The sequence below is a fragment of the Dromiciops gliroides genome, chromosome 3, assembly GCF_019393635.1.
Source record: "Dromiciops gliroides isolate mDroGli1 chromosome 3, mDroGli1.pri, whole genome shotgun sequence".
Classification (NCBI taxonomy): Eukaryota; Metazoa; Chordata; class Mammalia; order Microbiotheria; family Microbiotheriidae; genus Dromiciops; species Dromiciops gliroides.
The window spans coordinates 668,412,179-668,555,693 of NC_057863.1; the positions used below are offsets into that span (position 1 = coordinate 668,412,179).

At 45.3% G+C, this 143,515-nt stretch overlaps 3 protein-coding genes across 7 annotated transcripts; all 3 read right to left on the reverse strand.

Annotated features, from left to right (window-relative positions):
* Positions 1–12,996: 12,996 nt before the first annotated feature.
* Positions 12,997–26,827, reverse strand: LOC122748472 (zinc finger protein 420-like). The gene is made up of 5 exons (XM_043994102.1): positions 26,686–26,827; positions 24,941–25,095; positions 22,676–22,802; positions 21,668–21,736; positions 12,997–14,816 (listed from the first exon to the last, which is right to left on the reverse strand). The coding sequence occupies exons 1-5, from the start codon at positions 26,825–26,827 to the stop codon at positions 12,997–12,999; spliced, it is 2,313 nt and encodes a 770-aa protein (XP_043850037.1).
* A 10,779-nt stretch (positions 26,828–37,606) lies between these two features.
* Positions 37,607–63,582, reverse strand: LOC122748473 (zinc finger protein 2 homolog). The gene is made up of 4 exons (XM_043994103.1): positions 63,452–63,582; positions 52,107–52,356; positions 51,760–52,022; positions 37,607–37,676 (listed from the first exon to the last, which is right to left on the reverse strand). Exons 1-4 carry the CDS (start codon positions 63,580–63,582, stop codon positions 37,607–37,609), a joined length of 714 nt encoding a protein of 237 aa, XP_043850038.1.
* A 39,172-nt stretch (positions 63,583–102,754) lies between these two features.
* On the reverse strand, positions 102,755–116,663 carry ZNF446 (zinc finger protein 446). Of its 5 annotated transcripts, none has more exons than XM_043996024.1 (9): positions 116,527–116,569; positions 115,310–115,405; positions 114,235–114,801; positions 113,609–114,046; positions 112,953–113,142; positions 112,406–112,497; positions 107,206–107,284; positions 104,061–104,180; positions 102,755–103,732 (listed from the first exon to the last, which is right to left on the reverse strand). In XM_043996024.1, exons 3-9 carry the CDS (start codon positions 114,325–114,327, stop codon positions 102,978–102,980), a joined length of 1,767 nt encoding a protein of 588 aa, XP_043851959.1. In that variant the 5' UTR covers positions 114,328–114,801; positions 115,310–115,405; positions 116,527–116,569; the 3' UTR covers positions 102,755–102,977. The 5 variants fall into 5 exon arrangements, with proteins under 5 accessions (XP_043851959.1, XP_043851958.1, XP_043851960.1 ...); XM_043996023.1 differs by having other exon boundaries at positions 107,206–107,290; XM_043996025.1 differs by lacking the exon at positions 114,235–114,801 and having other exon boundaries at positions 107,206–107,290; positions 116,527–116,663.
* Between the last annotated feature and the right edge of the window lie 26,852 nt (positions 116,664–143,515).

Consider the following 143,515-nt stretch of genomic DNA (forward strand, 5'->3'; position numbering starts at 1 on the left):
TCTGGTTTTATTTATTAGTTTAATAATTTTCTTACTTTCAATTTTATTAATCTCTCTTTTGATTTTCAGGATTTTCAATTTGGCGTTTCATTGGGAATTTTTAATATGTTCATTTTCTAGTTTTTTTTAGTTGCATACCCAATTCATTGACCTGATTTTTCTCTCTTTTATTAATGTAAGCAGTTAGATATACATTTCCCCATAAGGACCACTTTGACTGCATAAATTTTGATATGTCGTCTCATCATTGTCATCTTTAATGAAATCATCAATCGTTTCTAAGATTTGTTCTTTGACCCACTTGTTTTTAGGATCAGATTATTTAATTTCCAATTAATTTTAATCCTTCTTTCCACTGTCCATTATTGAATGTAATTTTTATTGCATTATGATCTGAAAAGGATGTGTTTACTATTTCTGCTTTTCTGCATTTGGTTATGAGGTTTTTATATCATAATACATTGTCAATTTTTGTGTAGGTGCCATGTACTGCTGAGAAGGTATATTCCTTTCCATTTCCATTCAGTTTTCTATAGAGATCTATTACATCTAACTTTTCCATAATTTTATTCACTTCCTTAACTTCTTTCATGTTTATTTTTTGGTTAGATTTATCCAGTTCTGAGAGGGGAAGGTTAAGGTCCCCCACTAGGATAGTTTTATTATCTATTTACTCCTATAAGTCATTCAACTTCTTCAAAATTTAGATGCTATACCACTTGATGCATATATGTTAAGTCCATTATCTCTTTTAATTGGTTTTATTTTTGCTTTTGCTTTGTCTGAAATCATGATTGCTATCCCTGCTCTCTTTACTTCAGCTGAACCATAAAAAATTATTTTCCTGTCCCTTACCTTTACCCTGTGTGTATCTTTCTGTTTCAAATGTGGTTCTTCTAGGGCAAAACTAGGTGGTGCAGTAGATAAAGCACTAGCTCTGGATTCAGGAGGACCTGAGATCAAATCTGGCCTCAGACACTTGACACTTACTAGCTGTGTGACTCTGGACAAGTCACTTAACCTTCATTGTCCTGCAAAAACAACAACAACAAAAGAACACTCAAATGTGTTTCTTTTTTTTTATTCTGAATAGAATTTTATTTTCCAAAATATATGTAAAAACAAAATTTTAACATCAATTTTTAAAAAACGTTGTGTTCCAGGACAGTTAGGTGGCACAGTGGATAGAGCACCGGCCCTGGAGTCAGGAGTACCCGAGTTCAAATCTGGCTTCAGACACTTGACACTTACTAGCTGTGTGACCCTGGGCAAGTCACTTAACCCCCATTGCCTCACTAAAAACAAAACAAAACAAAAAAAACATTGTGTTCCACCTTCTCTTCCCCCCTCCATTCCCACCCCCCACCCACAAGAACTCAATCAATTCAAAATAAGTTATACATGAGTAGTCATGGAAAAATTCCCATATTAGCTAGTTGTGAGAGAAAACAGTCAAAAAACCCAAAACTTCAGATTAAGGAATTGTAAAAGAGGAAATGAAAAAAAATTTTTTTTTAATGTGTTTCCATCTGTTTTCAGATAGTATCAGTTCTTTCTCTGCAGATGGGCTGCAATCTTCATAAGTCCCTCAGGGTTACATTGGATCATTGCCTTGCTGAAAACAACCACATGCTTCCCAGCAGATCATCCCCGACTATTGCTGTTATTTTGTATACAGTACATTTCATTCTGCTTCAGCTCATGTAGGTCTCTCCAGGTTTTCCCGATAGCATCCTATTCATCACAACCTCTATATAGTACCTTAAGCTTGACAGAGAATCTTCTTCACAAAAGCCCAGCAAAGTAGGTACCATACATTTTGCTATTATAATCAATCATCATAACTATTTCCCTCCATCCCACTCCCTTCCCATGACATTTACTCTATCTTCTTTTTACCTATTCCTCCTCAGAGGTGCCTTACTTCTGACTATCCTCTCCCTTGCTCTGCAATCCCTTTTTTCACCCTTCCTTCCTTGTCCTCTTCCCCTCCTATTTTCCTGCAGGGTTAAATAGATTGCTCCTCCCAATTGGGTATGAAAGCTATTCCTTCCATGAACCCACTCCAATGAGATCAGGGTCCCTGAGCTAATTCTCTGTTCTAAATTTTTTCTTCCTCCCTCCCTCCTCAACCCTCCCTATGAGATCAAGCAATTCAATATGTCATACTGGTGCAGTCACGCAGAACATCTTCATCTTCCTTGAAAGTGTTTTGCTTTTTACTGCTCTCTCCCCCAATCTGCCCTTTCTTCCTTCCTTTCTCCCCACCCCTTTTCTCCCTCTCCCCACCCCCCCCCCGACTCTGGGCAAAATTATATTACTATACCTACTTGAGTATGTATGTTAGTCCTTCTTTGAGCCAATTCTGATGATATTAAGGTTCACTCACTCCCCAACTCCTTTCCCCTCATCTACTCTCCTCCATAAGCTTTCTTCTTGTTTCCTTCATGTGAAATACCTCTCCCCAGACCATCTCTCCCCTTCTCCCTCCCCCAGTTTATTCCTCCTACACCTCAACCCTATTTTAATGATATCATCATGGATTAGCTAGGTGGCACAGTGGACAAAGCACTAGCCCTGGACCCAGGAGGACCCCCAAGCTCAAATTCAGCCCCAGACATAAGACACCCCTCCCCGTCTGCCCTACAAAGAACAAAACATAAATGCTTTACAGATATCATCCCTTCATATTCAGTTCAGCCCTGTCTTCTGTGAATTTCTTGTGAAGAATTTTTGTTTTGTTTTTTTGGTGAGGCAACCAGGGCCAAGCAACTTGCCCAGGGTCACACAGCTATTAATTGTCAAGTGTCTGAGGTCACACTTGAACTCAGTTTCTCCTGAGTCCAGGACTGGTGCTCCATCCACTGCACCACCCAGCTGCCCCTGGATTTCTTATTGAGATAGTTCTTATGATTTCAAAGTATTATCTTCCCATGTAGGAATATAAACAGTTTGATCTTTTAATATCCCTCATGAAGTCTTTTTCCTGTTTACCTTTTTATGCTTCTCCAGGCTCTTGTATTTGAAAGTCAAATTTTCTATTCGGTTCAGGTCTTTTCATCACAAATGCTTGAAAGACCTCTTTCTCATTGAAATCCCATTTTTGCCTCTGAAAAATTATACACAGTTTTGCTGGGTACGTGATTTTTGGCTGTAGTCCCAGTTCCTTTGCCCTCTGGAATATCATATTCCATGCTCTTTGGTCCTTTAATGTAGAAGCTGCTAGATCTTGCTTTACATTATTGGAGCTCCACAGTATTTGAATTCCTTTTTTCTAGCTGCTTGCAGTATTTTCTCCTTGACCTGGGAGTTCTGGAATTTGGCTATAATATTCCTGGAGGTTTTCCTTTTGGGATCTTTCAGGAGGTGATCGGTGGATTCTTTCAATTTCTATTTTAGCTTCTGCTTCTAGAATATCAGGGCAATTTTCCCTCACAATCTCTTGGAGGATGGTGTCTAAGCTTTTGTTTTGGTCATGGTTTTCAGGTAGACCAATGATTTTCAAATTATCTCTCCTAGATTTATTTTCCAGGTCAGCTGTTTTTCCAAGAAGATATTTCACACTGCCCTCTATTTTTTCATTCAATTGGATTTGCTTTACTGTGTCTTGGTTTCTCATAAAGTCACTAGCTTCCATTTGTTCAATCCTAATTCATAGGCAGTTATTTTCATCAGACAGTTTTTAAATCTCCTTTTCCATTTGGCTTTTCAAACTGTTGCCTTTTTTCTCATGACTCTCCTACATCACTCTCATTTCCCTTTCCATTCTTTCCTCCTTTTCTCTACATCTTCTTTCTATTTCTCCTACTTTCTCTTCAAATTCCCTTTTGATAGCTTCCATGGCCTGAGACCAGTTCATATTTTTCTTGGAAGCTTTGGATGTTGGAGCTTTGACCCTGTTATTATCTTCTTCTTCTGAGGTTGTATTGTGGTCTACCTTTCCCCCAAAGAAGTTTTCAATGGTCTTCTGCTTTCTCTGCCTGCTCATCCTGGCTTACTATTTCTTGGCTTTTAACTCCTTCTTTAAGTGTAATGCTGCTTCCAGGACACACTGTTTAAGCTAAACCATGGGATGGGGGATAGTTGGGCTTCTTCTCAGCCTGCCTGGCCTCACTTTCACTTGATTTTAAACTCTCCACTGGGGGGTGGGGGGGTGGGGCTGCTTCTTGGCTCCACTCCTGTTCTCAGCTTCAGAGGGTCCCAGGTGTTTTGGGTTTGGGGGGGTGGGGCAGGCTTTAATCTCACCTGGCCTGTTCTCAGGTCCGGAGATAACCTCAGGCCTATTTACTAAGAAACCAACCAGCAAAGCTTTCTGTGGTGTGGTTCTCAGCTTCTGATGAGACTGCTCCCCTACTCCCCTCCCCCAACTGGGTCTCCCACCACTCAGGATTTCTTCCTGGTTGCCCGCTGGGGTGGGACAATCGAATCCTTCCCCCCAATCCACTGGTACCCCTGCACTTACCATGCCCCCCCCCCCCAGCCATTCAGTCTGACCACGTGCTCGGTTCCAGAAGACTCTAATGCTGCAGCTGATTCCGAGGCACTGGGGCAAGTTCCTCTGGTGGGTGTCTGGTGTGTCGGCCCGATTGTGGGGTTAGGCTTTATTCATGGCCCAGCATGGCCCCCTGAAATCTATCTATAGCTGGAGAAAACTCTCAGCCCGTATTTTTGTGTGTTTTTCTGCCCCAAGGGTTCTTTTATTGCTATTTTGGGGGTTATTGTATCAGGAGCCCTGTGAGCTTAATGTCTTTCCTCCGCCATCTTGGCCAAATGTGTTTCTTCTAAACAACATATTGTAGGATTTGGGTTTTTAGACCATTTAGATTAAGCAGTCTTAGAGCTGGGCAGCGATGTGAGACTGAATCCCAATGGTGAAACTAAGGCTGGCCATACAGATCTGGTAATCATATGCTTGGATCTCCAAGTCATTGAACCTACAAGTTCCAATGTCACTAGGTGAGAGAAAGAAGCTAAGCTGTGTGTCTAACTCTTGGAGGGTTCCTTGCATGTCCACAGGGCTTTATTGAAATGAGGGTCTCAGGGAGGCATGAATGGACATCTTTGTTGAGGCTATAAGTCTATTTGGACCCAAATTATCTCTGTGTTCCTACTGCACTGCCCCTCCACACTTACCCCACCACATATTGTTGTCTTGGGGAAACTAGGGGCTGGGGGAGTGGGGAATGAGGCATCCACAGGGGAAAATCTTGGCCATCCTCATCTCCAAGGGAAAGATGGCATATTGGCCACCCACATCCAACTAGATTTGGAAGGGGCAGCCTGAGCCTTGGGAACCCAGGAACACTGGGAAAATCCACATCACTTTGGGCCTTGAAAGGCTTCTGGGAAATCCCATGTGATGCTGGCTCTTTGTGTTGCTTAATGGAAGATTTCTATACAGCCTCTCTCCTCTCTCTCTGTCTCTCTCTTTCTCACCCTCCCTCCCTTCCTTCATTCTCCCTCTCTCCCTTTCTAACTGTACTTCAGAGGTACTGGAAAGAGATAGAGGAGGAAAAATTCAGTGAAATGAACATTATTTGGTTATTGATATTGATTGAAAATTGAAAATTATTGATAAAGGAAGTGTCAGATAAGAATATGTAAGAAACAAGATAGATACAGTTTTAAGAGGTTAATAATTTCTTTGTATGTATGTATGTATGTATGTATGTATGTATATATGTATATATGTACAGGTGTGTGTGTGTGTGTGTGTGTGTGTGTGTGTGTGTGTGAGAGAGAGAGAGAGAGAGAGAGAGAGAGAGAGAGAGAGAGAGAGAAAGAGAGAGAGGGAGATAGAGCGAGAGCATGACCTGCAGAGACATCTAGTCAGGAAGCCAAAGAGAAGCAACTTTTAATATGAGGGCCACTGTCTCACCACTGTTAGGATGCTTGTATTTCTCTGCCTGTGTTTGTGTATCTCTCAGAAATGCATGGGGCTTAGAAGGAAAAACTTTGCTGACAAATCTATCTCTCTCTGTCTTGTTAATTAATATGATCCTCTGTAAGCTTTCAGAAAGATTCTTTCCCTTTCCCTCCTTAACTGTGACCAGTTTCTGGGGGTCTAGAAGGACAGAGAAGAAAAATAAGGGGCAATCTTTCCCCTCCAGACCTATATTGTGGTTTGAATGTTTTTAATAAATGTTAGGAATTTTGGGGGCTAACATTTCTTTAGAATTTGTTTTAAGGGAACTAAGCACATTCCTCACCTACCCTCCCTCCCAGAAATATAGCTTTATTGTTTTACCATAGGAAATGAAGGTCATTTACTGATTATAGAGAGAAGGGTTTGGGGGCTGTGCCGGTGAAGTTTCAGAAAAAAATAGCACTAGCATTTAGAGACCCTGCTTACCTTATTAACCCTTTATTGGTTCACAAAAAAGGAAGGAAAAGGTTTCTGTGTATTAGGAAACAACCAAAATGTAATTGAGTTTGATTGGAACATCTAATTAGGTACTTAGGGAGTCTTACAAACTAAAGTACTGATCAATTTAAAAGTAACTTTTAAAATTAGTGTCTCGAAATAAAAAAACAACTTTGCTGTCAATTATGAGTCTCCCACCCATTTTTATATTAGATTAGGTTCAGTTTGAATTTTGAAAGCTGTCTTATTTAAGGGAGCAGGAGGAGCAAGTCCTGAGCCCTCCTGAGAACTCCAGGATAGATGGGTGAACTACAGTAGCTTGGGGAAAATCCTGCCAGTCAGACCCATTGATGAAACTCAGTAGGAACTGGAACAATTATAGGAAAAAAGGGGAAATGTATTAATTACTGTGTGGGAAAGGCTATGTGAGAAAATAATTATTAAGAATTCATTTCTTGGAGACCCAGAGACCTAGTCCCTTTCTCCCCACCCCACCCCCTTCAGAAAGTCCAATTCTTTACTGGAATCTTGTTTGGGGCAAGCCTAAGGGTCCAATAGAGGTAGACATTGATTCTTTTGTTTAGCTAAGTTGAGCTGATTATACCACACTTAGACTTTGCCCTTTGCCCTTCAGGGGAGAGTCTTTTGCACATTTCCCCCTTATGTCATCTGTAGAGCTTATTTTAATCTGGGCCTTGGGGGGCAGAGCACAATCACTCCAAAAACTTCCAAATAATACCATAATTCCTGGAGCAGCAGAACCCACAAAAGGACAGCATGAGATCATTTTCTAGCCATTTTCTAGCCATTTTCTGGCTTAGAAGGTGAGCAGGAAAGGTCTATTGTACTTGGGTGGGAGTAGAGCCCAGACCTGGGCCATACCAACACAGATCTAGCCCCAGGCAGGCCACAGCAGAGAAAGAGACACCCCCCCCCCCAAGCTTCTGAATTGGCTGCAGCTACTTCTGAAACTCAGCTCACAGTGTGGTGAGAGGGTCAAGCAGCTGGCCTGGCCTAAGGTGTGGGGATCCATATCACTTTGTCCTGCTGCCTCACAGGACTGAACTACTGTGAGTTACCTTGCCCCACATTAACATAATTAACTGTAATAAAAATGTATTAGTAACCAAGCTGGCATTTGTCTCTCTTGGGTAATTCAGTATTCTCTTGGAGGGCATGCCACCCTCCAACTGGCTTAATTAGGACAGAACAGATCTACCAATTTATAAGATATTGCTTGGATTATCATCTAAGACTCAACTCTCCACCAAATATTGGTTACAGAAAAGACTGTGATAAAGAATGAATAGTTGAGGGCAGCTAGATGGCGCAGTGGTAAAGCACCAGCCTTGGATTCAGGAGTACCTGAGTTCAAATCTGGCCTCAGACACTTGACACTTACTAGCTGTGTGACCCTGGGCAAGTCACTTAACCCTCATCGCCCTGCAAAAACAAACAAACAAAAAAAGAATGAATAGTTGATACCAGTGAGTGTAGTATGACAGGAAGCAAGAATATTTTTGGGACAGCGTGGTTGGAGCTTTGTGAAAGAAGAGTCCCCAAGGTTAAACCCCTGGATAGAATTCAGAAAACAACAGTAAGGCCTAGGGCAATATCACTCACAACTTGTTAAAATAATATTAAGCTGCTAAAAATAAAATAATACAAATTAAAAACAAAAATGAGTAACCTAAAAAAAAAGAACCCAACTATTGGTAGCTACTTTGGTGTAAAAGAAGATCTGGGTTCATATTCAGAGGAAGATAGTGAGGTTAAATAAAAAGCCATGTAAGCCCCAAAAGAAATCTTTGAAGAACTTAAAAAGGTACTTAAAAATCAAATAAGGGGCAGCTAGGTGGCGCAGTGGATAGAGCACCGGCCCTGGAGTCAGGAGTACCTGAGTTCAAATCTGGCCTCAGACACTTGACACTTACTAGCTGTGTGACCTTGGGCAAGTCACTTAACCCCAATTGCCTCACTAAAAAAAAAAAATCAAATAAGAGAGAACAAGGAACAATTATATGAAAAAAGTAAAAGCAATTCAAGAAAATTATTAAAAAGTTAACCAATTGGAAAAAGAGATACACAATCTTAAGGAAGAAAATTGAAAGGAATTCAAAAGTGAAATAAGGGGGCAGCTAGGTGGTACAGTGGATAGAGCACTGGCCCTGGAGGCAGGAGTACCTGAGTTCAGATCTGACCTCAGACACTTAACACTTACTAGCTGTGTGACCCTGGGTAAGTCACTTAACCCCAATTGCCTCACTAAAAAAAAAAAGTCAAATAAGGGAGAATGAGGGAAAATTAGAACAAAAAATAAAAGTAACCCAAGAAAATTATGAAAAGAAAGTTAACCAACTAGAAAAGGGGGTAAAAAAAATTTAAGGACGAAAATAATTCCTTGAAAACTAGAATTGGGCAAGTCATTATAAGACCCCAAGATATCATAAAACTAGAAAAAATGGGAGAGAATCTGAAACATCACATTAGAAAAAACAACTGATTTGGAGAACAGATCAAGGAGAAACAATATAAGAATTGTCAGATTGCCTAAAGTTATGAATTAAAAAAAAAGAATCTAGATACACTATTACAAGAAATTAAGAAAATTTGTCCTGAAATTCTAGAACAAGAAGATAAAGTACAAATCAAATGAATCCACAGATCACCACCTAAAAGAGATCTTAGGAAGAAAATTTACGGGAATGTCATAGCTAAGTTTCAAAATTCCCAGGTTAAAGAGAAAATATGGCAAGCAACAAGAAAAAAATTAGATACTGTGGCAAAACATTCCAGGTTTCACAAGACCTAGCACCTTCTACACTAAAAGACCATAGATTTTGGCACGTTTTCTTTCTTTCTTTCTTTGTTTAAGTGAGGCATTTGGGGTTAAGTGACTTACCCAGGGTCACACAGCTAGTAAGTGTTAAGTGTCTGAGGCCAGATTTGAACTCAGGTACTCCTGACTCCAGGGCTGGTGCTCTATCTACTACACCACCTAGCTACCCCCAAAACATAGATAATACCACATTTTTGTTTTGTTTTGCTTTTATTTTTTCTTTTGCAGGTCAATGAGGGTTAAGTGACTTGCCCAGGGTCACACAGCTAATAAGTGTCAAGTGTCTGAGGTGGGATTTGAACTCAGGTCCTTCTGAATCCAAAGCCAGTGTTTTATCCACTGCGCCACCTAGCTGCCCCGGCATATTATATTTCAAAGAGCAAAGGAGCTGGGGTCGCATCCAAGACTAACTTATCCAGCAAAGCTGAGTCCTGAATGGAAAAAAAAATGGACATCTGTAACTAAAAAAAAAGGGACATTTGTAACTAAAAGACCAGAACTGAATGGAAAATTTGATATAGAAGATCCAGAAGAAATATAAGGAAATCATTAAAGACTAATTATAAGGGGGCAGCTAGGTGGTGCAGTGGATAAAGCACCGGCCCTGAATTCAGGAGTACCTGAGTTCAAATCCAGCCTCAGACACTTACTAGCTGTGTGACCCTGGGCAAGTCACTTAACCCCCATTGCCCTGCTAAAATTAAAAAAAAAAAAAGACTAATTATGAGGCACTGATTAAGGTAAAATGATTTACTTATGATATATGAAAATATTATTAATAATAGTATTAGTTATTGTTAGTAATAATATTCCTTTTTTCCTTTTATAATAAACATTTTTATTTAAAATTTTGAGTTCCAAATTTTATCCCTCCTTCTCTCCCTCCCTTTACCCTCACTGAGGCAGTAGGCAATCAGATATAGGTTATATATGTGAAATTATGTAAAACATTACCATGTTAGTCATTTTGTATAAGAAAACTTTAATAAAAGAAAGAAAATGAAAGAAAGTAAAAAATAGCATGATTCAGTCTGTGTTCAATCAATATCAGTTCTTTGTCTGGAGGTGGATAGTATGCTTCATTTTGAGTCCTTTGGGATTGTCTTGGATCATTATATTGCTGAAAATAGTTAAGTCATTCACTGTTCTTCATAAAACAATGTTCCCCTGGTTCTGCTCACTTCACTATATATCAGTTCACGTAAGTCTTTCCGAAATCATCCTACTTGTCATTTCTTATAGTACAATAATATTCCATCACCATCATATACTATAGCTTGTTTAGCCATTCCCCAACTGATGGGCATTCCTTTGATTTCCAATTCTTAACCACCACAAAAAAAAGAGCTGCTATAAATATTTTTGTCCAAATAGGTCCTTTTCTTCTTTTGGAGGGGATGTTTTTGGGGATGTAAGCCTAGCAGTGGTATTACTGGATCAAGGGTTATGAAGTTTTATTGCCCTTTGGGTATAGTTCCAAATTGCTCTCTAGAATGGTTTGGTCAGCTCACAACTCCACCAACAATGCATTAGTATCCCAGTTTTCCCACATCCCATCCAATATCCAACATTTCCTTTTTTGTCATATTAGCTACTCTGATAGGGGTAAGGTAGTACCTGAGTTCTTTTAATTTGCATTTCTCTGATCAATAGTTATTTATTGGGTTTTTTTGTGTTTTTTTTTGTGGGGCAATGAGGGTTAAGTGACTTGCCCAGGGTCACACAGCTAGTAAGTGTCAAGTGTCTGAGATCAATTTGAACTCAGGTTCTCTTGAATCCAGGGCCGATGCTTTATCTACTGTACCACCCGGCTGTCCCCATGATCAATAGTGATTTAGAGCATTTTTTCATATGACTACAGATAGTTTTGATTTGTCTGAAAACTGCCTGTTCACAGCCTTTGACCATTTATCAATTGCGGAATGATTTGTATTTTTATAAATTTCACTCAGTTCTCTATATATTTGAGAAATGAGGCCTTTATCAGAGATACTTGTTGCAACAGTTCTTTCCCAGTTTTCTGCTTTCCTTAAAATTTTGGTTCCATTGGTTTTGTGCAAAAGCTTTTTAATCTTAAATAATCAAAATTATCTATTTTATATTTTGTAAGGCTCTCTATATCTTTTTTGGTCCTAAATTCTTTCCGTGCCCATAAATCTGACAAACTATTCTATGTTCTCTTAATCTGCTTATGGTATCACCCTTTATGTGCAAATCATGTACCAATTTTGACCTTATTTTAGGATATGGTGTGAGATGTTGGTCTATATGTAGTTTTTGCCATAGTGTTTCCAGTTTTCCCAGCAGTTTTTGTCAAATAATGAGTTTTTGTTCCAAAAGATTGGATCTTTGGGTTTATCATATACAAGATTACTATGGTTAATAGATGCTATTATTAACCTCATTATACAGATAGGGAAACTGAGGTAGGAATAGGTTAAGTGGTTTCCCCAGGGTCACTCAGCTAGTAAGCATCCGAACCTGAATTTGAACTCAGGTCTTGTGGATTGAGGGAGAGCCCTTTATCCACTGTGCTATCCAGCTGCCTAAATAAATTGTTACAAAAAGAAATGTCCAAAAGATTTGGGCTAGCCACCATCATGAGACAAAGTGATTACCCAACCACTGGGGAATGGCTCAAGAAGTTTTGGTAAAGGAATGCCATGAAATGTTTTAGGGGTCCTGAGAAACCTTAGGATTTCAGAGAAAAATCAAATCCATTTTCAGGGGCTTTATGCATATGATGAAGTTTGTGATATCTATTGAGGTCTGGGCCACAGGAAGAGGCCTGACCTCTTAGAACCACAACTTTTGTGTCCCACAAGATTTTTCCAATATACACACAATGTATGAGCTCCAGGTGAAGGCCTTCCCACAGTTATTGCTTTTTTTTTTTTTTTTTGGTGAGGCAACTGGGACTAAGTGACTTGCCCAGGGTCACACAGCTAGTAAGTGTCAAGTGTCTGAGGCCAGATTTGAACTCATGTCTTCCTGAATCCAGGGCCGGCGCTTTATCCACTGTGCCACCTAGCTGCCCCACGGTTATTGCTTTTTTAAGGAGTCTTTCCAGTGTGAATATTGTAGTGTCCAGTGACCTCCATCTTCCAGGGGAAGGCAAGTCCTCTTGGAGAACATTCATAAGTCCTCTCCTTGGTGTAAAGGAAGAGATGATCTTGGGTTGAAGACCTTTCCCCATTGATTCCATATAGGGATTGTTGCCAAGATAAATTTTCTGATGTCTAACAAGCTCTGTACGTCATTTGAATGCCTTTTCCCACATTCATTACAGGAATATGATTTCCATCTCGTGTGAATTCTCCCATGGGAAATAAGGCATGTCTATAGTCTGAATGATTTTCTACATTGAAGATGTTAATGAGGCTTTTCCCTCTAGTATGGCTTCTCTGATGTTTAGTAAGGAAAGAATGGACATTAAAAGTGTTAAGGCATTCCAGACACTTAAAGGTTTCTTCCTAGCATGGATTCTGATTCTCAACAAAATGGCAGTGCTATGTGAAAGCCTTTCCACACAGACTACATTCATATGGTTTCTCTTTGCTGTGGATTCTCTGATGTACCCAAAGATTGGAGTTTCTATGGAAAGGTTTTCCCACATTGGTTACATTCACAAGGTTTTTCTCCAGTGTGGATTCTCTGATGATGAATAAGATTGGAGCACTGTGTGAAAGCCTTTTCACTTTGGTTACATGGATAAGGTTTATGTCCAGTGTGGATTCTCTTGTATGCAGCAAAACTGGAGCTTCATCTGAATGTCATTCCACATTGATTACATTCATAAGGCTTCTCTTGTGTGGATCTTCTTATGTTTAATAAGATAATTGTGTACACTAAAAGCTTTACCACATTCCAGACACTCATAAGGTTTCTCTCCAGTGTGGATTCTCTTATGTGCAGAAAAACCAGAGCTGCCTCTGAAAGTCTTTCCACATTGATTACATTCATAAGGTTTCTCTCCAGTGTGGATTCTCTGATGTTCAGCAAAATTTGACTTGTCTCTGAAAGCCTTTCCACATTGATTACATTCATAAGGTTTCTCTCCACTGTGCATTCTCTGATGTTTAGCAAAATTTGATTTGTATTCAAAAGTCTTTCCACATTGATTACATTCATAAAGCTTCTCTCCAGTGTGGATTCTCTTATGTTCAGCAAACCTAGAGCTGTATCTGAAAGTCTTTCTACATTGGTTACACTCATAAGGTTTCTCTCCAGTGTGGATTCTCTTATGTGCAGAAAAACTGGAGCTGCATCTGAAAGCCTTTCCACACTCATTACATTCATAAGGTTTCTCTCCAGTATGGATTCTCTGATGTGCAGCAAAATTTGATTTGTATTCAAAAGTCTTTCCACAATGGTTACATTCATAAGGCTTCTCTCCATTGTGGATTCTCTTATGTTCAGCAAACCTGGAGCTGCATCTGAAAGCCTTTCCACATTGATTACATTCATAAGGCTTCTCTCCAGTGTGGATTCTCTTATGTGCAGCAAAATTTGACTTGTCTCTGAAGGCCTTTCCACATTGCTTACATTCATAAGATTTCTCTCCAGTGTGGATTTTCTGATGTTTAACAAGATACCAGTTCTCTGTAAAAGCCTTTCCACACTCATTACATTCATAGGGTTTTTGTTTGCTGTGGATTTTCTGATGTAGACGAAGCTTGGAGTTTCTATGGAAAGCTTTTCCACATTGATTACATTCATAAGGTTTTTCTCCACTGTGGATTCTCTGATGTTTAGCAAAACTGGAGTTGTCTCTGAAAGTCTTTCCACATTTATTACATTTATAAGGTTTCTCCCCTGTGTGGATTCTCTTATGTGCAGCAAAACTGGAATTGTATCTGAAAGTCTTTCCACATTCATTACATTCATAAGGTTTTTCTCCAGTGTGGATTCTCTGATGAAGAACAAGTTGGAAACGATATGTGAAAGCCTTTCCACATTGATTACATTCATAAGGTTTCTCTCCACTGTGGATTCTCCTATGTGCAGCAAAATTGGAGCGGCATCTGAAAGCCTTTCCACATTGATTACATTCATAAGGTCTCTCTCCAGTGTGGCTTCTTTTATGTGCATCAAGATTTGAGTTGGCTCTAAAAGTCTTTCCACATTGATTACATTCATAAGGTTTCTCTCCACTGTGGATTCTCTTATGTGGACCAAGACTGGACTTGTATCTGAAAGTCTTTCCACATTGATTACATTCATAAGGTTTCTCTCCACTGTGGATTCTCTCATGTTTAATAAGAGAATAGTGTACACTAAAAGCTTTACCACATTGAAGACATTGATAAGGTTTCTCTGCAGTGTGGATTCTCTGATGTACAGTAAGGGAATAGTGGTCCCTAAAAGCTTTACCATATTCATGACACTCAGGAGGTTTCTCTTCAGTGTATTTTCTTTTATGTTTGGTAACACTAGCACTCTTTCTGAAAGGTTTTCCATGTTGAGTGCATTCATATTGTTTCTCATCAATGTTGGTTCTCTGATGTTCAGGAAGATCATTGCTGTATTCACTATAACAACAACAGTCATTCCATGAGGTCATTTTTAGATTTGCACTAATCCTCTTCACATCAAACCTGGTCTTTGCATCTGCTGGAAACACACACACACACACACACAAATATTGAGAAATAATTCATTTGGACCCCTACTCTATTTTAATCAGTAGTAATCAATTTGATATGATTCCATAGGGGGTAGTGATCATAGGTTCTATATATTAGGACCCAGAGCTGTGGGCTACAGATTGCTGGTTTACTTGTTGAATCGTAGCAGGCTAGTTAGAGGCCCGCCACACTTGTTTTTTCTTGTCATGGTGACTAAGTCCAGCATGGTGGAGGTAACTCAATGACATGAAAGTCCCCCAATGTATTTTTGTACCTCTGGACCATTCTCTCTTCTTTAACATGAGCAGGTGACTCTCTCATGACCACTTAGTCAGTGGAGATGCCCCTTGCTTCACCCAACCAGATGCCCCCTGCTGACATACTGTTTCTAGCTGATGTGACATTTTTTGGCCCACAAAGCAAGATCTATCAACCAATGGAGAATACGTACTTTGTGTAGAGCCTTTAGAGTATACATGTATTAAACCTTATAAAGATAAGGCCCTGGAAGAAGGGGTATGTCTGATCATGAGGAAGCTCTGAGATCCTCTTCATTAGAGGGGACAATGGACCCTTTAATAAAGTGCCATTGGCTCAAACCTCTGCCCCAATCTCTTTTATTGTAGGTTGGACAATTTTAGTCCCCACAATATATCCTCTTTTTTCTATTGGCAGAAAGTAAACTGAATCACATTCAATTCCCCAATCAAAAAAAAGAGTCTTCACACTTAAGTGGGCAGCATCGATCCTTTGAAAATGCTATTAGCTCACACCAATAAGATGATTTAATTAACAAAGGGTTCTACACACGGTTGCATTGGAACCTCTCACCAAACTTAACCCAAAGACAGGGCCAGCATTCTGATTATACTTTACAACTCAGGCCATGAGCTTGAATGACTGAATGACCTGACCCAACTCCCAGCAGGTGAGACGTGACTGAGTATGCTCTGTTTACTGCACTCGATGATATCATTTCATTTTCAATCCTGTCTTCAAATGCATTTTGTGGAGGTCAGTTTTATTCTATTCTGTTCTCTATGGATAACTTTTTTTGTGTGTGTGAGGCAATTGGGGTTAAGTGACTTGCCCAGGGTCACACAGCTAGTAAGTGTCTGAGGCTGGATTTGAACTCAGGTCCTTCTGAATCCAGGACCGGTGCTTTATCCACTGTGCTATCTAGCCGCCCCATTATGGATCACTTTTGATGCTCTATCTCACTGTCATCCTTTTTTTTGGTGGGCTATGAGGATTAAGTGACTTGCCCAAGGTCACACAGCTAGTAAGTGTCAAGTGTCTGAGGCCGGATTTAAACTCAGGTCCTCCTGACTCCAGGGCCAGTGCATTATCCACTACAGCGCCACCTAGTGGCCCTCATCTCATTGTCATTCTTTACAAATTTCATGTCAACCTGAAAAAAGGTATTCTTTTCAATTGTCCTGTAATCATTTTCAGTTATATCCACCTTTTTATATAGTCTATTCATATCCATAGGTATTATGCCATTTGTTGCATGTATGCTAAATAATCTTCTTATTTTACTATCTATCATCTTTTTAACCATAATGTAATTCCCTTGGTGATCTTATTTAAGATGATTTTTTGTTGCTGTAAATGAGACCCCATTATGAGTACTAATTGCCATTTGGTGCTTTTATTTTTTAATTTACCTGTGGCATATTAGATTCTGACCTTTTAAAATATAGTCATTATTTCTATTTTTTCAATTTTATCTTTGAATGCCTCTGTTTCCAAAATGAAAAAAGAAAACCTAAAATCCTTGAAATAAATAAAATTTTAAAAAAAAATCTTGCGTTTCCCATGTCCAAAGATATTATTTCTCATGCTGGATCTAGAGTCCAGTATCCATCTTCCAGGAAGTAGACAGTGTGTTTCACTTCTAGTCCTCCAGCAAAACTTCTTAAGCTCTAAATAACTATCCAGATTGGTTACAAATTACATTTTTCCCCTCTGGGAAAATAAACATTGCATCACTGAAGCATAATAGACCTAAATAAAACAGACAAGTAGGGAAACTATATTTTGCTAAAAAGTACTGTATACAAAAAAGTAATATTAATAGAAGCAACTAGGTGGCACAGTGGCTAGAGCACTGGCCTTGGAGTCAAGAGGACCTGAGTCACACTAGCTGTGTGACCCTGGGCAATGCACTTAACCCCAGTTGCCTTAAACATCTGGGGACATCTCTAACTCTCCTGATACATATCTTGCCACTGGACCCAGATGGCTCTGGAGAAGAGAGGGAGGTTGGTGACTTTGCATAGCCCTCTCTCATTAAATCCAATTCTCTGCAAGTCATGACATCACCTCCTGATGTCAGGGTCCTCATCGAGAAAGAAGGACAAACAATAACAACAACAATATTAATAATAAACCTGTATACACCAATAGGAATAGGATTCAAATGATTAAAGGAAAAGTTATATGAGGTCTGGGAGGAAATAAAAGGTAAAACTTAATGGAGGATCTCAACTTTCCCCTTTCAAAACTAGATATTCCTAACCATAAAAAAAATAAGAAAGAAGTTAAGAGATAACAGGATTTTAGAAAAGTAAAATAGGCTAGATCTCTGGGGAAAACTGAATGGGAATAGAAAGGAGTATACCAGGGGCAGCTAGGTGGTGCAGTGGATAGAGCACCGGCCCTGGAGTCAGGAGTACCTGAGTTCAAATCCGGCCTCAGACACTTAACATTTAACTAGCTGTGTGACCCTGGGCAAGTCACTTAACCCCAATTGCCTCACTTAAAAAAAAAAAAAAAGAAAGGAGCATACCCTTTTCTCAGCTGTACATGACATCTTCACAAAAATAGACCAAATATTAGGGCATCAAGACCTTACAACCAAACACAGAAAAGCAGACATATTCAATGTATCCTTTTCAGACCATAATGCAATAAAAATATTCAATAAAGGGCTGTGAAAGCATACATTAGAAATTAACTTAATCTAACCCTAAACAATCAGTGGATCAAAGAACAAATTACAGAAACAATCAGTAATAGCATTACAGAGGCTAACAATGATGGGACAGCATCCCAAAGTCTGGAGCTTCAACAAAAATAGCACTTCAGGTAATTTAGTCTCTCCTGTCTCTCCCATGTGGAAAACCAGCCTTCTGGTGATTCTCTGCTCATACACTGCTGAAGCCTAGCCTACAGAATCTTTGGTTTTTTGGTGGGGCAATGAGGGTTAAGTGACTTGCCCAGGGTCACACAGCTAGTAAGTATCAAGTGTCTGAGGCTGGATTTGAACTCTGGTCCTCCTGAATCCAGGGCTGGTGCCTTAACCACTGTGCCACCTAGATGCCCCAAATCATCTATATATCTATTTTTTCAGGGCAATGAGGGAGAAGTGACTTGCCAAGGGTCACACAGCTAGTAAGTGTCAAGTGTCTGAAGCCAGAATTGAATTCAGGTCTTCCTAAATCCAGAGCCAGTGCTTTATCTACTGTGCCACCTAGCTGTGTAGCTCACAGAATCTTAAACATAACCTTGCCAGTGTGTGTGTGAAATGAACAGAACTGAAATGCCAGGATTCCCCTCACTCAGTATATCTTGTGTGTCTTTGATCCCAGACCCAGATGACTGGATGTAATACTACCTGAAGATTCTCTTATCATGTAAATCTCTCCCACTCAAAGAATCCTCTATGGCAAAAACTTATTTTCTACCACAAAGTAGATAGATGGCCCAGTGGATAGAGCAATGTCCCCCGAGTTAGGTAGACTTGAATTGAAATTCAGCCTCAAACACTTACTAGCTCTACAACACTGGGAACATCAGTACTTCTTTGCCTCAGTTTATCTGTAAAATGAAGGAAATAATAACACCCCCTTCCCAGGGATATTTGTCAAGCTCTTGGCACACAGTGGTGACCCTATAATTGTTAGGTATTATCATTGTCATCATGATTTTGATTCTTTCCACCCTGACTATTCTCTCCTTCATAAACCACCGTTCTCCTCTCTCCTTCTCTCCATCTATCTATGTGCCTGTTGAACTTAGGTATTTCCAGACCAAAACACTCTCCTTTGCCAGAATCAGCTACAAGTAAGTTCCATGATCTGGTTACCCTCAAACCACCCCCATGTCTGTGTACTTTCCTAGTTCTCAAATATATGTGCTTGCTTTAACTCTGTTTCTTTCTCTTTCTTGTACCTTAGCACCTACAAGTAGTTATTTTAGTACAGTTTTAACCCTGATGAGACCAGATCAGACTCAATACAGAAGATGGCAAAGGCCTCTAAGCCCCTGATCCTGCTAGGGGAGACTTGAGAGTCACCACCTACCATTTACCCAACCTTAGGGAGGCTGTCACCTACATGAATCTGACCAATGATTCTCCAAGAATGGGGCAAAGAGCCCTATTCCTGTCCTGATGAATGGAGATAGAGAAAAACCTGACACTAGGCTGCCTGGATCAATTACAATTTTAGTTACACACCCTCAGCTGGGCCCTCGCTGTGGCAAGGCAATCCTTGGATAGCTCACCAACTGATTCCTTCTCCCGCTCACCACTGAGTTTTTCCACTTCTTTTCGTGTCTCCTCCACCTAGCAAGTCTCTGATCAGAACATGGCCTCATATTTCACTGCCAAATGAGATATTTACCTACAGCTACTTTATCTCCTCATTTTGCACAGGTCACATGCCTTCTGTTCCTCCTTGGCCCAAGTAAACCCACGTAAGTACATAAATGATCCCAGTCCATCTCATCCTCTCCCCCAGCAAATTCCCTCCTTATTCATACTCAGTTTTTCCACTAATTTTGACTCTCTCTACTGGTTTAAATATAACCAAGACTATGTGATGCATGAAAAGTCAGCTGATTCCTTTCCCCACCATGACATAGTGCCCTACATCTTCCAACCCTTTCCTGACTGAACAGCTGGAGATGGCCATCTGTCATTGGTGCCACCACTTCCTTTCCTCTTAACTTCTCCAAAGCTCTCTGCAGCCTGGCTCACCACTTCAGTATTCAGCTGAAGCAGCTCTTTCCAGAGTTACCAATGGCCTCTGAATCACTAAAACCGATGGCCTTTTCTCCATCCTCATTCTTAGTGCTTTTTTGCAGCCTCTGATACTAACAACCATCCACATTTCCTTGACACTCTCTACTTTTCTCTCTCAGTTGTGGGACATGACTCCCTCCTGGGACTCCTCAGAACACACCCCAAACTAGTCATTATCTTTCCCCTGATGCTCCCATCTTCTGGCTTGTCTGTTAGCATCCAGGACACCCCCCTCCTCATCATCCAGGCTCATAACTTGGGCGTCACCCACTCCTCATTAGCTCTCAGACACTTTCTCTCTCCTCCATTCAATCTATTACACAGTCCTATGGATTCTACCTTGGCAACCTCTCTCAAACACATCCCTTTCTCTCCCAACACTGCCCCTTTCTTGGTTCAGGACTCAACCTCACCCCTGAGTTAGGTTGAGGTTATTGCAAGAACTGGCTGGTTGGCTTCACTCCCTCAAGTCTCTCCCCAGCTGTCAAATTCATCTTCCTAGGCTCTTGCCTGACCATGTCACTCCCCACTCAAAACCCCTAGTGGCTCCCTATCACCAAGATCAAAGACAAATTCCCCTGTTGGGCTCACAGAGCCCTTCATCTACTGCCCCTCTCCTACCTTTCTAGTCTTCTTTTACCTTGCTTGCCCTCCACATGGGCCAGAATCCAGGGGGCAGAGGCCTCCTTTCTGTTTCAGGAACAGGACGCTCCATCCCCCACTTCCATGGATTTGCCCAGCCAGGTGCTCATGCCTAGAAGGCTCTCCCTGGCTCCCCTGAAGTAGAAGCTCACACCCCACCTCCTACAAGAAGACTCTTCCAGTCCCCCTGAACCTTCTTCCTCTGGACTGGCCTTGGTTTATGCTCTACATGTGTGTAATTTAAGATTCTAAATGTGGATTCTAATGTGTTCCCCCAGTTTGGGGGAAACTGACTAAAAATCACTGATAAAACGAGTTTAGGTTTTTAACGGTTTATTGGAAAATAGAAAGAAAAGGATTGAGAACAGAATTCTAACAGCCTAGCATTCCTATCTTTCCTCAAATTTCCTGTGAAGTCCTCTGCCGCCACCACCATCAAGTCCGGAACCCAAAAGGCCTGCGCTCTCTGCGCAGGCTCCCTTTCCTCCTTCCTGTCTCCTCCCAGACCATAGGAGGCTCCTCCAGTTGATTGGCTGGTAGACTTGATAGACAGCACCCATGAGCAAACGTCATTTCCTGATGCCAAGGAAAAGCCACAATGCCTCTGAGGCATTTTCCTCATGGTGGAGCTCTCCACAGCAAGTCTCCAGTAGGTGGCGTCATTCCAATCATTACACATGACAGGCTGTGTCTGTGTTGTCTTTCCCAAGGGACCAAGCTCCCTGAGAGCAGGGAGTGTCCCCTGCATCTCCTTCTATCCCTGGTGATTACTAAAGGGCCTGGCATGCAGTAGGCACTAACTAAGTGTTTGTTGGCTTAAGGAAGGTCTCCGAAGGAGCTCCTATGAGACAGCCTCAGCCCTCTTCAGACAGCTGCAGGAGAGTTGCATGCCCCCAAATTCCCAGCAAAGACTTCTAACAGCATCATTGATTCATCATTAGGAGAGAACTGGACGGCCATGGAGTCCAAACCCCTCATTGTGCAGATGGGGAAACTGAGGCTCAGAGGCTCAATGACTTGCCCAGGATCTTACTGCTAAAAAGTGTCTGAAAAGCAATGACAAGCCAGGGCTTCCTGCCCCCAAGTGTAGCTTTCCCTGTATCACAACATCAAGAAGGCTCAGGTGATAAGAGCCCACACACTCCAGCTTTCCCCTCACTCACCTGGACAGGAGCTCCTCAGGCCTTCCTGCTCAACCTGGCTGGTCAAACCTTCTCTGGGAATGGGAAGTCCTGGGCATGGGGAATAAATCAGGTGTGAGGATGGAGAGAAACTTGTCATTTAGTCCCCATTAGGTGAAAGGGGGAATTCCACCAGGTGGTCCTGAGGACGACACAAAGATGGTTTCCAGGGTCTTTCTTGCCAGGAGCTTTGGGGGCTGTGAGAAGTGGTGGGACAGTCAGAAAATCCTGACTTTGTCTACCTCCTTCATAGAAGAAAGCCCCCATCCCATGGCTTGCATTGCCCAGAAATCAGAGGCAGCTGATAGGACAGAGGAGAGAGCTGGACACGGGGCAGGAAGCCCTGAGCTCCAATCTGGCCTCAAAAGCCTCCTCATTGTGTGCCCATGCGCAAATCACTTCATCTCTATTTGCCTCATTTTCCTCAACTATAAATAATGGCACCAAACCCAAAAGGCTGTTGTGAGGATCAAGTGAGATAAGGTACATGAAGACAGCCAGGAGGCTAGTGCCTGGCTAATTGGAGATGTATCCAAATACTTATTCCCTTCCCTTTCTTGCCTGGCATCTCTACTTGAATTTGGGGGATGGCTGATGGAAGAACAAGGGCACACTTGGTATCCAAGGGTAACACCAGGATCAGAGTAACCAACTAATCCTTATTAACAAAGAGAACATTCTAATGACAAAACATTTCCCAAAGAGGAAGGGCAGCCTTGGGAGGAAGAAGGCTCCCTTCATTGCCCGTCTTCAAGGAAATGAGGCAGGATCAGTGTTTAGAGATTTTGTAGACAAAGCTCCCAGTTCCCTCTCCCACAATGCAAAGAGTTCTCATAGCAAAACCAGGCAGCAGGAGGCTTGAACACAGGAGGCTGGCACTTTGGCCTTTCTAAGATTTGATAAATACCCCACACTCTGCCCACCAGGGAGGGAATGAAGATACTCCTTTTGAAGGCAGATTCAGTTACCAGGGGAAGTCTTGGTCCTTACCCAGGGAGAGCAGGTTCTGGGCATTCTCCAGCATGACCTCCTTGTGCAGCTCTTTCTGAGAATGGTCCAAGAGGCGCCACTCCTCCTCCGTGAAGTCCACAGCCACATCCTGGAATGTCACCAACTCCTAAGACATCAAAGTTCATAGGACTTAGAGCTGAAAGAGACTCCAGCATTGATCTAGCCCAGGGCTCAGAAATTTACAGAAGAAAACCGAAGCACTGAGAAGGGATCTGCAGGAAGGTCACGCCCAATGGAATAATGAGAAAAGCATTTGATATTTTCAGTTGGAATCAAGCTGAGGGATGTCTTACTAGGAAAAGGAGCAACCATCCTCTCCTTTTCCATCAGCGTCCCTTGTGTCCTCTCCAGTGACCCCAAGGACAAACAACTTGACCTTGTCCTGGAATCTCCATAAGAACTGAGAAAACAGCCCTCAGTGTGAGGGGCCTTTCCTGGCTCCTGTCCTGCCCCCCACTTCCTATTGTCTGGAATCAATAACAGCCCCACAAAGGGATCAAATAGCCCACAAGGTCCCTCTTCTCCCTTAGACATGCCAATCATGAGACTGCAGAGGAGAACAGCTGAGATGTTTGCTCTCCTTAGGGTAAACTGACGTGACTTGTGCTTAAGAACCTTAGCACTAAGGCCTTAGAAATGGGATCTGAGCTCTGCTACAGGCCAGGCCAGGCAAGCCTCAGTGCGAAGGGGTTCTCTGCACCTTTGGGTGCTGCCAGGGAGAGCCAGACCACAAGAAACAAAGGGAGGGGAGAGATGGTGTGTGTGTGTGTGTGTGTGTGTGTGTGTGTGTGTGTGTGTGTATGCGCATGTGCTTCGGGGGTGGTGCTAGGCAGGCACAAAGAGAGCAAAGGCATGGCGCCCATAGGATAGAGAGGAAGGAGTGATGTAGGGTTTTTTTGTTTTGTTTTGTTTTGTTTTATTTTTAGTGAGGCAATTGGGGTTAAGTGACTTGCCCAGGGTCACACAGCTAGTAAGTGTTAAGTGTCTGAGGCTGGATTTGAACTCAGGTACTCCTGACTCCAGGGCCAGTGCTCTATCCACTGCGCCACCTAGCTGCCCCATGTAGGGGTTTTTGTCAGTCTCTTATCATGAGAGAGAAGTGAAAAAACAAACAGGGGAGGGCAGCAATGTTGGGGAGGGGGAAGTTAAAGTGCAAGATTCCAAATTGCCAGGAATCAGTTCAAAACACAGAAAAGGGGGCAGCTAGGTAGCACAGTGGATAGAGCACTGACCCTGGATTCAGGAGCACCTGAGTTCAAATCCCACCTCAGACACTTAACACTTATTAGCTGTGTGACCCTGGGCAAGTCATTTAACCCCTATTGCCCTTCAAAAACAAACAAACAAAAACAACAACAACAACAACAAAAAGACAGAAAAGAACAAGGCAGTATTGGGTTGGTTTGGTTTTTTTGTTGTTAAGATGGATATTGCATTTTTTCAAAATAATTAAATGAAAGCAGCACAAGCATCTTATACAAAAACATCTATGTTCTATCAGCGATTAAAGCAAAGCAGACACATAGATTGAACATGTGTTGCTTTTCTGACGAGAGTGAGTCAAATCGGTTGTGTGGATGACTCGCTCTTTAGAAGTCAGTGGGTAGGGGCAGCTAGGTGGCACAGTGGATAGAGCACCGGCCCTGGAGTCAGGAGTACCTGAGTTCAAATCTGGCTTCAGACACTTAACACTTATTAGCTGTGTGACCCTGGGCAAGTCACTTAACCCCAATTACCTTACTAAAAAAAAGAAGAAGAAGAAGGCAGTGGGTAGGGGGCAGCTAGGTGGTGCAGTGGATAAAGCACCGGCCCTGGATTCAGGAGGACCTGAGTTCAAATCAGGCTTCAGACCCTTGACACTTACTAGCCATGTAACCCTGGGCAAGTCACTTAACCCTCATTGCCCTACCAAAACAAAACAAAAACAACAACAAAAGAAGCCAGTGGGCAGGCGAATGTTGTCCTACAGGGCAAAGCCAGGTGAATCACACTAGAACATTTCACGTGTTAGGCTTCTCTGTTCATTACTGTACAATCCCCCAAAGTCAGAACTGAAATGTCAAGGGAAGACAACTTTCCCAGCTCCAGGCAGGGCAGTGTTATTCCGACTGTATTCAGTTTCCTACCTATTACTGTAAAGAAACGCTCCGTGGGTGAGAGAGACTGCCAGCCTCAAAGACCACCCTCCGCATCTATGCAAATGGGCTCTTTCGTGATGTTGGTCTGTGCACAGACTGCACTCACCTGGGCTGGGGGTCTGCGGCTCCTACAGGCCATTGCCACTGGCTCCAGGCTCCCTGCTTGGGCCAGGCCTTGGTCCTCAGCAGACAGAGTTGGGGAGGGAGCAGGATCCCAGGGGGGAGAGGTCTTTCCCTTCTCTTCCTGGGCAGGAGGCTGGCCTAGAGGGGTTTACAGAGGGGGAGGTCCCCCAGAACTTACAAAGACCCTGGCCCTGTTCTCAGAGCAGAGACTCCAACCAACAGAAAGAGGGAGCTCAAAGGTAGGGTGAGGTTTGGAAATGAAGACGGCCCCACCCCGCCTTAGTCTTTTACTTCCACTCCACTAAGCTGTCTCCTATCACCCTACAGAGACATAAGAGGCAGAAGGGGCTTTGGCTCCCAGATGGGATGAGACCTCTCAAAGCCTCGATGACTCCTGGGCCAGAGCTCTCTCTCCAGTTGTTACTCTGCCTTCCTTGCATCCCCTGTCCTCAACCAACACAAATGTTATCCAGACAACAGACTTAGGGGCAGCTAGGTGACACAGTGGATAGGTACTGGCCCTGGATTCAGGAGGACCTGAGTTCAAATCCAGCCTCAGACACTTGACACTTACTAGCTGTGTGACTCTGGGAAAGTCACTTAACCCTGATTACCTCCCCCGCCCCCCCCCCCCCAAAAAAAGAGAACAGACTGCTTGATTCAGGAGGGAAGGAAGGTAGAGGACTGGGAGGGCTGTAGAATGAGGTTTCTAGGAATGACCAGGGGAACGTGAGGCTGGGGGACAATATCCAGTCCCCGGCAGGGGTCTGAGGGCTCAGAAAGAAGAGGGGGCAGGGAAAGGGGAGCAGAGGCAGGGTCTGGGAGGGGCAGGGAGGTCAGGGACACTGGAGGGACAGAAATGCTCCAGGTGGACGCTCAGCCTGGGGAGGACTCCTGGGACCCTCTGCTAGAGCTCAGGTTTGGAATCCCTCAAGGGAGACAGGAAACCTGGAATCTGAGAGGGAAGCAGCCCAGGAGCTTCAGATGAGGGGGGCAGGTAGGAGCTTTGGTTCCTGCATCCTATGTGGGGGCCTCAGGGCAGGGAGAACTCAAGGATCCTGGGGGGGGGTGGTGGCGGGCGGGGGAGAGTCTGAAGGCAGGACAACTGAATCTCTAACCAGGGGCTGGGAGCAGGGATGCAGAATTCCTGGGTGCCTACGGACAAGGTCTGAAGTTTGGAAAAGAACGGCCCAAATGTAAATCTAGGGAGGGTGACCCCAGACTTCGGGGAAGTGATGGGGATCTGGAAAAGAGCTAGGACCGGGGAGCTCGGCCTCTCCAGGCCAGGCCTGGGAGGGAAGATTGCTCCCGGGGACCTGGAGGTCACTTACCAGGAGGTCAGATGAAGAAGAGGAGGGATACCCTATGGTAAGAGCAGCCAGAAAACAGGAAATGTGCAGGGGGTCGGGGGCCGGGGGTGGGGGCGGGGGGCCCGGGGTCGGGCCCGGGGTCGGGGCCGGGGGTGGGGGCGGGGGCAGGCTGGCTCAGCAGTACCTGGGACCTGCCCCCACAGAGCTGGCTTCCAGAAGCAGAGGTCTCAGCCCCAGGGAAGGCAGACAAAGAGGCCAGCCCCAGAGAAGGCCGACTGAAATGAGCTCAGCTCCCAAACTTCCAGCTTCCAGGCAGCCCTCAGGGAGGGCCCTCCTACTTCCCAGAAGGCCCGCCCTGCCCAGCCCCTGAGGCCCCCTTTCCTCCAATCACATGCAGGGCCAGCATCTCAGGACCCGCCTGCCTCTCCTCCCCAAGCCCTGCCCTCTATCACGTGCAAGAGCTCCCTCACTGGATTGGCCCCTTCTTCTTCCCTAGACTCCTCCCAGGCCTCCAAAGTCCACCGCAGGGCTCCGATTTCACCTGGGCTACCGCCCACCATCTATGAGAGCTCCTCCCTCCTCCGGCTCTGGGACTCGTCCGCTCCTCCTCCTCTCCTACCTCCACCAGGATAAATAGTGGGCAGCGGGAGCCTCGTAGAAAGAAGAGGTTCCTATATTTTGAGTTGTTGGCGGCAAATCGCCTTGGGGGAAGCTGGGACTCTACACGCCATCCGCAGCTGCGGACCAGACTTGAGTGCCTCCTGAGCTAGACTGGGTTCCTTTAAAGTACTTTAAAGTGGGTTCTCCCATGAGGCTAATTCGGACATTTGGCCCTCTCTGCATAGATCAAACCTGAATACAAACCACTCTTGAAGTTTGACCTTAAGATGATGAGTTTGGAGGTGTAGGAAGAAGAACTGAATGTAAGGGAGTCAGAATTACTCTGTTCTGCTCTGAGTGCACTCAGTCCAGTGCCCAGGGGACTGAAGGATGAAGGGATTTTTTTTATGGAAGATAATTCAGAAATACAGCGAACTGAATTGATGTCATTTGACTGGCAACTTTGTGTTACATTTTACATCTCTAACATTGTTTATCTTATTATTGTCCTTCTAAGATTGGAATGTTGGGAAACAATTGTATAAGAAATGATTTTAATTTGAAAAAGAAGTGATTTTTAGAGGGCTGTGCAATTGTATCCTTAGAAAATTAACTCCTCCTCTGAAATTAAAGAATTAAACTGTGAGACAGTGTGGTTACACTGTTTAAACACTGTTGAGTATTGAATTGGGCGTATTTACTTTAAGATGAATAGTACCCATATTTGATTGCTTTGAGGCTCCCGCCTCAGGGAGGGGGGAGGGAAGGGAGGGAAGGAGGGATAAAAATCAGAACACCAAACTATAAATAAAAAATGTTTATTACTTTAAAAAAATAATAAACATGTTTATTTAAAGTTCCAATTTTTATCCCTCCTTCCCTTCCTCCCCTCCCCCTCCCTAAAGTGGTAAGCAAACAGATATAGATGATACATGTACGATTATGTAAAACATGACCACATTAGTCATTTCGAGTAAGAAAACCTGAATAAAAGAAAAAAATGAGTGAAAAATAGCCTGCTTCAGTCTGTGTTCAATGAATATCAGTTCTTTCTTTGGAGGTGGTTAGTATGTTTCATCAACAATCCTTTGGGACTGTTTTGAATCATTGCATTGTGGAGAATAGTTAAGTTATTCACAGTTCTTCATCGAACAATATTTCTGTCTCTGTGCACAATATTCTCTTGATTCTGCTCACTTCACTATACATCAGTTCATACAAGTCTTTCTAGGCCTTTCTGAATTTATCCTGCTTATCATTTCTTTTTTTTTTCTTTTTTTTGAAGGGCAATGAAGATTAAGTGACTTGCCCAGGGTCACACAGCTAGTAAGTGTCAAGTGTTTGAGGCTGGATTTGAACTCAGGTCCTCCTGAATCCAGGGCCAGTGCTCTATCCACTGCGCCACCTTGCTGCCCCTGCTTGTCCTTTCTTATAGCTCAATAATATTCCACCACCATCATATACCAAAGCTTGCTTAGCCATTCCCCAATTGATGGGCATCCCTTTGATTTCCAACTCTTAGCCACTCCCAAAAGAACTGTTATAAATATTTTTGTACAAATAGATCTTTTTCTCTTTTTGGCCATGTCTTTGGGATATAAACCTAGCAGTGCTATTGCTGGATCAAAGGCTATGCAGAGTTCTATAGCTCTTTGGGCATAGTTCTAAATTGCTCTCCAGAATGGTTGACTTTTTTCACAACTCCACCAATGGTGGATTAGCATCCCAGCTTTCCCACATCCCCTCATTTTTCTCTTTTGTTATATTTGCCACTCTGATATGTATGAGGTGATACCTCAGAGTTTTAATTTGTATTTCTCTGATCACTAGTGATCTAGAGAATTTTTCATATGATTATAGATACCTTCGATTTCTTTGTCTAAAAACTGCCTGTTCATATCCTCTGACCATTTATCAATTGGGGAATGATTTGTATTTTTATAAATTTGACTCCATTCTCTATATATTTGAGAAATGAGGTCTTTATCAGAGATACTTGTTTCAAAAATTCTTTCCCAGGTTTCTGCTTCCCTTGTAATCTTGGTTACATTAGTTTTGTTTGTGCAAAACCTTTTTAATTTTATATAATCAAAATGATGTATTCTACATTTTGTTTTATTCTCTATATCTTCTTTGATCCTAAATTCTTTCTCTGCTCTAAATCTGACAGATAAACAATTCCATCCTCTCTTCATATGCTTATGTTATCATCCTTTATGTGTAAATCATGTCTCCATCTTGACCTTATTTTAGTATGTGGTGTGAGATGTTGTTCTATACCTAGTTTCTGACATAGTTTCCCAGTTTTCCCAGAAGTTTTTGTCAAAAATGAGTTTTGTTCCAAAAGCTTGGATCTTTGGGTTTATCATATACTGGATTACTATAGTCATTTACTGTAGTGTAATTCATACCTATTATCTTCCATTAATCCACCTCTCTATTTCTTAGCCAGTAGTAGATTCATTCCATAATTACCACTTTATAATACAGTTTGAGATCTGGCACTGCTGGATCACCTTCTTTTGTATTTTTTCATTAATTCTCTTGATATCCTTGAGTTTTTATTCTTCTAGATTAATTGTGTTATTATTTTTTCTAGACCTATGAATTTTTTTTTTTTTTTGCGGGGCAGTGGGGGTTAAGTGGCTTGCCCAGGGTCACACAGCTAGTAAGTTATAAAATATTTTTGATAGTTTGACTGTTATAGCACTAAATAAATAAATTACCTTAGGTAGAATTGTCATTTTTATTATATTGGCTCTGCCGCAGTTATTTTAAATAGAATTTCTCTTTCTATCTGTTGTTGCTGGATTTTGTTGGTAATATATAGAAATACTGATGATTTATGTAGGTTTATTTTGTATCCTGAAACTTTGCTAAAGTTCATAATTTCAAGTAGTTTTTTAGTTGATTCTCTAGGATTTTCTTTTGTTTGTTTTTGGTGAGGCAATTGGGGTTAAGTGACTTGCCCAGGGTCACACAGCTACTAAGTGTCAAGTGTCTGAGGCCAGATTTGAACTCAGGTCCTCCTGACTCCAGGGCCGGTGCTCTATGCACTGTACCACCTAGCTGCCCCTCCCCCCCATCTAGGATTTTCTAAATATAACATCATATTATCTGCCAAGGGTGATAGCTTTGTTTCCTCATTACTATTCTAATTCCTTTCATCTCTTTTTCTTCTCTTATTGCTATAGCTAACATTTCTAGTGCAATATTAAATAATAGAGGTGATTATGGGCATCCTTGCTTCACCCCTGATTGTATTGGGAAGGCTTTTAGCTTATTCCCCATTACAGATAATGCTTTTTGATGGTTTTAGATAAATAGTACTTATCATTTTAAGGTAAGTTCCTTTTATTCCTATGTTCTCTAGTGTTTTCAGTAGGAATGGGTAATGTATTTTGTCAAAGGCCTTTTCTGCATCTATTGAGATAATCATATGATTTCTGTTCATTTTCTTATTATATGGTCAATTATGCTGATAGTTTTCCTAATGTTGAACCAGCCCTGCACTCCTGGTATAAATCTCACCTGGTTGTAGTGTATGATCCTTGTGATGCATTGCTGTAATCTTTTTGCTAATATTTTATTTAAAATTCTTGCATCATCATTCATTAGGGAAGTTGGTTTATAATTTTCTTTTTCTGTTTTGGCTCTTCCCGGTTTGGGTATTAGCACCATATTTGTCTCATAAAAGGAATTTGGTAGGACTCCTTCACTTATTTTTTCAAATAATTTATATAGTATTGGGATTAATTGTTCTTTAAATGTTTGGTAGAATTCAGTTGTGAATTCATCTGATCCTGGGGATTTTTTCTTAGGAAGTTAATTGATGGCTTGTTTAATTTCTTTTCCTAAAACTGGGTGATTTAAATATTTTATTTCTTCTTCTGTTAATCTGGGTAATTTATATTTTTGTAGATATTCATCCATTTGATTTAGGTTGTCAAATTTATTGGCATATGATTGGACAAAATAGTTCCTAATAATTGTCTTAATTTCCTCTTCATTGGTGGTAAGTTCACCCCTTTCATTTTTTTGTGCACCCCTTTCATTTTTGATATTAGTAATTTGGTTTTCTTCTTTCCTTTTTTTCATCAAATTAATCAATGGTTTATCTATTTTATTGTGTTTTTTTTTCATAAAACCAGCTTCTAGTTTTGTTTATTAATTCAATGGTTTTCTTACTTTCAATTTTATTCAACTCTCCTTTGATTTTCAGGATTTCCAATTTGACATCTAGTTGGGGATTTTTAATTTGTTCATTTTCTAGTTTTTTTAGTTGCATACCCAATCCATTGATCTGCTTTTTCTGTATTTTATTGATGTAAGCAGTTAGGGATATAAATTTTCCCCTAAGTATGCTTTGGATGCATTCCATAAATTTTGATATGTTGTCTCATCATTGTAATTTTCTTGAATGAAGTTATCTATTTTTTCTATGATTTGTTTTTAGGATCAGATTATTTAATTTCCAATTGATTTTTAATTTCTCTTTCAATTGTCCATTATCTAATGTAATTTTTATTGCATTATGATCTGAAAAGGATGTGTATACTACTTCTGCTTTTTTTTTACATCTGGTTGTAAGGTTTTTATGCCCTAATACATAGTCATTTTTTATGTAGGTCTCATGTACTGCTGAGAAGAAAGTATATTCCTTTCTATTCCCATTCAATTTTCTCCAGAGATCTATCAGAAATTTAACTTTTCAATAACTTTATTCATTCCCTTAACTTCTTTCTTATTTCTTTTTTGTTAGATTTATCCAGTTCTGAGAGGGGAAGGTTAAGGTCCCCCACTAGAATAGTTTTATTATCTACTTCCTCCTGTAACTCATTCAACTTCTCTTACAAAAATTTAGATGCTATACCATTTGGTGCATATGTGTTAAGTACTGATATGACTTCATTGTGTGTGGTCACCTTACTTGTCCCCTGTGTGGGGAAAGCTAGCTAGGACAACAGTTTAACAGTTTAGGTATTAAACATTTATTAAAATATATTAGAGGTTGGGGGCAGCTAGATGGCACAGTGGTTAAAGGGCTGGCTCTGGATTCAGGACTACCCGAGTTCAAATCCAGCTTCAGACACTTAACACTTACTAGCTGTGTGACCCTGGGCAAGTTACTTAACCCCCATTGCCCCACCAAAAAAACAAAACTAAACTAAAACAAAAGAAAATATATATTAGAGGTTAACAAAGAGAGAACAAGTGTCTCTGAAAGAATAGGAAAACCTAATCTACCCTCAAGAAGAAATCAGAATTTCACCTTACTCCTTCTTCAGCTGCCAACCCCACAAGGTTCCAACCACCAACTGACAAAATCAACTGACAAATAAATTAATTAATTAAAAAAAAAACCCAACTGACAAAACTAACTGCCTTACACACTGCTTCAAACTGATTGGTTGAGGGTGGTCTCATGCTTACTCAGCAGGAGGCCCTTGCTAATAATATTCTCACACTCCCCCCATGCTTCATTAAGAAACAGTAGTTTCCTTACATGAAGCAATCACTTTACAGATACTTATAACTAACAATGTAAAGGGAATGGAAAAAGAGGAAAGAAATTGAGCAACACATTGACAAAAACTAAAGGGGGTCTCACAGTACCTTTCAGCAAGATATAGTTTCCTTCTTTATCTCTTTTAACTAGATCTATTTTTGCTTTTGCTTTTGCTTTTGCTTTGTCTGAAATCATGTTTTCTCTCCCTGATTTCTTTGCTTCAGCCGAAGCATAAAAAGTTATTTTCTAGGGGCAGCTAGGTGGCACAATGGACAGAGCACCAGCCCTGGAGTCAGGAGAACCTGAGTTCAAATCTGACCTCAGACACTTGACACTTACTAGCTGTGTGACCCTAGGCAAGTCACTTAACCCCAACTGCCTCACCCCCCAATAAATAAATAAATAAATATTTTCTAGCCCCTTACCTTTATCCTGTGTGTATCTCTCTGCTTCAAATGTGTTTATTGTAAACAACATATTGTAGGATTTTGGTTTTTAATCCATTCTATTATCTGCTTCTGTTTAAAGTCTGAGTTCATCCCATTCACATTGATAGTTATGATGACTATTTTTTTCCATATTTTTCACCTGTTTATCCCCCCACCGTTACCCCCATTTCCCTCCTCACATTTTTACTTATTGTTTTACTTATGATGACCACCTTCCTCAATATTCCCTCCCTTGTATCAGTCCCCCCTTCCCCTTCTATTATCCCTTTCCCTTTTAAAATTTCCTTATAGGGTAAGATATATATCTATATCCAACTGAGTTTGTTATTCCCTCTTTGAGCCTCCTTTGATAAGAGTAAGGTTTAATCTTTACCCATCCACCTATCTCCCTCCATTATTATAGTTCTTTCATGCCTCTTTATGTGTGTGGGGGGGAACAATTCACACTGTTCAATTTTCACCCTCCTTCCATGCAATTTCTTTCTTACCCTTGTATTTTGTTTTCTGGGGTGTCATCCCATCAATGTCATCATATAACCACACCCTCTGTCTATATATACTCCTAATTATTCTTATAATAAAGTTGTTAAGACCTACAAATATTATTGTCACTTCAAAATCACCTTATGACTGCATCCTCTCTCTACATATACTACATATAATTGCTTTTATAATAAAATTGTTAAGACTTACAAATATTATCATATAGGAATATAAACAGTTTAACTTTGTTGAATTTCTTATGGTTTTTCTTTCTTGTTTCTTTTTTTCTTTCTTTCTTTTTTTTTTTTTTACTATTTTATGTTTCTCTTGAGTCTTGTATTTGGAGATAGAAATTTTTCTTCAACTCTGGCCTTTTAATCATAAATCTTGAAAGTCCTCTATTTCATTAAATGTCCATTTTTCCTCCTGAAAGAATATATTCAATTTTGCTAGGTAGGTGATTCTTGGTTATAAACCCAACTCCCTTGCCTTCTGGTATATTATATTCTAAGCCCTGCAATTCTTTAATGTAGAAGTTGCCAAATCAATCCTGTGTAATTCTGAATGTAGCTCCACAGTAATTGAATTGTTCTTTTTGACAGCTAGCAATACTTTTCCCTTGATCTGTGAGCTTTGAAATTTTGCTATGATGTTCTGGGGAGTTTTTATTTTGGGATCTCTTTCAAGTGGTGGTCAGTGGATTCTTTCAATTTCTATTTTGCCTTCTAGTTCTAATATATCAAGACAGCTTTCTTTGATAATTTCTTGATAGATATTGTCCAGGCTTTTTGTTTTTGATCATGGCTTTCAGGTAATCCCATAATTCTTATATTATCTCTCCTGGATCTTTGTTCTAGGTCAGTTGTTTTTCTTTTTTTCTTTTTTGCGGGGCAATTGGTGTCAAGTGACTTGCCCAGGGTCACACAGCTAGTAAGTGTCAAGTATCTGAGGTCAGATTTGAACTCAGGTCCTCCTGAATCCAGGGCTGGTGCTTTATCCACTGCACCACCTAGCTGCCCCCTCAGTTATTTTTCCAATGAGAAATTTCATATTTTCTTCTATTGCTTAACTTATTTTATTTTATTTTATTGTATCTTGGTGTCTCATAGAGTCACTAATTTCCATTTGTTCAATTCTAATTTTTAAAGAATTATTTTCTTTGGTGACCTTTTGTACTTCCTTTTTCATTTGGCTAAATCTGTTTTTTAGGGAGTTATTTTCCTCAGTAAATTTTTGTATTTCTTTTCTTTTCTATTTTTTCTTTCTTTCTTTCTTTCTCTCTTTCTTTCTTTCTTTCTTTCCTTCTTTCTTTCTTTCCTTCTTTCTTTCTTTCCTTCTTTCTTTCTTTCTTTCTTTCTTTCTTTCTTTCTTTCTTTCTTTCTTTCTTTCTTTCTTTCTTTCTTTCTTTCTTTCTTTCTTTCTTTCTTTCTTTTTTTTTTTGTGAGGCAATTAGGGTTTAGTGACTTGCCAAGGGTCACACAGCTAGTAAGTGTCAAATGTCTGAGGCCGGATTTGAACTCAGGTACTCCTGATTCCAGGGCCAGTGCTCTATCCACTGCACCACCTAGCTGCCCTGTATTTCTTTTTAATGTTTCTCTTGTATTACTTTTATTTATTTTCCCAATTTTTTCTTCTACTTCTTTAATTTGCTTTTTAAAGTTCTTTTTTAAGCTCTTCCAGGAATTTTTTTTTCATGGGGCAAAGAGGGTTAAGTGACTTGTCCAGGGTCATATACCTAGTAAGTATCAAGTGTCTGAGGCCAGATTTGAATTCCTGAATTCAGGGCTGGTGCTTTATCCACTAGGAATTCTTTTGGGGCCTGAGACCAGTTTACATTTTTCTTTGAAGTTTCACCTGTGGCCATTTTGTTACTATTGTCCTCTATGTTTATGCCTTGATTTTCCCTATCACTGTAGTAACTGTCAATAGTCAAGCTTTTCTTTTTGTTTTTTGGGGTTTTTTTGCTCATTTTTGTGCCTTGATGTTTTTATGAGAGAGTTGGCTTCTATTCCTATACTGTCCCAAGTTTTTGTGCTGAGACTCTGGGTCTTGCTGGTGGCTTTCACTGGGCTTCAGGGCCTATCTGCTTGCCTTCTGTGTAGCTTCTCTTCTGATTATTACTGGGGGGTTAGTACTCCCTTTTGGCCCCCCAGAATGTGAGCTGGCTTTCTCCAGGGATGGTATCCTGGTGCTGTCTTGCAAAAGTTAACAAAGTCGTTCTGGTGGTTGGCCCTGGAGGAGTGATCTTGTTGTTGGTTTGCCCCAGAGGTGGTGCCTTGCTGCTGGGTTGCTCAGTTAGCAGGCCCTGGAAGAGTAATTTTGTTGTGATCTGCTGAGGGTTGGATTCCCCTGCTGCTGGTTTGCCCTGGAAACAGTCTCTCTGCTGGGAGGTCCCAGGGGTGGGAACTTGATATTGACCAGCCTTAGGTGGGGCTTCACTACTGGTCAGCAGTGGGGCCAAAGCTTCCCTGGTGGTCTGTGCTAGCTTTCGGGTGGCTAGAGAGGGTCCCTGCTATGCTGCCCAGACTGCTCACCTGCCCAGGGAGAGGTTGGTTTTCAGGTGGGTGGAACCTCACTGGTGGATTGCCCCAGGCTCAGAGCCCTGCTTCAGGCCCCTGCTGTGAGCCCAGAAGCTGTTTTTGTTGCTGCTGCTCCTGAATCTCACTTCCCATCCACCCAGGTAAGACAGACATTTCCTGCCAGGCTGGGAAGCTACTTCCCTGCTCCTGGAATGATTCAGAAGCAGTTTTGTGTTGGTTTAGAGGGGAAATTTGGGAGAGTTCCAGAGAGTTCCTTCCTCCCTTTGCCATCTTGGCACTGGACACAAAAATGTTTATTATTTTAAAAATTAAATTACAGTGGAACACATTAAATACTCAAGACAGAAGACTAAACAAATAGAGTAGCCTGATGTTGGATAAACACAAGGAATACAGTCGTTTGACAAATACTACTGGTGAAACTGGGTATCCGACTTGCTGTAAACCAACCTATCTCACCTCTGACACCAAGAGAAGCTACACAGGAGATGAATGACTTATACAGGGTGACATGGGGGAGAAGGAGAGGAGCAGGGATGACATGACCTTTCTGATCTATGGATGAAGGCAGAGTTCATGGCTAGACAAGGGAGAGAAGAGAAAACTGATGAATTTTGGTCCTGGCACACAGTTGTGCTTTACAGAAAGCAATCTGGAGTCATACAAGGCAGGTGTCCAACAGCAAATGCCCTTTACCCTGCTGTGCCACTGCTAGGCCTAGGCCCAAAGGAGATTGGAGAAAGAGGAAATGGAGCTTTGCATACAAAATGCTTATACCTGCAATTTTGGAGGTGGCAAAAATTGGAAAAGAAAGTGGCATCCAAAACAAAGAATCTCATATGAGTGCAATGGAATACTATCCCTCCCTAAGAAATGACAAAGTCCCCAGAGAAAGCTTGGAGGACCTCTAGGAACTGATGCAGAGTGAATTGAATCCAAGGACCCTCTATTCAATGAAAATTAAAGAAAAGTCACTTGGAAACCTTGGGAACCCAGAGTAGCCCAACAATAAACTCAACAAACAACATGGAGAAATTGCTCAGCAGACCAGCTGCCTCCTGGGAGTTGTCGCTCAAGAATCCAGGCTGAGATTCAATCTAATCTGGATATTGGATGCCCTGTTCATGGGACAGAAAGGAGAAGCAGTTGGGGCAGTCACCTCAGTACTCAACACCAGCTTATTTCTACCAGGAAACAGAAGAAATAAGAGCAGCTCATAGTGGGGTTCAAAGGTTCACTGAAGGGGGCTCTGGATGACATTCCCAGAATGGGGGGAAGAAGCAGAGATGGGACACAGAACTTCTGTGGGCTCTGATTCCATTAGACCCTCCCAGGCTAAGAGAATGGGAACTTTTCCTGTCTTCTTCATGGGAGCTTTGGTCGGAAGGAAATCACTGCCCTGGGAGGAAAGGGCAGGAGACACCTGATCTCATTGGAGAAGAGGGAAGGGACTGGTCCAGGGTGATGAAGCTGCTAATTTTCACTTGTACAAAGTAAAGATGCGTATCCTGGGATCAGGAAAAAAGCCCTCTGACTCTTGGCTCTAAAGGATGGATTCATTCCAAGTATCCTTGAAAATGACTGTGCTGGCAGAAACCACTGAGGCAAGCACTGTAGGTGGCCCACAGCCTGGAGGAAGGAAGGTCAAAGTGTCCAGAGGAGAGAAGCTGAGGCCCAGAGCAAAGCAGGGAGACACACATGGTGCTCCTGGCTCTCCAGGGTCAGGTCCCTGGACAGGGTCTTCAGAACAGCACCCAGTTAGGTCCACTCCTCCGGGCTGAAGGCCACAGCCACATCCTTGGATGCTACTGATTCCTGAAACGTGGACCTGGGAGAATGTAACTTGGACCAGAGAGTGGCTGGGTCCCTTCTGGTCTTGAATTCTGTGATTCTATGGCCTCCATGCATGCAGTTCTCCAGGATGAAAGTCCTCAATTCCTTCCTTAGAGCCCATAGCCAATAAGTAGCCCTGTATGTATCCCCTTCTCTTCCTTCCCAGACCTGTCAGCTTCCCCTAGCATTTCTCCCCCCACCACCCCCGCATTTTGTCAGGACATGCCTCCAGTCTTCCCCTCTTCTGATCCAACCAACAGACAGGTTCCTGAACTACCTGGACCACCATGGGATGGGCAGTGTTATTCCCTGACCCAACCTTCAGGTGCTTCTGACTTCTGAAAGGAAGCCTGTGTGATAAAATAATGGAATTTGGCAGATGCCCAGGGGTCCCACCTGAATGATCTAGTACTGTTTGAGAAACTGGCTAGGTACCTACTTGGGATGATTGGATATGGGCCACACCTGGCCCACCCTGAGTGACATATGCTGCTGATGTCAGCAGGGGAACCACTCTCTGACATCCAGCTTGAAGGACCTCCCTTTTGGGGGAGGGAGAGTAAAAGTAGAAAAGGGAAAGCTCACTGAGGGGAGCTCGTCTTTCCTGTTGGTGAGCTTCCGAGAGCAGACGGCAAAGGGGCTGCACAGCTGTTTCCTATTGAAACTATGGACCCTTCCCGCCCCTACCCCCCTTCCCCTGTGGTGAGTACATCTCTTTGAATGAGCTGAGCTGTAAGCAAGTTTGGGGATTGTGTCATTCTTTGCTAGAACCAGGGAGCTTACCCATTTTTCTTTTTCCCTATTCCCTTGTCATTGGCTTAATTAATTTCACCTTTCCTGTGTATTTTATTCCCATTAGTAAAACCTGATTTGTTTGTGGAAAAGAGGCTGTTAATCTCCTTTCTTATTGGTCTGGGAGAAATAGCTAAAAAAGGCAGTTTGGAAGGGAGGAAACTTTGGACCTAGAGGTCCTTCATTATTTTCTGAACCCCAATATTTTGGCAAGCCACCCAATTAACTCTCCCCATATTAAATTTGGCCCCTACACCTGAGTGTTCTGTCCCTCCTTAGTCAAGACACCCTTCCTGTCCAGTTTTATCTCACAGGCCTGCTCCACAGCATGGACTCCATGTTGTAGTCAAACTCAATTTGTTGTTGGTCAGTAGTTCAGTGCTGTCTCTGACTCTTCATGACCTCATGTGCACTTTTCTTGGAAGATAGTGGAGTGATTGGCCATGTCCTCCAGCTCTTTCTACAGATGAGGAAACCGAGGCCAATAGGGTTAAGAGACTAGCCCGGGGTCACACAGCCAATACGTGTCTGAGGCCAAATTTGAACTCAAGAAGATCAGTTTTTCTGAATCTAGGCCTGGTGTTCTAACCACTGTAACCACCGATTTCCTGGTGCCACCTAGCTGCCCCACCAAACTAACTACACAATCATCACTGAAATCCCTGTCCAAATGCTTTAATGATCAGAGGACTATAAAACCAGACGAACTGAAGAAGCTGCCTTTTACCCTCTTTACTTCTCTGTCCTGCTTATCCTACCTCTCTGACCCTGCCTTCCAGGTCTTCTTTGCTGGATTCTCCTCCAGACCATGCCTGCTAACCATGGGTGTTTCTCAAGGCTCTGTCCTGGGCCCTCTTCCTTTCCCCAGCCATACTACTTCACTTGGTGACCTCATTAGCTCCCATGGATTAAATTACCTTCTCTATGCTGATGATGCTTAAATCTACCTCTCCTGCCCTAAACTCTGAGCTGACTTCCAGCCTCAAATCACCAACTGCCTTTCAAATGTCTTAAACTGAACATCCAGTAGACACCTTAAACTCAACATGTCCCAAACTGAACTCATCTTTCCCCTCAAAACCTATGAAGTTTGAGGTGCCCATGGTATATCCAGCTCAAAATGTCCACTAGACAGTAAGGATATTTGATGATAAAAATGAGTAAAGGCTTTCTGTGCAGAAGAGTGATATAAATATTCAACATGAGTCCAGAATAAAATTTTAAAATTCAGAATAAAATTTTAAAAAATAAGACAACCAGGAAATGAAAAGAAGTTCTATCCATTAATCATGACATTCAAAGTGATCAGGATCAATAGACTCCTTAAGGGAATTAGTCACTTCATAGCATGTACTGATTTCATGCAGAAGGAAACACTGAAAAGAGCTTTAGAAGATGATTTGTATGTAGGTAATGAAAAACCAAGAATACCAAAGAGCATAGTGATGAAAAAGAAATGAAAGGAGATAACCTTCTATACTTCAATGCATATTATTACAGTAAAAGTGTTCATTGTTCCTGGTTCACCAAAATAAGACTCCAAAGATTTCAGAAACAGGTAGAAGTATAAAGGTTTAATATTTGATAAAGTAGACAACACTGAACAATAACAAGGGATAGGTCATGAGTAAATGTCACAAAGAAAACTGGCTAACTATTATAGGGTTAAAAAAGATATAGTTTAAAAATCTCACAACAGTCATGTTGTAGAATATGTACCTAAGAAGGAATCCCAACTACCTCATACACAACAATTGATCATCTAGTGTCGACTAGAAGACTTCGAGTGAGGGAGGAACTCATTTATTTCTAGTTTACTTTTGAACAATGCTAATCAGGACTTTTGGGTCACATGATCGATCAATCAATAAAAATTTACTAAGTGCCTACTCTAGGGAAGCTAGGTGGCTCAATGGATAGAGTGCCAGGTCTGGAGTCAGGAAGACATCTCTTCTTTAGTTCAAATATGGCCTCTGACACTTCCTCCTTATGTGACCCTGTGAAAGTCACTTGACCCTGTTTGCCTCAGTGCCTCATCTGTAAAATGAGCTGGAGAAGGAGATTTTCCCCACAGAAGTGCCTCAGGGCAGAGACCTGGACTGGTGAACTGTGAATTGCTTAGCATGGCACATGGCCATGACACTGAGATTCTGCCCCTAAGAAAATCACCATCAGAGGGGAAGGAGTCAGAAAGTGAGAAACAGGGAAAGATAAGGGGGGAGGGGAGGGAGACTAAAATTTCTGAACATCTCAGCAAGAAGAAAACTCAGAGACCTTGAACATAAGTAGATAAATCAACAGGGAAAACATTACCAGTACAAGAAAATAAGGTCTCCAGATCTAGTAAATCTATTAGATCTAGGTCAGGCATCTTTGACTATATGCTGCAAAATAAAGGAAAACAATCCAACACTTGATAAAATGAGACCCTGTGGAATGGGAGAACGTGGAACCACAACCTGGGAGTTTAAAAGAGAAATTAATATTTTTAGAGCAAAAGGTATGGCCTGCTATTGGGTAAAATAGAAAACCTTGAATCTGTGATGGCAAATGTCACCAGAGAAACAAGAGAGAAGACAATTGATTAGGAATGTAAATACAGAGAAGTGAAGGACAATCTAGAAAAAAATTAAAAAGAAAATCAACAATATTAGGAGAAATACACTTTGTATTCAAGCAAAACATTCTAATTTTGAAGATAGTGTGACAGTACTGTACAGCAGAGGTAACTCAAGGATCTTAGCTGTCTCAGAAGAACAAGACAAAACGCCTGAACACCACAATGAATAGGCTCTGTTTTCTTGGTGTTGTCAGGTGGAAATTAGTAAAAGTGGAAGAAAATTGATCTATATTCTGTTGCATCTCATTTTCAGAGGTTGCAATGAGTGCACAATCATCTGCAAACAAAAAAAAACCCATGGAACAATTCTTCCACTTTAGTCTTGGCTTGTAGCCTTTTCAAGTTAAATAATTTACCTGCAGTGACATAGATGACCTTGATGCCATTTTCTTTTCATCCTTAAAGAAGGTGTCTGACAATGTCATTAAAGACATAGTGCTAAAAAGCATGGAAGCAAGCACACAGCCTTGCTTCACTCCATTGGTGACTGGGAAAGTGCAAGAGCATTGTCCATTATCCAGAACCTGGGCAAGTGTGCTATCACAAAATTGACTTACAATACCAATGAACTTCTCAAAGTCAGTGGTATTATGATCACTGGTTGAATCCTTCCAGAGTCTTGGAAAGTTCAGGAGACAGAAGGAGAACCTGGAGCAGGAGAGGGAAAGCTTTTCTTTCCCTGAGACTAGGGTGGAAACATGATGGGATGGAGCCCTCTTCCCTTAGCTCAGTGGTAAGATTCCACTATGAGGGAATGAAGCTTCTCTCCTTCCCCAAACAGCTGGAAATCAGGAAACTTGTAGAGATAAGCCTTACTCCATGACTCACAATTTGGAAATTCATAGTAGATAAATCACATGTCAGTCACACAGCTAATCTCTGATTAGTTTTCAATGCCATAAATTTCTGCAGACTGGGAAGAAGATTCTCTTTCCTCTTGTGCATCTCTACTCTGCCTGCCCCTCCCCCCCCCCCAACTTGGCTAGAGTTAGAAATGCAGGGGGAGAGAGTTCATCTTTTTAAAGACTGAAAATTCTGCAGAAAAATTTTCATTCTTTACATACTTTTTTCTTTGGCTATTGAGGACACAGGAAAATAGCAATTTGGAATTACTAAAACACAAACTACAGACAATGCCAACAACATATTCGACATTAAATACAAATAAGTTAAATCCTAGTGGTTAAAGCATACCAGATCAGCCAATTTGTCACCCATCTTCTCTAGAGGAGTCCCAGAAGTTGCCTTTGCCTGTCCAAATCCTCTGATTGCACGTGACAATCAGCCCAAATGCTTCTTTTTTTAAATTTTATTTTAAGTGAGGCAATTAGAGTTAAGTGACTTGCCCAGGGTCACACAGCTAGTAAGTGTTAAGTGTCTGAGGCCAGATTTGAACTCAGGTACTCCTGACTCCAGGGCCGGTGCTCTATCCACTGCGCCATCTAACTGCCCCCCAAATGCTTCTTATATGGAATTTAGTTCCTTTAGATTCCCTTTCCATGCTGGTGGTGCAGGAACAACCATAGAAGGTTTTAGAGAGAACTTGCAGGGCTCCTTTTCCACACAATGGTTCATTTTCACCTCAAGTCCATCAAGCAAATTCCCTCACCATAATGTTTGGGTCATGAAAATCAGGAGGCTGAAACTATCTCAGCCTGAAGAGAAGTCCTTGACTTCTACATGCAGCAGGCTGAATACATACCTGTTTAAGCTGAACACAGGTGTGTAGACGTTCTGTGGGAGACACCTTCAAATTCCCCTCAGTTTCCCCAATTTTTATACCTTTGACCCCACTCTAGCTTGCTCTCTTTACCAAACACAGTTCTTCAATTGACATCATTGTGACACAAGTCCTTTTTCTTATCCTAAATATGTTTTCCAGACCATGCAGATGTGTTCTTTCATGAAATCTTGCAGCTTATCAGCAACTCGATTGCTTTTTTCTCTTTTACGACCTGGGCAGTGGAAGGGGGTTGTCACCAATTATGTTCCCTTATTTCACCATTCTCTTACAGTCAACCCTTCAGAAAAAGGGCAAGATTATTTTAACATGACTTTCTTATTATTCTTGCTTAGGAATGTTTTCTTTCTTTTTTCAATCTTAAAAAAGTATTTTATTATTTTCCAGTTACATGTGAAGATAGTTTTCAACATTTGTTTTCATAAGATTTTTAGTTGCAAGTTTTTCTCCCTCCCTCCCTTCCCTCCCCCCTCCCCAAGACAGAACACAATCTGATATAGGTTATATGTGTAAAATCACATTAAACATATTTCTGCATTAGTTATGTTGTGAAAGAAGAATCAGAACAAAAGGGAAAAACCTCAAAAAACAAAAACAAAAAAAAAGTAGGAACAGTATGGTTCAATTTGCATTCAGAATCCACAGTTTTTTTCTGGATGTAGAGAACATTTTGGGGAATGTTTTCATGTGGAAATTTATAGTTGTCATGACTTTTGAAACTTTCATAAGATTTCAACATTTATCTATCAGCAATGAGTCTTGGTACTGTAACGATTGGAATAACGCCACCTGCTGGATACTTACTGTAGAAGAGTTCTGCCCATGAAGGGAAGGTCTTTGAGGGCAAGACCAGGAGTCAGGAAGTGACGCGGACTAGTGGGAGGAGGAAGGAAGAGACTGGCGCTCAGTCTCGGGCTCTTTCCTCTGGACTCTGGCGGAGAAGGGAGCTAGAAATGTGCTCTCCCTTTAATAGATAGGAATCTAGGCCTTTCTCTCTCTCTTTACCAAATTCTTATTCTCCTTAATAAATGCTTAAAAGTCTAACTCTTGCTAAAGCTTATAATTTATTGGCGACCACTCATTAGATATTTTAGACAGACTAGCTAGAATTTTAGCCCTTAACAGTACATATTGGTGTCAGTTCTCGATTTTGACATACATTCTTTTTAGGGTCATATCTGATGTATCATTTGATATATCCTCCACTCTACATTTTATCTTGGTATTTAATTTTTACTTATTTTATGTAAATCTTTTTTTTTTTAGTGAGGCAATTGGGGTTAAGTGACTTGCCCAGGGTCACACAGCTAGTAAGTGTTAAGTGTCTGAGGCCGGATTTGAACTCAGGTACTCCTGACTCCAGGGCCGGTGCTCTATCCATTTCGCCATCTAGCTGCCCCTTATGTAAATCTTTTAAATTTTATGTAGATAGAATTAATTTCTTAAATTCTCCACATCTTGAATTATGAATGCTCCTTGCCACAGTTGTAAAAGATATCCGAATGTATCTTATTTGGATTTTTTAAAATAAATTTTTTTTTCACTCAGCAAAAACTTCATTTACCCCTCCCACTTTCCTTAGAAAAAAACCAAACCTGTTAAAAACTTGTCTACCCAAGATTAACATTCCTGCATTGTCCATGTCATGTATATGTGTACACATGCACGCACCTGTGCTCAAACAAGTGTCAGCTATCTGGATTCCTTCCTTTGACCAGTTCTGATGAGACAGATGTTCTAATGCCAGATTCTTCTCCCACCAGATCCTCCTCTGTTGTACAGACTTCTTCTTGAATCTCCATTATATGAGGTCACTGTTTCTAACCATTCCCCTCCTCAGTAGCCTTTGTTTTCTGGAATGTTCTAAGCTCTCTGTTCCTTTGTAATTGTGGATGGTAAATCTTGTGTAGTCCTGCCTGTGGCTCCTTAATGTCTTTCTTTTTGAGTACTTGTGGTATTTTTTTCTTTGACCTTAAAGCTCAGGATTTGGGCTCCAATGATCCTGTGAGTTTTCATTTTGAGGTTTTTTTCTAGATGTTTGATAGAATCTTTCTAGCTCCACATTGACATCTAGTTTTCAGAGACTTGGCAGTATTGTTGTTGTTGCTTTAATGTTTTCTTTGATTAAGATTCTTGGTCATGGTTTTAAGACAGTCTAATGATTCTTAAATTCTCTCTTCTTAGTCTGATTTCCAGGTCAGAAATTTTTCTAAGCAATACTTTACACTTTCTTCTATTTTTTCAGTTTTTACATTTTATTTTAATCTTGCTCATTGTTTCATGGAATCATGTCTGGTCCATTCTAATTTTCCATACATTTGTTGCTTGGACTAGGTTCAGCCCATGCTTAGTGGTGTGGTAAAAAAAATATGAAAGTTTTTTAACAGTCGGTTAGGATAACTGAAAGACGCCAGTTTTTCTTAAGGACCACCCTTTTGGGGAGGAGACCAATGGCATGAGCTAAGCACACCAGTCCGCCTGCAGTGGAGATAACCTTTTACCATGCTAGTAAGTTCCCATAGCAACTCAGTCAAGAGAGGAGTCTCTTTCATTATCTGATCTCATAGATATCCACTGTTCTGGACAGTTACTACTGCTTGCTTTAGTCTTTCCATGTACATTCTTATAATCCTTGGGTATGTATAATATACACTGTATATGGTTCTCAAAGTTCTACTCATTTGTCCTTGCATCAGTTCATACAAAGTGTAATGATTGGAATGACGCCACCTGCTGGAGAGCTACTGTAGGAAACTCTGCCATGAGGAGAAGGCATCTGAGGGCAAGCCATGTGGTCAGTTCCTTGGTGTTAGGAAGTGGCATTTGCTTGTGGGTACTGTCTATCAAAGCTACCAGCCAATCAACTTGAGGAGCCTTCCATTTATGGGAGGGGGACATGAAGTAGGAATCGGGTGCTAGTGGAGGGGTTCTTCCTCTTTTGGTTCCTGACCTCACCATGGCAGGTTGGATGCTGGGGTCTCTTAGAAATTGTTAGATTTTTTCCTTACTCTCTGATCCTAATGCTCTTTAATACATATTTAAACACTTAAATACTCTTGCTAAAGCTTTTAATTTATTGGCGACCACTCATTAGATTTTAGATAGTATACCTAGAATTTTAGCTCCTTACAGATGGCTGACAATGAAGAGGAAAGCTGAACCTTGATCTTCTGATCTTCTGGTTGGGTAAGAAATTTCCTCTACCCTGTCCCTTTAAACTTGAAAGTACTGCTAAGTACCGGCTGTTTTCTATTTAAAGTTTCAAATGGGCTTTTTCAACTCCCTAAGTGATCAGTTTCTGATTTTAGTCTGTTTAATCAGACAAATGGGGGATAAGATCATGTTAATGCTTTGTTTTGTGGATTCTCTATTTTTATTTTTATTTTTGTTAGAAGAGCAAGCAAGGTGCTCATACAAGGGAATATAAACATCCTCCCCTATCCCAACCATGCCTTTACTTTTTTCAAATTCTAACACTAAGCATTTCTCTCCTTTTGCATGCGTGGAGGCAATGACCTGGCCTCTAGAAGGGGAAATCAGGCCTGAGTTCGAAACCAAGCCTGATTCCCCAGCTGTGCACCACATGGGAGAGGTGGTCCTGTCCCCTCCCCCTCCTCTGGCTCCACCTCCTACTCCTCCCACGGCCATGCCTCTTGATCCTCCCACCAGGGAAGTCAAGAGATCTTTCTCGGGTCCTGAGCTTGGGCATGTACACCTTTCTCTACCTGCATTTCCGGCTTCTACTCTGTTACAAGAGCAAACAGCTTTGACCCTACCCCAGCTAAGCTGTGATTCTGACTCAACCTATTGTGGTTCTCCCAAACCAATCTTAGAAAACCCTTTAAATCCCAGACATGTTCATTTTGTTCATAATTTTGTTAATCTGCTTTTGACTTTAATTAGTAATCTTATAAAGCATTTGTATTATGAAAGGACCAATAGAGAATATAAAGGGGTTAAAGAAGACAAACTTAAGCTGAATAAAAATGACAATCATCATCATATTTCAAGAAGACATATTTTGCAGAAATGTATAAGTAAACAGCAAGGTATTGATATGAGGACTGGGATTTTAGATATCAGAATCAAAAGTGTTCTAAATTCACTCAGAGAAATAATGTCAGTTCAGAGGTTATATAGGATTTCTATGCTATTACATCTACCTTTTGAAATTAATGGTATGGGTTTATTTTCATAGAGATTTTCATGCTTTTGAGATTGTGTTTTATACTTAGTTTTTTTTTAAAAGTAGAATATTTGTAAAACCTTTTTATATTCATGTGATCAAGTTTATATTTTGTAATGCTCTTATTAATGTTAAGTTCATATTCATTTAGATTTCTTTAGTTTGAATTTCATTGTCTTTTATTCTTCCATGTGTATTTTGTTGTATTCATTTATCTCTATTTTAAAACAATGCAAGATGGTTTTGATTTCATAATACAATGTTAATTCTGGGAGTATTGTGCTCCCATATTCTAAATTTTTTTTTTCTTTCCAAATGATTATTTGATCAAGCTCTATAAAGCATTTCCCTGGCAAATTGGTACCCATGGCAAGTGTAAATTGATTCAAAAGTATTATTTTTGATAAGCATATTCAAAAAACAAATTCAGAAGTAAGCAGTAGCTGTGTGTTTCTGGTTTGGAATGGAGTCTGAGGTCCAGCTTCCAGCCCAATTTGAAGCCTACAGATAAATAACCAGGAAAGGAATCTCAGATAAAAGGCATCCTTGCAGTTCTGTCACTTTCAAGAAGCTTGTCCAAATGGCTTATACTGACAGGATCCAACAGTAATCTACTGAAACTCTACATGGGGAAAGGCCATAGACATATTGCTCAGACTCAAACACAATTCAGAAATTTTCAGAGCTCAGACAGGGTTGTGGGTAGGGAACCAGACCACTTTGGGAGCACTGAAAGCTTGCAGCTCCCCAGTCTGAGCTGTCTCTGAGATCCTAGAATAATAAATCATTCAATACCCCCATAAAGCACCAACAAGATCATCTTGGACATATGAGAAAATAATGGGGTTCTATGAGACCCAGAGAACCTGGCTGACCTTTCTTAAGGTCAGCCCAGAGTCAGGAGAATTACATTTCCTGACTACCTAAAGGAAGTTAGTTTGTGGACAATCCTCCTCAAGTCGAGTAAACCAAATTATTTGAATGATGCTAGCCAATTAGCTTTGAGCAGTGTGGAAGGGCCGCCTCTCCTTTAGACTGCAGGAGGCTTCCGCTTGGACATGCTCTCTTGGCTTTTAACACTCAAGGAGGCAGGATACAGATTTTTCTCTCTCTCCCCTTTATCCTAGGTATTTAGGGCTTCTGATCTTTCTGAGCAATGTACTATCTCTTTACTAATATTTAATATGCTTTAATAAATGCTTAATGCCCCAAACTGGTGCAGTAGGCTCTAATTTCTAAGTAGCTACATATTAGAACCCTAGCTAATTTTCCCTAAACTTGGGACAGTACATAGGGCAACTTCAAATTTCCCCTAGAAGTGTAGAGAGCCTAAACCTGATGTCAACTCTATAATCAGGAAGGAGGCCTGAAAGATGAGCAAACAAACAAACAAAAAAAACACCCCACCACTAAAGCTACTGTGGTGACAGGGCTGCTCAAAGCACAAAACCAGAAGAAACATCACCAAGCCAAATTTCAAAGAAAAGTACATTGTGGGTGTAAATTCAACTAGAAATAGTGGAAAATATCAAGCCAGAGTAAGAGACTTATCATGAGCATAAACTTTATTTCAAGAAAACATTTAAAAACACTTCCAGATCTCTTTGGAACTAGAGGTCAAACTGAAAGTAGAATCCACTGGTCATCTCTGCATAGAAAACCCAAAAGGAAAACTCAGAGGATCCTCCTAGCCAAGATCCAGAGCTTTAAATCAAAAATAAAAATATTCTTAACATTCAGAAATAAATAATTGAAAAACTAAGGAGCCACAGGCAGGATCATACATGATTTAGCAGCCAACACTGAAAGGAGTGGAGAGCATGGAATTTTCCAAAAGACAAAGGGTACCAGCTTTTAACCAAGAATCAATTACCCATGATAAGTAATATTCTACATGGGGAAAGTGGCATTTTAATGAAATAGAGGACTCCCAGACATTATTAGGAAAAAAAAGGAGAGAAGACAAACTCCAAAGTACAAAGACAGGAGTCAAGAGATACATAAAAAAGGAAATGAAAAAAATCATCGAGAACAAATCAGGAATAAGTTGCTGTTGCTGTTCACTTATATACGATTCTTCATGACCCCATTTGGGTTTGTTTGTTTTTTTGGCAGAGATACTGGAGTGGCTTGTCATTTCCTTCTCCACCTCATTTGACAGATGAGGAACTAAGGCAGACAGGGTGAAGTGACTTGCCCAGGATCACATAGCTAGGAAGGCCAGATCTGAACTCACAAAGATCCTTCTTCCTGACTTTAGGCCTAGCATGCTATCCACTAAACCACCTAGCTGTCCTTAAGGAGAAATTGCTTCCATTCTAATATGGGGAGATGATACACAAGTTTCCTTGTAACCATGATCAAGGATAAAAGAGATAGAAGGTCTTGGAATAGTTTTTTTTTTTTTTAGCATTTCTTTTTTTTTTTTTTTTTACTATTTATTTATTTATTTATTTATTTTTTAATGTATGAGGTATTTTATTTTTTCCGTTACATGTAAAGATAGTTCTCAACTTTTGTTTATACATGCTTTACAATTTCAGATTTTTCTCCCTCCCTCCCCTCCCTCCCCCCTCCTCTAGACAGCAGGTAATCTGATATAGGTTATATCTATATATCTCTATACATATACATATAGATATATATATATATACACACACATATATATACACATAATAACATTAATCCTATTTCTGCATTAATCCTGTTACAAGAGAAAGAATCAGAGCAGTGATGCAAAACCTCAAAATAGAAAAAAAAAACAACAGCACCCAATTGGCATAGTTTTAATATGTCTGGAGAACCTAAAAAGCATGGAATGGCAAGGTCAGGAGAATACACTGGACTGGAGACCAGGAAGGTTTAGAGAAAATGACATCACACAATGGAGACATACAAGGAGAATCAGATGGGGCAGAAGCCTTCTTTTCCAGCTAGACCAAGTAGGAGCTCCACAGGGAGAGATGATGACATCTCTGGATGTGCTGGTCCCTCCTAGAAGAGGCCATAAGGGGATGATGAGGCAATAAAAGGAAATATATCCAAGAAATAGAGAACACCTTCAAAACTGGCAAAAAATGACAGAAAGCACCTATCAACATTTTATTTTATTTTAAAATTTACAACCATGAAATAAAAAGAACATACCACACACATTTTACATACATGTGTGTATGTATGTAGACACACATATATGTGTATGTGTGCACATAAATATATAAATAAATAAAAGGACACAGGGTCCCACAGTAAGAGAATGAATTTGAACTCAGACCTTGTGGATTCAGTGATAGCCTTTTATCCACAGGGCTACCCAGCAGCCTAAAAAAATCACTATGAGAACAAATATCCAAAAGATATCAAAAAATTTATGCGAAAACCTTTTGTGTCAGCTAACATCATGAAACAAAGTCAATACTGATTAACTGGGGAATGGCTTAAGAAGCTTTGACATAGGAATACCATGGAATATTTTTGGGGAGTCACATTGAAAAATCCAATCCATTTTCAGGGCTTTATGCACAGGATGAAATCTGTCATGTCTATGAGGTCTGTGCTGCAGGAAGAGGCCTTGCCTCAATAAGTGGTGTGTAATTTAAAATTCTAAATGTGGATTCTAATCTGTCCCCCCAGTTTTGGGGGGAAACTGGGTAAAATCACTGATAAATGAGTTTAGGACTTTTAAGGATTTATTAAAAGATAGTAAAAGAAAGAGAAAGATTGAGAACAGATTTCTTACAGCATAGAAATCCTAGCTTTCCTAAACTCCCACCTGAAGTCCTCCACCAAGCTGATGTCTCCAACCAAAAGAGGGAGAAGCCCCCCCACCAGCATTGGCTCCTACTTTGCATCCTCCTCCCAGAAATGGGAGGCTCCTCAAGTTGATTGGCTGGCAGGTTTGATAGACAGTACCCACGAGCAAACATCACTTCCTGATGCCAAGGACCTGACAGCATGGCTTGCCCTCAGATGCCTTCTTCTCATGGCGGTGCTTTCCTACAGTAACTTCCCAGCAAATGGCGTCACTGCAATAATTACAGTGGATATGCGAGCTTTGTGTATAGCAAGATTTTCCCAATGCACACACATGTGTGAGATCTAGGTAGAGGCATTCCCACAATGACTGCTTTTATATGGCTTCTTCCCAGTGTGAATACTGAGGTGTCCAGTGACCTTGATCTTCCAAGAAAAGGCAGGTGCTCATGGAGCACATTCATGTCTTCTTCCTTCTATGTATCCTCTGATGTAAAGGAAGGGATGATCTTGGGCTGAAGACCTTCCCATGTTGAGTCCGTTATAGGGCTAGTTCCTAAGCTAAATTTTCTGATGTCTAAAAGCTCTGTTCTCCATTTGAATGGCTTTCCACAATCATGGGAATTCTCCATGGGAAATAAGGGATGTCTTAAGCCTAAATGATTTTCCATAGTGAGGATATTAATGAGGCTTTTCCTCTAGTATGGATTCTCTGATGTTTAGTAAGGGAAGAATGTACATTGAAAGTTTTACCACACTCCAGACACTCATAAGGTTTCTCTCCAGTGTGGATTCTCCGATGATGAGTAAGATGGGGGTGCTGTGTGAAGCCTGTCCACACTGATTACATTCATAAGGTTTCTCTCAGTGTGGATCCTCTGATGAACAGTAAGATTGGCTCTCTGTCTGAAAGCCTATCCACACTGATTACATTTATAAGGTTTCTCTCCAGTGTGAATTCTCTATGTGAAGCAAGAGTGGAGTGCCTCCTGAAAACTTTTCCACATTGATCACATTCATATGGTTTCTCCCCAGTGTGTATTCTCTTATGTGAAGCAAAACTGAAGCTGCATCTGAAAGCTTTTCCACATTGGTTACATTCATATGGTTTCTCTCCACTGTGGATACTCCAATGATGAATAAGATGAGAGTGCTGTGTGAAAGCTTTTCCACATTGATTACATTCATAAGGTTTCTCTCCACTGTGGATCCTCTGATGAACAGTAAGATTAGCTCGCTGTCTGAAAGTCTTTCCACACTGACTACATTTATAAGGTTTCTCCCCAGTGTGACTTCTCTTATGTGCAGCAAAACTGAAGCTGCATCGAAAAGCCTTTCCACATTGATCACATACATAAGGTTTCTCTCCAGTGTGGATTCTCTGATGTTTAATCAGATAAGAGCGTACACTAAAAGCTGTACCACATTCATGACACTCATAAGGTTTCTCTCCAGTGTGGATTCTCTTATGTGAAGCAAGAGTGGAGTGCCTTGTGAAAGCCTTTCCACATTGATTACATCCATAAGGTTTCTCTCCATTGTGGATTCTCTGATGTACAATAAAGGAATAGTTGTCCCAAAAACTTTATCACATTCATGACATTTAAGAGGTTTCTTTTCAGTGTGAATTCTTTGATGTTTAGCAAGCCCAGCCCTGTCCTCAGTATCATGAAAATAGTCTTTCCAAGAGGACATTTCCAGATTTGTGCTCCTCTCCTCAACATCAAATCTGGTCTCTGCGTCTGATGGAAACAAACACATACACAACATAAATATATCCTCTTCCTTCTGTTGGCAGAAAATAAATGATTGATTTTTTGTTTTTACAGGGCAATGGGGGTTAAGTGACTTGCCCAGGGTCACATAGCTAGTAAATATCAAGTGTCTGAGGCTGGATTTCAACTCAGGTGCTCCTCAATCCAGGGCCAGTGCTTTATCCACTGTGCCACCTAGCTGCCCCCTAAAATGAGTGATTTTTAATTTCCCCTATCACAAAGAAGAGTTTTCAAACTGCAATCGACAGAATCAATCATTTTAAAGTACTATTGGCTCACATCGATAGGATGCGTTAATTAATGCAGAGTTCCACACACGGTCCCATCAAATTGGACCCTCACAACAACCTAAGACACAGGCAAGCTGAGCGTTCTCATTATACTTTACAACTCAAGTCAGGAGCTCTGAATGGCTGAGGGACCTTACCCAAATCTCTGCAGTAAAGATTAGAACTCAACCTGGCGGACTGAGTGTACACAGTACACTGCACTAGGCAGATGTTCTTCATTCTACTTTCAATCCTTATATTCCATGTGTTGGGGGGTTTTTTATGACAATGCTATTCCTTTGTGTTCAGGTAATCTTTCTACTATTCTGTATGCACCAATTTTAATATTCTATCACACAGTCATTTTAATAAATTTCATGTTAATCTGAGGGATTTACTTTTTTCAGTTGTCATGTGATAATGTTCAGAGTTATATCCATCTTATAACCCATTCAGATCTATAGGCATTATGTCATTTGTTGTGTAACGATTGGAATAACGCCACCTGCTGGATACTTACTGTAGAAGAGTTCTGCCCATGAAGCGAAGGTCTTTGAGGGCAAGACCAGGAGTCTTAACAGATGGCTGACCACGAAGAGGAAAGCTAAACCTCAGTCTTCTTCTGATCTTCTGGTTGGGTAAGAAATTCCCCTCCCTCTCCCTTTATCTGCTAAGTACTGGCGTACTGGCTGTGTTTTCCTTTAAATTTTTTCAAATGGACCTTTTTAAACTCCCTAATTCCCCTATTTTGATTTTAGTCTGTTTAACCCAGACAAATGGGAGATAAGATCATGTTAATGCTTTGTTTTTGTGGATTTTCTATTTTTCTTTTTATTTTTGTTAAAAGAGCCAGCAACTTACTACACACAAGGAAATATCTCCCCTCTCCCAACCATGCCTTTTTCAGAGAAACCTGAAGAGATTCCTACAGTTTTTCCCAGTTCTAACACTAATTGTTGCTTTAATTTTGCATGCCTGGAGGCAATGACCCACCCTCTAGAAGCTTTTAATCCCCTAGCACCTGGAGGCAAAGTGGGGGAAGAGGAATCCAGGCCTGTGTTCAAAATCAAGTCTGATTCAAATTGTGCTGGTCCCTCCCCTCCCTCTCCAGACCCCACCCTCTACTCCTCCCATGGCCAAGCCCATTGCTTCCCCTGGCCTGGGAAGTCCAGAAATCTAATGCTCATGCGCAACTTTCTCTAACTACATTTGCAGCTTCAGGCTCAGCCTTCCCCAGTCTGGCTGTGCTTCTGAGACAACCTTAAAAAGCCCTTTAAATTCCAGATATGCTCGTTTTGTTCGTAATTTTGCTAACCTGCTTTTGTCTTTAATTAGTAATCTTATAAAAGCATTTGTATGGTGAAAAGCCCGACAGACAATATAGAGGGGTTAAAGAAGAAAACCTTAAGCTGAATACGAATGACAATCATCAACATAGTTCAAGACTCTGCTTCTTTGGCATGGAAGGGTATATATTGTACAGAAATGTAGAAGTAAGCAGCAAGGTATTGATATGAGTATTGGGGATTTTAGATATCGGACTCAAAAGTGTTCTGAATTCACTCAGCGTAATTGTATCAGTTCAGAGGTTACATAGGATTTCTATGCTCTTACTTCTACATTTTGAAATTAATGGTAATGGGTTTATTTTCATAGAGATTTTCATGCTTTTGAGATTGTGTCTTATACTTAGTTTTTAAAACAAGGAGAATATTTGTAAAAGCTTTTTATAGTCATGTGATCAGTTTATATTTTATAATACTCTTATTAATATTAAGTTCACATTCATTTAGACTTAGTTTGAATTTCATTGTCTTTTATTGTTCCATGTATATTTTCTTCTATCGTTTATCTATCTAATTTTTGAAAATTGCAAGTGGTTTGATTTCATAATACAATGTTAATTCTAGGAGTATTGTGCTCCCATATTCTGAGTTGTTTGTTTTTGTTATTTTTTTTTTCCTCAACTGATTATTTGATCAAACTCTTTAAAGCATTTCACTGGCAAATTGGTTTCCATGGCAAGTATAAATTGATTTAGAAGTATTATTTTTTGATAAGCATATTCCAAAAAAAAAAAAAGAGGGGAATGTTTGTAAAAGTTTTCTTTTTTCAAAAAAGTTTTCTTTGGGATTGTGTTTGTGCTTTAACTTGTATTTAAAATATGTTCTGATTTTTCACGAAAGTAATTGTATACTAAGTAAAAAATAGGGGTATTATTGAAATTGTTGCATAATTATATATTGTATCTGAGTCAAGATGTATCACATTTTTTGCAATCATTTATTATCCTCAATTTTTAAATCCATATGAGATTTGGATACTGGGAACTTATCATTTAAGACATTAATTGCCTTTATTCTGAGTTATCCAGATGCCAGTTGGCCAAGATGCATCCATCACAAGAGGAATACATGCCAAGAGCAGACATGAACTGTCCACATGAGGGGAGACATGCATGAAGTCAAGGTCTGGCCGAGGCAACGGCTTTTGACAACTGTTGAGGTTGATTCACTTTGTTTCTATTTTTCTTCTCTTTTTCCCCACCAATATTGATACAGAAGGCTGGAATGTATTCATCCCACCCAATCTCATTTCTACACCTGGCTTCTCTGCTCCTCCTATATAGCCTGCTGCCCTGGCACATCTCAATCCCATGCAATCAGATTAAGTCTGACTCAGTTTCCTCCAATATGTTCAGTGGCATGGACATGTATTCCCTCCACCTATTTATAAGCCTGGCATACTGTATGGGCAGTATATATTGTCAAGTGTGGGAAGCTCATATCCCAATCATTTCTCTGTTCTTTTATGGTAACCCCCATAATTATCTCAGTGTCCTGATAAATAACAGTGTTGAATTGGCCTTGACACCTGTTACCACTTATATTCGATTTTCTAATTTCTCATACTGGCATGGGATAATTAGGCAGATCATGCAAAAAGTGATGAAACAAAGCATAAAATTATTTTAAAATTAATATCGCAGCAGTTGTCTTCTCAATTACCCTCCATAAAGGGGGACTATAATAATAATATAATTTTAAGAATAGTTCAATTTTTGTTTTATTATATGTTTCATGAGTAACAACTAAGATTCTGAATTCCCTTAGACATGTTTTTGAGACACTTTCATTGTTTGATTTGATACTTGCTAAAGCTATTTTAAAGTTGTGTTAAGCTCAATTTTGTAGGAAATTTTCCTGGCTGATTTCAGCATCACACATCAACCCCTGAAAAGACTTCCATTCTCCAATTACACCACGAGGACATCTGAGAAAAGACTTTCAGAGACTTTAAATGAACAGTTTTGTTTTGTTTTTTTTCTCTTTTCTTTTTCGGTTATAATATACACCATCTGTAACATGTATTCTCTGCAGAGGCCCTCCCTTTGCAAGACCAATGTCAAGCGTCGGTTCATGAGGACAAAAAATCACCCCTCTGGACAAAACTTTCCTCTCTTCCTTTTCTATATTGTTGTTCACATATTATTAGTTAGCAATAGTTATTATATTGTTTTTACTGTTCCGTCAAGGAAACCATTTTGTTCTTGAGGAACAACAGGGGGGACTGTAAACGATTGGAATAACGCCCCCTGCTGGATACTTACTGTAGAAGAGTTCTGCCCATGAAGCGAAGGTCTTTGAGGGCAAGACCAGGAGTCTTTTCTTTGGCATCAGGAAGTGACACGGACTAGTGGGAGGAGGAAGGAAGAGACTGGCGCTCACTCTCGCTCTCTTTCCTCTGGACTCTGGTGGAGAGCGGAGCTAGAAATGTGTCTCTCCCTTTAATAGATAGGAATCTAGGCCTTTTTCTCTCTCTTTACCAAATTCTTATTCTCCTTAATAAATGCTTAAAAGTATAACTCTTGCTAAAGTTTATAATTATTGGCGACCACTCATTAGATATTTTAGACAGACTAGCTAGAATTTTAGCCCTTAACAGTTGCATATATACTCAATAGTCATATTATTTCACTATCTCATATCTTTAAGCATAAGTAATTTCCTTGGTGATCCCATTTAAAATCATTTTTTTTTTGGTGCTATAGATGAGCCCCCATCACGAGTGCATTGGCACTGGGTGTTTTTCCTCACATGAGGCATATTAGATTATTTCTAGCCCATCCATGCCCATGATCTCAGACATGCATAGACCCTCATTTGCTTTCTGTCTCTGCACCAGAGGTATTCCCTCTTTCTCCAGTTACCTTGTAGTTATATCTCCTCAGTGATGTAATCACCAGATGGAGATGTTACAAATGGTTTTGTTCCTGCGGACGATTGACCAGGCTCCTTGATCATGATCCATGATCAAGTGGCCCACTAGCATGCACATCAAAGCTAGCTTGCAAAAAGCACGAATTATTACAGAGATTGTATCTAGACAGTAGGACTTGATTTTTCTTATTATCATGTTAAGGCTTTTTATAAATTTGACATTCTCTTCTACTTATATCACTATCCTACTATGAGGTTGATTTTCAAAGGAACTGGTTGGCACGCAGCCAGGTCAGTCCTTCAGTCGTTTCTGTGAGAATGTAACCAGTGTTGCAGGGTGAAAACAAGACCGTTAAAGAGATTTTCCTTAAAAATTTTGTTTTCTATATAAACATAGTTTAAAAATAAGAAAATCAAAGCAATATATGCAAACTAAACTTCAAGTGCATTTATCAATTAATATACCACTTGACATAAGCCCAATTACAAAAAATACATGAAGCCACCACAAATCTTTTATAATACTAACTAGTGATTCATTTTAGTGACAGGTTAGGGAACTATTAACATAAAATTAATTTCCATTCCTCTGCATGAGAGCTTCTAAAATTCTCTTTTCTTTACAAGGGGCCAGTTCATTGTATTCTGGTTAGAAATTAAAATAGAGCTTGTAGCACAGCAGGTAGATGGCTAAGATTCACAGAGCACTGAACATGAAGAAGAAACACTTCTGAAATTATAGGCCCATGAGCAATGGGGATCACAACACACTTTCTGCAGGGGTTATTGAAAGGGAGTCCAAGAAGAAGAGATTTTGGAAGACCCTGTTTTGCTCTGGTGTCATGGCTGTCCATTGCATTGATCAGGTTTCTCTGAAACTGAGGACTTTCATCATTTCTTTTCTTTTCTTTCTTTTCTTTTCTTTTCTCTTCTTTTCTTTTTCCTTTCCTTCCTTCCTTCCTTCCTTCCTTCCTTCCTTCCTTCCTTCCTTCCTTCCTTCCTTCCTTCTTCCTCCCTTCCTCCCTTCCTTCCTTCCCTTCCTCCCCTTCCCTTCCTTCCTCCTTCCTTCCTCCCTCCCTCCCTTCCTCCCCTCCCTCCCTTTCCTCCCTCCCTCCCCTCCCCCTCCCTCCCTCCCTTCCTCCCTTCCTTCCCTTCCTTCCTTCCTCTCCTTCCCTTCCTCCCTTCCTCCCTCCCCTCCCTCCTCCCTCCCTCCCTTCCCTTCCCTTCCCTTCCTTTCCTTCCTTCCTTCCTTCCTTCCTTCCTTCCTCTACCTTCTTCCTTTCCTTCCTTCCTTCCTCTTCCTTCCTTTCTTATTTTTTTGCAGGACAATGAGGCTTACGTGAGTTGCCCAGGGTCCCACAGCTAGTGTCAAGTGTCGGAGGCCACATTTGAACTAGGTCCTCCTGACTCCAGCGCCACTGCTTTATCCACTGCGCCACCTAGCTGCCCCTTTCATCATTTCTTAGGAAACGATAAGGTCCCCATTATCTTCTTGGACCATCACTTCTGCAGACCTTTGTCTGTATATGGGCATCACCTTTATTTAAATTTTTCCTTTTTGTAACAACAATAAGTAGCATCTCCATTTGTGTGTGTGTGTGTGTGTGTGTGTGTGTGTGTGTGTGTGTGTGAAAAGTGATCTTGATCTCTTTCAGTTTCAAGGTCTCCTTGTAGTTATTGAATCAAGGACAGAGTGGAATGACTTGGGGGCATAATTACAACATGAATTACAGAATGATCTCCCTTTATTTTCAGTGCAGTGTGAATCTTTGCATCAACACAAATTGTAGGTTTCTTTCTTTCTCTTCTTTTTTAAGTGAGGCAATTGGGGTTAAGTGACTTGCCCAGGGTCCACTCAGCTAGTAAGTGTCAAGTGTCTGAAGCCAGATTTGAACTCAGGTACTCCTGACTCCAGGGCTGGTGCTCTATCCACTGCACCACCTACCTGCCCCAGGGTTCTCCTTTCTAATGCATTGTGCTATCATCATGATTTTTCATGGAGGTATTTCTCTTATTCTCCCTTATTTATGACAATTTTCTTTTCTCTGTCTTATCTTCTTCTTATCTTTCCTCTCCGCCTGACCGGTAGATGGGGATGGGGTGGGAAGGGAATAGGATCACACCAGTCATCAGTAATTGAAATGGTATGATCCCTATTACTCAACAAGCATTGGCTTCCTTCAATCCCATCCCCAGATGTCTGGGTGAACCACTATCTGAAGAATCTCTTATCTTCTTAATCTCCCCCACTTCCAGAAGATCTAGGATAGAAATGTGTTTCCCATAATAAGGCAGCCAAGTGGCCCAGTGGATAAAACCATTTCCCAGGAGTTAGGTAGACTTGAATTGAAATTCAGCCTCAAACACTTACTAGCTCTACAACACTGGGAACATCAGTACTTCTTTGCCTCAGTTTATCTGTAAAATGAAGGAAATAATAACACCCCCTTCCCAGGGATATTTGTCAAGCTCTTGGCACACAGTGGTGACCATATAATTGTTAGGTATTATCATTGTCATCATGATTTTGATTCTTTCCACCCTGACTATTCTCTCCTTCATAAACCACCGTTCTCCTCTCTCCTTCTCTCCATCTATCTATGTGCCTGTTGAACTTAGGTATTTCCAGACCAAAACACTCTCCTTTGCCAGAATCAGCTACAAGTAAGTTCCATGATCTGGTTACCCTCAAACCACCCCCATGTCTGTGTACTTTCCTAGTTCTCAAATATATGTGCTTGCTTTAACTCTGTTTCTTTCTCTTTCTTGTACCTTAGCACCTACAAGTAGTTATTTTAGTACAGTTTTAACCCTGATGAGACCAGATCAGACTCAATACAGAAGATGGCAAAGGCCTCTAAGCCCCTGATCCTGCTAGGGGAGACTTGAGAGTCACCACCTACCATTTACCCAACCTTAGGGAGGCTGTCACCTACATGAATCTGACCAATGATTCTCCAGAATGGGGCAAAGAGCCCTATTCCTGTCCTGATGAATGGAGCTAGAGAAAAACCTGACACTAGGCTGCCTGGATCAATTACAATTTTAGTTACACACCCTCAGCTGGGCCCTCGCTGTGGGCAAGGCAATCCTTGGATAGCTCACCAACTGATTCCTTCTCCCGCTCACCACTGAGTTTTTCCACTTCTTTTCGTGCCTCCTCCACCTAGCAAGTCTCTGATCAGAACATGGCCTCATATTTCACTGCCAAATGAGATATTTACCTACAGCTACTTTATCTCCTCATTTTGCACAGGTCACATGCCTTCTGTTCCTCCTTGGCCCAAGTAAACCCACGTAAGTACATAAATGATCCCAGTCCATCTCATCCTCTCCCCCAGCAAATTCCCTCCTTATTCATACTCAGTTTTTCCACTAATTTTGACTCTCTCCCCCTACTGGTTTAAATATAACCAAGACTATGTGATGCATGAAAAGTCAGCTGATTCCTTTCCCCACCATGACATAGTGCCCTACATCTTCCAACCCTTTCCTGACTGAACAGCTGGAGATGGCCATCTGTCATTGGTGCCACCACTTCCTTTCCTCTTAACTTCTCCAAAGCTCTCTGCAGCCTGGCTCACCACTTCAGTATTCAGCTGAAGCAGCTTTTTCCAGAGTTACCAATGGCCTCTGAATCACTAAAACCGATGGCCTTTTCTCCATCCTCATTCTTAGTGCTTTTTTGCAGCCTCTGATACTAACAACCATCCACATTTCCTTGACACTCTCTACTTTTCTCTCTCAGTTGTGGGACATGACTCCCTCCTGGACTCCTCAGAACACACCCCAAACTAGTCATTATCTTTCCCCTGATGCTCCCATCTTCTGGCTTGTCTGTTAGCATCCAGGACACCCCCCCTCCTCATCATCCAGGCTCATAACTTGGGCGTCACCCACTCCTCATTAGCTCTCAGACACTTTCTCTCTCCTCCATCAATCTATTACACAGTCCTATGGATTCTACCTTGGCAACCCTCTCAAACACATCCCTTTCTCTCCCAACACTGCCCCTTTCTTGGTTCAGGACTCAACCTCACCCCTGAGTTAGGTTGAGGTTATTGCAAGAACTGGCTGGTTGGCTTCACTCCCTCAAGTCTCTCCCCCCAGCTGTCAAATTCATCTTCCTAGGCTCTTGCCTGACCATGTCACTCCCCACTCAAAACCCCTAGTGGCTCCCTATCACCAAGATCAAAGACAAATTCCCCTGTTGGGCTCACAGAGCCCTTCATCTACTGCCCCTCTCTACCTTTCTAGTCTTCTTTTACCTTGCTTGCCCTCCACATGGGCCAGAATCCAGGGGGCAGAGGCCTCCTTTCTGTTTCAGGAACAGGACGCTCCATCCCCCACTTCCATGGATTTGCCCAGCCAGGTGCTCATGCCTAGAAGGCTCTCCCTGGCTCCCCTGAAGTAGAAGCTCACACCCCACCTCCTACAAGAAGACTCTTCCAGTCCCCTGAACCTTCTTCTCTGGACTGGCCTTGGTTTATGCTCTACATGTGTGTAATTTAAGATTCTAAATGTGGATTCTAATGTGTTCCCCAGTTTGGGGGAAACTGACTAAAAATCACTGATAAAACGAGTTAGGTTTTTAACGGTTTATTGGAAAATAGAAAGAAAGGATTGAGAACAGAAATTCTAACAGCCTAGCATTCCTATCTTTCCTCAAATTTCCTGTGAAGTCCTCTGCCGCCACCACCATCAAGTCCGGAACCCAAAAGGCCTGCGCTCTCTGCGCAGGCTCCCTTTCATCCTTCCTGTCTCCTCCCAGACCATAGGAGGCTCCTCCAGTTGATTGGCTGGTAGACTTGATAGACAGCACCCATGAGCAAACGTCATTTCCTGACACCAAGGAAAAGCACAATGCCTCTGAGGCATTTTCCTCATGGTGGAGCTCTCCACAGCAAGTCTCCAGTAGGTGGCGTCATTCCAATCATTACACATGACAGCTGTGTCTGTGTTGTCTTTCCCAAGGGACCAAGCTCCCTGAGAGCAGGGAGTGTCCCCTGCATCTCCTTCTATCCCTGGTGATTACTAAAGGGCCTGGCATGCAGTAGGCACTAAACTAAGTGTTTGTTGGCTTAAGGAAGGTCTCCGAAGGAGCTCCTATGAGACAGCCTCAGCCCTCTTCAGACAGCTGCAGGAGAGTTGCATGCCCCCAAATTCCCAGCCAAAGACTTCTAACAGCATCATTGATTCATCATTAGGAGAGAACTGGACGGCCATGGAGTCCAAACCCCTCAATGTGCAGATGGGGAAACTGAGGCTCAGAGGCTCAATGACTTTGCCCAGGATCTTACTGCTAAAAAGTGTCTGAAAAGCAATGACAAGCCAGGGCTTCCTGCCCCCAAGTGTAGCTTTCCCTGTATCACAACATCAAGAAGGCTCAGGTGATAAGAGCCCACACACTCCAGCTTTCCCCTCACTCACCTGGACAGGAGCTCCTCAGGCCTTCCTGCTCACCTGGCTGGTCAAACCTTCTCTGGGAATGGGAAGTCCTGGGCATGGGGAATAAATCAGGTGTGAGGATGGAGAGAAACTTGTCATTTAGTCCCCATTAGGTGAAAGGGGGAATTCCACCAGGTGGTCCTGAGGACGACACAAAGATGGTTTCCAGGGTCTTTCTTGCCAGGAGCTTTGGGGGCTGTGAGAAGTGGTGGGACAGTCAGAAAATCCTGACTTTGTCTACCTCCTTCATAGAAGAAAGCCCCCCATCCCATGGCTTGCATTGCCCAGAAATCAGAGGCAGCTGATAGGACAGAGGAGAGAGCTGGACACGGGGCAGGAAGCCCTGAGCTCCAATCTGGCCTCAAAAGCCTCCTCATTGTTGCCCATGCGCAAATCACTTCCTCTCTATTTGCCTCATTTTCCTCAACTATAAATAATGGCACCAAACCCAAAAGGCTGTTGTGAGGATCAAGTGAGATAAGGTACATGAAGACAGCCAGGAGGCTAGTGCCTGGCTAATTGGAGATGTATCCAAATACTTATTCCCTTCCCTTTCTTGCCTGGCATCTCTACTTGAATTTGGGGGATGGCTGATGGAAGAACAAGGGCACACTTGGTATCCAAGGGTAACACCAGGATCAGAGTACCAACTAATCCTTATTAACAAAGAGAACATTCTAATGACAAAACATTTCCAAAGAGGAAGGGCAGCCTTGGGAGGAAGAAGGCTCCCTTCATTGCCGTCTTCAAGGAAATGAGGGCCAGGATCAGTGTTTAGAGATTTTGTAGACAAAGCTCCCAGTTCCCTCTCCCACAATGCCAAGAGTTCTCATAGCAAAACCAGGCAGGCAGGAGGCTTGAACACAGGAGGCTGGCACTTTGGCCTCTCTAAGATTTGATAATACCCCACACTCTGCCCACCAGGGAGGGAATGAAGATACTCCTTTTGAAGGCAGATTCAGTTACCAGGGGAAGTCTTGGTCCTTACCCAGGGAGAGCAGGTTCTGGGCATTCTCCAGCATCTGACCTCCTTGTGCAGCTCTTTCTGAGAATGGTCCAGAGGCGCCACTCCTCCTTGGTGAAATCCACAGCCACATCCTGGAATGTCACCAACTCCTAAACCATCAAAATACATAGGATTTAGAGCTGAAAGAGACTCCAGCATTGATCTAGTCTAATGCTAATCAACTTGCAGAAGGAAAATGAAGCACAGAGAAGGGATTTGCACAAAGGTCACACCTTCTATGAAAGTCAGAGCCAACACTTGGAACCATAGTCATGAAAAGCTCAAAGGAATAATGAAAAAAAAATGGATATTTTCAGTTGGAATCAAGCTGAGAAATGTTTTACAATGGAGTGCTATCCTTATGGAATCAGGAAAGATATGTGGTGTATCTGAGAGATATGAGGATCTCTGGAGGAGAAAGAACGTGAAATTCTTCCTCATCAGAACTGGCATAAAATGCTGTTAACAAAACACTTAAAACTTGTGAGAAGGTATCAAGTAAAAAAAAATCAATGAGAAGGTATTGAGTAGCATATACTATGGGATTAAAATAGTTCCTATGATGACTGAATAGAAAAGAATTTCGTTTATTTCCTAGAAGGCTAAAATAAATTATTCTCTAGATGGAAATATGAAGAGTATTCCTAAGAGATAGTAATCAGAATCTGGACTAAAATGAATAAAATGAGACTCTTTCTATCTAAATAAAGGAAATATCTATTGTTATATTGAAGCTTGAGGTAACTCTGAGTATCGTGTGCCATAGATAAAACATATGTCATGCGGCAGCTAGGTAGCACCATGGATAAAGCACTGGCCCTGGATTTAGGAGGACCTGAGTTCAAATCTTGCCTCAGACACTTGACACTAGTTGTGTGACCCTGGACAAGTCACTTAACCCTCATTGCCCTGCAAAAAAAAATATTATATATATGTATGTGTGTGTGTTGGCTTTATTAATTTGTTAATGACATATTAATTTTGATAGTCATAGAAATGAGATGAACTATGATGGTGAAAGGAGGATTTGTTCATTTATTTAAAATGTATCATTTTATTAATTGGTGTTGGAGTGGGAGCTAATTTAAGAGAAAGACATTGCCAGCTTCTTTATAAGACCAATGATCTAAATATATCCCTAGAACATAGGACCTTGTGAGAACAAGAGGGAAGAGAATGTTTTAGAGGCAGATAGATGGATGACATATAGGAGAGGTTGGCCCAGATGTGAAAATACATTGATACTTTGGGAGAGGTGATTTATTTTCCCAACTGCTATGTGCAGAAGATGTGTTTGGCCAATGTGCTTGGTATTTGATGCTCTTCCATTTCATTTTCATCCATATCCATCAGAGTAATAGCTTTTACTTTATTGGAGATTCTATGTTTTCCAGCAATTCCTATCATGTACACAACATTCTCTTTTCACTTATATTCATTTTGATTTCTTTAAGACAAATTTATATTCTATTTGTAAATTATACTTAATGTTTAACTTCCTTTACTTCCATTATCTTCCGAAAGCACTAAGTCAATCAAGATCAGCCATCATTTATAGCAAAACTTAGCTTACTAAGGCTTAATAAATTAATGTTACCTGTTATTCCCCCTTAGTGTGCATATTACTGCATTGCTAGCCAAATTATCCTGTTATTCTTTCATATCAAGTTGCCTCATGAATGCTTCAATAACTACAAGGACAAACAACTTGACCCTGTCTAGAATCTCCCCTAATAACTGAGAAACAATCCTCAGTGAGTTTCCCTTTCCTACATACTTTCAGGCCACAAAATTCCTATTTAATCAGGAATTAATAGCATGCCTCCTTGAAGGGTGTCAAATAGACCCACACACACAAAAATCTAGCCCCCCAAATATCTTGGGAGATATAAGTGGTCCAAATTTATATTCCTTTGGAAAAAGCACCAATATGTAAGAATTTATTTTTTCCTCCTATTTATTTATTCTAACAGTGTTGTTGTTTTCTAAAAACTGGGATAATTACTCTTTTGTCTCATGTAGTTTTCTTTTATGATTTCTTGGAATATGCCTCTGATAATCAGGCTTTCATAAAGCCCATTGGATTCAAAATGGAGCTACTTGACCATGCCTTTAAACCCAGATCACTCTGGCTGTCACTGACTGGTCAATAATAGGTCCCAGCCCAAGCCTCACTTTGGTCATTTTTTTCGGTTTTGTGGTTCAGAGTGTGAGTAAATAGCAATTGTTTCTCTTCTGGCTAGAAATTGAGGGTCCTTCCCTTCCCAGAATGATTCTTTTGTTAAATCAAACTAGGCCAACTTTTGCTTGGTTCTTATCTAGCTTTTATCACTAATTCAGTATTGTCTCAGACAAATGAGACCTGGGAAAAACCTTAGCTTAAAAAGGTCAAAGTCTCCCACATCATCTGGGACCACCTCCAGTCATCCTAACTATGTCTTGCCACTGAACTCTGATGACTCTGGAGGAGAGAATGAAGCTGATGACTTTGAACAGCCCTGCTTCATTTAATAATCCAATTCACTTTGTAAGTCAAGACATCACCCTCCTGAGGTCATTGGTCCCTTTTGAGAATGAAGGATGAACAACAAAGAGATCATCCTTAGAAAGTGCCAAACATGGGACTTTCCAGAGAAGATTAGTCCAGATGTTTGCTCGCCTTATGATAAACTGATGTAACTTGTGGTTACTAACCAGTCAGAAGTGAGACACACATATGATGCTTGTTTGTGTCCCCATTTATTTTTGTGTTCCTCTGCCTATCTATAAAAGAGCTGCCCTGTCAGATTCTATTTGTTGCGTAACTGCTAGCCTTACTAATAAACTGATCATGCTCAGATCTTTGTTGCCTCAGTTTACCTTTATCTGAATCATGACACTTCTGAATTATTATGGCATTTATTGGTCTTTTCCCACTTTTTGAGATTCCCAAGAATTTAAAATTTTTCCTTTCCACTAGGGTCTCTTGGTCAAGGTTCTTTATTGAATAGTATTTATCAATAGTGTGGGCTCTTATACAAAAGCAGTCATTTTATTGATTGCTAATTGTGCCTAATTGATTCTCTAAATCACTCCAATAGAAGCGTTTGAAATGTCTTCCCTTCTCACTTCTCCCACATATATCCTTCACCACCTTGGGAATGGGGATATGACTCCAAACTCCATTTAAAGAGAAAGCTCATCTCAGATGACTCCTCATTTCCCACCAGGCTCCTGTACTTTGAGACCTTGATAACTGACTTCTTCACCATGCCCTCACTTGGGTACATTCTCTTCCACCTATGTTGCTTTCCTTTGTGTCTAGGTCTTTCTCCACCAAACAGGCTGCTCCTCAACTCAGGAACTTTTCTCTTTTTTCATATTGATATGCCCAGTCCTCAGCACAGTGCCTGGCACATAACAGACACAATAAATGTCTCCTGATTACTGACCAAACACTGTCAACATGCTCATCTCATGACCTCTCTTACTTTAAAAATTGAAGCATTCAACCTGAGCTCCTTCTCCTCCCAACTCTCCTTCAGTCACCTCTAACTGGATGTGCAGGAGATATCTTACAATCACCATGTGCAAAACTGAACACATACTCTTTCCCTCTCCCTTCCCCATTTCCCCTAATCCCCCAGGCTCACAAACCTAGTTGTCATCCTCAGCTTGTCTCTCTCACTTCCTTTATCCAATCTGTTGTCAAGGCCTGTGTATTTTACCTTTGAAACATCCCTTGAACAAAGCCCCTTCTCTCTAGTGATGCTGCAGCCACCTTAGAAGAGGTCTTCATCATATCACCCTTGCAATAGCCACACCCTGCTGGTCGATCTGGCTTGCCTCAAGACTTCCGCATTCCACTGCATCCTCCATTGGGCCAGCCAAGTGATTTGTCCAGATCTCACATCAATCAAGTCACTCCCCTACTCAATAAACCCTAGTGGGCTCTGTGAGTGAGATTTTCCCCACCCCTTAGATATGAGTGCTTTAAACTATGATAGTATTAGTATTATTGACTACAAAATGAGATTTACTCAGTTTTTAAAAGTGATTTACTTAATCTTAAGTATTCTCTAGTCCCTTGGAATTTAATAATCTAGTACTGAGCATAGATATCGTGTAACTTGTTCTTTTATGTCTTCTGAATATTCTTTGCATGGTTTGATTCAATGTGGTACTTGTAAACTTGACTCTTGACCACATGTTCAACTAAGGGTCATGTATCAGCTTTGCAGTGATGTCCCTTTTCAAGGTGCATTGTGGTTAACCACAACACTAAGAATAGTGTCTTCTAAGCTGAAGGAACCAATCAGCATCAAGATATCTGACCTGTTGCTTTAAAAAGTATGCTTCTGGATGAAAGACCTACCATGTTGTTTTAGAAATATGCTGCAGGACTGTTTCCTCTTGTGATTGGTTGGCTGGATGGCCTTTGTCACTAAGACAATGTTCAAGTTTCAATGTATCCTCTTCTGTACCCTTTGCAATTCTCTGAGAGTGCAATGGGAGGAGTCTGGGAGGAGTCTATGGGGTATAAACATCATCTCCAGGTACTTCCCAGAGCCTTTCAGGTCATACCCCTGACTGACTGGTTATATTGTGAGACCGGTACCTCTCTAAATAAACCTAATTTTTTCAGCTTGGAGACTTTGCTGTTTCTTTTCTTCATCAGACTTAGACATTTTCGTGACAGCTCCCTATCTCCTCCCAGATCCTTGACATCACCTACTTTCCAATCTTCTTATACCTTACTTTCTGCCACTTACTCTTTGTTCCAATGGACACCTTACTCCTTCCTATTGCTGCAAGAAGGCAATCATCTCCAGGCTCCAGGAATTTTTCCATCTACCCACCACAACAGAATGCTCTCCCCCCCTCATTTTATTCCTCCTGGTTCTTTCAAGTCCAGATGAAATCCCACTTTACAAAAGCCTCTCCTAAACCCCTCTTCATTCTTGTTCTTCTCTTTGAATGATACACTATTCATCTTGTCTATGTTTGTGTGATGCCTTTCCCAATAGATTGGGAGCTCCTTGAGGACAGGGTGGTCATTAGCTTTTTAAAAAATCCCCTGCACTAAGCACCAGTGATGGCACATAGTATGCACTTAATAAAGGTTTATTGAAAGATAGAAGTCATTCTCTTTTTATCAAATTCCCTTCATGTAATCTTCCAGTAGTTTCCTCCAGTCTGTCACAAGAGTGTACCTTGTCTTTTCCCAAGGTCAGTGGCTACATGGGCATTTGATCCCACCTCATCACGTCTTCTTCAATACTTTGCACCCTCAAGTGTCTCCCACCTTTTCTCAAATTTTCAACCGTTCTCTACCAGCTGGTTCCTTCTTACTGACATCCATCCATACTTGTTCTCCTCGATGCTTAAGACCTCTATACTAGAACCCTTATCAGTCCTTGAGCTATCATTTTCTCTCATCTCCTATCTTAGTCAAATTCCTTTAAAAACCTAGGTGAACTTGCTCTAATCTCTCCCTGAAAGTCCTTGCAACCTGGCTCATTCACACATGTCATCTTCTTCTATATAGTTTCCATTTTGTTGTATATGACTACCACACAAACAACAAGACTTTCTGTAACAGCTGTTTCCTTCAGCATCTTCTCTCCTCTAACTGGTAGAAAAGACCAAATGTTTACCCCCAATTCAGCAGTCTCTGGAAGCCCTACCTCTTGTCTATCCAGACAAGTGTTCCTTTGATTTACTCCAACTAGTAACAAGGACTCATTCCTTTCTCCATCTCTTGTAACTGATGGCACACATGGGCCTTTCCGTCTTTGCATAACCAGCTACAGTATAAAAAACAGCCACCTATTTCTCATTGTCTCCTGCAATGTACATCATCTGAATTGTTAAGGACATATCTTCCCTTCAAGGAATGGTGGGGTGTGCCACACTCTGGACATAATAAAACCTACTGCTGATTCTGCTGGCTTTTTTGGCATTAGCTGATGGAAAGGATGAAACAATTCACTCCAACAGGATCCAGATCCACCATCACCATCCAAAGCAGGAAGCAGCTGCTAGGTATTCCAAAGAAAAAGGGCAAAGCTGGAACATAACCACAACCTAACAATTCTAGAGAAACTCTATCATGTCTCTCTGTATTATATCTCCCTCTACTATGTCTCCCTCTCCTTCCTACCCCTTTCTCTCTCTCTAAAGCAGAAGAGGAGCCAGAACAGACTGACTGTTCTTCAAGAAAATTTCACCTTTCAAAAGGTGCAAGAACAACAAGGAGAAATTCTACTCGGACTCTGATTGTGGCTAACATGAGGGGAACTGCTTGCTGGTGTGAAATGATCTAATGTAGGGGAAGAGGTCTGCAATGTGGGACAGAGTTTGGGTATTAAGCAATAGTTAAATTGGTGCCTGAACTTGTCAGTGTATTGTGAGGGCCAAAATGTGATATATGGAGCATAGTTGGTGAACTCTCCTTAGGCAGCTTTTGAAGGACCTCAATTTTGGAGAAGGAATGCTCAGGAGGAGTGTTTCAATCTTTCCTTCCCCAAAAGGGGAGGTCCTTCAAAAGCTGCCTATGGAGAGTTCTCTAATTTTTACCACAGTATAAGATATGTTAGTGAACAATAGTAACTTATAAGCTGTTCTACATCACTTTAATGGGGAATTGGATTACTTATGCTGTTATTTAATTGGAATTAGAACATGTGTGGAAACACAAACTAGTTGTCACTTTAAAGATGTTCCCTTTGTTTAAAGGAATTCTGAGGGCAGTATCCTATGTTTATGCTTACATGGTTAATACCTGAACCTGTCTTACTATTATGTGAAACATTTTCTAGTCTGATCTCTGTATGCAATTTGGGATTAGTTACACTATTCCAACTCTTTTGTTGTTTGTATTAATTATCTTAAAGAAAACCCATTTGTTTGATGTTAGCTTAGGGATGAAAATGATTCTATTTAGCTTAAATGCAAGTATAGTTAATGCTTGCTATCTAGAATATGTGATCCTTGAGAAGTGAGTTCACTTTTTAGTACTGATTATTGGAACTTGCTATTTAAGACATTATGGGACTATTAACTATTATTACTCTGAGTCTGACTCCAGTTATGACCATCAAGGAATGCTGAGCCATGTGAGATTTAAAATTGGATATTAGATCATAAATCTCCCTTACTTAACCTTTCCCTTAATTTATCTCCCAGACTAGTAAATGGAAGAAGCTTTTGGTTTTCTAGATAGACCTTTTATTGTTATGGTAGTCACAAGGTGATGTTGATTAGAAGGATAGGAAAGTAGAAACACAATACAAATTGTCTTAAGTCTAAGCTTAGTCTATACTCCTTATAAAAACTCACCAAAACTGAAGGCCACCTTTGGAGAGAGAGAGAGAGAGAGAGACCGTCTGTGCAGCGCAGTCAGGAGACCAGCAGAGCAGGAAAAAGCCCCACTTCCGTTCTCTCCTTGTCTTTTAAGCTCGCACCCGGAAGTCGAGTGTGTAGCAGGCAGTCTGATGTGCGCAGCAGGCGGACTGGCATGCGTAGCTCATGCCATTGGTCTCCTCCCGAAAGGGTGGTCCTTCAAAGCTGGCATCTTTCAGTTATCCTAACTGCCTGTTAAAAACTTTCATATTTTTTTTACCCACAGCCATATGACCCATGATGCCAGCAACCCTATGGGGTTTTTACATGTGTGCACTAAAGGTGGAGTTTCTCTTGGGAAAGATTGGGAGACCAACTTTTTGGCAAAGACTGAGGTAGGTGTCTCCTGACTCAGTTTCCACAATATTACATATGGAATGTAAACTCCCCCACCTGGCTGATGTTAAGACTGGAATACTGCATTGGCTGTCTGCAGAACTTCTACTGGGAGTTGGGAAGCTTATTCCCTCAGAACTTTGTTTCTCTTCTTTTATGGGCAGATTCTATAATCATGTCATGTGATCAGCATGAACACAATATTGCCTCTTCATTCCTTAGGTTAACATTAATATCTGGATAAGATGCAGGTATAAGATTCAAGCTTGGAAATTCTAGTCCCTTTTAGATTCTAAACAACTAGAATGTATAAGCATTTAGCCTTGTCATCTGTCTGTTATTAGTTATGCATTTTAAAACTGAATCACAAAAATCTCAAGTTTGTTTCAAGAAAAGCAGAGGGGAATAACTTAAAGAATGTTTTGTAACACCTATGGAAAAGCCAACTTTAAGTTTACTATGTAATGTGGAAATAATATCTGTCTGTAGAGCACATCCTATAATACAGACATGGTTTGTTATAGACAACTTATTTGACATGCACTGTTTTGAAATTAATTGCTTAAGTGTCATCCTCAGTCTTTACTACAATTGAAATTAACTTGGTAACTTTTATGTGGGTTCATTTGTGGTCATCTTCTTACAGGGGTGTTCTGTGACCTAAGTTTTGTGTGAGGATTAGATCTTAAACAACTGAGTGAAAATTTTTGGAGAAAATTAAGGTCAAGTGGATATACTTGTAATTGGGAAAGGTTTAAGAGTTCTCCTTTTTATATTATTATAAAATATTTAGCTTATATATCTTACATGTATCCCTTTGGCATGATATTAACAATGTTTGTGTCAGATATGGTGTTAGATAAAACCATGAACAGCATGGGACATTTGTGACATCTCTCACTAGATGAAGGACATTCATGAACAGCTTTTCACTCCTGATGCAGGACCCTGGGGATTCCTGGATCAGCTCTCTCGGTTTGCCCCATCTCCCTATAGCAATACTGGTTCTTGTCCTTTTAATTTTTGGAACCTCTTGGTAGTTTGTTTCATCTAGGTTCAATGCTTTCAACCTTATGGTAGCAATTCCAGTCTATATACCTCTTCATCTTCTGGACCAGGCCTGCAAGGATTTCTACTTCTTCCACTAAGACCTAAGGCCAACTCTACAACTGTATTCAGCTTGAAGCAGTTACAGAAGAAGAGATATTAAGCCCTCTTTTCCCTTAGCTATTAAAAGAAAAAGTGGGGAAATGTAGTAGCAGCCTGGGAGGCCTGAGTGCAGTTAGGGATGCTCAGGCCCTGAGGGGGTCAGTTAGAGATGACTCTTTCCTTGGAGAAGCAAAGTAGCTGATTAACCAGATAGTGGTTGGTGAAACAGATGATAAAGCAGCCCCCAGACAGCCGGGCTCCTTGAATGTACAACAGGAGCTTCATTGGGAGCCAGTCTTGTTTGCTGTGTGCTTAGGACCAGGTAGTGACAACAATCTCAAGTTAGAAATGTGGACTTTTTATTCTTCATATATCCAAATAGCTACCCACCATCATCACTTTCAAACTGCTGTAACTTTGCAGTCTTAGGTCTCTACCCCCCACCCCCTTCTCCCTCTATAAAATTGTGAGCTTCTCCTTTGTTCAGGGAGTTGAAGTTAGGCCTCTTCTCCCAGCCATGCCTGTATGTGCTGTCTGATTAAGGAACATGCCAGAAATTCATACCTTCCCTTGGAGTCAAAGTCTAGGCCTCTTCTCCCGGCCATACCTGTGTGTGCCAAATGATAAAACCTTTGACTAAAATTTTGATTGGGTGGTGTGGGCAAGTAATTCTCTGAAAGAGGAATGTGTCCAAGAACCCATCTAGCGGTGATCCATGTGTCAAGGTAACCCTTTGGCCTGTTGTTAATCATGTACAGAAAGAGATAAAGCTATAAACAGTCATGTTGGAAATTTTTTAAGATTCAGGTAAACTATGAGACCTTGATTTTCATAATAAGGTCAGAACCATAAGGTTTGAGGTAGTTTTTACCACATGGGCTAGTTATTGGAGGACTAGAATTTGAGAAATTGTATTGATTTGTATTAAGATCTGTTTTGTGGGGCAGCTAGGTGGTACAGTAGATAGAGCACTGGCCCTGGAGTCAGGAGTACCTGAGTTCAAATCTGGCCTCAGACACTTAACACTTACTAGCTGTGTGACCCTGGGCAAGTCACTTAATCCCAATTGCCTCACCAAAAAAAAAAAAAAGATCTGTTTTGCAAGAGATTTTAACAGGAACATCTGAGGAGTCTCTACAGGTAACTTGAAACCAGAGAAGTGAATCCATTGAAGAGGTGCCCTGGAGATAAGACATCTTCCAGACTGCTCCAAGAAAAGGAGTTTCAGAGACCAGATTACTACATGGGACATCTGAGATCCAAGATGAAATTGCTAACTGAATGGACACTGGGAGTACATCACTGAAATGACACAGAGATTTGATATTAGCTAATGCTGTTAGCCATGCTTGCTGTTATAATCTTGGTAGTTATTGATATCAGTTCCTTGTGTTATATCTGGGGGTTGTTACCAAAAATATGATGAAGATAGAATTTTCCAAGGAACAAAACCAGTTTGGACTTGTGACAAAAACTGCTTTCACATGTCTCCCCAACAACTGGACAAGTATATGCTATATTGGGATATTAGGGCCCAACTTTCCTCCTGAAAGATACCTCTGGGACAGGATTAGGTCTTCAGTTGTATGAAGCAGTTAAAGCTATAGCCACAGACATTGGGAAGGTGGCTCATGCACCTGTTCAGAAATGGAATTCTTGGTTTGAGGGTGGATGGTTTTCATGGCTAAATGGAAGCTGGTGGAAGCAATCGGGGTTCTTTCTCCTATGTGCCCTGGAAGCTCTGTTAGTCACACACTGCCTAATTCCCTGCTTTATTAACTTAATTATTGGAGTGGTGGAGGGAATTCAGGTAGTAACTCTACTGAAAGGAGTTGAAGAAGGGTATCAAATGATGATCCTTCAATGAGGGATCAAACAAAGTCTAGATCAGGAGATGGAAGAAATGGTGGGTAAGATTTACTTGGCATGGGAGGAGAACAATGGGTGAGGAGAGACACAAATGAAGAAATAAAAAGAGGAGGGATTGAGAGGAATGGTGTGTCCTCCTCAGAAGGCAGGATACATTATTCAAGTACTGTGGGTTTCTTCCACCCTACCCCCCACCCCATCTCCACCATTCCTTCCTTTTTCCTGCTGAGTTGACAGTTACCAGTAGATGATATTCCTCTCAGATAAGAACAAACTTCATAAAGTCCATACCATAGGTAAAGAAAGGCCTATCACCACCCCCCAAAACTTTCTTTCCTTTCCCTGCTGAGTCAACAGAGGTTTCCTGAAGTTAGATAACAAAGAGTCATAAAATCTCAGGGTCTGGTTGTCCCATGGGGTAGGGGCAGCAATGGCACCACATCTGGGGGGGTGGACTACATGTTTAGAAGTGTTGTGCAGTAGACAATATAAAATACTTGGGAGTCTACTTGCCAAGACAAACCCAGGAACTCTAGGAACACAATTACAAAACACTTTTCACACAAATCAAATCAGATCTAAATAATTGGAAAAATATCAATTGCTCATGGATAGGCCAAGATAATATAGTAAAAATGACAGTTCTACCTAAATTAATTTACTTGTTCAGTGCCATACCAATCAGACTACCTAAAAAATATTTTATAGAGCTAGAAAAAAAAATAATAAAATTCATCTGGAAAAATAAAAGGTCAAGAATATCAAGGTAGGGGCAGTTAGGTGGCACAGTAGATAAAGCACTGGCCCTGGATTCAGGAGGACCTGAGTTCAAATCTGGCCTCAGACACTTGACACTTACTAGCTGTGTGACCCTGGGCAAGCCACCTAACCCCCATTGCCCTGCAAAAAAAAAGATCAAGGTAAATAATGGGGGAAAATGCACAGGAAAGTTGGCTAGCTGTACCAAATCTGAAGCTTTACTATAAAGTGGCAGTCATCAAAACTATTTGGTACTGGCTAAGAAATAGAGTAGAGGATCAATGGAATAGGCTAGGTACAGGAAACACAGTAGTAAATGACTTTAGTAATGTACTGTTTGATAAACCCAAAGACTCCAGCTTCTGGGATAGGAATTCAGTATTTGACAAAAACTGCTGGGAAAACTGGAAGATAGTATGGCAGAAACTAGGCATAGACCAACATCTTACACGTTATACTAAAATAAGGTCAAAATGGGTACATGATTTAGACATAAAAGGTGATACCATAGGTAAATTAGGAGAGAAAGGAATAGTTTCTCTTTCAGATCTTTGGAAAGGAGAACAGTTTATGACCAAAGAAGAAATAGAGAATATTACAAAATGCAAAATGGATGATTTTGATTACATTAAATTAAAAAGGTTTTATACAAACAGTAGCAATGCATCCAAAATTAGAAGAGAGGCAGAAAGCTGGGAAACAATTTTTATAGCCAGTATTTCTGATAAAGGACTTATTTCTAAAATATATCAGGAACTAAATCAAATTTATGAGAATGCAAGTCATTCCCCATTTGAGAAATGGTCAAAGGATATGAACAGGCAGTTTTCTGATGAAGAAATCAAAGCTATCTATTCCCATATGAAAAAAATGCTCTAAATCACTATTGATTAGAGAAATGCAAATTAAAACAACTCTGAGGTACCACCTGACACCTATCAGATTGGCTAATATGACAAAAAAGAAAAATAATCAATGTTGGAGAAGCTGTGGAAAAATTGGAACACTAATGCATTGTTGGTGGATCTGTGAACTGATCCAACCATTGTGGAGAGTAATTTGGAATTATGCCCAAAGGGCTATAAAGCTGTGCATACCCTTTGGCCCAGCAATACCACTATTGGGTCTTTTTCCCAAAGAGATCATGGAAAAGGACCCACATGTACAAAAATGTTTATAGCTGCTTTTTTTTTTTGTGGTGGCAAGGAATTGGAAATTGAGGGGCTGCCCATAAATTGGGGAATGGCTAAACAAATTGTGGTATATGAATGTAATGGTATTCTATTGTGCTGTAAGAAACGATGAGCAGGCGGATTTCAGAGAAACCTGGAAGGACTTACATGAACTGATGCTGAGTGAGATGAGCAGAACCAGGAGAACATTGTACAAAGTATCATCAACATTATGTGTTGATCAACTGTGATAAACTTGATTCTTCTCAGCAATACAGTGGTACGAGATAGTTCCAAAGGACTCATGATGAAAAGGGTTCTCCAAATCCAGAAAAAACAAAAAGAACTGTGGAATATGGATGTAGATTGAATCGTACTATTTCTTTTGTTTTTGGTGCTGTTGTTTTTCTTTTTTGAGGTTTTTCCTTTTTGTTCTGATTCTTCTCTTATAACATGACTAATACAGAAATATGTTTAATGTTATTGTACATATATAACCTATATCAGTTTGTTTGCTGTCTTGGGGAGGAGGGGAGGGAGGAGAGGGAGGGAAAAATTTGAAACTAGAAATCTTATAAGAGCAAATGTTGGATACTATCTCTACATGTAACTGGAAAATAATAAAATACTTTTATAATTTAAAAAAAAAGAAGTGTTGTGAAGAATGTGAACCCAGATGGGGGAGGGACCTTGTGTCAAATCTAGGATAAAAGGGGAACTTTACTGGGGCAAGGTGCACTACTCCTTTGGAGTGCCTGCCCTTTCTTGCAAGATCGAAATAAAATGGCCTTCCTGCTTTGTACTAGTCTGGGAGTCGTGACTCAGTTTACCTGTTTTTAACATGAACCATTATTAGTTATGTGCAGGCATATGATTGGTCCTTCAAAGCTCTTTGATTCAGCTGCATAAATCTTTCACAAAGTCCTTCTGTTCTGGGCATTTTAAGAAATGCTTCAAGAACTCAGTTTTTAAAAAACTTTTTTGGGGGGACGGTTGTGGGAGAAAGTCTCTATCCCTAGTTAAAGGAAACTGTTGACTCAGGGGATAGACTCTAGGCCCTGGGTAGGGAAAATCTAAGTCCGGATCTGTCCTCAGACACTTGTGTGATCCTGGGCAAGTCATTGAAAACACTATTTGCCTCTATTTCCTCAATTGTGAAATAAAGCTGATCATTGCACCTACCTTGCAGGGTTGTTGTGAAGCTTGTCAGAAGTGGATTCCGGGGAGACCATAACTCACTTCATTTTCCCCGCTGCCTTTTTGGCACGTAGGGAAAGTCTCCTTCCCATCCCCCAATTAGGAAAGAAAACTGGCAGGACTTGGAATGGTTCTAGGAGCTTGCCTAGTTCTCTAAATCCTATCTAATGAGGTTAACAAATGCTGATTAACGGACTGACGAAGAAGATACAGTTTTCTTTGGTTCAGTGCAAATAGTTCCGGGAAGGCTTTAAACACTGCACTTTGAAAACCAAACTGGCCTTTTGTCTCCGTATTTCTGCCTGAAAACCCAAGCAGATCTAATCCCCAAAGGCTTTAGACTCGCTGACTTCAGTAGCTCAGGAGGGAATATATCAGACATCTGTGAAAACGAAGGCTCCTTAAGTCTATCCTTTACTATGTGTGTAGGTCCGGTTTGAATGGATATAAAAACTGCGATGTACCTGCCCCGGTGCATCCTGCGCTGCCTTATTCAGGCAGCCCCAAGAAAGGACCCTGATCATTCTTGCAACAGGATCAAAGGAGACTTTATTTATAAGTGCCTGGTACGCGACAGGTGCTATAGCCCTTTTTCTTGTCTTCTTGCACCTCTCTCCACGCTTCTTCCTCTCTGACCCAGGGAGTTCAGTCTCCTGGCTGATCCTTCATGAAGACCCGCCATCTTTTGCCTATGGGCCTTACCAATGGTTGTCTCTCAAGTGTGGAATGTCATTCTTTCTCATCTGGATCCCCGGCTTCCGTCAATCCTTAGCTAAAATCCCCCTTCTAAACAAATGATTTTTCAGGAACCCGAAACTGTCAGAGACTCCCCTCAGATAATAAGTCCCCTTCCACATTGTCTAGATTTTGTGAGGACACAGCTGCTGATGCGTTGTCTCCCATGTTAGAGTGGGCGCTCCTTGAGGCCAGGGACGGCATTTTCCTTCCTTTGCATCTCCTCTATGTTCCCACAGAGTCCCTTCCCTTTCTAAATGGCTGCTGCAGGAAGACCTGGGAAAACTTGTGTGACCTGAAGGAGAAGGAAATGAGCAGCAGCAGGAGAACAATCCCTGCCCTGACAACAACTGACAATGGACAGCAGCTGGGGAAGCCTTCCTGGTCTTCCGGACAAGACTGGGGGGGAAGGGGGCGGGGCGGGGGGAAGAGGTTTCCTGGACCCTCAGTTGCTACAAGGGAAAGCTTGACCATGAGAACCAAAGGGGAGCCTGGAGAGGGCGCTAGGCGGGCACTAAGAGAGAAAAGACCTGGTATCTACAACATAAGCATGAATGAATGAAGTGGGGCGGGGGGGGGGGGGAGGGGGGTGTCAATGAGGGAGAACTGAAAAAAACAAACAAGGGAGGGCAGCGATGTGTTTGGAGGGGGGGGGGGCGCAGTTAAAGCTCAAGATGCCAAAGTGCCCGAAATCAGTTCAAAACACGGAAGCCGAGAGCAGGGCAGTGTTATTCCGACTGTATTCAGTTTCCTACCTATTACTGTAAAGAAACGCTCCATGGGTGAGAGAGACTGCCAGCCTCAAAGACCACCCTCCGCATCTATGCAAATGGGCTCTTTCGTGATGTTGGTCTGTGCACAGACTGCACTCACCTGGACTGGGGGTCTGTGGCTCCCAGGGGCCATTGCCACTGGCTCCAGGCTCCCTGCTTGGGCCAGGCCTTGGTCCTCTGAGGGCTCAGCTGGGGAGGGAGCAGGATCCCAGGGGGGAGAGGTCTTTCCCTTTTCTTCCTGGGCAGGAGGCTGGCCTAGAGGGGTTTACAGAGGGTGAGGCCCCACAGGAGTTACAATGACTGTGACCCTGCCCTCAGGGGAGAGACTCCAACCACCCTCTCTTAGTTTTTCACTTCCACCCCATTCCCCTCTCCCATCACCCTACAGAGAGACCCAGGAGGCAGAAGGGGCTTTGGCTCCCAGATGGGATGAGACCTCTCAAAGCCTCAGTGACTCCAGGGTCAAAGCTCTCTGCCCTCCCCAACCAACACAAATGCTATCTAGACAACAGACTGACTGCTTGATTCAGGAGGGAGGGAAGGTGGAGGATGGGGAGGGTTCTGGAATGAACTTGCTAGGAATAACCAGGGGAACCTGAGGCTGGGAGACACAACCCAGTCCCTGGCAGGGGTCTGAGGGCTCAGAAACAAAAGGGGGCAGGGAAGCAGGAGGCCCGGGGAAGGGGAGCAGAGGCAGGGTCTGGGAGGCTCATGGTAGGGAGGTCAGGGACACTGGAGGGACAGGAGTGCTCCAGGTGGGAGCACTCAGCCTGGGAAAGCAGGATGACTGTGTCTGGGGGCCTAGCCAGGAGCTGGGGTAGACTCCTGGGACCCTTTCCTAGAGGGTGGACTTGGAATCCCTAACGGGAGACTGAAGACAGGGCACCAGTGCCTGGGATCTGATAGTGAAGCAGCCCAGGAAAGAGCTTTGGTTCCTGCATCCAAAGTGAGGTCCTCAGGGCAGAGTCAGAACTCAGAGATCCTCACTGGGGGCCTGGTCTGAAGGCAGGAGCTGGGGGCAGGGAGACATGACACTTGGGTCCTGATAGGAAGGTCGATAGCAGGACTACTGGGTCCCTGTGGGAAAAGTTGGAAATTTAGGAGTGTGACCCCAACAGTAAACTTAGGGGGAGTGACCCCAGATATTTGCAAAGCGATTTGAAGCCTGGAAAAGAGTTAGGGGTGAGGAGCTTGTCCAGTGGCCAGACCTGAGAGGGAAGCATGCTCCAGGCAGAGCTGGAGGACACTTACCAAGAGGGCAGATGAGGAAGATGAGACCCAGTGGCAAGAGCAGTCAGCAGAAGAAGCCAGATGTGTGGGGCCCTGGCTCAGACCTCCCTGGGACTTGCACCCACAGAGCTGGTTTTCATTAGGCAGAATGATGTCAGCCCCAAGGGAAGGCAGCATGATCTCAGTTCCAAGGGAAGACAGCATGATCTCAGCTTCGGGGAAGGCAGCATGATCTCAGTTCCTGCTTGTAGCCAACCCATGTGGGGAGGGTCCTCCTAATCCCAAGAACCTCACCCTGACCAGTCCCTGAGGCCCCCCAGCATGGACTCTTTCCTCCAATCATACCCAGGGCTGGGACCCCAGGACCCTGCCTGCCCAAGCCCTGCCCTCCATCAGCTGAAATGCCTCAGCCACTGGAATGACCCCTCTTCTGCCCTAGACTCCTCCCAGGCCTCCAAACTCCACTCTGAGGCTCTATGCCACCTGGGCCACCACCCACCATGCTGGTCATCTCTGAGAGCTCCTCCTCCCCCATCCTTCCACCCCTCCCTCCTTCTGCTCTGGGACTCACCCCTCCTCCTCCTGGGCAGAAAGACAGCCAGGATAAAACTTGGGCACCAGATTCACTGAAAGTAAGTGGGGGGGGGCAGCTAGATGGCGCAGTGGATAGAGCACCAGCCCTGGAGTCAGGAGTACCTGAGTTCAAATCCAGCCTCAGACACTTAACACTTACTAGCTGTGTGACCCTGGGCAAGTCACTCAACCCCAATTGCCTCACTAAAAAAAAAAAAAAGAAAAGAAAGTAAGTGGACCTATACTTTGAGGTGCTGGCTTCAAGTGACCCTTGGGGAAATCGGGATTCTATGTACCACTTGTAACTGTAAATCCAGACTTGAGTTTCTCCTCTTCTAAATTGTAATGTGTGCTCATTTAAAGTCAGTGGGTTCTTCCCTGAACATAATTGGGATGTTTGACTCTCCAAGGGTAGATCAGTCTTTAATGCAGAATACACTTAAAACTTGGCATTGAGGTGATGTGTTTAGGAACTTTAAGAATAAGAACTGTGTAACTGAATCATAATGATTTTATTCTGCTCTCTGAATGTAATCAGTTCAAAGTATCAAATGGACAGAAGGATGAAGTGATTTTGTTTTGTTTTGGTTTTGGTTTTTTGGTTTTTTTTTTAGTGAGGCAATTGGGGTTAAGTGACTTGCCCAGGGTCACACAGCTAGTAAGTGTTAAGTGTCTGAGGCCAGATTTGAACTCAGGTACTCGTGACTCCAGGACAGGTGCTCTATCCATTGTGCCACCTAGCTGCCCCTGAAGTGATTTTTTTAAATGGAAGATAATTCAGAAATGCATTCAACTGAACTGATGTCATTCGGCAATATTGTTTCATGTTTTAAATTTGTAACACTGCACGTGTTATTCTAATTTTTCTCATTGGGATTTTTGAGAAACCATTTATATAAGTAATACTGTTAATTGGAAAAATGAGTTGTAGAGGATGATGTAGAAGGTTACAGAATGAACTCTTCTTGTGATCTGGATGCCATGAAATGATGAATTAAACTGTGAGAGAGGCTGGTTACAATGTTTAAACACTGTCGAGTATTCAACTGAGTATGTTTATCCACTGCACCACCTAGCTGTCCCAGCTGCTGGCATTAATAAAATGATTAGATTACCCAGATTTCTCTTGAACTTTTTAAATATCACAATCTACAAATGTTCTTGGCGGATTTGAACTCAGGTTCTCCTCACTCCAGGCCTGGTGCTCTATCCACTGCATGACCGAGCTGCTTTGTGTGGGTTATGTCTGTCAGTATTTACCAGATTAGGGACAGCTGGGTGGTGCAGTGGATAGAGCACTGGCCCTGAAGTTGGGAGGACCTGAGTTCAAATCTCACCTCAGACACTTACCTGCTGTATGACCCTGAGCAAGTCACTTAACCCCAATTGCCTCAGACATCTGGGGGCATCTCTGGTTGTCCTGATGTCTATCTTGCCACTGGACTCAGATGGCTCTGGAGGAAAGAGTGACCTTACACAGCCCTACCTCACTTAAATCCAATTCACTGCAAGTCATCACATCACCACCTGATGTCATGGTCCTCTTTTGAGTATGAAGGACAAACAACAACAGTGGAGATAACCTTCTACTCTGGTAGTGAATTCCCTGGGCCTCTCAGTGAAAGGAGGGGGGAGGTCTCTTTCAGTATCTCATCTCAGAGACATCCATTTTTGGGGGGGCAATGGGGGTTAAGTGACTTGCCTGGGGTCACACAGCTAGTAAGTGTCAAGTGTCTGAGGTCAGATTTGAACTCAGGTCCTCCTGAATCCAGGGCCCGTGCTTTATCCACTGCACCACCTAGCTGCCCCAGAGACATCCATTTTTGATACAGTTGCTCAGAGTGCTCCTTACTTTAGTCTTTCCACATATTTTCTTGTAGTCATTCTAGATGTATAATATACACTATATGTGGTTCTCGTGGTTGTACTAATTTGTCTTAGTATCAGTTCATACAAGACGAAGCAGTAGAAACTAGAAATGAAAAACCAGAAACAATTGAATGCAATGTCCCAGTATTTGATAAATTCAAGGGAATGGTGCCGGTGATGGTGGTGGTTGTCTTTCGTTCTTAGAGAGGACCACAATGGTAACATCAAGGTACAGTGTGTCTGACTGTGGCTGATCGGACCAATTTGAGCTCAGAAGGCTCTGCCACAGATTGGGCACAAATAGTCCATGGGAACATTTGGGTCAGATTCTCTACATTTGCACATATCGCATTTCTTTTGAGCTACTGCAGTTCTGCTTTGCTCATAGAGCATGGCACCTTCTCTGACAAGGGCATGCCTTCCTGGGCAGTCCTTTGCCAGTGTCTCCCATGTCACACAATCAATTCCAAAGTTCTGAAGAGAAACCTTGAGAATGTCTTTATATAGCTTTTTTTCTGACTTGTCTTCTGTGAGTTCTCCATAAAATAGTCTTTTTGGCAATTTGAACAACATGACCAGCCCATCGGAGTTTCACTCTCTGCAGTAGAGTTTGGACACCTGGCATATACTGGCTTGGATCAGTCCAAGAAAGCACCTCAGTGTCTGCTACCTCATCCTGCCAGGTGATCTTCAGAATCTTCCTAAGACAATTCAGATGGAAATGATTCAGTTTCCTGGCATGGCGCTGGTAGACTGTTCAGGCTTCACAGGTGTACACCAATGGCTCTGTAGACCTTCAGTTTGATAGTCAACCTAAGACCTCCTCTTTGCCACACTTTATTTTGGATTCCCCCCAAATGCTGAGCTAGCTCTGGCAATGTGCATGTCAATCTCACTATCAATGTGTGCATCCCTGGAGGGTAGACTACTCAAAACTTCTCCATTTGCTGACACCAATGGTTCCACATATGGATGGTGTGGTGCTGGCTGATGGAGCACTTGTGTTTTCTTGGTGTTGTTAGGCCAAAATTATCATAAGCAGCAGAGAATCAATCCACACTTTTGTTGCATCTCAGCTTCAGAGGCTGCATTTAGTGCACAATAATCTACAAAAAAAAAAAAAGTCATGCACCAGCTCTCTTTCCACTTTAGTCTTGGCTTCTGGCCTTTTCAAGTTGAAGAATTCACCATCAGTGTGGTAGCTGACCTTGATGCCTCACTGAAAGCATTTGACAATGTGGCTGAAAACATCATGCTAAAAAGCATGGGAGCAAGCACACAGCCCTGTTTCATTTCATTGGTGACTGGGAAAATGCAAGAGCATTGTACATTATCCAGAGCCCAGGCAAGGAAATAAATAGGAAAGGAAAGATTCCCCTTTTAAACAAGCACTGCAGAAAAAACTGGAAAGCTCTTTGGTAAAAATCAGGTTTAGGGGGCAGCTAGGTGGCACAGTGGATAGAGCACCAGCCCTGGATTCAGGAGGACCTGAGTTCAAATCCAGCCTCAGACACTTAACATTTACTAGCTGTGTGACCCTGGGCGAGTCACTTAACCCCAATTGCCTCACAAAAAAAAAATCAGGTTTAGACTCCCAGCTTTCACCTCCTATTACATTGAACTCAGAATGGAAAGTAAATCTGACTCTATAAATTAGAGATTAAAACCCATAAGAGGGAAGATGAAGGAAGAGAAGGAAAGAGACCCACAAGCTCACTATTCCCACACTTCCTGCAAACAAAGAACATGACTCAGCCTAAATGCTGAGTGGCAGATCCAAGAAGAGCATTCCAGTTGAGGGATAGGCTGTTCATCAAGCCAAGAAGGGATTTTCAGGTCCAATATAGAAGGGCTCTGACTACTCAAGGCAGCCTGAGGGGACCTGTCCTTAGAGGTGGCAATTCCAGGGAAAGAGCAGGTGCCCTATGCTGGGTATTAGGCAAAGAACACATTCAAAGCAAGTAGCAACTGTGTGGTTCTGATTCCAGGAGCAGAGTGAGGTTTCAGGTCCAGCTTCCAGCCCAGTCTGACCTGCAGAAGAATAACCAGGCAAGGAATCTCAGAGAAAAGGGGACCCTGCACTTCTGTCACTGTCAACTAGCTGTCGTATAATGATCGAATCCATCAATAATTTCTGAAACTACAAGTATCTTGTAGAGTGTCAAGCCCACAAACTTATTGCTCAGACCCAAGCACATCAAGAATTTGCAGAGCTCAGACAGGGAGCTAGGCAGGGACTCTTTGAGAACATTGAGAGCTTGTGGGTCCCCATCATGAGCTGTGCCTGGGATCCTGAAAGCTTGTAATACTCTAGACTCCAAGACAGCAGCAACAAGACCGTCCTGTGTGTCCATTCCCTACAGAAGTAGAGAGAGCCTAATATGGTCATGTTTTGCATGATTGCACATGCGTAACTTAGAGCTTTCTCTTTGGGGATGTCTTTGGAATATGAACCTAACAGTGGTATTGCTGGATCAAAGGGTCTGCACTGTTCCATAGCTCTTTGAACATAGTTCCAAATTGCTCTCCAGAATGGTTGGATCAGTTCACAACTCCACCAACAGTGGATCAGCATCCCAGCTTTCCCACATCCCCTTCAACATCCAATATTTCCCATTTTTGTTATATTTGCCACTTTGATAGGTGTGAGGTGATACCTCAGAGTCCAATATATTAATTACAAACATCATTTCTCACACTTTAAAAGACAAAGACAGATGTGAGAAGATACATAAAAAGGGAAATAAAAATAAAAAGTCATTAAGGACAAAAGAATAAATTTACATTCTAATATGAGAGAAATGATACCCGAGTATCCCCTGAACCATGATTAGGGTTGATAAGAGTAATTAGACAAAGTCTTGGAGTCATTTTGATATGTCTCAATTGTTTTTAAAGCATGGAAAGGGAAGGTTAGGGGAATGCTCTGGGCTGGGGACCAGGAAGAATAAGGGAGAATGATCTCATATAATGGGGATAATGGAGATCTCATATAATGCAAGTACAAGTCTCTACAACACAGGAGTATTGGGGGGGGAGTTGTTAAATCTGAAATAGTCAAAGGGGGGACCCCAGAGAAGAGACCCAAGGGGTCCAAACCTCAGAGCAAAAAAGGGGACAGATTTTGTGAACACTGGCAAGACAGGAATATTGTCCTTCAGTATTCATAGTGAAAAGTCAAATTGGCCAAATGGAAAAGGAGGTACAAAAGCTCTCTGATGAAAATAATTGCCTAAGAATGAGGATTGAACAAATGGAAGCCAGTGACTTTATGAGAAACCAAGACACAATAAAGCAAATCCAAATGAATAAAAAAATAGAGGGCAATGTGAAATATCTTCTGGGAAAGACTGCCAACCTGGAAAACAGGTCCAGGAGAGATAATTTGAAAATTATTGGTCTACCTGGAAACCATGATCAAGGAAAGAGCTTAGACACCATCTTCCAAGATATTCTCAGGGAAAATTGCCCTGAAATTCTAGAAGAAGCTAAAATAGAAATTGAAAGAATCCACCCATCACCTCCAGAAAGAGATCCCCAAAAGAAAACTCCTAGGAATATTATAGCCAAATTCCAGAGCTCTCACATCAAGGAGAAAATATTGCAAGCTGCCAAAAAGAAAGAATTCAAGTACTGTGGAGTCCCAGTCAGGATAGCACAAGATCTAGCAGCTTCTACATTAAAGGACCAGAGGGCATGGAATATGATATTCCAAAGGGCAAAGGAAATGGGATTACAACCAAGAATCACCTACCCAGCAAAACTCAGCATTATCTTTCAGCGGAAAAAATGGGACTTTAATGAAAAAGAAGACTTTCAGATATTTGTGATGAAAAGACCTGAACTGAATGGCAAATTTGACTTTCAAATATAAGACCCTAGAGAACCATAAAAAAAAAATGGAGCTGGGGGGCATACCTGGGGTCGTACAGTGGGTGACTGTCTTGTGTCTGAGGCCAGGTTTTGGCTGGAATCCCCCTGGGTCCAGGGGTGATGATTTGTCCACTGTGTCACTTAGCTAGATGATAACATCTTTAGGGTTAAATTGAGGGGTGAAGAGAATTCATTGGGGGAGGAGGAAGGGCAGAAGCAAAATCCTACATGAAAGTAACAGGAAAAGGCTTATGGGGAAGAGATGGGAGAGGAGCAGGGCAGTAAATGAATTTTACCCTCATCAGAAAAGGCTCAAAGATCTTAAACTCATCAGAGCTGCCTCTAGGAGGGACTAATAGACATACCCAACTGGGTGGAGTAATCTATTTAATCTGGGCAGTAAATGAGCCTAACACTCATCAAAATTGGCTCAAAGACCTCTATCTCATTAGAATTGGCTCAAGGAGGGAATAATGTACATACTCAGGTGGGTGAAGTAATCTCTCTAACCCTGCAGGAAAATAGGAGGGGAAGGGGATAAAGAGAGAGGGGCAAAAGAAGGAAGGGCAGAGTGGGGGAGGGGACAGACAGAAGCAAATCCCTTTTGAAGAGTGATAGGATGAAAGAAGATGGATAATAGAATAAATATCATGGAGAAGGGAATAGGATGGAAAGGAAACAGTTAACAATAGTAATCATGAAAAAGAGAAAAGGGGGAAAATTGTACAAAAAATTTTTATAGCAACTCTTGGTGGAGGCTAAGAATTGAGAATCAAGGGAATGTCCATCAATTGAGGAATGATGGAAAAAGCAGTGTTATATGATTATAGTGGAATGGACTTGTGCTATAGGAAATGACAAATAGGGTGATCCCTGAAAAACCTGGAAAGACTAATGAACATCGATGTATAGTGAAGTGAGCAGAGCTGAGAGGACATTGTGCATAGTGACAGCAGTATTGTTCAATGAGTAATTGTGAATGACTTAACTACTCTCAGTAGGGCAATGATCCAAGACAATCCCAAGGAACTAATGAGGAAGCTTACTATGCACTCCTACAGAAATAACTGATAAAAAGAACACTTGTGGATTGTACATACATAACCTGATTGTGATCTTGTGGAGGGGGGAGGAAAGGGAGGGAGGGAGGGAGAAAAACTTAGAATTCTAAATCTTATGAAATTGAATGTTGAAAACTACTCTTACATGTAAATGGAAAATAAAAAATAAATGTTTGTTGAAGAAAAAAATGCAAGTCATTCCCCAATTAATAAATGGTCAAAGGATATGAACAGGCAGTTTTCAGACAAAGAAATCAAAGCTATCTATAACCATATGAAAAAATTATCTAAATCACTGTTGAACAGAGAAATGCAAATTAAAACAACTCTGAGGTATCACCTCACACCTATCAGAGTAGCAAATATAACAAAAAAGGAAAATGTTGGATATTGGAGGGGATGTGGGAACACTGAGATGCTAATCCACTGTTGGTGGAGTTGAGAATGGATCCAACCATACAGGAGAGCAATTTGGAACTATGCCCAAAGGGCTATAGAACTGTGCATACCCTTTGATCCAGCAATACCACTGCTAGGTTTGTATCCCAAAGACATCCCCCAAAAGATGAAAAGGCCTATTTTGTACAAAAATATTTATAGCATCTCTTTTCTGTGGCGGCTAAGAATTGGAAATCAAAGGAATGACCATCAATTGGGGAATAGCTAAACAAACTGTGGTATATGATGGTGCTATAAGAAATAACAAGCAGGATGATTTCAGAAAGGCCTGGAAAGACTTGTGTGAACTGGTGTATGGTGAAGTAAGCAGAACCAAGAGAACATTGTGCACAGAGACAGCAATATTGCTTGATGAAGAATTGTGAATGACTTAACTATTCTCAGCCATACAATGATCCAAGACAATCCCAAAGGTCTAATGATGAAGCATAGTATCCACCTCCAAAGAAAAAACTGATATTGATTGAATATAGACTGAAGCATGCAATTTTCACTTTCTTTCATTTTTTAATTGAGTTTTCTTATACAAAATTACTAATATGGTAATGTTTTGTATGATTGCATATGCATATCTTATATCTGATTGCTTAGCACCCCAGGGAAAGGAGAGGGGAGGGAGAAAAGAAGGGACAAAATTTGGGATTCAAAACTTTACATAAAAAATTTTATTATTTTTTTAAAAAGAAAATTACAGCAATATGTCACCAGGATCATACAATATGATGAGGTAGGATTTATACCAGGAATGTAGGACTGGTTCAATATTATGAAAACTATGAGCATAATTGACCATATCAATAACAAAAAGAACAGGAAATCATGTGATTATTTCAATAGATACAGATTTTTTTTTTTTTACAAAATACAACACATTCTATCAAAAACACTTTAAAGTACAGGAATAAGTGGAGCTTCCCTTAAAGTGATAAGTAGTATCTATTTAAAATCATCAGCAAGCATTATCTTTGATAGAGATAAGCTAGAAGCCTTTCCAATAAACTCAGGGGTAAAACAAGGGTGTTTGTCATTTTCGAAGAGGACCTGTGATGTCATGGGGAATGTCTTGACTTGTGTGGAAATTGGATTTAAGTGAGGCCAAATTGCACAGATTCATCAGCCTTACTCTCTCATCTGAGTCATCAAACTCCTGTAGCAAGACGAAAGCCAAGATGACTGGTGATGGCCTGGGATGCAGTGGATGACCATAGCATCTTCGATGGCTGATTATGCTCTAAGCCTTCCGCATCGTTTGCCTCAATTCTTACCTAGCTTTTAATTACTGAATGGGTGTTGCCTCAGACAGACTGAGACTTGGGAAAGACCTTAGATTAAAAAGGCCAAGGTCTCAAAAAAAAAAAAGAGTATGCTCTTACAGGTGGCACAGTGGATAAAGCACCAGCCCTGGATTCAGAAGGACCTGAGTTCAAATCTGACCTCAGACACTTGACACTTACCTGGTGTGTGTCCCTGGGCAAGTCACTTAACTCTCATTGCCCCTCACAAGAAAAAGGTCAAGGTCTCCCACTGCATCTGGGGGCATTGTCAGTCATCTTGACCTAGGTCTTGCCACCGGCCTCCAAAGATGCTGGAAGAGAGAGTGAGGCTGATGACTTTCCACAGCTCTGCTTCATTTAAATCCTATTCACTTGCAAGTCAAGACATCACCCTTCTGATATCACTAATCCTCTTTGAGAATGAAGAATGAACAAGAACAAGTGCTTCACAGCACCTGCTTTAGCTGCCTTCATATCTGTTAGAACAAAGTATTCTCATCCATCTATTCTACTGGGGAAAGTTTTCACATGCTTGGGGTAGACAGAGTATGTAATTTCCCTTCCACCTGGTTTAGCCCATCTGCCAAAGAGGTTCTTGCAGTCACAGATGAGAGTTAGGTGAATCAGGCAGACACTGAAGGAGGACAAGCAGCCCTGAAAAAGGCCTCACAAGCCCTCACACCAGAGGTGCTAGTCCTCTTGCACAACCCATACATCCCATACATTTGAAGATCAAGTAAGGCAAAAAATTATACCTTGGAGCTTATATCAAATGTTACATCAAAAATTAACAATAAAAGTTGTTATATCCAAGAAATAGGGAGAATGCCTACAAAACTGGTAAAAATAACCCCCCAAATCTATCAATATTTGATTATATTATTTTAAAATTTACAGTCATGAAATAAGAGGAGCACTTTAAATATGTACATCTTTATATCATAAAAATAAAAAGATTGCACATGAAAAATTTTTCATTTTTTAACTTAATGTTTCCTTTGAGTTATTAAAAATTTCAATATGGCACTTTCAAATCTGTCCTTCCTGGTCTATTTGTGACTATCAAAAATATTCAGGGGGCAGCTAGGTGGCACAGTGGATAAAGCACAGGCCCTGGATTCAGGAGGACCTGAGTTCAAACCCGGCCTCAGACACTTGACACTTACTAGCTGTGTGACCTTGGGCAAGTCGCTTAACCCTCATTGCCCCCCCCCCCCAAATATCCAGCAATTTCCTTCTGGGTAGACTGAACCAATATTTTTTAAATGAGAATTCTATCTAATTTTATTTACTTATTCTGTGCCATGGCATAAAACTAACAAAAGATTATCTTATAGAACTAAAAAAAACATCATTTGGAGGGCAGCTAGGTGATGCAATGGATAAAGCACTGGCCCTGGATTCAGGAGGACCTGAGTTCAGATGAGGCTTCAGACACTTGACACTTACTAGCTGACACTATACCTTGGGCAAGTCACTTAAGCCTCATTGCCATGCAAAAAAAGAAATCATTTGGAAGAACAAAAGGCCAAGAATATTGAGGGAATCGATTTTTTAAATGTAGAGGAAGGTGGCCTAGCAGTACCAGATCTCAAACTGTATTACAAAGTGGTAATCATCAAAACAATCTGTTAATGGCTAAGAAATAAAGTGGTGGATCTGTGGAATAGATTAGGTATGAGTAGTAATAGACAAAGTAGTAGTAAATGACCATAGTAATCTGATGCTAGATAAATCCAAAGATCTAAGCCTTTGGGATAAGAACTCCCTATTTGACAAAAACTTCTGGAAAGCTAGAAAATAGTTTAGCAGAAACGAGGTATAGACCAACATCTCACACTGTGTATCAAGATAAGGGCAAAATAGGTACATGATTTAGACATAAAGGATGATACCATAAACACATTAGGGGTACTTGGAAGTTTACCTGTCAGATCTATGGGGCAGCTAGGTGGCGCAGTGGATAAAGCACTGGCCCTGAATTCAGGAGTACCTGAGTTCAAATCCAGCCTCAGATACTTGACACTAGCTGTGTGACACTGGGCAAGTCACTTAACCCTCATTGCCCTGCAAAAAAAAAAAAATACTATACCTGGCAGATCTATGGATAAGGAAAATTTTAACCAAACAAGAGATAGAGAGAATTATGATATGTAAAATGAATAATTTTCATTGTATTAAATTAAAAAGGGGTTGTACAAACAAAAATAATGCAGTAAAGATTAAAAGGGAAGCAGAAACCTGGGGGAAATTTTTACAGCAAATGTCGCTGATAAAGACCTCATTTCTCAAATATATAGAGAACCGAGTTTAATTTATAAGAATAAAAGTCTCCACTTGATAAATGGTCAAAGGATACAAACACACAGTTTTCAGATGAAGAAATCAAAGTTTTTTATAGTCATATTTTTAAATGCCCTAAATCACTATTGTTTAGATAAATACAAATTAAAACAACTCTGAGGTACCACTTCACATCTATCAGATTGGCTAATAAGACAGAAAAGGAAAATGAGAAATATTCAAGGCAATGTGGGAAAATTGGGCCACCAATACACTGTTGGTGGAGTTGTGAACCGATTCAACCATTCTGGAGAACAATTTGAAACTATGACCCAGCATTATCCTTATAGGTCAGTATCCCAAAGAGATCAAAGGAAAAGGAAAAGGACCAATTTGTACCAAAAATATTTATAACAGCTCTTTTAGTAGTGGCAATAATTTATAAATTATGGGGATGTTTATCAATGGAAGGGAATGGCTGAGCAAGTTGTGGCATATATATGGTTGTGAGGGAAAACTATTGGGATAGAAAAAATAAAAAGCAAGATGCTCTCAGAAAAACTTGGAAACACCTTTTTGAATTGATACATAGTGAAGTGAACAGACCAGGAGAACACTGTACACAGTAACAGCCAAATTGTGTGATTATAAGCTGAGAGTGACTTCACTCACTCTCAATGGTCCAAGACAGTTCCAAAAGAAGTATGATGAAAAATGCTATCCACCTCCAGAGAAAGAACTGATGAAGTCTGAATGCAGATCAAAGCATACTGTTTTTTAACTTTTACATTTTTTCTTGCATTTTTTTTGTTTGTATTATCTTTTGTAACATGGCTAAGATGGAAATATGTTTTGCATAACTGCACATGTATAGCATACCAAATTGCTTGCCTTCTCATTGAAGAGCAAAGGCAGGGAGGAGAAAAATTTGGAACTCAAAATGTTTTAAAAATCAATTGTTGCCTATATTGAATTACTTGCCTTCTCAATGTGGGAAGAAGGAGGGACTAAGATAATTTGGAACTCAAAAACTTTTAAAATGAATGTTAAAAATTGAGTTTACATGTAATTGGGAAAAATAAAAGACTAAATTAAAATTTTTAAAAATCAGTTGTTGAAAATTGTTTTTTCATGTAATTGGAAAAATAAAATATAAAGATGAAAAAGCTTACTGACCTGCAATTTGTAAGTTCCATGTTCCTTCCTTTTGTGAAAATGGGGACATTTGCTCTTCTCCAGGCCTATGGTCCTCCTTAGCCATTCAGATGTTCTTGACTGTGGCTCCTCAATCACATTCACTCAAAGATGGCCCCAAAGATGCTATCCATCTGGGCCAGGTAACCTAAACTCATCAAGGGTAAAAAAATAGGGGGTGTCTCTTATCATATCCCCTTACTAACGCATGACACCATTTATTCATTTTTGTTCTTTTCTTTTCTATGGAAAGATTGCTGTCCTTGGCAGAGAAAATCAAGCCATCAATCAACATTGATTAAGCATGTATTATGTGCCAGGCATTGTGCTAAGCAGAAAACAGGAGCAAAATAAAATGGAGCAATTCTGTTTTCTCTGTTGCTAGCTATCATTATTATATCCACCGTGGACAGTGGTACTATCCCTGCACAATGCCTGGTACACAGTAGGTGCTTAATTAGCGTTTACTGAATTGAATTCTTGTATGTTCTCCTATTCCTCAATACAGCTAAATTTCAAGGATAATTTTGAGGTATGACAACACAAAGTCATTGGGTGGGGGTGCAGAGCACTGTGGACACTTTCCTTTTTTTCTAACTTAGTTGGGACTCTGAACTCATGCATGCAAGGCACACAGAGAAGCGTTAGCATTGTCACTTAGATGCATGTGCAACCACTTTCCTAAGTTGTTTTGTGTTAAGCATTTTTTTTGTGCATGGAAGAAATTGTGCTCTGCATGCTTAGGTGAGGTGCCATGTCTACCTGTTGGTTTGTGCATTGGAGTTTCTGAAGATGGAGAGACTGAGAGACTCCCAACCAGTACCTACTTCTCAAGGCTAAGAAACAGAAAGAAGGTAACCACCTAACTCTAACACTAGCTCAGAAGATTGCTGACAGAAACAAATGATGAGGCATGAGTTGATATTGAGACATTCAACAAGGAGGAATTTTTGCTGAGTAGGTTTGATGTTCATGGGGCACACCAATTTCAGGTGTATGAAAAGCCCTTGCAGACCCAGGTGTGGAGAAACTGTGCAACCTGCCCCTGTACAGGATAGCCCCAAAGGGGACCCTATGGACACTCACTTGCAACCACTTATTGCTAAGGGGTGAGCTGGTTGTGCTCATGGAGGGGCTGGTAGAGAGAGCAATGAATGTTCATACCTCAGCATAATAGGCGGGAGAAAGCCCCTACACAACTGTACAGTGATTACCTGACTTGAGCCATGTCTCAGGAGATGTTTCAAGTGAAGAAGACTTGGTGTCCTAGAACCCAATACCCAGTTCCAATGGGGAAGAGGAGTCAATCTGGAGACAATCCCTTTTTTCCCTTTAGAATAGTAATGGGCGGGGCAGCTAGGTGACACAGTGGATAGAGCACCAGCCCTGGAGTCAGGAGGACCTGAATTCAAATCCAGCCTCAGACACTTAACACTTACTAGCTGTGTGACCCTGGGTAAGTCACTTAACCCCAATTGCCTCACTTAAAAAAAAAAAGGATAGTGAGGGGCTAAAAGTCTAGCTAGTCTGTCTAAAATATCTAATGAGTGGTCGCCAATAAATTAGAAGCTTTAACAAGAGTTAGACTTTTAAGCATTTATTAAGGAGAATAAGAATCTGGTGAAGAGAGAAAGGCCTAGATTCAGCTGTCTATCTCAGGGAGCCAATGTCTCCAACTCCTCTCCCCGCTGAGGTCCTCCAGAAAGAGACCGAGAGAGCAAGCCTTGCCTCTTTTATAGACAGTACCCACAACAAAAACAAAAAAACAAAACAAAAAAGCAGGGCAGCTAGGTGGCACAGTGGATAAAGCACCAGCCCTGGATTCAGGAGGACCTGAGTTCAAATCCAGTCTCAGCTACTTGACACTAGCTGTGTGACTCTGGGCAAGTCACTTAACCCTCATTGCCCTGCAAAAATAAATAAAAAAAACAAGACAGTACCCACAAGCAAACGTCACTTCCTGAAGCCAAGAAAAACCACATGGCTTGCCCTTCTCCTTATGGCAGAGCTTTCCTACAGTAGCTCTCCAGCAGGTGGCGTCATTCCAATCGTTACAGAACTTGGGCTGTAGGGATCCTCCCCACCCAAATAGACACAAGTCACAGAGCTACACACTGCTACTCAGCCTGGTCCCTCTGTAAGTTTAGGTTGCAGTTCTGATAACAAGGGTCAGTTCTTGTTGTTGTTATTGTCATTTAGTTGTTTTTCAGTTGTGTTCAATTTTTCATGATCCTAGTTGGGGTTTTCTTGGCAGAGATACTAGAGTGATTTATCATTTCTTTCTCCAGTTCATTTTACAGATGAAAAACTGAGGCAAACCGGGCTAAATGACTTATCCAGGATTACACAGCTAGTAAATGTCTGCATCTGGATTTGAACTCAGGTCTTCCTGACTTCAGGCTTGGCACTGCTCTACCTAGCCCCCTGTTGCCAAGGATGACAGAGTAGGAAAGTAGCTTACTCCACTAGCAGCTCCCTTGAAAGGTGGGGGAAGGGGTGGGGGAGCAGGAAGGAATCAAGAACAAGGTGGCTAGGGTGTAGCTGGCTGGTCTCTTCTTCCTGTATCCAAGAGGGTTATTGGGCTAGAAATACATTTATCTACCAGGTATCCAATTACTATAGTCTAGAGGCACTATGGGGGTTCAGAGTAAAAATGGTCACGTTCCCTGGTCACTCATAAGGGGAGGGTAACCTTTAGCTTTTTGCCACCCAATGCTGCTTACACCAGAGGAAATCATGAACAGCTGGCCAACCTCCGATCAAAGGACCCAGTCAACAGAAATCAGAAGAGACCCAAGAACAGACAAAACACACCCAAATGGGAATGAAGCAAGATCTCCAGTCAACCAGAGAGAGAACACAGGGGAGCTGTCCCTAAGTCTGTGAGTGCTATAATCAAGGCCCATGTTGGGAGTCAGCTATGCCCCATATCTGTGCCTCTGGGCATACCTCTAGAATGCAAATCAAAGATTCGTGCTCATGTGAGAAATGATTTTTGTAATTGATGTCTTGGAGATCCTGACTTTCCCCCAATTGCAAAGTCTTTCTTGATCAAATAATCAACTCTCCTTGGTCCTGGTCAGGGCTATCAACTTGTAGGAATCTTGATAAAATAAGATTGACCCACCTAAACTCCTGGGCAATAAACATTTGGTCTGGGGAGAAGATTTTTAATTAGCTCAAGGTTGTTGGGGGGGGGGGGAGTTTGCTCTCAGCCCTTCGTTTTAATATAGCCTACCTCCTGTAAAGCCTAAAATTCTAGCTGTGATGTTTAAAATCGAATGTGTGGCTGCCTGACCTGACTCCAGTGTTGGGGAGAAACTAGCTAAGATTTACTGATCAATTCAGCAAGAGTTTAGGCTTTTAAGTATTTATCAAAGTGTATTAGAAGTTAGTGTAGAGGGGCAGCTAGGTGGTGCAGTGGATAGAGCACCAGCCCTGGAGTCAGGAGTACCTGAGTTCAAATCCTGCCTCAGACACTTAACACTTACTAGCTGTGTGACCCTGGGCAAGTTACTTAACCCCAATTGCCTCACTAAAAAAAAAAGTTAGTGCAGAGAGATTGAGAACAGATTTCTAATAGAATGGAAAACCCTAGCTTAGATCTATTTGGGATAGCCAGAGATAAAACCTTGCCTTTCCCTAACAGCCCGCATAAAGTTCTCTGTCTGCCGCCAAACTGAAGTCCTGAACGAAAAAGACCCAGATCCCTTGCCACTTCTCCCAGAAGCCCCCTGTGAAACAGGAAGCAGGGCCGTCCTCACACACGGCTCCAAGCTTATTGGCTGTTAGTACTGATTGACACGACCCATAGGTGGTAGACACAACTTCCGGACACCAATCCAACCTTCAAACCCCAGAAAGGTGACCTCATGCTTTCTCCTCAGGGTGGAGCTTCCCTGCAATGTCTTCCTCAGCAGGTTGGTAGCACTCCAATTCTCACACTCCAAATTAAGTTGACCAATCGGAAGTGATTAGGCATCCCTCAGGAAATACCTCCTCTTTGAAGGCCAAATAATCTGTGACCCCACCATCATTAGGGGTCTTTCATCTGAGAGAGATGTCCAAATGACCATCTTTTTATTAATAACCTGCTGGCCATAATAATAAAATTACTAAATTACCCAGATACAATGTCTCTCATGTTTTTAATCATTCTGCCATGATGGAGTCCACTTGCCCAGGGAGAGATGGAAGGCAGGGGATGGGGGAAGCCAAGAGGACAGATCTGCATAGGGTTGGGGCAGCAGCAAGGAGACCATAGGATGGCCTGGCTGGCTGGATGGCTGAATCTAGGAAGGGCAGAGCACTTCACTAGTCCTAATAAAGCCATCCTGTCCATGGTGCTGAAAGGCTGGGCAAGTGTTCTGCCTACAGGATTCTGTCAAGTAGGTAGGTGTCCCTCCCATTGAGAAAGCAGATACAGCAGAAGTGACTTGCCCAGGATCATACAGCTAGTTAAGCATCTGAATCAGGATTTGAACTCAGGTTTTGTTGTCTCCAAGTTCATTGCACCACCTATAGTGAGCTGGAAGAACTAGTATTCACCCAGTCCCTCACCAGTTAATTGTAGATTCCCTGAATGGGCTTTGTAGATATGTTTGTCTGTCAGTTAGGCTTGGTTTTTCCTGGGTTATTCACTTGTGTTTATGCTGTAAGACCTACACATTCTGTTGCCCTCAGAACTGATGATCAGATTGTGTTGGCTTTGCTAGCATAGTCACATTTACCATGTGTGAGCTGAGGTCACGTCCTGGGGTCATGTTGGCCATTTCCATAATGTTGTTCTCATCTACACACCTAAGCCCATCTCACATAAAAAGGTGACCTGATTCCTGAGAAGGACAACCCCTTGAATAGTGCAGGTGGCCTCCTTCTATCTTGTCCCCACCAACAGATCTGTCTTGCTCCTCTCAATAGGCTACTTTCCTGCTGCCTACAAGGAGATAGAGTGCTGGGCCTAGAGTCAGGCAGATCTGAATTCAAATCTAGCCTCAGACATTTTCTAGCTGTGTGACCTTGGGCAAGTCATTTAACCTCTGCTTGTCTCAGTTTCCTTAACTGTAAAATGGGGCTAATAACAGAGCCTACCTCTCAGAATTGTTGTGAGGATCAAATGAAATCATATTTATAAAAAGTGCTTAGAAAACTATCCTTACATGTAACTGGAAAATAATAAAATACTTTTATAAAATTTAAAAAGAAAAAAGTGTTTGGCACAATGCCTGTCGCATAGTAAGTGTTTAATAAGTGTTTACTCCCTTATTCCCTTCTTTTATCCCCATGTCCATTCTGAAAAAAAAAACCACCTTTGATCTTTCCATCACTGCCAACTATTGTCCTTAAGTTAAATGATCGTTCTGCTTCCTCTCCTCTTCTCTCTCTCTTTTTATTGGTGAGGCAATTGGGGTTAAGTGATTTGCCCAGGGTCACACAGCTAGTAAGTTTCAAGGGTCTGAGGCAGGATTTGAACTCAGGTCCTCCTGAATCCAGGGCCAGTGCGCTATCCACCATGCCATCTAGCTGCCCTCTCCTCTCTTTTTAATGCCTTATAATTTGGCTTTTGACCAGATCTTTCCACTTAAACTGCTTTCTACAAAGTTACTAATGATCCCATAGTTGCCAAATCTGGTGGCTTTTTCTCCGTCTTCCTCTTCTTGACCTCTCTGTAGCCTCTCTGATGATAATTCTCCTCCTGGATACTCTCTAGGTTTTCCCTCTCTCTTGGTTCTCCTCCTCCCTCTCTGACTGTTCCTTCTCTGTCTTCCTTTGCTGGATTTTTCTTCAAATCCTGCCCTCTAACCATTAGCGTGCCACAGAGCTTTCTTCTGGGCCCCCTTCTAGTCTCCCTCTAAATTATTTCATTGGTGAGCTCATCAGCTCCCATGGATTTAATTACCATCTCTATACTATGGATTCTTAAATGTTTATTCAGCCCTACCCTCTCTCCTGATCTCCAGCCTCATATATTCAATTACCTATTAGACATCTCAAATTGGGTGTGCAGCAGACATCTTAACTAACTTCAACATGTCCAAAACAGAACTCATTCTCTTTCCCCTGAAGCCCCCACCCATCACCACCTTCCCTATCACTGTAGAAGGCAACACCACTCTCCCAGGCTCCCGGGGTTCCTACCAAAGAGTCATTCTGCTTTCCTCACTACCTCTCAAATATCCCTAGATACAATATTGTGCCAATATGCTTATCAATTTCACCTGTGCAGCATCTCTGGTCCATTTCACCTGTGCAGCATCTCTGATTCATTTCATTTGTGCAGCATCTCTGGTCCATTTCACCTGTGCAGCATCTCTCCAAAATGCCCCCTTCTCTCTTCTGATACTGCCCCTCCCTTGCAGGCCCCTCATCACCTCATGCCTGGACTACCGAAATAGCAGCTTGGGGGAGGGGCACAGTCTGCTGTAACGATTGGAATAACGCCACCTGCTGGAGACTTACGGTAGAAGAGTTCCACCCATGAAGTGAAGGTCTTTGAGGGCAAGACCAGGAGTCTTTTCTTTGGCGTCAGGAAGTGACGCGGGCTAGTGGGAGGAGGAAGGAAGAGACTGGCGCTCAGTCTTGCTCTCTTTCCTTTGGACTCTGGTGGAGAGCAGAGCTAGAAATGTGCTCTCCCTTTAATAGATAGATGAAAGTAGGCCTTTCTCTCTCTTTACCAAATTCTTATTCTCCTTAATAAATGCTTAAAAGTCTAACTCTTGCTAAAGCTTATAATTTATTGGCGACCACTCATTAGATATTTTAGACAGACTAGCTAGAATTTTAGCACTTAACACTGCCTACCTCAGGTCTCTCCTCTATCCTCCATTCAGCCACCAAAGGGGCTTCCCTACAATGCAGATCTGATCATGCCACTCCTTTATTCAATAAACTGCAGTGGCTCCCTATCCCCTCCAGGATCAAATTAAAAATTCTGTTTCTGTTTGGCGTTCAAAGCCCTTCATAACCTGCCCCCTTGGACCCTTCCAAGCTTTTCACACCTCACTCCCCAACATGTGCTCTTCAATCTAATGACAATGGCCTCCTGCCTGTTCCAGGTTAGTTATTATAGTTTGGGAAATGCATTCATTATGATACTGTTTAAATCTTAGTAGAACCCCAAATGTTATACTGATCCCAGTAATTCTCTAGGAATGCTGGAGATGGTCATAAGGAATTTTAGATCCCCCCCCCCACCGTCCATGGAGAGCATTCTTGTTTGGGACCTACCCAAGCTTACGTTTGGGGCTCCCTTCAGGTGATTTGTGTGACACATGCTACACCTTCATCAAAAGCCTATATAATGTAAACCTTTCAGAATCTGGGGGAGGGGGCTGCCCCTTCTTTCCAGCTCGATCTCTCCCTCCCTCCCTCCCCCCCTACTCCTCCTCCTTCTCTCTGTCTCTCTGTGTCTCTCTCCCCCTCTCCCTCTTCCTCCCTCCCTTTCTCTCTCCCTTCCAAACAACCTCATGATTTCAAGCTTGGGAATTTGTTCTTGTGAACAACACAGTAACACACAGTAACAAGGCAATCTGTCTCCTGACTCTGGGGTATTTTCATTGATTGGGTCTCATACCTGAAATGCCCTCCCACCTCATCTCTGCCTCCCAGTTTTTCTCAAGTCCCAGCTAAAATTCCACCTTTCCCAAGCCCCCCCCAAATACTAATGCTTTCCCTTTACTGATTGCCTCCAATTTAACCCCATCTATAGCTTGTTTGTACCTTTAGACTGTGAGTTCCTTGAGGGCAGGGACTGTCTTTGGCCTTTCTTTGTGTGCCCACTAGTGCTTGGCAAAGCAATGTTTAATATATACTTGTTGACTGCTCTGTAGGCAACAAACTTGCCTTCATCTGAAACCTTTTCCTTCTCAGGCCCTCCCTCTTTGGGCTCTCCATATCTGCGACCATCCCCTCTCTCCTTTTCCACACTCACTGGTCCAAGTTGCTCCCCATGTCCACATCCAGCCTTTCCTCCTAGCATCATTGCTTCCTGACCTCTCCTCCTCTGAAGTTCCCTCAATTCATATCTGCTACCCAATCAAGATTCTGAGAGCTGTTGTCTACAACTTGTCAAAGAAAAACACGTTCTGACTGAGTTCACTAAGCCACACGGCCTCCACTGGGCCCTCACTGCTGCCAGGCAGTGACTCTTCCAAACCCCCTCATTCTTCCTCAAACCTCCCGTGGCTCCCCCTCCCCCAGTCTCTCAGTTGAGACCCTGCCTCCTACTTCACAGAAAAATATTGAGGCCATTCACCATGAGCTCCCTCTCCTCCTCTTTTTCTCATCTTCCATCACTCAGGTGACTTCTACCCCTCCCTCTTTTCCCCCTGTATCCTATGCCAACCTGACTCCTGACCAAGGCTGACCCCTCCACCTGCATCTTTGATCTCACTATGTCCCATCTTCTCTAGATTATCCCTCCCCCACCCCAATAATGATCACCACTTTAACACTAATCTTCAATCTTGGCAGGAAGGAAGGAGGGAGGGAGGAAGGGAGGAAAATTCAAGGAGCAAGAGGAAGCTACCAGAACTTTTTGAATGAGATAGTCACAGTATCATTTGTTTTAGGGATCTGTTCACTGTGTGAGGGGCGGCCTGGAGAGGAGATTGAAGGAAGTTGTTCTCTTAGGAAGGTAGGATAGAGGCTATGTAAAAAGGAAGAAGGGGACAGGTGTGAAGGTAAAATTATTCAGAAAAAACAGGGGTGATCCGCAGCCAGGGAAGGCTCACAGAAGGAAGAGAATGAATGGGTGACATGCAGAGTGTTCTCACTGAATTTAGATGCAATCCTTGCAGTGCCCATAGAGTACCTCTATGAAGCACAGAGAACAATGGTATAATACACAAAGTGTCTCTAGTTCATTCTTCATTCTCCAAAAGAATCAATAGCATCAGGAGGGCGATATCTTGATTTGCAGTGAATTGGATTCAGGTGAGGCAGAGCTGTGCAGTCATCGGCCTCACTCTCTCCTCCAGGGTCAAGATGACTGGTCTGTGAGTAACAATACCCTGACAAAGAAGTGCAGGAATGACATGAGCGGAGTCAGGAGAATGAGGGATTCCTTGCATGCTACCAAAGACCTCCCAACAACGTGGTGACCAACCCTAACTTGGCTCAGGATGGAGCACATTACCAGAGAGGAGATGCATTGGGGGAGGCTCAGGAGAGGTGAGCGCCTGGAGGTGCAGCCCTGTATTTGTTACCAGATGACGTTTCTAAATTTAATTTTGCCTTGGGGTGTGTATGAGAGTGAGAGAAGTGGAGGGAAATTGGGTTACTGATAGTGATGTGAAAAGAAAATAGAAAAGCAAAGAAAATGGAAAGAAATCAAAAGAACGAAGGAAAGGAAAAGAGGGCAAAGTAAAAAGAAAGGGAAAGGATGGGGGCGGTGCAGTGGATAAAGCACTGGCCCTGGATTCAGGAGGACCTGAGTTCAAATCCGACTTCAGACATTTGACACTTACTAGCTGTGTGACCCTGGACAAGTCACTTAACCCTCATTGCTCTGTTTAAAAAGAAACCATCAAAAAGAAAGGGAAAGGAAAGAGGGGGAAAGGAAAGAAAAGAGCCGAGCTAAGGAGCAAAGAAAGGAACGGAAGTGAGAGAGGAAAGGAACATGGAAACCCTTCTGAAGGCACCAGAGGGCAGCTGAGGGAGACAGACACACAGGACAGGCCTTTGAGAACACTCAGCTGAGCTGGGATCTTCTCTTTCTTCTTCAACCCTTAACAAGTCTGTGTTTGGTGACATTTGATACCCAGAGAAAACAGGCATTCCCAAATGACTGTCCCAGTGAAGCCAGACCATGCATGGGAGCCACGTGGAGCTGAGGAACCTTGGCCCAGGTGTGGGGGGCTATGGTGCTGGGCCTATCTCCGCCCCCTCCTTTGTCTTCCTGGGCTGGTATCCACTGCAGGCTCCCTCAGCCATCTCAGCTAAACCACGGGGCTCATTCATTTAGACAACCCCTGACAGTGGTCCTCACTCCCATCCCTGCCGTGGGCTTGTGATTCTGCAAACAGGAAGCTTGGGGAGGGGGCCAGGAGGAAGACAAGAGAAATCAGATACAGGTTTCAAGAGGTGCTAATAGAGTTTATTGCCTAGACTAGTGTCTCTGGATGGGGGCAGGGTTCGGTGAGGTCTGGGAAGGGACGGCAGGCCCCCTCCTCCCCTAGGGCACTATGGCTGAGGAAGGTCAAAGGACCCCTCCAGTTGCCCTGCCCTGAGTGGCCAGTTCAGAGATCTGGGCTCGGCCCTCCAAGGAGCCCCAGAGCCCTGGGCAGGAGGGTCCTGCCTACAGAGCGTCCCTCCTGTGGGCCTTCTTGTGGATGACCAGCTGGGACTTCCAGTCGAAGCTCTCCCCACACTCCACGCAGGTGTGCTGCTTCTCGCCCAGGTGGGCCTTCTTGTGGATGACCAGCTGGGACTTCCAGTTGAAGCACTTCCCGCACTCTTGGCACTGGTAGCTCTTCTCGCCCGTGTGGCTCCGGCGGTGATTGCGCAGAGTGGCCAGCTCCCGGAAGCCTTTCCCACACTCGCTGCAGCGGTAGGGCTTCTCTCCGGGCCCCGCCCGGGCCTTGGCCCTGGGGTCCCGGGGCTCCGTCGGTTCCTCGAGCTCACCGGCGGCCGGGCCCGTGTGGGATCTCTGGTGAATGACGAACACAGACTTCCAGTCAAAGCCTTTGCCACACTCGTCACAGACGTAGGGCTTCGCCCTGGCGGCCGGAAGGGCGTTCAGCGGGCCCTGCGCAAAGCAGCCGCGGTCCCTCTCCATCCACGGGGAGGCCTGATCGGCGGGAGCCGGCGGAGCCACGCCCCCAGAGAGGAGGCCTCCGCGGGCGGCGCGGCCCGGAGGGCCTCCCCAGGCCACCGAGGGGGCCTTTCTCTTCCTTCCAGGGCTTCCTGGCTCCGCCGAAGTCGAAAGCCCTCTCCCGGGAGCCGGACGCGGCCCATCTCCCTGGGGTGGTCGGGATGGGGGCTGCCGAGAGGCCTGGGGCCTGGCGGCGTCCCTGGAAAGGTCTTCTTCCTTGTGGTTCTGCCTCCTGCCTCCTAGAGAGAGAGAGAGGCTTTAGGGACCGGCACAGGGGCCGGGGCCGGGCGCAGTCTTTGCTCACTGGCGGCCTGTGGGGGAATGGACGGTCCTAGCCCGGTCCCCGACAAAAGGGAAGTGGGGATGGAGGCAGCGAAGCGCAAGCCCTAGGAAGGTGACAACTGAACTGCCCCCACGGCCTCCAGGAGAGTCAGGAAACCAGCCGGGTTCTTCCCCGCAGAGGCTGGGGGTGGGGCCGGGGAGCGGGGTGGGGCGGGGCTACAGAGGAGAAGGGGGCAGCCCAGTGCCGCGGGGCTCCGGGCTCCGAACCCTTTCTCAGGTGCCCACCTGGCGGACAGATGCCTCTGGGCCGCGCCTTGTCCTCAGCTGCTGCGCACGGACTGGGTCCCCAGGGCTCCTCCCCATGCTCCATCAGGGCCTTGGCGTCTGGTTTGGGGGCGGGCATTCCTGCCACAGAGAGCGGCCACGGGAATGAATGACCATTAACGGTGAGCGACCTTGGCCGCCAAGTGGGCACAGCTAGTCGGAAAGGGCTTGGACCCAGGGCTTCCAGAGTCCAAGGCTGGGCCTCAGCTGCCCCAGAGGCCATGGGCTCGGGACTACAGCTGCCCGAGCCTCCTCTTCGCCAACGTGCCCTGCCCGTGGGCCTGCTGCCTGCTGCCCCAGCTCCCCCTCCGCTCCAGCTCTGGGGGAGGGGCAAGGATCAGAACCCAATCAGTGTCCGAGGAGCGCCGGCATCTTGGGGCCCCTGTGGTGGAGAGTCTGGGGCTTCCTTCCAGCCCTGGAGTCACAAGCGGTGACGCCACCGGGCGAACAAGAGGACCCACTAGAGCCTGGTCTGACCCACTGAGGGAGACCGGCTGGAGGAAGGGGCTGAAGGCCTGAGGAGAGCCAGCTGGGAGGGAGGGGAAAGGTCCCCAGGCTCTAGGAAATAGGGGGTGGGGCCAAGACACCCAGAGCAGGCCCTGGGATGGGGATAGTGCGGCCCAAGCCCGGAGAGGGTGATGAGAAAGGGAGCCGAAGGCACAACCTGGGAGCGTGGGGGTGGGAAAGGTCAGGGGTGCCTGAGACCCTGCCTCCTGTTTTACAGAAAAATGGAGGCCAAGCACTGTGAGCTCCCTCGTCTGCCCTCCTATCCCTCAGGAGCCTTCTGCCGCCGCCCCCCCCCCTCCATGATGAAGTGGCCTGACTCCTGCCCAAGGCTGACCTGCTCAAGTGATCCCCTTCCATCCCGTCTCCTCTGACAGATTGCCCCTCTCTGTCACCTCCTCTCTCACTTCTCTTCAGTCTCCCCCTCTCCCGGCTCCTTCCCTGTGCCTACAAGCCTGAGTCTCCCTAGATTCCAGGCATTCTCTCTGGCCAGCCATCCCCCAGACCTGGCATTCTGTCCCTCCTCATCTCCACCCCCTGATCTCCCTGGCATGATCCCGGGTAAGTGCTTCATAAATGTGGTCTGGAATTCCTGAGCTCTGGGATGGTGTGAGGGAGGCCCAGAACCGGGAGTCGTGGTTATTGGGTGGCGGGGCTGAGGCAGGGGTCAGGCAGCCGCCAGGTTACAGATGCACACTCGGATAAACGGAACATTTAGGGGGCATTCAGTGCTCAGGAGACAGGAAGGCCTGAGTTTGAATCTGGCCTCAGCCACTCTCTAGCTGTTGTGTGGGGGACCCTGGGCAAATCGTTGAGCCTCTGCCTGCCTCAGTTCCCTCAATTGTAAACTATGTTAAATAACAGCACCTGCCTCCCAGGGGTGAAATGACATACTTCACAATAATGTTTGCAGGGCATTTAGCACAGTGCCTGGCACACAGTAAGTGTATAATAAATGCTGATTTCCCTCTGTTATTAAGTGTCCCTTAGGTGCCAGGCACTGGCCGAGTCCCTGCTCTCCAGGAGCTCACAACAATCCAACAGTTATACACAAACCAGCTATAGACAAGCCGAGGGAAGGCTTGTGCTGCCATGAGGGGAGATGGGAAAGGCTTTGGACGAATCCAGGGAGGTCAGGGGGTGGAGATGAGGAACAGCCGATAAAACACAGGGGTGGCATTTGGCCACCCCGGAGAAGGGGTGCAGAGTGGGAAGCAGAAGAGACAAAGGAAGTTTAGGAGGGGAGAGGGAGGGCATGGTGGCTGTGAGGCACATTTTGTGCAAAAGTGGGGAGGTGGCAGATGGAACAGCCGATAAAACACAGGGGTGGGTGATTCAGAGGGCTAAGAGCCAGACCCCTGCCAGGCTGAGAGGTGACTGGGAGCCAGTGATGAGTGAGGTTCAGAGCCAGGAGTTAAAAGGTCAGCTGGGCAGCTGTGTGGATGAATGGACTGCGGAATGACCCCAACGAGAACACGGACCTAGAGGTTGAGAAAAGATTCCCGGGGCACGCAGGCCACTGACAGGGCAAACGCTTCCAAGAGGGCTCGGAGGCGAGGGAAAGGTCTGGACCCGGACTGGAGGGGTCTCCCAGTAAGGGCCAGAGACTGAGGGAGGAGCGTGAGCCGGACGCTAGTTACATGGCGGGAGGGATGAGAAAAGGAAGTATTTAAAAACCGAACCCCCGGCGGGGGGCGGGGGGGGGTGTGTTTGGGCGGCGTCTTCACTTTAACACAGATTTTTGAAAAACAAGTTTAAAGAAACCAGTTCCTGCCCACTCTCCCGGAGCTGGTCCTCAAGCAGGGGCCTCCCGGGCCTCGCCGGGAAGGAGGTGAGGCACAGAGCGCCCCGGTGGGGTTCTGTGGCAGCAAAGGGCGGATGGTGCTATGCTGACCCCACACTGCAGACCCTCACAGCCCCTCAGAAAGAGCCGGCTAACCCTGGCCAGGGGCGGGGCGGGGCAGGAGTCCCTGAGTCACCCCCACCCCATCGCATCTTCGGTGTTGGGGGCCACGTGGCCTTGCCGAAGGACCTCCTGGAAGGGGGAGACTGGCCCTACCCCCCACTCACTCTCAGAGCCCATCTCCACGCGATGGTGGCTCTCCCGGCAAGCCAAGGATGGTCCCTGGCAAAGGGGGCGGGGGCTCCACGATCTCCCAGAGACTTGCCCTCCAGGACAGCAGGGCGCGAGCACGCCACAACACAGACGAGCCCCGCCCCTGCACTGGGAGAGGGCGTCCCCACATCCCAGGGATGCACTAAGTGACCCATCAAAGTGCTACAGAGAAGACAACTGAGGTCTGGGGAAGCCCCTAGCCTCCTCCTGGCTCGGCATTCGAGGCTATCCAGGCTTTCCCCCCCACCCCCGCACAGAGGCTCCTGACACTGCATGTGTGGTTCCAGGTCTGAGAATCCTGAGACCCGAGTTCTAGCTCGCTCTCCCCGAACATGCTGCAGCTCTCTCCCTTGGCCCTGTCACACGGGGTCTGCCCAAGGTCTTTACTTCTGACCTCGCTTTGTGTCCCTCCGGCCGATCTGCTCCCACCCTTCGCAGCCCCCAGCCCACCCGCCCACACCCAGCCCAAACGAGACCAGTCCTTACCCAGGGAGACCACGCTGCCGTATTTCTCTAGCATGACGTCCCAGTAGAGCTCTCTCTGGGAGGCATCCAACAGACCCCACTGCTCCTGCGGAAACATCCCTAGATCAGAGGCTGCCTTGGCCCAGGGGTCTGGGGGAGGGGTGCAGAATGGAGCAGGAAGGACCCCCCCCCCCCGCAAGTGCAGTGCCTGGAAGATGGCAGCCGTGGCCGTGGGATTCTGAATGAAGTACACGAGATCTGTGGCCAGCGACAGAGGACTCTGGCTCCAGTTCTAAAACCCCACCACGGAAGACAGGTTCCATTTCAAGAGCTCCTCCGTCAAATGAATGTCCTGTCTGCGCTGAGAATGCAGGGAATGAGGAACACAGGCAGAGAGGATCGTGGGACACTCCCTCTAGAGCAGGAAGGGCCCTCAGAGCCCAGCAACTTGAAGCCCCTGCTGTTAAACAGCAAGAGACCCAGGCCTAGGGAAGTGGGGGGGCCTTCCCAAGGGGACAAAGACGATATCGGAGCCCATATTCTCTTGCTCCTCTACCAAGTCACATTTGGATAACCATTCACCCACACAAGCCCTTATTAGACATCTACCATTCGGCGGCCATGGGACTTTACTGACTTATCTACATCACACTCCTAGCAGGGCTGTCCTGTGTCCTCTGCTCTCCTCCAGGGGACCTCACCAGCTCCCAGGGGTTCTGTCATCATTATCATTACACTGACATTTTTCAGGCTCTCGCTCGCGAGCACACACACACCCACACACACACCCACATCCCATTTCTGTGGAAGGCACTGCCAGCCTCCCAGTCTCCCCAGTTCAGCAATATCCCATCATCCCACGGATGCTCCGGTATCTCTGGCATCCAACCCCTTCTCTCCACTCCCACAGTGACCCCCTTAGCCAAGCCCTCATCACCTCCTGCCTAGATGACTGCAGCACTTTCTCCCCACTGCTGCGATCCCACCCTGTGACTCCCCTCTTCAGCCAAGGCCAATGGCTCCCTCTGGTTAGCGTTGCTCCAACTTACCTTTCTGGCTTCGTTGGATACTGCTCCCCCTCTTGCACCACACACTCCACTTGCCAACCAACCAACAAACACACATTTTTAGACGAAGCCCTCCATACAAAGAATGAACGGATTCTTACTCAGTAGCTCATATTCTAATGGTGGAGCTGAGAATGCATGCATAGAGTGAAGCAAGCAAAGTGAACCCAAGGTGGGAAGCAGTGTGGGAGGGATGAGGGGATGAGGAGGAGGGAAGGTTAGAAAGGCCTCATGCTTGGAGGGAAGGACTAGGGGGCAGAAGGCAGGAGGGAGGGCACTGCCAGTGCGGGGTTGGCCACCCGGAGGACCGGGAGGACGTGACACTATTTTGGACCAGCTGAGAGCTGGAGATGTCTCTAGGGCATCCAGCTGGAAATGCATGCTAGGCAATGAGTGGCGGCAGCCTGCCGCTCAGGAAAGTGACTGGGGCTGGATGTGTGAGCCGGGGGAGTCCTGGAGCTCACAGGAACTGTCGAGAACAGCCAGCTCTGAACTTGGGCCTCATGACTTCAGTGACAGGGGAGCTGCCTTCCATCCCCCCACTTCAAGGTACGGGGGTCCGCTCCCTGTCAGCCGCACTCCCTTCCCTTCTTCCTCATCGTCCAGCCCCATGGCATCTCCCCTCTCGCCCTCTGCCAACGCTTCCCCGCCGGGTCTCTGCGTTTCTTCTTCATAGACAACCACCCTGAAGCCCGACCTCTTCTCCAGTCATGGGCTGCTCCAAGGCCCGCGTGCTGTCCTCAGCCATCTGTCCACACAGACCCCTGAGCGGAGGGGCTCCTGCTCCTCCCATGGGCTGCCCATCCAAAAGCCAGGCCCTCTCTCTTTCGGTGACTGAGTGCCTCCCAAAGCCCCTCCCTCCTGATCTCCTTACTTTCCAAAGGGAAACTCACAAACCCTGTGCCTTCCAGATTTTCTGGCCAGACCCATCCCCGAGTTTCCATCCGTAGCCCCAGCAGGGGGTGGCTCCAGACTGGGTGACCCAGGCTCAGACGTTCCCACGAGGACAGGCCTCAGAGCCTTCCCTCCCCCTCACAGACATCAGCTCGGCCCAGACCTGACGAGGCTTGTGACTGCCTGGCATCGCCTGCTCAGCCTCTTCCCCCACAGCCCGCTGCCTCCCCTATTGCCTTTTCTCTTGAGGAATCTCGCCTGTCTGGCCAGAGGATCTAGCCAGACAAGCTGGGGGCTGGGGGTGGCTGCAAGAAGGCCTGAGGTGGGAGGAGACGTAGCCTGAGGGGTGTGCGAGAGCAAGAGGAAGCGGACAATGGTGAGCGAGCACTGCCTTTGGAGGTAGGAGAGACCTGAATTCCAATGATGTCCCAGATGTGGGGAGCCTCCCGGGGCTCCACCAGCTGGTCTGCTGGACATCTGGACTTCAGGGCCCCAGACAGACCGACACAGACTCCTCCCACCTAACTCTCTCTCCCCACCACTCAGAATCTGAGGAGCTCCAAGGAAACTGAGGCACAGTGAATCCAAAGGACTTATCCAATCCCTTAACCTTCTCAGACTGAGGCAGGATCTGAACCAGCCTTCCCGATCCAAGCCCATGGACTCCTCCCATCCCACTAACCCCGCCCCTTCCAGGCTAAGTCAGGGGCCTCTTCCAGGCATCCTCTGCCTAGGAGTCACACCCCCCCCCCCCCCGCCCCAGTCAATGCTCAGAACATCCCCAAAGCTGCCAGATGCCAGGAGTCGCCTCCAGCCACTCTCAGTGACCTCCAGGGAAACCGAGAGACCAAGGGAAAGAGCTGGGGTGAGGGTGGGGCAGGGCTCTGAAGCGCCCTGGCCATTTGAGGCACATTGCTGGTGTGGGCAGGCCAGAGCCCCAAGGTCTTGGGGCCCCCAGGCCTGTCCCTGGGCCAACAGCACCAACGGGACGGCGACCGTCATGTCAGAGGCAGGGCTTAGCAGGACCCATGCTCTCTGTCCACCAGGTCACACAGGCTCTCGGTCTTGCATGAGAAGATGACGAAACAGGGACCCGCTTAAAGCTTTCCTCCTTGTGCCAGGGGTTTAGGGCCTGGCCAGAGCCTTTCAGACGCTCTTCTCCAAATGGGACAAGATGTCTGCTTGGGTCTTTGTCATCTTCTGGCACTTAGCAAGACCTGGCTGCCTCCCCAGCTTTTCTGGCAGCTCCCCACCCCCCGCTCTCCTGGGCAGCCCCCTCCCACCTTCCTGGGCAGCCCCCCAGCTTTTCTGGCAGCACCCCCCCACATCTTCACTCTCCAGCTTCTCCCCCTTCCTGCATTGCTCCTCAGAGGTCGGTGCTGGTCACACCCACCAGCCCTGCCCAGGACACACCCCTTCCCTCCTCAGTGAGCCCAGTACCAGCTCACAGCCTTTCCCTCCTCCCCAAATCCCCCCTCCCACCAAGGGACTTTAGCAGCCACATGACTCTCCCTCAGACCCCCAAACCTCTGCATTCCTCAGCCTGCTCACCTCCACTGACCTCAGCCACACACAAGGTTGGTCACACCCTGGATCTTGCTGTCACCCACAAACATAGCACCTCCAGTTCCTCACCTCCGTGGTCTAAATCCCGAAGTCCCCTTATCCCACCCTAATCTATTGGCGTCCCCCCCTCCCTCTGGCTCCCCTCACATAACTCCTCTTCATCCTCACTGTGACCCCTGACCCCTTGACCCCTCAGTCCCTTCCCAGCCCCTCCCTCCTCTTCCCCTCATCCAGACCCCTTGGGGAACCACTTCATCTCTACACTGTCCTCCTCTTGTGAATCCCTCGACCTCTCATCACATCCCCAATCATGACCCCCAAGCCTGAGGCCTAGGTCACTCCCGCCATCTGTCACCTTTACACATCCACACATGATGGTGAATGAAGATGAAGAAAATCACCTTGTGGTGGGTCCACCACAAGTTTATGGGACACCACCCCACCGGGCCCTCCCTGCTGCCTGGCAATCCTCCTCTCCCTCCCTCATCAGATCACTCTCCTGCCCTCCCCAAGGCTTTTTTTTTGGGTGAATCAATTGGGTTTAAGTGACTTGCTCAGGGTCACACAGCTAGTAAGTGTCAAGTGTCTGAGGTCAGATATGAACTCAGGTCCTCCTGACTCCAGGACTGGTGCTTTATCCACTGCACCACCTAGCTGCCCCCCTTCCCAAGGCTCTTACACACCTCCCCACTCCTTCCTCAAACCTACCTGCTGACCAGTTCTTCATCTCCAAAGGCCTTCCATATATCTCCAACCAGATGTCCAATAGATTTTAAATTCAACATGTCCAAAACAGAACTCACGATCTTTGACCTGTGCCCACCCCCTTCTACCGCCCTGTCACTGTAGAGGGCACCCCCACTCTCCCAGTCCCTCAGTTTCCCAGACTGGAAGTCACCCTGGGCTCCTCACTCTCTGTTGCCCCCAGATCCAAGGCCTGTTGATGTCACCTCCAAAACACCCCCTTCTCTATTCTGACCCAGACCCCGTGATGGCACAGGCCTGGACTATGGCCTGCCTGCCTTGAGTCTCCCACCCTGATCCATTCTCCACGCAGCCACCAGAGTTATGTCCCTAAAGCCCAGGTCTGACCACATCACCTCCCCTCCTCCATAACCTCCAGGGGCTCCCATGGCTTCCAGGAGCAGCCCCCCTCCCTGCCCCCAACAAAGCCCTCCATCTCCGGGCTCTGGGTGTCATCTCTGGCCACCTCCTCAGCCTCCTTCCAGTCCCACCTCAAATCACGGCCTAGCCAGGCCGGGTGAGCGGCAGACTGACAGGGTGGCAAACCAAGGCACCGGCTGTGGTGGTATGCCAGCTCAGACGTGGCAAAGGAGGGTCTGGGTGAGTCCATGGGCAGTGGTCTGGGGGCAACGGGCGACTGGGGGGGACATGCCTCCCCTTCCCCTCTTGTCCATGCATGGCTCCTCCCCAGCTCAGAAAGGGCCCGACTTTCACTGGGCCAAGGGTCTCAGGGCTGTCCAAAGGCCTCAGTGACCAAGGAAGGCCAGGAGCAATGGGTGGGGGGGGGTAATCTGGAGTCAAGATTCAGAGAAGAGTATAAAGGAGGAGAGGAGAGGAGGGAGGGGAGGGGAGGAAGGAAGAGGAAGGGGAGAGGGAAGGGGAAGGCGAGGGGAGAACAAGAGAGGAAGAGGAAAGCTGTGCCCAGGACCATGCCCAGGAGCAGGGCTCACCTGGCATCCTGAGGGCAGGAAAGGGGCTGACGTCTCTGGGTGGTGGCCATTCCCCTCCGGAGGGTGAGTGGGGATGTGGGGAGTAGGTGGGGCTAGGGAGCAGACAGAGATTTCAGGTCAGCTTCCTGTATGCCCCCGCCCCCACCCCCACCCGGGCACCTCCCAGCTCCAGTGGGCAGGCAGGGGTTTGCCCCCACACAGCAGGATGTGAGCAGGCGGGGCTCGGCCCACCTGGTCCACCCTCTCCCACGGGCCTGGCCCAGGAAGAAAAGAGCCCCAATTTGAATCCTGCCAGGCTGCCTGGCCTGGCCCTGGGGGCCCTGCAGCTCTGGGCCTCTGCAGTCCTAGCCCTCATCCTGGTCCTGCCTCAGTAGCCCTGAGTGCCCCTCCCTCCCTCGCTTCCTCCTCTCTCTCTGTCTCTGTCTCTCTGACCTCTGTCGCTCCCCCCCCCCCACAAGGGTCCCCCAGGGGCAGCTTTCTGGTCACTCCTTTGCCGAGCCTTTGCCCCTGCACTGTCTCCTCTCCCAGTGGCCCCTCTGTCACCCACCCGTCTCCTGAGGTCCATTGGGCTCTTCCTTGACATCCTGGCCCGCCTCTTCTTGGGTGTCCGGCTGAGGCCTCAGCAGGGGCTCCTCCTCCTTCTGGCCTTTGCCCTGAAGGTTCCTGGCTCCTGGCTGGATGCCCCGGGGCTCGATCCTGGCAGAAAGCCCTTCCTGTCTCAGAATGTGACCCATGATCTGAGGGAAATGGAAGATGGACTGAGCCAGGACTTGGCGTGGTAGGGCCCTCCTGTGGGCCAATGGCCTCAGAGGTCCTAGGACCGAGCTTGGCCCAGGTGCGGTACTGCTAAAGGGGTCAGCCTGGGGGCAACCTGGGAGCCTGCCCATGTCCCCCTGCCTCCCACCAGGCAAAGGGAGCAACACTGGGAGAGAAAAGGGGCCTAGGGTTTGTTCTGGGGCAGAGAGCCCCCAAGAGAAAAGACAGGGCAGTGCCCGACACACATTTAGGGCACTGAGAGGGGACGTAGGGCCCTGCTGGCTCTGCCTTTCCCCCAGCCTCAGCTGGTGTCCTTGTCCTCACCTATGGCTGTAGCCTCTGCAGCTCCCCTCAGCCTCTCTTCACCCCCAGCCTCACCCACCGCCTCATCTGCCCCCCCCCAGCTTCACCTGCCCCCCACCTTACCTGCCCCACCCCCAGCCTCACCCACTGCATCAGCCGCGCGGGGCTCCTCTGCAGGCCTTCCACTAGGGCCACCACCTCATCAGGGCTCTGAGGCCCCTGGGTGCGCACCCAGGTCTGGATCTCCATGGGCAGGATGCTCAGGAATTGCTCCAGCACCAGCAGCTCCAAGATGTGCTCTTTGGGGCTGACCTCTGGCCGGAGCCAGAGGACACAGAGCTCCCGAAGTCGGCTCAGGGCCTCCCGGGGCCCGGCTGCCTCCTGGTAGCGGAACCTCCGGAATCGCTGGCGTGAGGCCTCAGTGGGGTCAGGGTCGCCCTGCGGGGGGCAGGCCTGGCCCCAGGCCGCCTCCTCCTCCACCTGCTGGAGGCCCAGGGGGGCTGGCATCGTCAGGCTCTCCGGGGGCTCCGCTCGGCAGGGGCCCCTGAGCGTCAGGGCTCTGGGCTCTCTCTCTGGAGGACGCTGAAGGGGAAACCAAAAGAGAACAGAAGGGAGGAAGCTAAGGGGGCTTCCCCAAGGCTCCCTGCTTCAGGTGGGCTGCATCCCCCTGCAGGATCCCCCCAGACTCTATTTCAGGGGCTACACGACCAGTGGCGGCTGCGTGGGTGCCCTGATCCCAAGTCCCTCCTTGGTCCTCAAGATGCCCTCACCTCGCACTGGGTTCTCAGAGAAGACTGGAGGCTGGGGCTTGCCTGAGTGCACCTCGTGCCAGGGTCTGGGGCTGCAGGTGGCAGCCCCTTCATCTGCTTTGTGCAAGAGGGGCAGGGGGGAGATGAGCGTGTGGCCAATCGAAGGGCTTCCCATATATACCAAGACCCCAGGGGGTCACAGTGGGAGCAGAAAGGGAAGGAGCGATAGGGCAGGTGACTGAGGTGGGGGGTGAAGAAGGCCAGGTGCCCTTCCCGAGGCTGGACGTCTTCACGGAGCCCCGGAGGACGCTGGTGACAAGAGAGGAGGCCAAGCCACAGATGCGGCTGGCTCCCTGCAGGAGAGCTCTGGACAATGGCTGGAGGAGCAGCAGGGCTATTAAGGATGGGACTGGGGTGTTGGCAGGCAGTTCGGGTGAGGGGAGGGCTCAGGATGGAGGACACAAGGCCAGGGCCAGGTCTGGAGCTGGACCTCAGGGGCTGGCCTCAAAGGGACAGGAGCAGGGAGGAGACAGGACCACCAGGGAAGAGAGGGTTGCCCTGGAGGGAAGGGGAGCACTGTCCAAGGTCCTGAAGGAGCAAGACATGGAGGAAGATGACATCAAGGGGATGGAAGGGGGAGCCTGGAAAGGAGGGAGGGTTCTGAGATGGGGCTGAGCAGCCTAGCCTGACAGGAGTGTGGGGGACTGTGGGGTCGAGGAGAGCCTGAAGGTGGGGGTGACTGACTAGAGGAAGCCAGAAGAGCCATCCCCACCAAGGTGACCCCAACCCCCCGCTCCTCTCCCAGCTACATCGCCAACCTTCAGGCTTTCTGTCCAGCCATGCTGGATGAAGGCACAGCCTGGGCACAGTCAGGGGAGGGAGGAGGAAGGAAAGGGGGAGGGGACAAGAACCGATTAAGCCCCTGCTCCGTGCCAAGCATGATCTGGGGTGGGGGGGAACGTCTCTGCATAGATGCCCCACAGCCTCCATCCCCTTCCCCACAAAAAGCCCATCCCTCCCTACCCCCAGTCTCTCTGCCCAAACAGAAGCTGGAGGGCAGTGAGTGCAAGGGCCACCATCTCTTGGAAGAACTCACCAGGTTCTTATGGGCAGGAGCCTGCGGGAGGCCTCTGGGGGGGGCTCCCAGAGACATGGAGTCCACCACAAGCAGCTCGGCGGCCTCGGTTTCCTCCTGTGTCAGACAAAGAGGCGGTGCTGCAGTGAGGTCCAGGGAGAAAGGGGAGGATCCCCCAGGCCTGTCTGAGCCCCACCTTCTGGCCCCCGAGTTGTGGCGATGGGCACCTGCCAGTCTGTGAGGGCAGGGCCTCCCCAGGGGGCCCCAGCGGGATGATAGGTCTGTGTCCCCAACTTGGTGCCCCTCAGGGGACAGGAGGGTCCGAGTCCTGGCCCCCAAGCCAGCCCCTCTCCCAGGCCCTTCCCCTACTCAGCTCCTCTGTTTCTCCTCAAGCTGGGCCCCTGTGAGCACCAAGGGCTGTACAGAGTGGGGTTCTGGGGCTCAGGACTCCTGCCCCCCACTCCTTCTCCCGCTCCCCTGCCTCAGTTTCCTCTTCTGTCAGATGCTCCTCAGCCCGAGTCCACCTGAGCTCCAAGGGCAGGGGACAGGGTGGGGCTCGGGGCTCCTCCCTCTCTTGCCCTCCGTGCCTCAGTTTCCCCTTCTGTCAGATGCCCTACAGCCTATATCCACGTGTGCTCCCTGAGCAGAACAGGGACTCCCAAGGTCCCCCCTCCCCGGGGCTATTCTTCATCTTCCTCTTCCCCCTTCCACACTCACTTCTCTTACCCCGCCCTCCCGTGCCTCAGTTTCCCCCTCTGTCAGACGCCGCAGAACGTGTCAGTGTATGGTCTCTGGAGTCTCCCACGGACTCTATGGTCCCACCCCCCACCCCCACTCCGCTCTTCCTCCTCCTCCCCCCCGCCCATTCCTGTCCTCACTCACCTCCCTCCACACCAGCGCCCAGCCTACACTTCCCGAAAGGCGAACGAGGCTGCGCGCGCACCCTGCTCCTCCCGTGCCTGCGCAGACTGAGATGCCGCCATTCCCAGGGCTGCTTACAAACTACGCTTCCCAGAAGGTACCGCACTACAGCACCCCCCCCCCTCCCCGCTTCGCTCCTGCGCAGCCGCTGTTTGCCCCAGGCCTCAGAGGAAGCGTCCGGCTGCCGATATCCCTCAGGGGGCCGGGCAGGGGGCATGGGCCACAAGGGCACCGGCCAGGCCGGAGGGCAGCTGCCTGCTCACGCCAACCGCCCCCTGGGGAACCAAGAGGCTGCCGCTCTCACAGTCCGAACTCACCAGATGCCTCCGGCCTTGATGGAGCGAGCTCCCACTGCGCACGCGCACACGCGGAATCGCGGGGAGTCTCTCTTGTCCGAGGGGTGGGCGGGATACACGCGCTCTATCAGCCAATTAGAGCCCGATCTTCTCCCCCTATGGCAGCCTAGGCCCCGGCCAGCTCCATAGAAACCGTCAGCGCGTCCACCCCGCCCACGGTGTCGCCATGACTACGGCACGAGCGTCCCCAGCGTTGCTTTCTGGGAAATGGTGTTGCTGAGAAAGAATGAAGCCTCCGCCCGCGCGCTTGGCTTACATCCTGCGCCTGCGCCCTGCTCCCTACACGGTCCGATCTGCCGAGGGCGTCAAACTGCATCCAGTCGCTCTGCCGAGGGCTGATGGCCCCCTCACCCAACCTCCCTTCTCCGAGCCTTAGTTTATTTATCCGTGCAATGGGGCCGACGGTCTGGTGTCCTTCCTTCCCGGTGCACCTCCAGCACTGCCTTTAGATGGATGAGGCCACCGTCGGGGTGGGGAGGATGCCTCCCAGTCTCTGGCGAGGTGCCTCCCACCTGCAAACCTCTGGACCTTCTCCATTCTACGCCCAGACCCCTCGCTCCTTTGGCAAGCCTTCAGTGCCTGATGCAGACCAAAGCCAAGAAGGCCCTGGCCTCAGGGAGCATGCATTCTGTTGGGGAAACCCAGAGCCTCGGCTCAGGTGGTGCAATGCGGAGAGGTAGGATCCAGCTTCAGGCATTTCCTCATCTGTAATGTGGGCATGACCACAGCACCCGCCCCCCAGGATCGCGGGCACAGCATTGGGCAAGGGGAGCAGAGAAAGAGAAGGGCCCGCCCCCCTCCAGAGGGCTTCCTGGAGGAGGGAGCCAAACTTCAGGTATGAGCCCCTGGGCAGTGAGCTACACTCCTGGAGAGCACAGGCCTAAGAGGCCCGGGCCAGGCTGGGCTGGGGAGGCCCCTCCAGCACCCCTGAAGGGCATCTCACTGCCCTAATTTAGAGGGTTCGTCGAAGCCTACGGTCTGGGCCCTCCTGGGTTGGAAGTAGGAGACTGAAAACCCTTCCCTAGCCCTCCTGCCCCTTCCCAGCCAAGCTCCTCAAAAAGCCCAGGTGCCTTCACTTGCTTTGCTCTCACTGTCTTCTTTTAACTTCCTATCATCTGGTTCCCAGGCCCCATTCCTCTCCAGAGTGACCAGTGACCACTTCCTGGCCAAATCCAATGGTCTTTTCTCAGTCCTCCGCCTCTTGGACCTCTCTGCAGCCTTGGACCCTGTTGCTCATCCTGTCCTCCTTGGTCCCCTCTTCTTGCTACTCCCTTCTTTCCCCTGGTTCTCTCCCTACGTCTGATCATTACTTCTCCATCTCCTGGGCTGGCACCTCCTTCAAATCATGTCCCTTAGGGCTCTGTCCTGGGCCTTTTTCTCCCTCTATTCTACTTCATTTGGTGAATGCATCAGCTCCAATGGATTTAATGACCACCTCTGTGTTATTGTTCTTTGTTTGTTTGGGTTTTTTGGCAGGCCAATGAGGGTTAAGTGACTTGCCCAAGGTCACACAGCTAGTAAGTGTCAAGTGTCAGAAGCCAGATTTGAACTCAGGTCCTCCTGAATTCAGGGCCGGTGCTTTATCCACTGTGCCATCTAGCTGCCCCTCACTTCTGTGTTAATGATTCTCAAATCTACCTTTCCTGCCCACCTTCAGCCTCTCATCTCCTGCCTTTCAGACATCTTGAACTCGATGTCCAGTATAGAGCTTAAACTCAACATGTCCTAAAATGAACTCATTATCTTTCCCCCTAAACCGTCACCCATATCCCACCTTCCCTGTTATTGTGGAGGGCACCATCCACCTGAGCTCTCAGGCTCCCAACCCAAGTTCTTCTGGACTCTTCACTCTCACCCCCCAGATCCAAAATGGTGCCAAAACCTGTGAATTTTACCTGTGCAACATCTCTCATTGCCAATGAAACATCTGGTGAATTTGACATTCTCAGCATCTCTGGTCCATTTCACCTCTGCAGCATCTCTGATCCATTTCACATCTGCTACATCTCCAATTCATTTCAGCTTTACAGCATCCCTGGTCTATTTCACCTCTGCAACATCTCTCCAATATGCAACCTTCCCTTTTCTGACACTGCCTCCACCCTAGAGTAGGCCCTCACTACCTCACACATGGATTCATGCAATAATAGCCTGCTGAGGTGTGGGGGGGGGCAATCCATTCTCCATGTGGGGTGGGAGACAGGTTATAGAGGAAAGGAAATAAGCATTTATTAATTACCTACTAGGGGCAGCTAGATGGCGCAGTGGATAAAGCACTGGCCCTGCATTCAGGAGGACCTGAGTTCAAATCCGGCATCAGACACTTGATACTTACTAGCTGTGTGACCCAGGGCAAGTCACTTAACCCCAATTGCCTCACCAAAAATAAATAAATAAAATTAATAATTACCTACTATGTACCATCACTATGCTAAGCACTTTACAAATATCTTATTTGATTCTCATGACTTTGTGAGGTAAATATTATTATTATCCCCATTTTTTTTTTTGCAGTTGAAGAAACTGAAATAAAGGTTAAGTGACTTTCCCAGTGTCACACAGATAGTGTCTGAAGTCAATTTTGAGCCCAAGTCCTCTTGACTGAAGGCCAGCACTCATCTACTGTGCTACCTAGCTCCTCTTTTGGCTTTAAAAGCCAAGCAGAAGGGGGCAGCTAGATGGTAAAGTGGATAAAGCATGGATCCAGGATTCAGGAGGACCTGAGTTCAAATCTAGGTTCAGACACTTAACACTTACTAGCTGTGTGACTCTGGGCAAGTCACTTAACCCCAATTGCCCCGCAAAAAAAAAAAAAAAAAAGAAAGAAAGAAAGAAAGAAAATGGAGAACTGGTAAATATGTAATGATTTGTAAAATATTTTAATGTAATTTTTTTCAACTGTGAAGAAAATAAAAAGAACCATGCATACCCTTTGATCCAGCAATACCACTGCTAGGTTTATATCCCAAAGATGTACCCAAAAAGAGAAAAAGACCTATTTGTACAAAAATGTTTATAGCAGCTCTTTTTGAGGTGGCTAAGAAGTAGAAATTGAAGGAATGCCCATCAATTGGGGAATGGCTAAAGAAACTGTGGTATATGATGGAATATTATCATGCTCTAAGAAATGACAAGCAGGATGATTTCAGAAAAGCCTGGAAAGACTTGTATGAACTGATGTATAGTGAAATGAACAGAACCAAAAGAACATTATGCACAGTGATGTCAATATTGTTTGATGAAGAATTGTAAATGACTTAATTATTCTCAGCAATACAATGATCCAAGACAACCCCAAAGGACTCATGATGAAACATACTATCCACCTCCAAAGAAAGAACTGATATTGATGGAACAAATTGAAGCGTGTTATTTTTCAATTTCTTTTTATTCAAGTTTTCTTATACAAAATGACTAATATGATAACGTTTTACATAACTGTACATGTATAACCTATATCTGGTTGCTTATCACCTGGGGATGAAGGGAGGGAAGGAGCAATAAAATTTGGAACTCAAAACTTTAAATAAAAATTTATTATTTTAAAAAGAAACAAAATAGACACCAGTAGATAGGGGAATGACCAAAGGAATGGTGATCCATGAACATAATATAATATGGTTGTGCTGTAAGAAATGATCAGTGTGGGGAGCAGCTAGGTGGTACAGGGAATAAAGTATCAGCCCTGGATTCAGGAGGACCTGAGTTCAAATCCAGCCTCAGACACTTGACACATACTAGTTGTGTGACCCTGGGCAAGTCACTTAACCCTCTTTGCCCCCCCCCCACACAAAAAGAAACAACAACAACAAAAAAAGATCAGTGTGAAGACTTCAGGAAGGCATGAGAAGACTTACATGAACTGACAACCAGGGAATGTCTACCCAATGGCAACAACGTAAATGGAGAGAACAGAACTCTGTGGGATCAAAATGACCAGACTTGGCCTGGATACGAGCTAAGAAGCTCTTTGCCATGGGGCACTAGCGCCCCGTCTGGCTGCTGGAGTGAGCCTGGCTGAGCTGATTCCCTGTCTTTTGTTACATGGGATAGAGGAGTGGGGAGAGACACATTCATCAAGGAAGACGATGTAAAAATGAGGTCCGCGACAAAAGGAGGTGGGATGAGTGGTCTCCCCAAGGCCCATCCCCTCTCAGCCCCTTCCTCCACTCCAGTCTTCAGAGCAGGGCAGCCCTGTCCCATTCTCGTCCTCTAGGGACTGCAGATGGAGACCCAGACGACCTTTAATGCTGCTTCACCAGTTCACTCTGGCAGGTCCAGGAGGGTGGGCAAGGCTAAGGGGAGAAGCTGGGTCTCCCAAGGCTGGATGATGGCTCCAGGGACACAAACACCACAGCCACTGCCCGAGCCTCAGTGATCCTCATGATCTTGTCTCAGTCAAGTAGGGTTAGAAAGTCATAGAGAGGCAGCTAGGTGGCGCAGTGGATAGAGCATTGGCCCTGGATTCAGGAGGACCTGAGTTCAAATCCAGCCTCAGACACTTGACACTTACTAGCTGTGTGACTCTGGGCAAGTCACTTAACCCCAATTGCCTCACCAAAAAAAAAAAAAAAAAAAGAAATAGTCATAGAAAAATGAGTAACCACAGAGATGGGGAAGATGGGAGGTGGCCCCAGATCCCTGGAGGGGACAAGGCCTGAGTGCTGCCAGATACTTGACACAGAAGGCACACTCCCAGGGCTTTGCGCCAGTGTGAACTCTGGCGGCTCAGGTAGTCTGAGTCCTTGCTGAAGCCTTGGCCACAGAAGGCACACTTGTAGGGCTTCTGGTGGGTGCATAGGTCTGAGCTGGAGAAGGTGCACTCTTAGGGCTTCTCCCAGTGTGAATCCTCCTGTGACTGTATGAGGTTGAATGGTGGCTGAAGCTCTTGGCACAGCTTCCTCCCCAGGATGAATTCTCTGGAGGGAGCAGAGGTTGGAGGCACCACTGTGGACCGTCTGGTGGACAGAAAGGCAGGAGCTCTGGCTGAAGCATTTCTCACAGCAGGGACACTGGAAAGGTCTCTCTCTGGTGTGAACTCTCTGGTGAAGGCTGAGCTTGGATTTCTGGCTGAAGCTCTTGCTGCAGTCACTGCACATACAGGGCTTCTCACCAGTGGGTCCTCTCGTGACTCACTAGGTGGGACTTGTGGCTAAAGCCCACTAATGCTCCTTCCCCACCAGGCCCATCTTGAGAGAGACAAGGAGGATTTTCTGGTGGCTTTTCTGGACCTCGTTGCATAATAGGTCCTCACCTACTTCTCTCAGAGGGGTGTCCCAGGAAGCTGAGGGGTCAATACTTCCAAGGAGACCCGTCAATTCATCCTTCTAAAAGTCTGTCTCAGGGCCTCCTTTGGCTTCTTCCTCTTGGGCCAATTGGCCAAGGGACCCTTGAACCCCATTCCCAGGGCCACCCTCTGGCAGATTCTCCTGCTGACCCTGAAAACAAAGAGATAGTGATAAGGAAAATGGAGCACGATGCCCACTCTTTTTAGATTGAAAAACCAGGAGCAAAAGGTCCCCCAAACACTGGCCTCTTCTCTACCATCACTTTCTGAGTAACAGTGGGGCAATTCCAAAGGCTCCTTGATTAGGCTTGGAGCAGACAGCCACCAGCTCCCCATGATCAGAGAGTCTTAGAGACCACCAAACACAACTACTTCATGTATGGAGAAACTGAGGCAGGCAGAGGAGGAGGAAGAGGGAGGAGGGGGAGGAGAAGTGGAGAAGGAAGCCAAGGCCCGAGTATCCACACTGGGCAGAGAAGGCTCACTTCCACAGCCCCAGGGTGCCCAAAGCTGCCCCAGGGTCAGGGTCTCCTGCTTGCTCCCTTCTCAGTTGCCCTTCCCCAAGAGTGGAAATATGGGCCTGTGGTAGGGCCTGCTGGAGCTCCCGGCCAACCTGCCTCCCAGGAGACACTGCCCAGTAGAAAACCCTGCAGTGCAAGGCAGCTTTGGGGGACAAGGAAATCCCAGGACAGGCCTGCTGGGCATCCGTGGTAGCTGCTACATCCAGAGAAGGGACCCAGCCTTGCCCAGCATTCACCCCACTCCCCAACAAGCAGGGCTCCCCAAAGAGGGAGCCACATGGGGGGATGAACAGATCTCAGTGACAGTCCAGGAGGCTGCAGAGAGCAGAGACCAAGCTGAGGTCAGTCAGCAGCTCCCACTGCCCAAGCTGTACTGGGCTCCCACAAGCCAGCTTTCCCTGGGACCCACAGAGAGGGGAGGCTCAGAAATGAGGAGGAGGGGTGGGCCATCCCCCAAGCACTGGCTCACCAAGCCTGGGCCTCAACAACAGAAACTGGGCCCACAACTCGACTGGGATCCAGCAGAGAGGAAGACGACAGTGTCAGGGGACCTGGGAGTGGGGAGGACCCTTCAGAGCCCAAGCGAGTCCAGGGCCTCACAGTAGCAGGGCAGATGCTCAGCACTGCAGGTAACTGCCCTTGGGAGAAAGAGAAGAGAGGATGCCACCAGGGGCCTGAAGATGCCTGGGGGGTGGGGGCTGGGTCACTCCTGCTTCTCTGCCAGGAGCCCCCCTTCCCACAACCCTCTGAGCCAGGCAGCACCCCCCTCCACACACACATAGACTCCCCCAAATCTTAGAGGTGAAGCTCCCCCCACACACACTAGGAGTTCTTCCCACAATCCCCAGGGCAAAGATTCCCCCTCCACACATTAAGGACTCCCCTTCCCACAATCCCGCCAGCCAGGCAGGGCCCCCCCTCCCCACTTTAGAAGCTTCTCTTCCCTTTCCCACAATCCCTTGGGGTAGACTGCCCCACCCCCACCCCCCCACCTAGGGGCTTCCCTTCCCATAATCCCCACTGCTCAAGGGTGCCTAGCTCTAGTTTGGCTTTTCCCATAAACCCTCGGCTCGGGCAGTTGTGGGGGAGGGCGGGAGGGGGGCGGTTGCCACAGAGACGAGCTCCTATTGGCCTTCTCCCCTTTCCCTCCCCTCCATCGGGCCTTGGGCGCAGGTGCTCCCATTCTCTGTCCCTGGACCCCGCCCCCCACTTCTTTGTTGCAGTGGAAATGCGGAGGGGCCTGGCTGGAATTGCCGCAGCAGCCCTGGGGTGGGGGTGCGCAGCTGGGAGCCAGGTTGGGGACGTGGGTGGAGTGACTGGGCTGGGGATATTGGGGGAGGGCATCCAGACTGGGGGGGCGCTCACTCGTTTGACACCCCCCCTTACAAGTACTGACCCCTCTCCCGCTCCGGCCTCTTCGGGGCGGCGCTGAGGAAGTACCTGGCCTAAGAAATGGCGGGGGCACGAGTGTCGGTGGGCAGCACAAAGCGATCCACACAGGAGACTAACAGCCGAAGAAGTGGAGCCCAAACCACGATGTGCTATGACCCCAACAACCACGTGTGCACAATTAAGACACAAAATAAGCCTGGTCTCAAAGAAGAGATATGAGAAGCCCACCCCCCCACTCCGCACTCCGAGGTCCCATGTGGCTTCGCGTTTTATTTCTGATATATCGATCCGTTCTGTGACCCTTGATGTGGAAGGGCTGTCGGGTGTAGGTGTAGGGGATGGAATTATCCATCCAATGTACGTTTGAAGTGGGGGTGTCATCAATGGGAAGCACACTGGGAGGGGCTCAGGAGCTCCCGAGGTGAGTAGCTGGAGGGCATCCTCTCCCACCAGGGTAAGCCCATCTCCCTTCCACTCGGGGGAGACCCTGCAGCCCTGAGGCCCGGCTGGAGTGTGTGAACCTAAGGGAGAGAAATGGGTGCCCTTTGATGTAGGTGCCCCCCCCCCAGCCCCTTGGGTGGGTCTGTGGACATGTCCCACTTACCTTCTGGTGAAGATAGTTTATTTTCTACTCAAATGCAAGGATGTGCATTCATCCTTTACTAAATAGCACCATGTAAAATTTAGCCCGGTGCTCTTGTCACAGTCCCCTGGATTTGACACCATAATAGACCCAAGTCATTGGTAAAAATGTTACAAGCCCCAGTGCCCAGCACACGTCCCTGGGGCACTTCAGTGGAGCCTTTGTGCCCTGCTGGCACCAAACAATTACCAGTGTTTGGAGTCAAGCCCTGTAGGCAGTGCTGAGCCCATCTAATTGCATCACAGTGCCTGGCACCTACTTGGTGCTTAATGTTGGTGAACTGCTCATTTCTGTCTTATTCATATCCCCCCTTCTTCTCCATAAGAAGACTACGAGATATGTTGCCAAAATCCAGGTAGACAACGTTCCTCCCTCATCTACTCATTGAGTAATCTTACCAAAAAAGGAATGAAAACCAAGCCAACATGGGTTACAGTCGCTAAATCTTCACCAACCATTTCTTCAAAGAGTTACCCTAGAATTTTCCAAGGACCCAGGAATTCCTCTGCAGGCTGTACTCAGGACAGCCCCCACCATGCCCCAGCTCTTCCTGCAGAAACCTCTCTCCAGCATTGGAAGCACCCTCTGATTGGACAGTTCCTTCAGGAACCCTTATGTAAGGAAGGTGCCCAGGGTGGTGTTGCCCTCTACAATAATAGGGAAGGTAGGAGGGTGGGAGGGTTTAAGGGGAAAGATGATGAGTTCTGTCTCGGACATGTTGAGATTAAGATATCAATAGGACATCCAGTTGGAGAAGTCAGAGATTCAAGATTGGAGTCAGCAGAGAAATTGGGGCAAGAAAGGTAGATTTGAGAATCCTCAGCATACAGATGGTCACTAAATCCATGGGAGTAGGTGAGATCACAAAGTCTAGAGGATGAAGAGAAGAGGGTCCAAGACAAAGCCCTGAGAGCCACCCAAGGTTAGAAGGCATGACATGGAGGTGGATCTAGCCCAGAAGACAGAGGAGCAGTCAGGGAGGGAGGAGGAGCAGGACGTGGGGGTCCTGAAAACCTAGAGGAAAGAAGGTATCAAGGAGGGGAGTGACCAACAGTATCCAATGGCTGCAGAGGTCAAGGACAGTGGGGCCTGAGGAGAGGCCTTTGGATTGGACAAGAAGAAAATCACTTGGCACTGAGAAGGGAGCCATTCCAGCAGTCTTCTCTGAGCCTTCAATACCTCCCATCACAATTACTGTAACAGGCTCTAGATGGCTTTTCCTGCTTCTGGTCTCTCCCTTCTTTGATCCATCTCCAACACAGCTGCAAAGAGAGTCTTTCTAAAGAGCTCACCTGAGTGCCTCTCTTCCACTCAGAAATCTTCAATGGCTCCTTATTGCCTCCAGGACCAAATAAGAATTTTTTAGTTTTTCTCTTAAAGCCCTTCAAGATCTGGCTTGCTCACATTGCCTTCCTGAGCCCCTCACCCCACCCTTAAGTTGCTGTCTCTGGCCCTCAGAACAAGCTGTCCCCCATATCTGAAATACACACTCTTTTCTTCAATACCAGCTGTTTGTTTGGTTTGGGTCCAAATGTACTTTAATCTGGACAGGTCACCTCAGCCTGGTGGGAGGCTCCCATGGAGGGAAGTGAAGCACTGCCCCTTCCATGGGGGAGCAAAGGCAGAAAAAGAACATTGTGGGAGAGGCCAAGATGATTGACATCTGCAGTCTGGGAGTGGGAGTTGTTTCAGACGTGCATTCCTCTGTAAGACTTTTCTCCATGGACACAACATGGATTGTGGGGAGGATGGGACTGTTACAGGATGTTGATCCCTTCCCTCCTTTTATTGAGGGAGTGTGATGTTTGTTTATTCTTGCTGCTTTGTCCTCCTGGTGAGGAAATGTTGGGATTACACTTGATTTTGATTGTGTTGTTTCATGTTGAAGAAAAAAATACTACTGGTCACTGCATTTTCATCTTGACTGTAAGAAAGAATTTTATATCATTTAATGATTTCGTTGAATAGCAGAGCATTTCTAGCTTAGAGACAGAGGTGAGCAAAATGGCATAATCTTCCCATGCCCTCCGACATGTCTTTTACCCTAAGACATTTAGAGGTTACACTTATAGCAATTGGGGTTAAGTGACTTGCCCAGGGTCACACAGCTAGTAAGTGTCAAGTGTCTGAGGCTGGATTTGAACTCAGGTCCTCCTGAATCCAGGGCTGGTGCTCTATCCACTGTGCCACCTAGAGGAATCTTGAATAAAGAAAAGATCAGGAATATTAAAAAATACAGTTTGGGGTTAAGAACTCAAAATAGGCACTACTCAATTTCTTCCTTGACCACTAACCTATTTCAAGGATTAAAAAGGTTTTCTTCCCTTTGAGCAATATCTTAAGCTTGAATGAAAAAGAGGCTGCTTCCCTTAGATGAATCATGATGCCAGTCACTTCAGGTGAGGGGAGGCAGAAGAAATGATCTTATCTTTAAAAAAAAAAGTTGTTTGGTTATGACCCAATCCATTCCCCTGAGAAAAGCCTTTGCTTTTGTTGGTTTTAGGCTCAGGAAAATAGTCAATTTTTTTAGTTGAACTAAAAAAGTTTTTAATATGCTTCCCCACATCAAGAGATAGAAAGAGAAATTCCACTTAAAGTAATGGTACACGGGGCAGCTAGATGGCGCAGTGGATAAAGCACCGGCCTTGGATTCAGGAGGACCTGAGTTCAAATCCAGCCTCAGACACTTAACACTAACTGTGTGACTCTGGGCGAGTCACTTAATCCCCATTGCCCTGAAAAAAAAAAATTACTTTCTAAAGCTATTGCCCTCCCCCTTCCTTGCCTGTCAGACCCTGTCTCATCATGCATTTCTAAAGGGGCAGAAATCAAGCCATTCTGTGGAGCCCTTGAAGGGGGAACTTGAAGTGTGTGCAGGAGCCCACCTTTGGAGATAGCAGAGGGAGATGCTTTCTCTTAGCTCTCCTGCCAGCTTCTCTGGTGGTCAGCTTTCTTGGGGCTCATTCAGCTGTCACCTTAATTTCTGCCCCAAAGACTGTGTGGATAGGATTTCCTGATTTGGCTCATTTCATTTCGAGTCCATCCACTTGTCTGCCTTGCCCTGTATATATCATTTTATTGGCTCTTGGAGCACAGTCCTGTCCGTTCCCTGGGTGTCCCACTGTATTCAGCCCCTCCCCACTTACAGATTGCCTGGTTTGTTTCCAGTTCTTTGTAATTCCTCCCCAAGGTGCTACAAAGATATCTTGAGGTTTCTTTGGGCCTTTCTGTCTTACAGCTTGACTCAGGTGTGTGTCTACTAGTGGTGTCCCAGGGCGCTGGGGAAGAGGCGGTGTGTCGACATTGGTCATGTAGGTCACCTAATAAAATGAAGCTGGACAGGACCCCAGAGAGCCCGACTCCTGTACCCTATTACTGGGTCCTGGGTGGAGGGGGAAATGACTGTTTCCATCTCTGGATCACCTGTCTATAGGGGCCCTTCCTTCCCCTGCTGATTTCGTCTGCTCTGGAGTCCCTGTTATCAGACGAATGGCATGTTAATCTCTCTACAGAAGGATCTGCAGAGCATTGTCATGTTCCCCAAAACCTAAGCCAGCCGCGGTCGGCACCCTGGAGAGCACCCCAGGCCCAACCGGTCAGCACCACGGAGAGCGCCCCAGGCCCAACTGGTCAGCACCACGGAGAGCGCCCCAAAGAATGTGGTCAGCATCGTGGAGACAGTGCTTGGGGTTGGATGGGGAGGACTTCTAGGGGGTGACATCTTCATTCCTCTATTCCTCTTCCACCCCTAAGTGGACAAACAAGAAATGAGGGGGTTGGGGACAGTGCTACCTGACCAGACCTTTGAGGGGCTTCCAAGGTGGGGGTCGGCAGGGAACAGAGATCCTCCACCCCAAGCAATGATCCTCTTCTTCAGGGTACACTTCCTACAAAGGCCTGAGAAGAGCTTCGAGGAGGGATGGACAGGATTCTCACCCAAACAACTCTGTCTCCTCATTCCTCTGCCTCCCCTCCATCCCCAAGAGGACAAGTAGGAGATCCCCCTCTTCCCTGTGGGGGCAGAAGTTTGCTTCTTGCAAAGGCCTAGATGGAGCAGAAGGAGTTTGGAGAAACTGGCTTAGTTTGATGGGCCCAGTCCAGACACAGCCACTTGGAGCATAGTAGACCCATGCATGCTCGTTGGCACTGTGTGAAAGGGACCCCAGAGGCTTGTGGGAGGGAGGTTTCTTCCAAAGCCTCCCTCACCCCTGCCTCCTGACAATGTCCACCTGCCCCCCCCCCCAGGACTATTTGTCACAGGGTCGTGAGCGAGGCTGGGCCCTGAGTCTGCAAGGTAGTGCCAGAGAGTGGCAGGTGGTATTTAGCCAGCCAACACTAGGAATCGTCCTCTCTGGGGCAGCTCTGTGGGGAGCAGGGCCCCCTTCCCCAGGGTCCCATGTCAGGCTTCCTGCTGCTGCGATCTCCCCCAAGTTAGAGGTCTCTTGGGCAAGAAGGAAGAAGGGTGATGCTGGACCAAGCAGTAAAGGCGGGGGAAGGAGGGATGGAGCCGTGACTCTGAGGAACAGCAAAAAGGCCAAGTTTGGCTGAACCCTAATCGTAGGTGAAGGGAAGTGATGTCTAATGATTCTGGAAAGGAAGGATGGAGGCAGCTTGTGAAGAGCTTTTCTTTATTTGGGAGCAGGTTTCAAGAAAACTTTTTATTTTTTTAAATCAGTTAACAAAATGATGACAATTCCCCCAAAAAAGAAGGTGCCCACTCTCATGGCTTAGTCCCACTCTCATGGGAAACATGGGGGGGGGACACAAAGACAGAGAACAGAAACCAGCTTGCTGGAGTCCTGGGTGAGGGGGTCAGAGGAAGAGAAATCAGGCCAGCTGGCCTGGGGGACTGGCCACCCAGGAGAGGGACAGCCATTCCAGCTGGCAGCTAGCAGGGTGGAGTTGGGAAGGGGCCTCCCGAAGTCCAGCAGAGGGCCTTTGGTCTGTCTTCCTTGGAGAACAGGAGAGTTTAGGACAAGTCAGGCTTACTCAGCTAATGCTCAGAAGTTCCCTTCCCTCCAGCAGGCTCCCGACCCCACATGGCAGTGTCCATCCACAGTGGGAGAAGGCACTAGGGGGAGAGGTCAGGTAGAGAAGGGGCAGATGACGCTAACCACTGGGGAATTCCCATTGACTCACCCAGCCCAGTCACTGGTGACTACTGCCCTAATTCCATGGTGCCAATGGGTATCTGTTAGTTTCTACAAAGGGATACTTACTTCTACATTATGGCAAGAACAAAAGCGTAAACATTGTCTCTCAATACCTTGGTGACATGCTCCCTTATATCCATGAGTCAGATGATCTTGTTTGCCTCTGTTTCCTCATCTCTAAAATGGGCACAATAATAGCATGTACCTCCCAGTGATGCTGTGAAGACCAAATGAGATATGGCAAAACACTTAGCATAGGGCTTCCTCCCTCCCTTCTTCAACTCAGTCTCTAGGAGGGTGTACGCAGACTTGGCCCAGATTCTACATGGCCTCTGTCCCATGTAGTTCACATCTAAATGGGCCATCCCCCCTGATGAGTCTTCTCAGCTACCAGTGAGGGTTCATAAGGTCCCCCCTTGCTCCTTGGGAATTGATGCTGGCCTAGCTACAAAACCTGGCATGGACTCTACTTCTAAGCTACTGGGTGCCTAGACAGCACGCTCTCCTGATATTTCAGGGTCATAATCTCTAATCCCTTTACCTAAAACACAAGAGTAAATGCTGAGGCAAAGAACGAGGCCTCGATCCATGGGGCTGCACTGCCTCTTACTGGACACCATCAGCAAAGGGAAGCTGAGAAGACGAGGGAAAGAAGGCTGAGGCCAACAATGCTTTGGCAAGGTGGCCCCCAAGTCCAATTCTGCAATGCCAGTCACTCAAAGGTGATGTCCATCACCTACTCAGCAGAATGAAACCAGTTCCAGAGCATCTACACCCACTCCCAAATCTCTCTGAGAGCCTTTGTCTCCAAGAGCCTTTGTCCTGAGTGGCCAGCATGCAGGCTCCCGGCCTGTTCTGAGTAGGGAATGCCATCCACCCCATTCTGCATCCGTGCCAGTCCAGTTACTTTAGTCATTCAAGGGATGCAAATGAAAAGAACCCAGAAATTCTGCTTCATGCCCATCCAATTGGCAACGATGACAATGAAGTCAAATGCTGTAGGGGTGTTCAAAGAGTGGCCAGCTAATGTGCTGGGTATGAAGCTATGAATGAGTTCAACCTTCTTTGGAAAACAGCTTGGAAGTACACCCAAAGGGTCGCTAAACTGTTCACCCCTTTTCACCCAGCAGTCTCACTACTATGCTTATAACCCACAGGGGCCAAAGACAGAAAAGGACTCCTGGGCACACAAATATCAAAAACAGCTGCTTGTTGTCATTATGGGTCTGCCCATGTGATAAAATAATGGGATTTAGCAGATACTCAAAGACCTACCTGGAGATCAATCTAAACTGATTGTATCGAGTGAGAGTGATTGGCTGCTGATTAGCCTGCTTCAGAGTTACCTAGTAATCACACCTGGCCAGCCCTTAAGAAGGTATTGTTCTCAGGGGCAGCTAGATGGCACAGTGGATAAAGCACCAGCCCTGGAGTCAGGAGTACCTGAGTTCAAATCCGGCCTCAGACACTTGACACTTACTAGCTGTGTGACCCTGGGCAAGTCAATTAACCCCCATTGCCCCGCAAAAAAGAAAAAAAAGAAGGTATTGTTCTCAGAAGTTAGACTTTGAACTTAACTTGAGAACAGATTTGGAGGATGTTGGAGGATGCCACCCAATCAATTTGAAGCAGTGTGTAAGGACCACCTTGGTTCCAGACCTATAAAAAGCTTCCACAATCAGTTTGCTAGTGAGTTCGTGGTTGAAGCAGGCTGGTGGAAGAAGAACCAGACCAGGCTAGAACTCTAAACTAAGTAGGCTTTCTTTTTCTTAACTTTTTGAACTCCATGCAAATACTTATATGCTTTTAATAAATGTTTAATGCCCAATGACTGGTACTGAAGTTTTTTTTAATTTAAGGTGATCACACAATTTAGATTTTAAAACATCACACCCATCAATACCAGAGATAACAAGAAGATATGACAGGCCTTTGTAACAGTACGGAGGGGTGGTGGTGGTGAGAGAGTGAGGAGTTAGAGATGACTCCTAGTCTGGGAACCTGAGGGCCTAGGATAATGATGATGACCTCCACAGCAATAAAGAAAGTGGGGAGTGGGGGAGGGGAAAGGAGAGCTCCCTTTTGGATGTGTCTACTGGAATCTAATTCAAGATGCCTGAAAGGCAGTTGAAGATGTGAGACTGGGGTTCAGCAGAGAGGTTGGGGCAGGAAAGGGAGCTTTGAGAATTCTCAGAGTTGAGATGGTCATTCGATCCATGGGAACTGTGGAAATCACCAAGTGAAATGGTATATATAGAGAAGACCAAGGACTGAGCCCTAAGTGATGCCTCTAGTGTGAGGGCGGGATCTGGAGGAGGAGCCAGCCAAGGAGACAGAAGGCAAGGGGAATGAGAGATCCTGGAAACCTAGAGATTTTCTGCCCGGGCCTCTTTTAAACTCCTGTGAAAGTCTGTTCCATCCAGGCTCAAGGCTTCAACGTTATGGCAGCTACAGCCGGTGCCTAGACATCTCCTCCCACCCTTTGGACCTCACATCTCCCCACACTCTCTGGACCAGGCCTTCCCCACTTACACCCTACCCCCATCTTCTGATTTCTTCGACTCCACTCAGCTTGAAACAGTTACAGAAGAAGAATCTTTCCTCCTTGTTTTCCTTACATATAGAGAAGGGGGGAATGTTATGGAGTTTGGGACTATTAAAGTTTAAACTGGCCGGCCAAGCTCAAGGACACACCTTGGGAAACAAGAGAGAAAAACACATTAGGCACTGCTGCTGCCTGATGGGTGCTAGGAGACAGAAAGAACTCCAGAACTCAGGAGCACCTCCTCCCTCAAGTCTTCCTCCACCCCCAAAGGGAGATCACCACCTATAAAAGCTTTTGCCTTGCGCCTGTTTAAGGAGATAGGTATGTCAGAGAATGTCTCTGAACCATCTCCACATGAGAGAAGTGCAAGGACTTCTCTCTTGACCAACTTTCTCTAGCGCCTTAATAAAAGATTATTTTATTCTAATTGGAGAAAAGAAAGAAGGGGAGATCTCTTGGTCCCCAAGATATTGGTTATTAAGCATTATTTCTCACACCACATATAAGGGAAACACTTCATTCTAGGGGAAGTGAGCCTTCTAGAAGCTAGATTTTATGTTACCAGGTCAAATGATCGACAAATAAACACAACAGAACCTTGTATCCTTTATACTTAGACTTATTTAGATTGATTTCCAAGCCCATTTTTGGAAAATCCTTCCTATTCTATTCTCATATTTTCTTTTCTTTTCTTCTTTTTTTTTTTGCAGGGCAATGAAGGTTAAGTAACTTACCCAAGTTCACACAGCTAATGTCAAGTGTCTGAGGCCGGATTTGAACTCAGGTCCTCCTGAATCTAGGGCTGGTGCTTTATCCACTGTGCCACCTAGCTGCCCCATATTCTCATATTTTCATTTAAAAAGTAGTACAGAGGGGCAGCTAGGTGGCGCAGTGGATAGAGCACTGGCCCTGGAATCAGGAGTACCTGAGTTCAGATCCGGCCTCAGACACTTAACACTTACTGGCTGTGTGACCCTGGGCAAGTCACTTAACCCCAATTGCCTCACTAAAAAAATAAAAAATAAAAAAATAAAAGTAGTACAGTTTATTATAGATAGATGTTGTTAACCAGACTTTTTCCAGAACTGGTCTCTAATCCATGTATGACCAGCACAAAATAGGCCAGAGACAGATGTCAGGATTTAGAGAGAGTTTCTCTTCTAAGTGAGGAAAAAGGCTTGCAAGTAAGGTGGAGATACAGACACATGTGCTGGGGCCCCACCCCTAGGAGGATACCCAAGGTGAGGAGATCTCAACACTTATACCAGTGAGTGAATTGTAGCCCTAACAATGAGGGGGCAAAAAATGAAGGGGAAGCAAGCATGTGCAAAGTTTGATTCACTGCAGGACATTCCGACTTTGTCCACACAACACCTGGTGGTGAATTGTGCGACCAGCCCAGGGCTGAGATCATCCAGAGGGTCATTGCAAGGGATTGTTGTCCAGCTAAGCTCAAGGAGCAACTTGCTCACTGATCCTTAGCTCTGGAAACAGGGAGTCTAAATTTTACTCTGTCACTGTGTAAGTAATGATAGGTAGACAGAAATAGACAGGTGTGCAAATTGGTAGAAAGGATGGGTAGGCAGATGAAGGATAGGTAGAAAAGTAGATGATAGAGGTAGATAGATGGATGAAAGGCATAGGCATGTAGACTGATAAGAGATAAGGAGGTAGGCAGATGATAATAATAATGAAAGCTAACTTTGTGTGTGTGAGAGGCAATTGGAGTTAAGTGACTTGCCTAGGGTCACACAGCTAGTGAGTGTCAAGTGTCTGAGGTCACATTTGAACTCACGTCCTCCTGACTCCAGGGCCGGTGTTCTATCCACTGTGCCACCTAGCTGCCCCAAAGCTAATGTTTATGTAGCACCTACTATGTGCTGAGCACTTCACACTTATTTTCACAACTGCTCTGGAAGGTCAGAGCTATTATTCTTCCCATCTTATAGAGGAAGACACAGAGGCCCAGAGAGGTTAAATTACTTGCCCAGGGTCACACAGCTAGTGAATGTCTGAGGCCAAATCTGGATTCAGGTCTCCTTACTCCAGGCCCAACACTCTATCTACTGTTCCACCAAGCTGTCTGAGAGAGAGAGAGAGAGAGAGAGAGAGAGAGAGAGAGAGAACATAGGTTGAGCACCTATTAAGCCCTTTCTATATGTCAAAGTCCTAAACACTGGAGATACAAACACAAGACAGTTCCTACCCTCAGCAGGCTTTTCTTCCAGTGGAAAAAGACAGCACATAAAAGAGAATTGAAAGAAGGAGAAGGGAGGATAATAGTGGTGAAGAGACAGTCAGAAAGTGTCTTATTGGTCTGGTTTCAGGCAGAGTCAAGTTCAGGGTTCTGATGGGAGGGAGAATGTGGACACAGGCACACAAGAAGTGTTAGTCAATGCTTGTTGACCAATGGAACAAGAGATGTTCTTGGCCAAACCAGGGGCAATGAGGGTTAAGTGACTTGCCCAAGGTCACACAGGTAGTAAGTGTCAAGTTTCTGAGGTTGGATTTGAACTCAGGTCCTCCTGAATCCAGGGCCGGTGCTTTATCCACTTAACCACTTAGCTGCCCCGAGATCCACACAAGTTTTAAAGACTCTGAGTCTGATCCAAGTGCTGAATACCCAGAGGTAGCAGCTCTCTGAAACACGGTGCTCATAAGTGATGGAAGAGCACTCCATGATGGAGCCAAAGAGCCAAGGTTCAAATCCTGCCTGTTTTCTCAGCTGTAAAAATGGAGGTGGGGAGCCTTGCACTAGACGGCCTCTTGAGGCCCCTTGATTGATCTGTCAAAGAGATTTTGTAGAGATGACAAAATGGGTCTCTGATTCAGCAGCTGCTGTTGTTTGTGTAAAAAAGTAGTACCTTAGCTTGCTGTGACCATGGGTCCCATGGGATGATGGTTCCTGGTGCCTTTGAGTGAAATGATAGATCTCAGGATAACTGGAGACGGCCCCAGAAGTTTAAGGCAATTTTGGTTAAGTGACTTACCCAGGGTCACACAGCTAGTAAGTGTCTGAGATAAGATTTTAACTCAGGTCCTCTCAACTTCAGGGTCAGGGCTTGATCCACTACACCACCTAAGTTCAAATCTCACCTAACTTACTAGTTGTGTGACCCTGGCCAAGTCACTTAACCCCAATTGCCTTAAACATCCAGGGCTGTCTCCAGTTGTCATGATGTATATCTTGTCACTGAACTCAGATGGCTCTGGAGGAGAGAGTAAGGCTGGTGACCTTGCACAGCCCTCCCTCACTTAAATCCAATTCAGTGCAAGTCATGACATCATCCCAATGTCATGGTCCTTTCTGAAAATGAAGGACAAACAAGGAGTGAAACGAACTCCACTAACTTGTTCTTCCACCTCCCCGAGGAAAACCTAGGAATCCTCACTGCAATTTCTTTATGTCACCAGCGTCATCTGTGCCAGTGGGGCTTTGTTTCCCACCTGTCTGTCCAATGGGCAGAGGTTCCGCAAAGTATCAACATTGAAATGTACATTTATAAAAATTAGTTTGGACAGCCTAAAACCTCCTTGGTTCTTAGCTCTTTACCACACCTTTGCACTGCTCTGGGGAAAGGGGAAGGGAAGGGGCACACAGGACCAAAGGCTCCTCGGTATTTCTGTTTCATGGGTCATCATGACCAAAAGCTTCATCACCTGAGGGCCAACTCTGGTGATGAACCTTACCATTGCTGGGCAGGCAAGTTCTTACAGGAAATACAGGACTAGACTTGGAATTTCTCTACTTCAGCGGAATCCACCAGAATCATAATAGACCTTAAGATCCAAAGACCACTGCCATAACCAATGCATAGGGGAAGAGGAAGGGCAATCAAAATTTATTAAGCACCACTGTATTAGGTACTTTATTTGATCCTCACAACAATCTTGGAAGGAAGGGAGGTGATATTATTATCCTCATTTTAGGGTTGAGGAAATTGAGGCAGAGATTAAGTGACTTACTCAGGATCACACAGGTAGTGCCTGAAGCTAGATTTGAACCCAGGTTTTTTACTTCAGGCCTAGTGACTGTGCCACCTAGCTGCCTCTAATGGAGGACTTTCATGGAGAATTATACAGGGAGGATTTTTTTTTTAAATGTTAGCAGCAATAATGAATGTCTCTCTCACCGTCCTCACCCTCATATCCTATATAGTGCCAAGGCCTGTTGTTTTCACCTCCATAACATTTCTTGTCAATTTCACCTATAGAGAATTTCAGGTCAATTTCATTTTTGCAGCATCCCTGATTGACCTCACCCTGGTAACATCTCTGGTTGATTTCACCTCTGCAGCATCTCTGGTTGATTTCACCTCTGTAACATCTCTAGAATACTCCTTCCCTCTCCCCTCTGATGCTGCCCCTACTCTGGTGCAGACCATCACACCTATTGATAGCTGCAATAGGGTGGATCTTCCTGCCTCAAGTTTCTCCCTATTCTGTTTCAAATTCCATTCAGCCACTAGGTGATGCAGGTTTCATGCTTCCTATCACCAACCCTGTTACTCATACCACAGGAGATATCAAGATAAACCTGACAGAGAAATAGTCCCTAAAGGCATTCTGGAGAAAGTGAGACTTGGGGTGGAGTTTGGAGAGACAAGCCCAGGGCTCTTCTGGCGATAATGAGCCTTTAAATGTTGCCTAGAATTGGAGTTGGAAGCAAATCCAGCTATAATATGGCAACCACTCCATATTCCCTTGTTGCTGGGGTAGAATCAGTTTTCAGGACCACAGGAATCCTTCTTCCCTGCCCTGGAAGGAGCTGAGACACAGGCAGCACCTGGACCCAAGCAGCCTCAGACCCAAGGCCTTGCCTTTAGCTTTGGGTGCTAGTGATCTCCACAGCCAGCTTAGCTTGTCCAAATTACAGGCAAAACTCACTGTAGAGAGTGCCCAGATCCAAAGGGCTAGAAAAAGGAGCCAGAGAATCTGGATTCAGATCATGGCTCTGCTCCTAACTGGTTCTGTGAGCATGTCGCCACCCAGTGTGGAAAGGCTTCCCAACCCTGTCCCAAGGGTGGCTGCCTTTCCTGGGAGACCTCTGAGAAGAGGCCAAGAGAATACTTCTCAGGCCTGTTCTCATGGAGATTCCATTTCAGGCTCTATGATCTGCTGCACTTCGGTTTTTTCCTCTGCCAAATGAGGGAGCTTCATGCTGTGATGGGCGGTGGTGCCTCCTCTCTGTCCAGTTAGACTCCTGCACATCTCTGCCTGTCCCAGAGAGCAGACTGTAGTGCAGTCTAAGAACTTGCCTGCCCAGCAATGGTAAGGTTCATCACCAGAGTTGGCCCTCAGGTGATGAAGCTTTTGGTCATGATGACCCATGAAACATAGAAATCCTGAGGAGCCTTGGGTCCTGTGTGCCCCTTCCCTTCCCCTTTCACCAGAGCAGTGGCAAAGGCATGGTAAAGAGCTAAGAATCTGGGTGGGGAGGGGAAATGAGGGGGTCCAGACCCTCTAAACTAATTTCTCTAAATGTACATTTCAATGTTAATACTTTGCTGGTACTTCCATGGAGTGCTTGTCCAAAGGGCAAGGGTGGCTGGACATGAGTCCCATGCAATTTACAGCGCAAACATCATGGCGCCTGTTTGGTGGGCTAAGAGCATCACACCAAGCTTATCTGACTCCTGGCCAGGACCAGGATGCCCAGGAGGAGAGGGCTGTGGGCAGGGAGCAGGATTCTTGTCTCCATCCAACTCCTGTTCCAGCATTCCTCAGTTGCTGGACTCTGGGTCCCCCAAGGGCATCTCTAACTTCATCTCCTCTGAAGCTACCTAGGCAGCTCGTTGGCACAGTGCTACACCTGTGGCCAAATCCAGCCTCAGATACTTCCTAGCCATGTGACCCCAGACAAGTCACTTTACTTCTTTCTGCTTCAGTTTCCTCAGCTGTAAGATGGGGATAATCACAGCACTGGCCTCCTAGTTGTTGTGAGGGCCAGGTGAGACCAGACAGGTAAATTGTTCAGCAAGCCCCAAAGCACCCACCTTGGAGCTCCCTCCCTGAATAAATCAGTCCACATGAGGAAAAGCTGGGTTTTATTTGGAAGTCTCACACTTAGCTAAACAAGGGGGCTTCTTGGTCTAGGCAGGGGGGTGCAGGATCCCACCCTATCTTGTTAGCCCTTCACTTGTTACACACAAGGCTGAGCAGGGGCATTCCTGCGGGCACACCACCTGCTGCCTGGGCCCTTGGGGAGAAACAAAGCATAAGTCATTGTGACTCCTCTTGGGAGGAAACACCCTCAATGGACACTAAGATGCTGAAAGCTGGTCAGAGGATATGCTTAGGACCAGCCTCCCTCCACTGACACCTGGCAGAGGGACTCTAGCTGTGGCCCCCTCCAGAAGCCTCGGGAGGCTCTACTGAGGTCCACTTTTACCTTCTTCCCTGGTGGAAGGAAATCCTCCTTGGAAGGGAGCTTCCCTAATGCAGACTGCACAACCCTCTTCCCCTGGCCCGGCCCAGCTCTCACACACAAGCTTCTCAAGAGCCCATCCGCAGAGGCCTCCCCACCGAGACACCCTAGGTAACAACTCCTCCGGCCTTCCTCTTTTTCCATCCAGCCAACAGCCTCTTTGGAAGGGAGGAGGCAGAATGTCCTGGTGCAAGATCAGGTTACCTGCTTGTCAGCTGAAGATGCCCATCCAGTGCCCTCTGCATGCCTAGTAGCCAGTGGTCTCAGCAGCTGCACGTTCCTCAGGGCCTGCACGACCTCAGGGGTCTGGGGGTCGCAGCTGGTGCTTCCTGCAGCAGTAGCCCATGCAGACGGGGGACAAGAAGCAGTTCCTCCTCCCCAGTGCAGGTGACATCAGAGGGAGGGCTTGGCCGCTGACACTGCAACAATGGCTGCCTTCACTTGTTCCTGTGTCTCTCCGTCCCTGGTGAAGCAGTCAAAAAAGCACCGCCAGGCATCCTAAAGGGCGTCACCTTTGCTGGCCACTGCCCAGAGGACCTGGAATGCAGGGGCAGTAAGATGATGGGCACCCAAGGCATAGAATTCAGCAGGTGCCCTGGCTGGGAGCTAGTGTGGCTGGGGCACACACACATTACAGCTGAGTCTCGGGTGAGATGTGGGGACCTGATGCCACATCCTAGTGAGGGAAGGATGAAAGACTTGTGAAATGGGGACCTTGGTCCAGGAAGAGAGGGGAACACTGGGATGGGGACGGGGGCAGGGAGGTGCTGGCAGCACCTTTCATTACGGCCTCTGCCTCTGGGGAAGGCGCACTGCATGAGTGGTAGTCGGTCCAGAGCTGTGCTCACGCGAGGGGCAGGGGGGCCCCGCTTTGGGGCCACTCAGACTCAGTTGTGCCCACCTCTGTTTCCAGGGAAAGGGACATGAGCACTAAGGCCTCCTTGTGGGGGAGGGGAACCACTTCATATTGGAACCCTCCACGCTGTGCAGTAAGGCCAACCCTCAAGGCCAAGAACCCTCGTCCTTACCCAGAGGGCCCGTGTTCCTGGGCTTTCCAATGGGATGTCCCCAGAGAATGCCTTCTGAGGGCCATCTGGGCACCCCTTTTCTCCCAGGAGAAGTCCATGGGCAGGTCTCCAAAGGCCACAGCTTCTTGGAATGAGCCTGTCTCCATGGGAAGAGGAAATGCCAATGGAGTCAGGAAGGTGTCAAACTAAGACCAGTGGAGATGGCATTCACAAAGCAGACATAGCAAGGGAAAGGGAGGAAAGAGAGAAGAGGAGGGAGGGAAGGTTAGTGGAGCAGTCTGGACCCCACCAATGGTGAAGGTAGCCAGAGGCTCCTGCCTGGATCAGAGGCTACAAGCACAGGCATACATGCACTCACACATGCATGCATACCCACATGCACACATGCACACTGGTCCCAAGGTGGTTTTTCCCCCTTCCTTTCCTTCTACTGGCCTGCAATACAGAAGTTACTATTTCCATCCTCCCCTTCCCAGTGAGGGCAGGAATGAAGACTGGAGGAGCCTCTAAGAGGGCTTCTCCCTCATTTTCCTGGCAAGAGCCCCCTTCTCTCTTCCCATGGTCAGGAAACTTCTTTAGTGGAAGGTCTGAGCCAGCAGCCTCCAGAGGGGCCTCCTTTGCAGAGCTGGAAGGGGAGAGGGATGAGGATGAAGTTTGTCCTCAGGCCCAGTCCCTAATCCAGCCTCACAGCTCCCCACTACTATGTCCTTCAGGGATCTGTCATCCTGCCCAGCTCTGCCTGGGCCCAACATATCCATCATGCCCACGTGGTGCACAATGACAGTGACAGATGAGTCTTCCTGCCCCGGGGACTTCTGCTAAACAAAGCAGACCTACACTTCTCCTTGGGGAGGAAAACCAAAGACGTATATAACAAAATCACACTTGGGAATGCAGCAAACTCTCAAAAAGTATGTATTTTTAAAAGTAAACGGGGTGGCTAGGTGGCGCAGTGAATAAAGCACTGGCCCTGGAGTCAGGAGGACCTGAGTTCAAATCTGGCCTCAGACACTTGACACTTTCTAGCTGTGTGACCCTGGGCAAGTCACTTAACCCTCATTGCTCCCCCCCCAAAAAAAGTAAAAAAAAAGTAAACTGATGGCTTTGATGAAAAGTCTACATGGCGAGCGCAGGCAGGATCCCTACTTGTTGCCTCGATTCTTCTCCTGGTACATGTCTTGGTAGCAACTGATGAGGCTACAGAGCCTCTGGACACCTTCAGGCTGCGCTCCAGGTTGGGGTCACTATCAGTGAGGATCTGAAATCCCGCGTCAAAATAGGAGAGCACTTTGGCCATACATTTGACCATCAGTTGGTGTGGGGTGGGTGGGGCGTCTTCACTGTCCTCACCAGCGGCTTGTTCCTGCTCTAGCTCCTCCTCATTGGACAAGTCGGTGCCATGGCTCTGCAGCAGCCGCACCACATCAGCATCCAGGATGTCTCTGAAGCCCAGCACATGGGCCAGGTACACCATGTCCTGCTCAATCCTCCCCGCAGCCTCTCCTGGCGGAGCCCTGGGGTCCCTGAAGACACAGTCTCTTTCACCCAGAGTTCATGGTCAATGCCTCGGGCTCCTCCCAGGACTCTGAGATATTGTACACCACGTTGAGGATATTATAGTTCTGCCGGAATTCTGGGATCGTGCCTTTGTCATTCCTGTTGGCTCTTTGCAGGAGCAGCCTTGAAGGTGGCTATCACACCTTGGTTCATGGGCTGGATCAGGGCTGTGGTGTTTTGGGGGAGGCACTCCACCCGCACATTGTCGGACAGGTCATCCAAATGTCCTGGGTGACCCAGTGTGCTGTCCAGGATCAGCAGGGCCTTGTTGGGGAGGTTGTTTGGGGCACAGTATTTCTCTATGGCCGGGCAAAAAAAGTGAACGAACCATTCCTGGAAAAGGCTCACAGTCACCCATGCCTTCTTGTGGGAGCACCAAATCACAGGCAGGGTGACTTTGGAGAAACCCTCGAGGGCATGTGGGCTCTCTGAACGGGAGACCAGCAACGGCTTGAGCTTGAAGTCGCCAGCTGCGTTGCCCCCCAGTGGGAGGGTGAGAAGGTCTCTGGCTGCCTTAAAACCAGATGCTGTTTTCTCCTCCAGAGATGAAGGTCCGCTCGGGCAGTCACTTCCAGAAGAGCCCGGTCTCATCCCCATTGTACACCTGATGTGGCATGTAGCCACCCTCCTGAATGACCTGCCTCAGGGCCTGGGTGTACTTGCCTACAGCCTCCGCATCCCTATTGCCTGTCTCGCTGCTCATCCCTTGGTGAGCTTTGAACCTGGTAAAGCAGCCCCGGCTGGCCCCAAATGTCTCTGCCTCAGCGCTCTGCCCTTGCTCCCACTTCAGGCCCTCAGACAGGCTCTTGGCCTTCTCCTGGATGATCGAGACACTGACAGGCACACGGCGCTGGTTCTGGTCCTCAATCCAGACGCTCAGCAGACGCTTCATGTTCTCCATGATGAGGCTCCTGCTCCCGGTCAGCTTGGTGGCCGCCTGGAGCGTGGCCACCTGCGAGCTTCCTCTGATCTCCTTGTCCGGGATGGTGGCCACTGTGGAGGCTGAGAGTCCCAAAGCCTTGGCGATGTGGCTGAGCTTCTCACCCAGGCAAAACTCCGCAGCACTTCCAGCTTGACAGTTAAGGGCTTCGCAGCCTCTCTTTGCGCTGGGCTATCGCTCCCACTCAGGGGCCTCTTGGCCGAGATCTTTGGGCCCAACAGGGGAGGCAGGGAGGCCTGGTCTGTGCCAACATCTCTGGGAAGCTCAGCTGAATAGTTCTTTCCCCTCCCTTTTCCCATGACTGCCCAGTCTCTGACCCGCTGCAAAATGAGACAAGCATTCATGGATCTCAAGTTTCGAGGGGCTGGAGAAAAGCCTTTTAAATAGAATGATATTTAATATAATATTTTTACAAGTGGCCTTAGACGAATTTCTACTGAGCATTACTTTCCCCTTCCTGGGGGAGATGAAAGTCACACTTCAGAATGCAGCAAACCTAAGGGGGGGGGGGCTTCTCACCATTCTCCTTCCTGTGCCTTGTCGGCTGGGGAGGGAGAGCAGAAGACTGGAGTCCCTATGGGACCCTCTGTGAGGCTGGGACAAGAGTCCAAGCATGTCGCGGAATGCCAAGTGGCCTTAGGAACCATGCCCGATTAATGCTGCTCCTTTTGGTCTGAGTTTCTCAGAAGTCATGCATTCATTCACTCAACAGTGATTCATAGGTCACATGACCTGAGAAAGGGACCTCAGGGGTCCTGATTTGCCCCCTCATCTTACATGGGCCCAAGCTGGTACTTGGCAAAGCCAGATTTGATTCTAAATCAGTCCTTTGCCTGTTGACCTATTCCATACAGGGCCACAAGCATTACCAACTCTTCAAGTTGGGTGTGCACAAGCATGTGGTCCAACCCCCACGCTGAAGGAATCTCCCCTTGAACCTCCCTGACAAGGGCTCATCCAGTCACTGTGTGAAGACCACTCAGTACAGGCAGTTCACTCCCCGGCAGGAAAGTGGCCAAAGTGAGGCTATTTTCCCTAGGTTCATATTTAAACTAGTTTCTTGACAACCTCCCTCCACAAGGACAAGGCTCATCCCTCCTCCAACTCCTGGGTCACATTGCTCAGTGTTCTCTACCCTGAAGGGCCCCAGTCCTGGCCGTGGGATACTGTACCCCTTCACAGTGGAAGTCAACATGTACAAGACAGAAGTGGCTCTTATCTTAGCAGACCATGGGGCACACGTTTGGCTCCGTGCAAACAATACGAGACCAAACCTGTTCCAATCCTGCGGCCCAAGGCTGCTCCCTTTGAGGCAGAGATGGCCAGTGAAGTCCCTGGTGGGGCTAACATCACCACAGCCCAGGGGCAGTGTGAGGGTGCCAGCCTACGGTACTTTCCAACCCTCCTGATGAGGGTCAGCTCTCTGGCATCTGGAAGCAACAGGTGAGGGTCTCATG

Excerpts from the sequence above, each read along its gene's own strand:
- LOC122748472 (XM_043994102.1), bottom strand. The coding sequence starts at position 26,827 with ATGGTGGGCGGTAGCCCAGGTGAAATCGGAGCCCTGCGGTGGACTTTG. Across the intron at positions 22,803-24,940 it reads GCCGCAGACCCCCAGCCCAG|GAGTTGGTGACATTCCAGGA; the intron begins GTGAGTGCAGTC and ends TTGATGTCTTAG. Across the intron at positions 14,817-21,667 it reads CCTGAGGAGCTCCTGTCCAG|CAGATGCAAAGACCAGGTTT; the intron begins GTGAGTGAGGGG and ends GTGTGTTTCCAG.
- LOC122748473 (XM_043994103.1), bottom strand. The coding sequence starts at position 63,582 with ATGTGGCTGTGGATTTCACCAAGGAGGAGTGGCGCCTCTGGACCATTC. Across the intron at positions 52,357-63,451 it reads AAGGACCAAGACTTCCCCTG|TTTTTGGGACAACTATTCCT; the intron begins GTAACTGAATCT and ends AATGTGATAAAG. Across the intron at positions 37,677-51,759 it reads TGTGGAAAAGTTTTCAGGAG|GTCCACGTTTCAGGAATCAG; the intron begins GCACTCCACTCT and ends ACATTCTCCCAG.
- ZNF446 (XM_043996023.1), bottom strand. The coding sequence starts at position 114,327 with ATGAAGGGGCTGCCACCTGCAGCCCCAGACCCTGGCACGAGGTGCACT. Across the intron at positions 114,047-114,234 it reads CTCTGAGAACCCAGTGCGAG|CGTCCTCCAGAGAGAGAGCC; the intron begins GTGAGGGCATCT and ends TTTCCCCTTCAG. Across the intron at positions 107,291-112,405 it reads TCCTGCCCTCAGGATGCCAG|GAGCAGTGGGGTCTGTTGGA; the intron begins GTGAGCCCTGCT and ends ATGTTTCCGCAG.